General features: G+C 39.1%; 1 protein-coding gene across 4 annotated transcripts; it reads right to left on the bottom strand.

Annotated features, from left to right (window-relative positions):
* Positions 1 to 25,519: 25,519 nt before the first annotated feature.
* Positions 25,520 to 129,232, bottom strand: SHISAL1 (shisa like 1). 4 transcript variants are annotated; one of them, XM_057427131.1, is made up of 5 exons: positions 102,736 to 102,913; positions 68,263 to 68,361; positions 60,477 to 60,690; positions 51,144 to 51,467; positions 25,520 to 26,282 (listed from the first exon to the last, which is right to left on the bottom strand). In XM_057427131.1, coding segments are annotated over exons 2-5 (606 nt in total). In that variant the 5' UTR covers positions 68,330 to 68,361; positions 102,736 to 102,913; the 3' UTR covers positions 25,520 to 26,281. The 4 variants fall into 4 exon arrangements, with proteins under 4 accessions (XP_057283114.1, XP_057283105.1, XP_057283097.1 ...); XM_057427122.1 differs by lacking the exons at positions 25,520 to 26,282; positions 102,736 to 102,913 and adding exons at positions 47,427 to 47,876; positions 129,087 to 129,232; XM_057427114.1 differs by lacking the exon at positions 25,520 to 26,282 and adding an exon at positions 47,427 to 47,876 and having other exon boundaries at positions 102,841 to 102,923.
* Positions 129,233 to 142,659: the final 13,427 nt, after the last annotated feature.

Here is a 142,659-nt window from a genome sequence, read left to right as displayed (position 1 = left end):
TCAGCCCCCAAACTTGCACTGTAAAGCAAATATTGTTCCTTCCTCGGGCATATGAATTATTAATCAAGGTTGCACTTGGTGCAGGCAGTTCTGGTGAGTTCAGTTTTGCAACAAGGATTTGAATCTCGTATTGCTGAGCTCTTAATGCAGGCAGGTAGATATAAAACTGATGAATTATAAATGTTATGCTGCCAAGATCCATGCTAAGGGAAAATGTGGCAGTTCAGAAGGACTGCCATCCATCATCTTGGGTCTCTCAGAGGTTGGTGCACAGACCAATAGTGTTGCTGCATGGGTCTGCAGCTCTGCTTGGTTTACTGTTAGCACCAAAGAGTGGCTTAATTTTCCTCAGGGTTGGCTGTAAGGGTTTTTCGGTTGATTTTTTTTTCTTTTTTTTTTTTTTCTTTTTTTTCCTACCACCAATGGGTTCTCTAATATTGACACTCATGGGCTTTTAATAGGAGTAGGTAAAGAGCCAAGAACATGAACACAAATAGTTATCTTTTTCGGCTTCTTAGAGAAAGCACGTTAAGCTTGTGTCGAACAGAACGAAAAATAAAGCTTTCTCCAGGATACTTTTTTTTAATAATGTGTAGCATTGATGTTTTACACATTTAGTTTGGAGGAATTATTGAAGTGTGCAAATGCTATTGTGACTGAAGGGCTGCAGTAATTAAACACTGAAGGACTTTTTCCCCCTAGAGATTTATTTTTGGTGGTTTTAATCTGTTTCAAAGAAAAATTGATTGACAACAAAAAGCCCAGATAAGAACAGAAATTTTTTGAATAAATCAGGATGTTTAGTTTAAAAATTTTCATTAGTAGAAGGACACGTTGTAATGTACCTTAATTATTAGCGGAATAAAGAGGAGTTTCCACCCCTAAATGTCTTCTTTTGTGACCCTGAGACAGGTTATTAAGCACAATACTCTAGGAAGAGATATGAGTCTGTGCTTTTCTTATTTTGTTCTGCCTCAAACAGAGTGAGGACCCTACTCCATCTTACCAGGATATTGTGCTACTTCTTCAGTGACGTCTCGTCACAAAGCCGCACTAATGATGTAGAGGTGGAAGAAGGTACCTTTTGAGCTGGAAACAGTCTTCAGGAGAATTTCCTGGAGTGTCATGATCTCTTGTCCAAGCAGCATGAGATTGACCACTGTCATTGTTCAACTGTGACACAGCATTAGCCTGCAGGGATGAGACTTGCTGGAAAGCAACATGTTTGGGCTGGATCTGGATGCTTGCTGTTGGAAGGTGCTGTTGTATGAACAGCGCCTGCCCTCACCCTTAGGACAGGCTTTTCTCTCCTGGAGATGATGTGTGAGAAATCATTTGCTTAGAAACAGTTTGTTTGGCATTTCATGTAAACTTTCTATACCTTTCTGGGTCTGGGTCTCCTAATGCACAATAAGGCTGTCTGGGGAAGGCATGGTTTTTTGGAAAGACCAGAGTTTCCTTCTAGCGCAGGCTGCAGGAGCTGTTAAATGGTCTTTTCATAAAGACATTCAGATGAAAGTTGTACTTCTTACGCTTCAGGGTCTTCTGCTGTCCTAGCCGTATCAGGCATGATCATAGCAGGCCTCAGTGGTTGCATCTTTCAACAGGCCTGGGGACACCTGTATCCCAACCCTGTAGCCTTCCTCTTTTAAGCAAGGCTTATTGCATTTTGGGACACAGACAGAAGTGAAAAATTGGGGTTTCTTTTTCTTTTTCTTTATTTCATTTTCCTCCTTCTGCCTCCACAGCCCTCCTTTATCCAGCATAAACCCAGTCCCATCTCACAGTGTCCTCTCCTTGACTGAATTTGAGCCCTATTTTCCTCTCCATCCTATCAATTATCAAATGTTTTTTCCAGGATGTTGCCCCACAGCTGTAGCTGCGGTTGGACTGTCTGCCTTAAGAAACCAACCCCAAACCTGAGCACAGCCACCACCCTAGGTACTGGGAAGAGTGGTGAGAAGGGTAAAGGAGAAGGAAGAGGGCTGAACTCAAACAGGAGTTACAGACTCAGTCTGCATGCCTGAAGTACATGACAAAATTCAAGGCAAGCGGGAGACACAGAGATATGGGAGCATGGGCTATGGTTTGCTTTTCCCAGAACGGCTCTCCTCTTCTTCCAGAGGCAGAGCTTGTGTGCCTCAGTAGCTTGGGAAGAGATTAAAGTCCATATTTTCAAGTGGTAGGGTGACAGCACAGTTCTTGGTCACACAGCCAACAAAACAACCTGGGGAGGCAGCTCCATATCACAACTTCAATCAGATACCCTAGAAATACTTTGCAGCCAAGTCAGATGAAAATATAAGACCCAGAGAAGCTCTATTTTGCATCCACAGCCAAAGAAAACTCCTGATTTCTGCAGCTGCCATCCAGCTTCCCCGCTTTCACGCTGTCATCGCTTTCCGTATCACACTGCCATAAATCCACACAGCTATTGTTCTTCTGTGAAACACCACGTGTTCATGGATAATGCTTTCATTAAAACTTGCAGCATCATGCCGATTCACAGAGCCAAGAGTCACTTATTGTTTGCCAATTATTTATTAGGTGATTAATGTACATAAAAGAAGCATTTATGAATATACATCCAGACAAAATTTATGCTGGGCTGATTAGTGTTTACAGTAGTTGGCAAGGGGCTTGTACAAGGGCGAGAGCTGAAGTTAAGTGCAATCCCAAAAAATAATAGGGCAAGAAAGATGCCTCAGAGTAGTTGATTTAAGTAGATAAGAGATGAGGAAAAGTGAAGAGGTAAAATGGACTGTTTGATGTGGTAGCACAGCAGAGTTTGTCAAAAGAGCTGTTTTCTCCCAGAAGGTATAACTTTGTTCAGATTTCTGTGGGTATGTGTCAGCCATTGTCGGCAGGAATGGAGGAACTAATTCCAATGATGCTGGCATATTTCCTTTTAATGTGTTTACTAATGCTCACCTTCTGTTCAGGGATGATCACACTGAAAAATCTTGGCATGCAAACATCAAATTACTTGGAAGTTTCTGTTCTACAAGGACATTTTGTGCGTTTCAAAGCTGACACTGGAAAATAAAATAGAATCCAAAATCTGCAGCCTTTTCTTTTGTATGAACCAAGTTTTCTGCACGTTGGGTTGTTGGTAAAACATAGAATTACGAGCCAAGGTCTTGCAAAACTCAGTCCTTCCCATGGGAACACAAAGCCTTTTAATACTCATCTTTGCAGAGTGCCCATTTGTCGTTGCTGATGTTAGGCTGATGCACACAAAAATCTCTGTGCGCAGGTGTGATGTGAGACAGCCATTTCAGTAGGAAACCCTGTAATGTTTTTCTGACTCTGATGCAAAATATCAGAGCACAAGAAATCTGCACGCTGAGGCAGGCAGTGCCTGTGCTGCTGCTGGCACTAATCTCTTCTGAAGCGGGGAGATGGTTCTGGATCCATTTCTGGCATGAGAGAAATGAAAAACATCCAGATCTGGGATGTGTCACAGAAACTGCTGCTTCCTCATCTTTAGCATGTCAAGGCTCCTGCTGAGCTCACAGTCCAGATTTCATCCTGATGCCGTCAATTTCCCCAGTGTCTTGTGGCCAAAAGGGTGCACTTTATCACCCGTGGTAAATAAGATGAGAGGTGAATGGTGTTTGAGACTTTCAAATCCAAAGTGAGGATTTCTAGATTGTCATTTCTTAGAACTGTAAAATACCAGTCTTTTTGGTTTTGTTGGCTTTTTTTTTCACCCTAGGGTCCAAAAGTCCATCCCCCAGAGTGGTCCTGCATAGTGGCTGCTGCATGACCATCAGTAATGCCAGCAGGGAGATCTCCTTTGCTCACTTGAGCATCAATAGAAGACCTGGTGGCAGCCATGTCATCACAGGGTTGCTAGTGTTGGATAGGCTTGGGGTACTTTTCATTTTTCAGGCTTTGATGCCAGTTTGTATGGGTGGAAACCCATTTCTTTTCATGTGCTTCCACCAGCTGGTCATCATGCCCTCTCTGAGCTTCTTGCCTACAGCTTAATATAGATAACCAAGAAACCCCATGGGGTAGGTAGCATCAAACTTCTGCCTATCCCTGTCTGGGTAGATGGAGATGGGAATTTTGCTGCCTCACAAGTCAGCATGCCCATAGCAGAGCTGTTACATTAGTGAAGTCAGAAGCAGCCAGGCAGTGCTGTGTTTCATTTAGGAAGATGAATTTTGGGGTGAGGTCAGCTCACAGGTGCTTGCGCTGCTATTTACTGTGTGCGTGTGGAGGGGGGCAGATGGGCAGGCATTCAGTATAAGTTGAGGACAGTCAGCAATGCTTTGGCTGTCGGGGACCCTTTGTTTTGACACTGGAATGGAAGATGCTCTGGGGTTTTTGATTATTTAAATTTTGTGGATTATACACAATGTGGAAGGAAAAGCGGTGATATCCCAGAAGACCCAGAAGAGGCCCCCCCCCCCCTTTTTTTTTATGATGATTAAAGCAAATAAATAAATTCTGAGGTACTCTGTTGCAAATTTTTTTCCTTCCATTACCCAAGTATAAGTGTACTTGAAAGGATGGCGTTACATGAGGGCAAACAGCAAATTCTTCCTTTCAGAAATGGGGGAAGATACTTTATTTATATAGCTGGGGCCAGATTCATTCCTTTGATCATGAATTGCAGCTTCTCTGTTACCAGTATTATTTCATACTTCATCTTTTCTCATCTAGTTTCTTTTCCTTTTGATCTTGCTCTGTTACTTCTGCCAGTTTTGCTATGTGAGGAGAATAAGTAAACTTGAGACCTAAATTGGCACTGCAAAGACACATCCTTCTAGCTGGTAAATTATTTGCGTCTCGTGTCGGATGCCTTGGAAGTTTGACTGGGATGCAAAAGCTTAGTGATTGTGCTGGACAGTGCAATGAAGAGTTTGTCTGGCATCCATCTGGCACCATCTGCACAGCATTCCTCCTGCACTTGGCTCGTTATGGTCTGGTGTGCTCTAGTGCAAAGCAGGCACGCAAATATAAAAACTCTAAGCTCTCAGGAACAAATCCCAGGGTAAACTGGAATTTGGTGACCTTTTTTTCCCTCAGGAGTTCTGGAAGGCTGGAGGCTGCAGTTTGTACTTTCTTTTAACTTAGAGATTAGGGAAAAAAGCTTAAGCATGCCCCTTGTGAAACCCAGAGGTCAAAAGGAATAAAGCTATGGAGACTCCTTTTCCTCCATTCTGCTTTGGCAGATAAACTAGTTTTGCCTCTCTAGGAGGGGAAAGAGCTTGCAGCTGTTTTAAGAGTGCAAAAAGAGCTGAGAGGCCCATTAACCCTGCTTGACTCAGTGCTTTTCTTGAGGCCATGTCAGAAGACTTTCCAAGCTCCTCCCTTCATTAGCTAGTGGGTTTCTGGATAAGCCCCCTTTGTGGGTGAGCCCTTGCCCGTGACAGTGCTTAGTTGTATTTAGTCAGAGGAATTTCCAAACTTCTCTTTGTAACATATTGTAGGAAGTAATGATGTATTTTTGTGAATCTCTTGAAAGACACAAGGGCTCAAATCTATCATGAACTCCTGAAATTTTGACCACGGAATTTATTCTATTGATTCAGTAAGTAGGTTTTTCTCTCCTACCCCTCCTTTTGAAGTTCCATCCTCTAGAAGCAAGTGACTACTTGAGAGAGAAATTCAGCTTTCATTTATTAAGAAGAAGTTTCCAGGTTTCATAATCATAGGTAGATGTTTAACATGAGGTTAAGAAACCTCAAGTGTTAACTAAAGTACCCAAGAAGATAAGGAGATTAAGAAGAACCAAGAATTGCCAGATTACAAATAATTATTTTTAAGCTGAAACTCCTGACCCACTGGTTTTTGATTTTGGAGTATGACAGGCTGTCAGTACAGTTTATGCAAGGTAATAAGCTGTGTTCCACATTATATTACTAGTATGCTGTAGCTATTGCATTTTTCCCTTCATGTGATGGATTTACCCAGTGTAGCCAGGAGGATCCAGATGCATATGTAGTTCACAGGGTACATTTACAATGCCTGGGGGATCCATAAAAAGCTGTGATATCCTTAAATCCCTGGTTTATATCTGGGCTCCAGTCCACAGTGACTGAAGCATCCTTCTGATTTGTTCCCAGGTTGCAAGCCAGTGTGATGAGTTGGGGATGTTTTTCCTTATTTTTTTTTCTGTGACTAGGTAAAGGTTAGGTCGTGCATTGCTGATCCCCATCCCTTCTTTTAGCTGTGAAGTGTTCGCTGGTGGCTTTGCAGGGGGCTGATGCAAGTGACTGTCTTGGCATGGGGCTGTGAGTCACCACACAGCATCAGCTTATTTATGAAAATAAGTAACTGAAAGGGGTGACGGGGCTAGGGAGAAGGTTTAACAGAGTGACGCCTGTGCCGTTTTGTGCCATGTTTTAAGGAGTGGGTTGTTTTGGTTATTTTTAATAGGCAGTGACTTAACATCTGTAAATTGACTAATTTTTCTTTTCCTGCTTGGCAGAATGTCATGGCCTTCTCCCTTTGGATCTGTTAGTGATAACAGTTAATTTGCGTTGTACCAAAGGAACATTGTTTTGCCCAGCTCATTTAAATGCAGAAATCATCCTTTGAAGTGCCTGATGTGAGCTTCTCCATCCAGCATGATGTTCTTCATCTCTATGGCTGTGTGATACCCCTGTGGCCATGGTGGAAATCTCATGTAATGTTAGTTGTAACATTAATCTCATGTAATGAGATTAAATCATTTAATCATAATGACATTAAATCTCATGTAATGTTAGTTGTAACAGTTAGGGAAATACTGACAGACTTTGCAGCTGCATGTGACACTGAGGAAGCAGCAGTGTGTGACCCGGTGTTTGCTGCCTAAACTGGTGCAAAGGCGCTTGTGGGAAACCTTAGAGAAACTTTTCTCATTGTCATCTGGCCCTTGGTGACTATTTTTGTCTTCAAAGTCCATGTTAGACTTAGCTTCCAGGTAACTTATTCCCCACTTCCTATTTTTGTGCCTTTGAGAAAAGCGATGTATAGCCTGCTGTGTCTCATAGGTATTTTGGCTTCACAGCTGTGTCTTTTCCCTTTGATAATGAATTGCAAAAGGATTCTCTTGTCCTGTAATAAGGATTGATAGGCTGTGTGCCCGGTCTGCACAGAGCAATAAGGATGTGGGGAGCGGATTGCTGACGGAAAGAGCAGGAGCTGAGGCCGAGCAGGTTAGCACAAACATCGCTGGCCATCTGTAAAGACAAATTGAGTTTCTGAAAAATAGTGTGACATTTGAATTGAGGCTTCTCTCTAATCTGAATTTATACTTGTGCAAAAAAAACAACCTGGGATTACATTTGCCAGCAGCTCAATTGATTTAGTTGAACTGGCAGAAGTGTTGTTGCTTGGTGTGCACTTGGGAGATCTTCTGTCCCCAGTGCTGAACGCTTCATTTACATTTGGTGACAGGCTGATAAACATCACTGGGCAGTTTTGTTCTCTGTGCTGGGACAAAGGGATTAAAGTGTGTGAGTGGTTTAGGAAGGTGGGACGTGGCAGGATTTCACTTTCTGAAAGGGGACTCCTGGCTGATGACTGCTCAATGATGTTTAAAAAGTCTTTAGTGAAAGTAAGTAAAAAGACAAAGTTAATATATGAAGATCATTACTCCTTAGTTTCTGTACAAGCTCTGTTATTGTCCTAAGTGAAAACATGGCCAGTTGCTCAGTGGTAAAGCATTAGGCATCAGGACTGTACTATCGTTGGGAAGGCAGCAAAGGTTTTGTGCTCAGTGGTGAGGTATGAAAAAGGAATAAGCTAACTGTCCTTTCACATGCCATGTAGAGCTCTGTGGGGTGGTAAATGACTTTCTGAATGATCTCATAGGCTCAAAAAGCCCCTGGGCTGGGCAAGTGCAGGAACAGCCAGCCTTGGGGGACGGAGCCTTCTCCCTGCTTGGCAGTTTGTCAATGTGGGTCAGGCCAGTTCAGCAGCTGTTGGGGTAGACATGGTCCTGCCTCATGCCCTCGGCATAAAGGAGGTGAGCCACCGTGTTTCCTGCCTGCACTGTTTTCTGTGGGTTTCTGTTTTCTAAATACTGACTGTATTTAGACTTAAACTCTGCTGATCTGCTTTGTGAGACACATATCAGTCCAGGGAATTAGCTTTATTTATCTCTATTTTGCTTTGAATACGCTGGCAGAAAACTAGCGGTAAGGAAGGGATTTTTTTTGTTTGTTTGTTTGTTTCCTTTAGAAGTGAAATGCCATTTAACAGTGACATGCTGCTTCCCAAGTGCACTGTATCTGTGCTAAAGATTTTGTAAACATGGTCAGAAGTGTGTCTGGCTTTGGGTTGTATTTAATTAACCACAGCTATCATTAATATATACTATTGCAGCAATTCATGACCTGAGATTTAGTAATGCTCCAGGTAATCTGGGCATGCAGAGTTGATGGGATGGAGGGTCAGAGGTAGAGTTCCTCTGCAGCTTTTCCTGCTTGCTAGGGTCTGATTATGCTACAGTAGAAACAGAATAAAGCACAATAGGGCAATATAACTCTCCTTTAATGCTAGTAGAGGGCAAATTAATTCTTTCTGTGTGTTTTAGAAACTGCAGCTGATCTGTATTGTGTCACTTATTGTTATTTGAGAGCAATAGTAATTGATGTCTCTTTAGCCTAATGTTTACTTCTCTTTATACATGTATAATGAAATCCTTAAAAAGCTTTGAATATTGATGCAGTTATGCAACTAAAAAGGCAATAAAGGGGCCAAAAAAAAGACTGTAAATTATTTAAAATATTTTTCCTTTTTTAAATTTTTTGTTTAAAGTGGATAGGACCTATTGACATCTCTGTGTTCTTTGCAGGTTTTGAAAATCCCAAAGATCTGGGGGGCTGGTTTCCACCCAAGTGATTTCTGTATGCTTCCATGTCACTGGCAAACTTTTGGAGGACACAGATGATGGGAGGCAGAGGATGGCTGCGGCTTCTGCAATTGAGATGCTAGTACTGGGCCCAGCCAAACTTGGTTATTGCTGAAGGCAAAAGGCACCACATGGGTTCTGCTCTTCTCTTGCAGTCAGCCTGCACAGAGCCTGCTTGGGATCAACTGGGTCCCCACCAGTGCTGCAACTCAATTGCCGTGTTGGTGCAGTGACGCATGGAGAAAGGGGAGGCGGCTGCACTGCATGCTGCCAGCTTTGCAGACGTGAGCAGTCTCAACCACTTGCTTGTTCTCCAGCATCTTATTTTCATGATTTGTTGTTTTTGCTGCACGAGTGAGTACCAAATCAGACTCAAAAGTGAATGCCACAGAAGGAACTGTATATTGCTGGAAAACAGCCCAATAAAATAAACAGATGCTGGCATAAAAAAATAGAGCAGAAAGTCTGTTAAATAGAGATTCCCTCAAAGGAAAGGAAAGTATTGTGTCCTGCGGCATACACTGAATTTTCTGGGGTTTATTTTGGTTATTTTGACCTATGAAGGTGCTGAAGCCTCAGCTCTGCGTGTGTGTTGCCATGAGGCTGAACATGCTTGGAAGGAGTCTGCACCCAATGCTTAGAATTGGCGGTGGCTGAATTTTTCAGCAATACCTCAGTGTTGGCACACTGTATCTCTGGCTCTTCAGAGGACCTAGCTAGTGAGTTTTACATGCAAAGAAAAATAGTTGAGGAGTACACAGTTTGCACTCAGAGGACTCTCTCTATTTTTTAAATTATTTTTTTATATATTTCAAAAGAACAAGACTGCTCCTTTCAGTCAACTTCCTTGCAGAAATTCTGCCAAGATAAAATTGGTAGAAGATGTAAGGAGCAGGCCAGTTGCAGGGAGGGAGAATGCTGAAACGGAAACTCTTCTGCTTTGGGGTAGACTCAGCTCTCTGCAAGTAAGAAAAGACTAAGACAGCATCAGCCTGAGATACTTCCTGAGGACAAATTTTACAGCTCTTCAGAGGAGACTGCAGGAAAGCTTCAACATGTTTGGGAGAAGCATCTCGAGGAAGGCTAGAAGATTGGGTATCCTCCTTTTCGCAGTGGCCAATCCAGACTTCGATGTTATTGAGATGCCTGGTGATTTAACCCATATTAGATCTTCCACATTTATGGATACATTCTATGTCTTTGGTACTTGGCTGTATTATTGCACTTAAGCAAAAGCAGTAGCGACTATTAATAAGCAGAAAAGGAGGTGGTAGAAGTGGTAGTGTAGCAGTAACCTCAATAGCACCATTATCTGATCCTCTTCTCAATCACCTGCCATTGTGTTATTACTAGTTTTAGCTTTGTTGACGTTATTTTGTCCAAGATGTTCCCATTTTAACCATTTTAAGATCTGGCACTCTGTGAGTTTCTTTTTGTTTTGTATTGTTTTTTTTTTCAATTGGATCTTTTGGTACATTCTAACACATCTGTTATAACTTAGACATAGTCCATTTAGCAGTCCGTTTGCCAGTGAGGTGCTTGGATATTGCAGTGCCCTGGCACATTTGGAAATGTGTTTCCCTCTTTGTGTAGCATTTTTGAATAAATCCTTAGGGGAGGCTGGTTTGGATGCAGTTAGGCTTGTACTCTCACAGTTACCCTCCAGGGAAACTTCATCAGGCCCTCAAAAACCCAAATAAACAAATCCATGTTTTAAGGTTTCTCTGATAATTGTTTTTACATATGTTAGGGGAATTAATTCCACAGCTTCTGTGGTGTTCGGATTTCCAATTCCTTGTCAGCACTTCAACTTCTTAAGAAGTTTTTGATCATTTTGAAGAGCTTTCCTGGAAAGCTGATGTTGGAAAATCTTTCCCTTGTTATAGAAAAAAAAAAAAAGGGAATTAATAAACAAAAGTGTTGTATGTTTTAACATTTAAGGCTGACATTTTTACAACTACAAAAGCAAGATGATGAAAAATATCAGTCCATCCTGGTTCGTGTGCTAGTTGCTGACAGGGGTAACTCCTAACCTGAAAGCATGGACTTCTTCATCTCCAACTAAACTCCCTTTCAGCTATAACAGATAAGCATTTTCTGTGGAGCAACACCGGCAACGGCTTGAGTAGTATTAAGGGTATATACCTGCTGGAAGTGCTGATCAGATAACAGATTATTTCACTTTTGCAAAACTGTTGAGATCTGTGGGGGAGCTCCCCATCCTCACTTTATGTTAAGCATTTGCAGGGACTGCGTGCAAGAACTCATTTTATTTCCATTTTGGAAGAAAATATGATATGGTACATACAGCTTGAAAGATTGCTGTTTGTGGTGGTTTTGTTGTTTTGTTTTGTTCTGGGTGTTTTTTTAACCCATTTTGGAATACATCTTTCTGAAATATTTGCAACAGAATAAGATGCAACTTAATTTTCATGAGATTGTTTCACTCCATTTTCTTCCAATTTTTGGTAGAATTGAAGCAGCATTTTCTACTGAAAAAAAACTATCAGTGAAAAAATGTCTGGATTCTGGCCATCTCCTGTGTGTACCCAGTTACACATGGACCTCATGATGTGGTACTGCTGCTCTTTGGTCCATGGGCTTAACCTTATCCATGTTACTTGGGCAGGCTATCATTTCCGCACAGCCTTCATTAACCTCCCACCACACTGCAGACTTTCCCTGCTATTCTGTGATGCTCTTCTGGAAAGCTATCCTTGCTTCTGCTTACATCTTTTCCATAGAACTGGGGCATATGCAGAGGCTGTGACTATTGAAATTTGAAAAGTTATTGTTGGTTCATTAAATGTGGAGGGACAGTGACATTGCTTTAAAAGGTATATTATTTATTTTTGGTAATGAACGGTCATATTAACAGTTATCAGTGCCTGTCCACTATGAAATGACAGCAACTTTGCACTCAAAATCAGTATGGCAAGTACATAAATGAAAGGTTAGAATTAAAAAATAGTAAGTTAAAATCAGCGTGTTCTCTTTGGTAGTGTATGAAGGAGTCCACTAAGGCCTAGAAAGAAGCCTTAAAAGCTAACATGTCAAGACCAGGTTAAAGTATGCCTGTTGGTGTCATCTTGGTTGTTTTTTTCTCTCTATTCTGGTTAAGAATGTTTGTCCTTAACTTTTCAGCTTTGATATGCGCATTTTCATGTCTGTTTTTTAATTTTGTGGCATTTTGGTGAAGAATTTTTTTACAAATTCGTTAGATTTTTTCTTTTTTTTCTAGATTTTTGTATTTATTTGACCTTCTACAATTGCCTTTCCTTCAGCACAGCTCAAGAGATAGATAGGAAACAACTGTGTCTTGTTCATTGGAGCTCACAGCAGGGTTTCTTGTCTATGACACCCACAGACAGAAAAGGGTGCCACCAAAATCTCTTTTTTCATCTTGGTCTGTTACTGGGATATAGACCACATCTACTCTTGCTGCTTTATATGCTTAGCAGATGGCTTTGCTGAAACATGACATGGGGATCAAGTTTGTTGGCTTCTTTTTTTTTGTTTTCTTTTTTTTTGTTTAAGTTGCCGTGGGATTTTGGCAAATTGATTTGACTGTCTAGTCCCCATATTCAACACCAAACCACCCAGGGCAGAGGTGGCACTTCAGCAGCTGTGAGAAAACACACCACAACTGGCTGCATGTGGTCATGTGCCCTGCTGTCGCACTGGGGCTGCCAGTGGTGGAACTGGTTTGCTTGTTTCATTTTCTGCTCAAAAGTAGAAGGCCTGGCACAACGATGCTGAGGACATGCCCTATTACTGGCATGCTGAAATGATGCTGAGCAGTGTGGGATGGAGAAGCACGGCCCAAGGTCCCACCTCACAGCTCTGGGACTGTGAGCAATGCCTGCTTGACAGCTTGACCTCCCCAGTCTCCTAAAGGGTAAAATACATCTAACCAAGGGCTTTGCTTGCTTTGGTTAACTGATAAATTAATTCATATGTACCAAAGCATTCTCTCCTTCATCTCTTGTAAGGCAGTACAGAGACGACAGAGCAGAGTGACATGCCAAATCAGGTGCTGGGGAAGGATCCCTGCACTATGTGAGAGCAAACACTTCCTCAATAAACCTACTGCCTGGGAGCACAGGGATCGGGAGCAGGCTGAATCAAGTGGGTCTGCTCTACTGCACCACACACATCCCACTATTGCAGCCTCTCAGAGGAAGGTGTTGTCAGAGGGATGGCCCTGCAGGAAGCACAAGGTGGCAGGGCTGAAGGCAAGTATGTGGTGTGATATTTCTCAGTTAAGTGGGAACTTAACTGGCAAGGTGGAAAGACATTTTAGCCCTGCCTTAGGACTCACTAAGCACAACCACAAGCCTGGTGATTCAGCACACTGAAGTGAAGGGCATACTTTTCTGCAAAAGCTTTTAAGGGGTTTTCTGGTGTGAGGCAAAACTGTTGCTGTCATCGGTAACACCAGTTGCCAAGATGATGTTATCACTACCCATACCATGCAGGCAACTGGCAACTTTAAACTTCCAGCTATTAATCCCTTTAATCTCCTCATGTTCTAAGCAATGCTGTAAATTAGCAAAGCACCTTTTTCACCCCATCCCCTCTTTTCTCACCCTTCCTTTAGAAAACAAATTGAATTTACTTTATTTTTCTAGAATGAAACCCAATACAATACTGTAGGAATTTATCCAAACTGAAACGTTTCTTTTTTTTTTTCCTAATATGTTCTTGCCAATAGTTGTTTGTTTGTTTGGTGTGCGTTAATTTTTGGATAAAAAAGAAAAGTCCAGAGACAGCTGGATATACATTAATCTTAGCTAAAAGCTTTTCAGCACATTAACCCCAGAAGGCAAAAAGGATATGAACACAGCTGGAATGAATGTTTTCTCTTTCAAAGGAATATTCATAAAGCTCTTTATTTTTGAGATTCAAACTGACTATTACAGAATTGTCTCTTTCTGCCTTTTTCAGACTTCCCTTTGCAAGTGTCCTGAGTCTGATTTGCTATATGTTTATTTCTGTTGAGCTGCTGAAATATGTTATGTGAATCCTTCCCACCCCTCATCAGGAATACCAGTGGTAGCTCTGATTTCTTAGGGGTTTTGTCTGTTTATTGCTGCAAATTCATTAGAGGTAAGACTAAAATCAAGGATCATGGATCATATGCATAGCTTGGTGCTTGTGCCACACTATTGTAGTAATGTGCCTCTTTTGTCCTGTAGTTTCCTAAAAAGTGCATCTTTTATGCTTTGGTACTGGAGGGCAGCCAAAGCCTTCAGAAGGGTGTGAAATTTAACAACAGAGCATCCACCAGCACGAAGCCCAAAGTGTCAGAAATGAAGTGTCAGAATTTAATTTTGGATGAACTGATAGCAGAAGGAATAGAGCAGGGACTAAGGATAATTAAAAAAAAAATTAAAACCTTTAATGCCAGTATGACATCATGTTTCTTGTTGAGCAAAGTGTTTTGATGAGAAATATTGCAATTAGATTTTAGCTGGTTCTTTGTCATTGTTTTGGTGGGGATTAACTGCTGCTGACTGAGGATGTGTGTGCTTGAGCTCCCACAGCTTTCTGCTGGAGCTGCAGCTGCTGTGGCTGGCAGTGGAGCAGAAGTTCCCCTGCTTGACGGTTTATAGAAGTTGGAGAACTCTTCACTATTTGAGAGCTGAAAACTGGTAATAAGGACTGCTATGACAGCTGCCTAACCTACAGCTCCTTTAGTCACCTCTGAGGAAGCTCTCTTGTTTTACTCTCCCTCCTGTGTGGAGCACATGGGCTATTGCATACCTGCTCCCTGGCACCTGGACACACTAACATTATGAGTGTCCAGGTGGTGTCCAGGGACACGTCCCTCACCTACCCTCCTGCTGCACTGGCCAGAGAGCGCTGGTACCTTCAACTTACTGCTTGGACCTGAAAGTACAGGGGGTGGAAACTCTTCACTGAATTTCCAGTGAAGAAAGAAGCCTTCCTTATTGTTCATTTATCATCATTATAAGGAATAACTTGAGCTCCTTAGGGAGGAGAACTTCAATATGCTGTTGTAATAGGGTAAGTCCATAATGAAATTTTGGCTTCAGTTTCACCGTAAGAATTTATCTCCTTTGTGCATTTCAGTTTGGGGGAAATGGGAAATAGGAAGCTTAGGCCATCTATTTTATTCTCTCCCGAGGTTTATTAATCACTAGAAAGCAAGCAATACTTCCTGTAGAGTGTGGTTATTATTGCTTTGTTCTTGCCTCTAATATAAAAGTTTTTGAGATGTTCTGCTTTTCTAACTGAATGCCTTAAATCAGTAGTTCCGTTTTGTTTATTAAAACCAAACTCTCCCTTATTGAGTATTGTTGTAGAATTAATTACCACCCTTTTACTGAGTTCCTTTCTTTTTCAACAAGGGAGAATTAAAGTAGCAGATGCTGGGAATATATTAGCAACAGCAGTTTTCACAGAGCTGTGACTAAGGTCTTGAATTTGCTGGTTTGTTACACAAGTGTCTTGACCTAGAGACTTCCCACATCAAGGCAAATATGAGGGAAATCCCTCATATTTATGTCCAAGAAGACCATGAAATATTCTGCAGGGTAGGCATTTTCTCAGTTTCCTCCTTAACCTTTTGCTCTAAACTTTCTTCTGTGAATGCCCTATAGAATTCAGGGCCCATGCTGACCTATTAAAACCTGATTGACACCAAATGTAGTCTATTCAAGCTTCATACATGTTTATCACACCCTGCTTTTTTGCCTTGGAGCTGGACGGCATGTGGAAAACCATCCTAGTTCTACAAAAGCCAATGACTTCAGGTATGTCAGGGTAAGTTTTTTGGCCAAGAAACCTGGCTACTTGCCTGAAATGGCAGATCCTGCAGTTGCTTTGGCAAAGCTTCATGTTTTTGTACAAGTCCCCACCCATGCCATCCAATTTTATAGTTTTCCATGAGTTCAGAAATATTTTATGTGTATTTCAGGGAGTAGCCATTTGTAATGTTCATTTTCCTTATAGGAATTCTGGAGAAATTAGTGATATAACTTGACTGGGATGGCAGAGCTGGTGGCTTAGCTGGGAGATGACACAGCAAAGGTGAGCCAAAGTCCAGCAGACATCAGCCAAGCAGGCTGAAACTGTTTGGGTTTGGGCAGGATCACTCTGTGCTTCCAGATACACCCTGGGTCTATACTTGCACAAACTGGGTGAGTGGCTTCTTTTTTTGATCTAAGACAGTCTCTGGGTGTTTGGCTTTGTGGTGGGAAAAGAGCCTGGCTGAGGTATGCAGCTGCTACTTGGATACTAGCAAACACCCCTGCTGACAAAGAGGAATTTCAGTTCCCTCTGGCTTAGCAGGGTCTCAGCTCACAGTTAGCAGTCACATAGATTGGCCTTCCTTCAGAGACCACTATTTTTACCCTACTCTGCTCCAAAGTTTATTTGCTGGTTGCCAGCTCACTAAGGTTTGTCTGCTCAATTCATCTCATGAGAGCCTGGACAGCAGCAAAGCCAAAGCCAAATCCAAAGCCCAGCCATATGGTACAAAACTGGATGGCACTGGGACAGCAGCAAGTGCAAACCATGCTCTTAAGTTAAAACTCTTTTGAGTTTTAACAACTGCTTCCTTCCCTTAGTACACGCAGATGTTTCTGGCTCATGGGGTAAAGGAGGCAAACGACTCACTGTATGGTGATGGAGAGAGGTGGGGGAGCTATGGTGGGACTGGAAATCCACACCTGCAACAAGGGGAGACCTGGAAAAAATAATGGCAGTGTTTCAGGAATTGAGCCCTGTGTTGGCATCACATCTAGGAGGCCTGTACCTCTAGTGGCTACAAACAAGGGGCTGGAGGGGAGAACGGGGATTTTGCACCAAGTGGAGAAAGATGGTGAGTAAAGACCATGGTCCAGCCTAAGTATCCTTCATTTAACTGTCAGGGAGGAGAAGTGAAATGGAAAACTGGCTTTGCCCAATTTTTCCATTCCTGCCAACATGGAATGTGTGTCTCTTCAAAAGGATGCTAGAAACTTTAGTGTGTACCTATCTGTGCTGTGGGCGAGGAGAATAATATTGGACGCCCATGTAACAGCATGGCCTGATTTCCTGTTGTCTAAGCATTGGGAAATGGGAGGAAGAGTTGAAAGAGGAGATAAAGCATTCAAGCAGCCCAAATATTCCTATTTAATTCCAGTCCTGAATCAGTTTCAGGCATTTCTAAATGTCTGTGGTACCCCTTTTGTTACCGTGAGGCTCAAGCACCTGAGAAAAAGGAACAGACCCTCAACCAAAGCCATCAGCTGATGATGCCTTGGCTGAAAAGTATTCATGTGGTGACTGGGAGGGTCAATGGTGTGTGAAAAAGCACTGTCTGCTACTGGTGAAGAAGTAGCTCATTGTATATGGGCAGTGGTGAAAAAAGATATGAAATGGAGGGATGATGGCTACACAGCAGAAACAACTGAAGGCACCTGCTGTGCCACTCAGCTGCAGTCTAGGAACTCAATGAAAATTTGCCTGTCGGCTTAAGCAGTGCTTTTTACTCATATGGCATTTGTGCAAGTAGTATAACAAAATGTAAAATCTGTGAGACTCACAGTATTGTGATTCCTTGCCCTAGGATTGGGTCTTTTTGTTTTAGCTAAAGATAATGTGCTTAAGCATCCATGTGGTTAATGAAGAGAATGGGCAAGGTTGTGAAATGTCTTTGTGCTTCTGCATCTGCTTGATAATAGCGCATACAGCACAGGGTTGGTGTGTCTCCTTGCTAGATAAATTGCCAACTGTCTTTTCCTGGTGGCTGCTTAAAGCCTGTTTATTCAGGGAAAGAGAAGGTTCACTGTGTGGTTAAAATGATAATGGAGTTTATACAGCAAATCTCAGCTATCACTAACTAGAGGTGGTACTTCCTATTGTGCTACCACCTAGCCCAGCAGCATTTTGCAACATAAAATCTAATAAAATCCAGACAAGATCCAGAGAAAGGTGGCTTTGCAGTGAACAGTTTGATATTGCAGAATACTGGTTATCAGTTATATAATAGACTCCTGGACCAGCAAATACTGGAGAAAGGAGCTGGTATATCCTCTTCTGGGGGCAAAAACCCCAAGGTCAAATGCAACGGGGCTTTTTAGATGCTTCTAAAATTTGAATAATTTTCAACAGCCCTACATGAAAAAAACAGGCCTTTTTTCAGCAGTGACTACAATGCCGTTAAAACCAAAATTAATTGAAAAAAAAAAAAAGTAGTTTGGGAGAATGCCTTAAATTAACAGTAGAGTTTAGCTGGCCAAGATGAGACTATTCTCATATATTACCTAGATCAAGATTTTATTGTTTGTTTGTCGTCAAAGCTAAGAATTTAAACCCAATTGGTGCTGGTAGTTCTCATGGCTACAAAGCAGCAGTTATTTGTGTTCAAGTGCTGACACCCCTCGTGGCTCAGAATGCAGCCTGAGACTCCCAACAGCTCTTATCCAAAACTTTACTGATGCATGCAGCCTCTTCATTTTAAGTCTGCCTTCCCTTATGTGCTGTGGAAGAGTCAACAGTGAGACAAATAGCTCATTCCAGTGGGACAGCAGTGTGAGTGATAAGGAGGCAGAGACATGATTGAGGAATGTTACGTTAATATTCCCTAGCTTAAAAAAAAAGGAAAAAAAAAAATCTAAAAATAAAGCAGGCTTGCACAATAGCCAAGATGAGTATGCAGGCACACACCTCATGTTAGACAGTGTTTGCTTTAGTTGTCATTACGAGCACAAGCCACTGGGGAAGTGTGGACTGCTCCCACTGGAAAGCTGGGAGAGCACATGCTTCAAGAAGGGTTTATCCTTGCAAATGCAAGAGACTCAGCAGGATGCTTTGTTTCCAATTTGTATTTTCACAGAATCACAGAATCCCAAGGGTTGGAAGGGACCTCAAAAGATCACCTAGTCCAACCCTCCTGCAAGAGCAGGGTAACCTAGAGTACATCACACAGGAACTTGTCCAGGCGGGCCTTGAATATCTCCAATGTAGGAGACTCCACAACCCCCCTGGGCAACCTGTTCCAGTGCTCTGCCACTCTCACAGTAAAGAAATTTTTCCTGATGTTCACATGGAACCTCCTATGCTCCAGTTTACACCCATTGCCCCCTGTCCTGTCACTGGACATCACTGAAAAAACCTAGCTCCATCATCCTGACACTCACCCTTTACATATTTGTAAACATTGATGAGGTCACCCCTCAGTCTCCTCTTCTCCAAGCTAAAGAGTCCCAGCTCCCTCAGCCTCTCCTCATAAGGGAGATGTTCCACTCCCTTAATCATCTTTGTAGCTCTGCGCTGGACTCTTTCAAGCAATTCCCTGTCCTTCTTGAACTGTGGGGCCCAGAACTGGACACAATATTCCAGATGCGGCCTCACCAAGGCAGAGTAGATGGGGAGGAGAACCTCTCTTGACCTACTAACCACACTCTTTCTAATGCACCCTAGGATGCCACTGGCCTTCTTGGCCACAAGGGCACATTGCTGGCTCATGGTCATCCTCCTATCCACCAGGACCCCCAGGTCCCTTTCCCCTTCACTACTGTGTAGTACACTACTGTGTACTTTTGTTAGAAAAGTATAAAAAGAAGAAAGGTGCAAAGTCTAGCTGATGAAAGTGTAGGGAAGAGAGGCAAAAGTTTCCCTCTCTTTAGATAACTTCTTATTCGTTTATAAAATTCTACTGATTCCTCATTAGCCTTAGAAATAAACATCGGTGATGGAATTGCATTTAAGGATGAAATTATGAACTCAGATTTGGTAAGAGCTTGGGGCTCTGTATAATTCAGCTGTTCAACGCAGAGAGTTAAAATTCTGCTTGAGAAAGTCAAGCGATTATCTGCTTCTACATGAATGCCCACACATACCTATTACATCAGTGTTTTTCCACCCCAGTCTCCATTTTCTGCACAAATTAAATTAACTGTTGAGAATAACTTGGGTGAGAGTGGCAGGTTTTGTTTTTTTAGAAGTAAATATCAAAACTGAAATACATTTTCTCTCCTGTCCTTTTGTGCATGTGAACAACAAGCAGATCAGTGCTGTCTCTGCTTTCCAGTAAGAGCAAACAATTTAAAGGAACTGGCTGTGATACTTCTGTTTGTTTATGATTCACTGATAATGACTTGGTAATGGCAGTCTGTAAGTCATTATCAGCATTTTTACATCTCCTATGGAAGTTCCAGAGATATTTAATTAGCTCACTTGGTATATAAAAGCTATTCCTGCTGAGCATAATGTGTTGAATACAATTCTTACTCAGTTACTAGAAATGCACTGTAAAAATTGTTGAAACTTGGTAAGGGAACTGTAACACCTAATACATCAATTTACTGGTTTTCTTCTAATTTTTCTTGTAAATTTAGATGTTTTCATAATTGCAAGGGCAGTTTGAGACTGGGAGCAGGGTGTGATTATTTGTATCGTTACATACCTGGTTTTAAAACTCTTTTGTCCTCTCTTAATTTCTGCGATATGTCTCCATAAATCTTAGCACAGTGGGATACAACTGTGGTCTTAGAGCTGCAAAAAACCGTAAGAAATACTGAAGCATTGCTTTAATGAGAATGATGCTTATCCATTTTTGAGCTGATGTGTATAGTTAGATTAGAGGAGCTGCAAGAATGAACTATGTAACATGAAAAAAACTGACATTGCAAAGGATTTATCATGTTTCTTATTTTTTTTTTTTTAATCTGCCTTTGAAATGTCTGTATTTTTGACTGTTTAGGTGTATTTCTGCAGTACAGCCTGGGATTAGTAATCTGATATTGAAAGCATAATTGCTAATGTGAAAAAACACATCCTGTGTTTGTAAATACCAGCATTTCACTTTGACATCTGTCCTAGTTTCATCTGGGATAAAGTTGGTTTTTGTTTTGTTTTGTTTTCCTCAGTAGCTGGTGCAGTGCTGTGTTTTGGCTTTAGTCTTAGAACAGTACTCATAACACACTGATGGTTTTAGTTATTGCTAAGTAGCACTTACCCCGATCAAGGACTTTTCAGTCTCTTCATGCTCTGCCAGTGAGGAGGGGCACAGCACGTCATGCCCAATATATAAACTGGGGAGAGTTACCTGGAAGGAACCGATTGCTGCTCAGGTCAGGCTGGGTATAGGTCAGCAGTTCTTGAGCAATTATGTTGTGCATCACTTGTGTTTTTTTTTCTCTCATCTCTCTTTTCCCTATTATTATTATGCTTTACCTTATTTAAGTTATAAAATTGTTCTTATCTCAACCCACAAGTTTTACTTTTTTTTCCCCCCCCCAATTTTCCTCCCCATTCTACTAAAGGGAGGTAAGGCAGAGTGAGGGAGCAGCTGCGTGGTAGTTAGCTGTGGCTGGAGTTAAACTATGACACCACCAAGGATTTGGGATGAACTAAGTAGGGCAAGTGCTGGACAGGACAAACAGCTGAGGAAAACTTACACTTGGAGGAAGCAGGGCAGAGCAGAGCAAGAAATGTTTCCATCTAGGGAAGCAACCTGTAGTGAGAGGCAAGAAGCCCTTCAAGGACTCTCCCTTCTGCCCACTTGCTGTGTTAGGTCCTAGTCTCCCCACATGTATTACTGAAATTTTTGTGAGGAGTGAATGGAGGAGGAACTGTAAACATAAGAAAACTACCAATAGGAAACAGCAACCTTTTTTGTGTGTCATTTTTGTGCATGTCTGTTTAATCCAGCTGTCAAAAATGTTCCCTTTTACCAGTCTGAAAGACGAAATTTCAGCTCAGAATGCTTAATATTTTGGAACATCGACAAAGATGCCTCCTAAGCCTGAGTGTGTTTAGGAAGTCTAAACCTGTCTGGAAAAACTGTCCAGATCCTTCGGCCTGTTAGGGAAAAACAGAACAAACCAAAACTCTCTTGCCTTTGTGAATTGTTGGCCCTGCTTTTTTGCATAGAGCAAGTTAAACTGCATTTGTCGCTGCCTCAGTTTTGCAAGTGAATTGAGCATAACATTTTGTGGGACAGAGTCCTTTGTGTGTAGAAGTCAGAATGTTGCTTTCTTTCGGCTCAGTTACATGTTTGGCCTTCTTAGCTAGCCTTTAGTAGTGGAAAGACTGTTTATTTCTTAGCAGTCTCTGTTCAGTATCCCACACTCCTCTCTTAAGTATCTGGTATTAGCAGCTGCTAGAATGTGATGAAGAACAAATGAACCAGGTATTTATTTATGCAATGACCTTAGACATTTTTTCTTTTTTTTTGTGTTTTTTTTTTTTAGGGGGGGGTGGCTTTTTTGTTTTTCTCCTTCAAAGCCAAGCATCATCCTTTGCGTTAAATACACTCTCCTCATTTTCCCTAGTATAAATAAATTATATAAATGGTGGAGTATTAGTATATGGGGATTTCCCTGCAGATGGAAAAGAAGCCATGATGTTTGAGGCTACTGAAAAAAAGTAGAAACTCAAATCTCTACAGGTATTCCAAAGAGTTTTTGAAACACTAAAGCAAGTTTTATTACAGAGGTTAGTTTACGTTACACTCATTTATTAAAACCGAAGGACATCTTTATAAAAACTACTGTATATAAAGACAAGAGCAGTGCAATAGCAGTGTAAAACACATTTTTGGTTTACTTGGCAATCACTTTAGAAGACAACATGATTCATAATATGAAGTTAGAGAATGCTGCGAAAAAATAGGACAGGATTAGATCAAAATCTAGGTTAGCAAATCACTGGACACTGATACATATTGATTTCAAACATCAAGTGTTATGTAAACAGTATTATTGTCAACATATTAATAAAGAGTGAGAAATCACTGCAACCCTAGAATTTCTAGTTAGCTTAATTAGCCTAAAATTCGACTGCTGACTATTAAAATTGACAATTGACTACTATCTTCTTAGTGATTTACTATATGTCTAAAAGGAGGACTTGAAGAAATGCCTGTCTTACACAAGAGAATTTTCAAGGCTGAGAAAAGATGTTTCTTCCTGGCGAGTGAGTGAGATTTTGGTTTTGTTGCTCTACTCCTCATGCACCATCACTGGTGACAAAATAGAACTGATTTCAAAAATGACTTTGACATGTTACTTCATCTATTCTTCAAGTGGAAAGTCCTCATATAGAAGTTATAACCAAAATAAAACTATTAAAAACAGTTATCTAAAATATCTGCTACAATATGCTGAAGGATACATTAAGAGACCAGATTGTTTTCACTCTGTGTTTTTATAAGATTGATAACCAGGCACAAAAGATAGTTAATTACAACACCAAGTCCTGCCCAAGCTTTATAACTCAACTTTTTATGTCCTATGTTATACACAGCCATTATTAGGAAGTTGGACACTCAGTTCGCAGAAAAATTGAAGAGAGAAAATGAGTTGGAGCAGGAAGGAGTCTTCTGGACCATAAAATTCTTTAACCGACACTGAGCCAGACAGCTGCCATTGTTAAATAAGGTGTATAATGGAACTACACACTTCTGTAAGTGGTAATTTTAGCTCCCTTATTTTTCCAACCATATGAGGATAGACATAGAGGAAAATATATCTATATATCTATTTTAGTCTTTTTTTTTTTTTTCCTTTCAGAGGAACACTGTGTTTGAATGAGTCTCTTTCTGCAGAAATAATTGAAGAATTCATTGCCGTTTATCTGGGTCATCATGATTTCTACCAGGTAAATGCAGAAGTCTATCATCAGAGCATGACTACATAGATAGTTGAGATGTTCAGGTGTCTGTCTAGCTAGTGCTGTCTTACAATGTCCCAAGCACTACAGAAGAAGGGCCAACAGTGATGGTAGTAGGGAAACATTATTTCCCTTTACTTTAAGGCCCAATGAGCGTTAGTATTATTCAGGATCTTATACTCTGCTAAACTAGAGAGGCTATCAGATTATTATAACAACACAATTGATGAACAGTGGTTTATCAGCTATGACATGGATTTATGCCTAAATTAATTGGTAGGCAAAATCAGAATTTCAGCCAGAGATTATCTACCTTATATTAACTGACTCTGTATAGAGAATAAAAGAAAACAAACAAACAAACAAAAAGCACATCAATTACAAGGTATACGTATACTAGAAGTAAAGCATAAAACTGCTCATTAATAACGCACAATTCCCAAAGGGAAAAAACCCCTTACAAAATACAGTAAGTAAGTCACACAAACCAGTATCTAATACAAATTCTTTCATGAACATAAGCTTTTTACAAAGCTTTCTGTGGCAGTCATCACTTGCAATGAAAGTAGGTGCTGGTAGAAGGTAAAAGAAGCAAACAGTTACTGCAAAGCTCCCAAGGTAAGACTGATTACTGTAGGTATGTATTTTGCTGAGTGTTTGCAAGGGGCTATGGATCTTGGAGCTAATGAGAAGTGTGGAGAAGACATGATGTTGTTAGAGGCGTGAATGGCATTGCTTCCAGCTGCTTGGTCTCCTTTGTGTTTCTTGCAAGCTGGCACTAATAGTATGGTGTTACAGCTCATAGGTTCAGTTCTCTCACTGCCAGGACCACCTACCCTTTCCATGTAGAGGCTCTCATCATCAAGGAGAGAGCAGTTTGGACTGCCTGCCAGTATCTGCAAGCTACTTACAGCGTGTCTTTTCTAGGCATCCTTTTTGTTCCCAGCTGAAGTGCTCTGAATATTTCTGCAATGCTCTGGTGAAATATATTTTTTAGAAAACTAGAATCTCTTAGGCTTAGTGTGAATCGAGTTTTAAAAAATACTGACTCTGTTTGATTTGAAGGGCTATGTTTCTCGCAATGTGAAACACCCCAGTTGTGCTGTAGCAGCTCTGTTATGGCTGTACAAGATGAGTTGTATGCAGAGGTGGGTAGGAAGAGCTTCTGTGAAAAGTGAGAATGGGCCAGGCCTAAAGCTTGCCTTGGACAGAATGGATTCTAATGCCTGCAGCGTGGTACTCACACTTGTGGCATTAGAATGCTTTCTTATTTGCTGTTGCCTGCCCTTACTCGGTGATACTTGGCATTTTTTATGAGTTGATTTGCAAAGAAGAGGACATGCACGTATTGGCATCCTACTCAGATTCAGCCTTCTTCGAAGACTGGGCACTTCTGTGGTCTCCAGCCTTGTTGGGGCCACCATCACTATTTATTCCTGTGTTGCTTCAGTCGCGTACCATCATGCAGTCCAGTAGCTTTAAGTCAGCTTAAATCACTCAGTAGTCTATCCCTCTTGAGTTCAACAGAAGACTAATATTTATCCTAATCAAAAAGGTACAAAGGAAAACTTGATTATTTATTGACAAGGTGATCCTTATGTTGGTTATAAGGTAAAATATGTGCTTATTTTAAATTTATTCAGATTTGCTGGAAAAAAATATTAGGCATGAAGGATTAATTTGGCAGTATCATGGCTTTGTGTTATGATTTCTAGATTAACTCTTCTGTTTGGTTGTCATTGCCAGGTTCTCCATGTATGTATCTTAAATAATTGAATTTCACAGGATTTGCTCATATAATTGGTACTGTGTGATTTCAAAATAAACCTGTGCTGTGGAAAGTTAGGTCAAGCTATTGCAACTTAATGACCAAGTACTCTCCTTACTTCTGTGGTAGCATCATTGCCCTTCTGGCTTACAAATGAATTCTTAGATTTGTGAGGGGTAAATTCTAAAGCCAGTTGCTGGCAGAGGGAATTTGACTACTGCCTTGTAAAGCAGAGGGACAATGGTATTATTGCTTTTAAAAAAATGTTTATTTTTTTTTCTGCTTCTCTTTCAGCTTCAGTGAGAATGGGGGTGATGTCTGTGTTGCTGCTTAATAAAGCTCCCCTCTTCATGAGGGTGCATGAAGGTGAAGCTAATATGTGTTCAGATGTTTGGTGTCTTAGCAGAATCATTGCCAATTATCTTCAAATGTGTATTAAGGTTGAAACGGTGGATATCATGCAGTTTGACTTGATGAAAGGGATTCACTCTACCTTGTAATGCATATGGCAATATGGTTAACAGTAATGAGGATTGCCAGCATCTACCCTATTGTGACAAAATTTTCACCAGAGAACTTTGGAAAAACTCACATTCAGTATTCTGACACTTAGATTAGGCTCAAAGGGCAATAGATGGATGGGGAGGCAAAGAAATGTTGTCTACCAAAGGTTTGTCTAGTGATCTTTTCCCACCTTTATGTGGATTTGCCAGAGCAACTTAATTTTTTTCCTATTGAGCATTTCGTCAAATATGATGCTTTCTTTCAGAGACAATATTGTCAGTCTAGAATTAGAATATTGCTTACAGACTGCTTTCTTCTGGAAACTATTTCTATATTGTTTGCCTGTAGAAGCTGTCTGCCTGGTGTTTCTTTTCAGGGGACTTGCTCAGTCTTCTTCTTGTATTCTTTCTCTTGCCTGCATTTTTCAGCTTTTTTCAGCTCTTGTCATTTAGTTGATTTTCTTAAAAGCTGCTCCTTGAAGTCTGATCTTACCTCTCCCATCTTGAGGCACATCATTATAATTTTCTGGAAGACATAAACAACAAATATTCCCATAATGTTTCATGAGCACACAACAAAATTTTTTCCTATGAAAAAAAACTTGTGAGTTTCCAGAATTGTGGGTTTAATTTGAGGAGATGAGAGAGGAAGGAAAAGCACAAGAAAGAAAGGTGTTAGGAGACCTCTACCTTCCCTCATTATCTCTATTTGGCCCAGTGTGAGCTTGTTTGATAGGGATGGCATAGTATCTTCCTATTGCACTCATTACCATGGTATGCAGCAGACCAAGCATAGGCTGGTTACTCTAACTATTATTCTTTTCATATGATGCAAAAATGTACTTCTATTTCCACATGCGTAAATGAGTAAATATTATATTCATGTGTTTTCCTCACAGAAGCATTGTGAGTATTTGTCATTTTTGCTTGCAGTGCCTCCTGGTCATAACAAATGCTTTAAATCTGCTCATCTTCAACTTGTGCAGAATGTGTGCATGTAACTGGCTTTGTGATCTGTCCACAGATGAGCTATGGCATGTGCCGGTAAACTGGCTGAAAACCCAACTAAGGAAAGTTTTGATGTAGACTGAGATTACCAATCATAGTACTAAATTAAAGCAATGCATCTGTTTGCTCAAGGAGGTAAGCATAACGGTGCAAATACAAGCTGCTGGAGGCACACACTGGCACCCTAGTAGCAGCAGTACTTAATTAACTTCTCCCACCAGAGTTCTTTGCATATTTGGTATTCCCAAGTCTATGTGCTACATTATACATACTGCATTCTATTAATATATAAAATATAAAGAAACATCTGGTGCAGACAGCAGAATATCTGTGGGAATCAGCGTGGTTGGAGTTACCTGCTCTTTTACCCATCAGATCTACTCAGTGTATGAGGCTTGAGCTTCAACTTTCATGTCAGTGTAACTCCATTGAATCTGCTCAGAAGTGCAAGGTCAGATAGGCTATCACCAGAGCTGTATCATCTTAATTCAGATTTAGGCATTTCTCAGAGTTCTGTTATCGAGGGAGAGCAAAAAACATGCAATTCTCTCATAACTAACTCTGAGGATTTAAGCCTTCGCCCAAAAATCTGTCAAATGAAATCTATGTGAAGGTTTGAAAGTTAATTGCTTTCTTGTAGTTAAATAGCCTAGACAGCCTTACTTGTGTTATAAAGTTACTCAGCGCTGTTTTGTTCTGTTACTGTTCTTTTTTGACACTGGTAGAAATGAATATTAACAAAAAATGCAAACCTGTCAGACGACATTTAAAACAAGTTGTGTGTATCTAGAAAAGAGTCTCCTGACTTAGCTATAACTGATTTAAAAAATACCTGGGGGGGGAGAGAAACTGAAGAGTAGGAGCACATATCATGGCTTGGAGCCACTTATATCTTTCACAGCATCTTCACTTGTTTCTTTTCACTATTCTGTAGAGTGCTATGTGTGCTTTAGCTCAGACGAAATGCTTTACTAATCTACAATCTGCATAATTTAAGTCACTAGCTTGTTTGACAGTATGTGGTTTCTTTATTTATTTTTAAAGAAATATTATGAGATGGAGCAGGTAGAGCAGGCATTTGTGTGCTCCAGGGCAGAATGCAGTTTTCAGTGTCAGCCCATCAGCCAGTTACTCTTTTCCTGTACCTGAGAGAACCAAAGGTGATCCTGGCCAGATCCTTCTTCCAAGGTTAATGTAAAATCAAAAATGTCACAAGGGCGGTTTAAAATGAGAGTTCCCAGATCCAAAGACCATAAGAAAATTTATGAATATTTGTATGCAGCACAGAAGATAAAATATCGTTTGTGTGAGTAGCTTCAGTTCTCTGCTGTGTCCCATAATGCGCATATAAAGTGATGGGGGAATGAGTGGGAGGATGTTAACAGCAGAGCCAGCTCTGAAAGCCTCTTACATCATGTCTGAAACATTCACCCTGTGTTTTCTGAGCTCCTGGCTAAGTCTGGTGCCTAATCAATAGCTTCTGCCTGAAACTGTACCCAGACAGGACAGACTCCAGGCTGAGAGGCCCTCTCCCGCTAGTCAGAAGTGAAGTGGGGTGTGTGGTTGACTAATCAATGGCTGGACTAGCAAAATAGAGAGGTCCTGCTTCAGATCACTGTGCAATAGCAGGATCACTACTTGCATTTTCCTGAAAAGATAAATGATAATTTCCATGTGCAGTTACCACAATATTATATCCCAGTCTCCCAGCATAGAGCACTTGGCAACAGAAACCCTATATTTGTCATTTCCGGTAATTTCTACAGGATTTTGACCTCTTTAGAGATGAAGTGTGATTTAGAGTGAAATTCTGAATGTGGTTCAGGTTGCTCCTGCTCACTAGCGAAGGCTACAGTCATTGTATATAGGACCCCAGACTGCCACCACTGCTCTACTTGACTGCTCAGTGAACAGCATCCAGTCAAGCTGTATTGGTTTTCATTGCCTGGCAAGAAAGTAGCTCACTAAAAGATTGTCTCCTCTACCACAGCAGTGACTTTGCATGGTGTCTTAGTTCCGCTGGAAAAAATGACGTCCATTAATAATGAAGGAATGATTCAGAGCCTATGGAGACAATTTTTTTCAGGGACTTCTGTCATTTTCTGACAAATGAAGTAAACAGTTGCTGCGTTCACCATTCCAGGGCCCCTTGCTAAATCAGTGTTCACATAAAAGTGTCATCAATCACCACAGCCCCTTCAGACCTCAGATAACAAAGCAAATGGTCTCCGCAAATGTCCAGATCTCACTCTGCCATAAAATTGTATTACACTGATCTAGGCAGACCTGCACTGATCTGTTCCTGTTGAAGTTCTTCTGTAATGCCTTCAAATCTGGTCACGCTGGGAGTGGAAGAAAAGCTTTTGTTCTCTGTGTTCATAAGAAGAGCTTGGATACCAGGCTAACAAAGAGCTTTCTGCAGTAAGAAGCCCTTGGCAGATACACTAATTATTACAGGCATTAGGAATGTCCTCCTTCCCCATAAATGGAAGGACAAGGGAGGACAAAGCACAATGCACTATATTTTGAAAAAAGCCTCACAAGATTGAAAGGAAGGATATGGGAAATGAATTGCAGGACAAGCACCAAATGAAAAGTCATTCAGTTGTCTAAACATATTACAAACCAGAAAGAAATAAAACATAATCTAATCCCTCTGCCTGTGGAACAGGGAACTCATTTTCATAGCTTGGCATTTGTACACTCCTATGGCGATTTTATACATAGCATATAACATTATATCCAAAATGCATGCTGAAATGCTGCTTGGGTTACCAAGTATAATTCTTGAGAGTTCTGAAATGCCAAAACAAATGCTGCTGGTGCAATCTCAATTTGGCCCTCTTGTTTGTGTAAAAGAAAGTGGAAAGTCTCAGGCTTCTTAGGTGGGGCTCATCATCTTTTTTCTTTTTCTTTCTTTAGGAGAACATCAGAATAGCTGAATGATTCAGGTTTGTATGATGTAGAGGAAACTTCAACAGCATCTAAAATTTGCTTCAGGTTGGCTGAGTCCTGAAGAGGGTTTAGTTTTCTTTAATTGACCAGGAACACTCCAACATTATGCAGTGGCATTGAATATTGCCATCTTGATGTAAAGGAGTGGTGTTTTGGCCCCCATATTCATCCCCAGAATGAGTTAAATCACCTTTGACGCAGCACAAATTTTCCTCTGGTCTAGACATGAAATGCACCACAGCACCTGGATGAAGTCAGATGAAAAGACTGCCTTAAACAGTGGCAGGTCAGTTTTGTCACATGTAAAATGACCACCATCACTGGTAGCCGTCACTAATGTTTCTGAAATAATAGCTGGCTCTGGGAGTGGACATTTCTTGCTTAACAGTTTAAACAAATCCCAGGCACTGGAAATTCTCTTCTTGAAAAACTGACTGTATTTTCAACTTGTGTTATTTCTACCATAGCTGACAATTCTGCAAAGGTGGAGAGAAATGTCAAAATATGTTTCAAGGTAAATACCTCAGCAGGATGTTAGGGCTTAAACAGAATAAAGTGCACCACATGTCAGATTCATCAGAGTTAAGCAATCCCTTTCCAGCAGACCTAAGATAAGAAGATGGAAATACCTGGGATGCGTCAAAAACAAAACCAGAAGCTTTTCTGCCCTGGTAGGTGTGCTATTGATGGTTGGGGCACACTTAAATGAGGCCAACTGAGAAAATCCCTTTGGTAAGTAATCAGAAATGTCAATCAGTTATCAAGAAAAACTGTGGGACTATATAACAGGCCCATAAACCCCAGGGAGGAACAGACGGATGGGCTTGTTAAATCTTGATCACATTCCGTGGGGAATATTTTGGAGGGGTTCCTGTTTGAGGGCAGGTAGCAACTGTATCAGACTGGAAGCCTGTAACTTACCTGGCGCAAGTGTGAACAGAAACTAGAAAGGATATTATGTGCTTTGGATTAAGCATAGACGGAGAACCATGAACCACAGCTCATGTGAGTAATGGATCAAGTCTTCTGCAACATGCCCTCATGTTGCAGCTGCTGCAACTCAGCACTGCTAGATGTGCTATGTACTTTGACATACTAAAGGCTGTCAGGAGATAACCTGTAACTGATGCTGGGAAAGCCATGGTCATGTGAGAGATGCTGTCTGCTCCTGTTGCTGCTTTGCAGGTGGGAAGAAACCATCTAGATTATACGAGTTTCCTTCGGGTTGTGTTTACAGCAATGTATTTGGCCATGCTGCAACGTGTTAGAATCAGTACAACGGTTTACTGAATGAGGAAAAAGTCAGACATATAAGATCTGACTGGGACAAACTCAAAAGTGCAGGTAGAATAGGTCCTACCTACCGGTCACTGTAAATGAAGCTGCATGTCACCTGTCAGATTGTCCTCCTCCCTTCCACCTGGGAAATATAGGTGGGAAACAGGCATAGTCTTACTTTCACTGTGCTTTCAGAGAAGAATCACCTGTCTGTGTTACAGAAGATAATTATCATATAGAGGCTTAATATATATAATTCTTGAAATTATAAAAGCAAATGCTATCAGCTGTTTTAGACACGAGTACTGCAGCAATATGTTCAAGAGTAGCAGTGACTGTTTATAATGTTAGAGAAAGGGTTACTACAAAATGTCAAGTGCACGAATTATGATGAATGCAATTTTTAAGAAGAGTTCTATTTTAATAATTTGTTATGAGTGTTGGTAAATTTGGCTTTTAAATTGCACTCTCCATTTCTTAAGAATCTCACCTCTTTTAGTCTGGATTAAGCTTGTGTAAGACCCATAAGGACTGGGGGATATAAACCAAACTGCACTTCACATCACTGCTGATTGCTTCTCTCTGGCTTTAAAGGAGCTTTAGAAACTTTAGGAAGATCTTGCATTCTAAGCGGGCAGGCTGGCTTGGCCACTTGTATAGGAGAAGTAGCTGCTGGTGAATGGCAGGTACCTGCTGGCCAGGTCCTTGGTTGTGCTACTGTCTTGCAGAAAACACGTTGGTGAGTCAGGAGAGGAGGAGGGCTTCTCTCCACGCCAGAGTGACATACAGCAACTTGAAGAGTTTGCAGTCTACTGCTGCTTATTTCCTGGCTAAATCTGAATCCAATAGTAAGACCAGCTAATTAACACCCACTGGTGTGTAGTCACACAAGAGGCAAAGTTACTCATACCACTGGAGGGTCTTTGTTTGGCTCTTTAAATTACTTTTTAATGTGATGCCATGATTTCTTGTTGCTAATATAGAGTTCAAAGATGGTTTTCAGAGGAACACTGCCTATGTCATGTGTTTGGGCTTCATACCGGTCCACTGGTCCAGAGTTGTGCTGGTAGCCAGAAAGCTGGGAAGCAAATTGCAAACAATTAGAAACTGCTTCCCAGCTCTCCTCCGAAATGAAGAGAAGGGCATTGCCCCAGGCTTCTTTTGGCACAGCATATGGTCTCATTAGTGATGATCAGGATGGGGTTTTTTAAGTGAAGCTTGGGATCTGCTTGGATCCCAGGTCTATCTCACAGGCGGTTACAGGAGACTTGGCACTTGGAGTGAGCCTGGAGAGCTGCTGCAGGCAAGGACTTGCTTTCCCCACCTCCTCCACCAGAACTGAGGGTGTTAAAGCAGCAGCTGGCTTAAGTTTTGTTATTAATATGGCTGCCTGGCTAACAGACCAAAGCTAAGAGAAAAAATGAGTTTCCTGTAGAGTTTCTGGAATATCTATAATTGCACAAATTAAATACGTCCTTTGTCCCATCCACTGGGTTGGAAGAAGAATGAAACCACACAGAATACCATTTCCTCTATTTTTTACTATTGGCCATATTTTACAATTCTTACTTACAAAAAGCAGTGATGTGAAACCAATAGGGTTGCTAACATAAATATTACTTACTGTGAATAATGGTTTCTGAAGTAAACCCATGTTTCTGAAAGTCAAGTATTTTTCAATTAGTAACAATGTTTTTCATTTGATAGTTCCTGAAATGGTTGATACTCTTGAACACATTTCTGGTGAGTAAAAACATCCAGGAGAATTTCTGAGTTTTTGTTTGTTTTTTTTCTTTCTTTCTTTTTTTTTTTTTTGTAAACAAAATATGAAGCATTCAAAGTTCTGATTTATGTGTGTTGAATAGAGGAACAGATGAAGGTTTGAGGACATAAACTGAAAGATGAACACTGAAGAGCTACATGCATCTTCCCTCACTGAAGCATTGCATTCTGATTTTTAATGACCTGAAATGTTTTCTTCCTCCTCTTAAGGTTATTAAAAAAACCAAACCAAACCAACAAAAAAACCCCAAACAAACAAAAAACCCAAACAAAACTGAAACCACCCTAGGCCTTCCAAAACATCCTGATAGTGTGGTTGGCCAATTACAAGTAAAACTGAAAGTGAGCTGGACTTACTAATTTGGCAGACATTTATGAAACCCTCACATCACTATTAGGTGCCTGAATTAGGTGCATTACTAGAGGCTGAAATTTGTCTGGCTGATCATTGCCAAATTTTCCTGTAGGCTAATGTGTGGCAACCATTAATTAACCGGTACATTGAAAGGCAAACTAATTTGCATAATTCACAAAAAAGCCACACTGGTTTCATTGTGTATATCATTTAAACTGCTTTCAGTTTTTTTTCAAGGCATCAATAAGAGATATCAATAGAGGTATCTCTAGACTTCTTGTTCCGCTTGAGACTGTGTTCATTTTCACATATTTTCAGCCAACTAGTAACCAAAAAAGCTTTAATTGCATTCCTGTCATAGAGAAGGATGACTTGAGATATTTAGACATGGAGAGGACAAGAGGAACTATTGCTAGAGGCAATTTTTTGCCTCCTTCTCCAAGGTCTGGGGCAGGCATATTGCTTTGGAAAGCAGATTATTACTATGTATAATTTAATGGCACAGAGCCTATAAATGGGTTTAATCTCTCCTAGTTTTAGACATCAAAATGGTTAGATGTTGTCATTTTCAGGCTCCTTTATTATCACAGAAAGCAACAGGCATGTCTGCAGGTGTCACTCTCCTCCTGGGACAGGTGTCAAGTTGGGTGAGTGATGCTGTGGGGACTCCCCTTTGTCCTTAATGGCTTCAAAAGAAACAGACAGATAATCAGTTCAGGTGCAAGTGTTTAACAGTCCAACACCTAAGTTAGGGGATGAGTAGACCCACTGCCCCCAAAATTATAAAAATGTGTAACTCTAAGATGGATTTGTTACCATCATGTTGTCTTACACTGCCACATGAAAATATATAATCTTCTCGGTAAAAATATCCAGATCTGTTCTATTCATAATCCAGTATCACTGAGTGGAAGTTGTTCTGTAGTGTCCATGTTCTGGTTAGAAACCATCTTCTCTCGTGTTTATTCATGAGCATGTTTTATTCAGGTGGTTAAGACCTATACCACACTAAAATATTCTGATGGCAAAACCAAGGCCTGAAAGTATTCCCTTACATAGAGCTACCTTTGGAAAGAAAAGCACCTTCTTATCCTACATGTGCATGTGGAGTCCCAAAGATACTTTTTTTTCCTCCCCTCTCTCCATTGAGAGAACTTCCATTGGCTGAATAGCAGGAAAGGTGCATCCCTGGGGCTCGTGATTGTAGCACTCCGAGAGATGCTGAGTGCCCCTGTGGATGGGGTAATAGATGGGCACTCTTTGGTGCAGGGTTTGATACTGCTATAAAAGTTTTTTAAAAAATCTGTGAACCTTTGCATATTTCTACATCAGTGGTAAGGACTGAATTATCTGAATGGCTCTGATTTCAGCTCGTCCCAATTTCCCAAAAGCTGATGTTACCAGCTTTCAAAATCTGTTCCCACAAAGGGGCTTTGACATACTGTCCTGGGTTTAGCAGTAGCAGTCTGGATAGGTTTAAACCACGACACATACTTAAGATACTCAAGTATTCTTCAAATTTATGAGCTCTTATTCAGCAGTGTCAACCCACATCTAAGATCCAAGACAGCACAATGAAAAGAGCAAGAAGCTCTACAAGAGTGTGCCCTTCTGTGTAAAATTCAGGTACATGATAGGAGAAAAGGCTTCCTCTTGTACTGGCAGACAATTTGGATTTAACAGATCCACTACAAAATGAAAGCCAGGTTTAAAAAGCAAGCAGTAAAACTTGAAATGTAATTTATGATGTAGCCTGCAAGGACACTGGCATTTCCTGCTTATGCAATATCCTAAAGCACCCAAAAACCTTACTAGGGATATTTTAAAAACAAAACCATGAAAAATTTGGTATAACAGTAGTGCCTGGTTCAGAAAGAAGAGCAGTTGTACCATGTATTCTTTTATTAAGTCTAGTAAGACTTTTTTGTAACTAATAATATTCTTATAATTACCTTATAATTTAAATTTAATAAAATAAATTTAAATAATAATTTTCTTATAACCTAAAAGGATGCTTATGCAAGCTATACTCTGTGTAGAATATCTTTACTCATGTGGATAGTCAAGTCGAAGCATTGTAGCAGGTCTTTACAACATACAGCTGAGGCTAAATGCAGCTTTATTACACAGGATGATGTATGTAGTTCGTTCCTTGACTTAAACAGAGCTGTACAGAAAAGTGAAGGAGAAATGTGCCCATATGTAAAGAGCTGTGTGGGTATACATATACAGGAGTGTGCATGCATGTGTTTATGTATATGTGTATCTATGTATCTATTATTTATCTGGGCCACAGTTTTTGTATATGATCTCCCATATTTTATAAATAACTGTAGCTTAGTTTATTTGTAAAATTCAATAATGAACTGCTAAGCTAAATAACAGTAGGACAACCTGTATCAGGTGAATATTCTGGTCCTTTTATTACCTCTTTTAGCCTTAGTACTCTATCACCTTGGTGTCAGCAAAATTAAATCTATTAAAATTGCTACCCAGCATGCCTTGAAGTCCAGCAGAGAATAAAAACAAACACATTTGTGGAAAATGAACATTAGATTTGAGTGGTTTGATACCATTTTCAGAGCTTCAAGGTTGCTGACTTCTTTCAAGTCCTGTGGAAGTAAGTAAAACTGAAAGCCACTGAGAGAGAAAAAGCAGATCAATTTAATATACTGCTTGAAGATGATCCCAGACAGATCACACAAAATTCATAGAATCATAGAATGGTTTGGGTTGGAAGGGACCTTAAGATCATCCAGTTCCAAACCCCATTGCCACAGGCAGGGACACCTTCCACTAGACCAGGTTGCTCCAAGCCCCATCCAGCCTAGCCTTGAACACTGCCAGGGATGGGCCAGCCACAGCTTGCCTGGGCAACCTGCGCCAGTGCCTCACCACCACCACAGTAAAGAATTTCTTCCTCATGTCTAATCTAAGTCTACCCTCTTTCAGTATAAATCCATTCCCCCTTGTCCTGTCACTGCATGCCGTTGTAAAAAGTCCCACTCCAGTTTTCTTGTAGGCCCCCTTTAGGTACCGGAAGGCTGCTGTAAGGTCTCCCTGGGCAAAACAAGCCCAACTCTCTCAGCCTGTTGTCATAAGAGAGGTGCTCCAGACCTCAGATCATCCTTGTGGCCTCCTCTGGACTTGCTCCAACAGGTCCGTGTCTCTCTTGTGTTGGGGGCCCCCGAGCTGAATGCAGTACTGCGGGTGGAGTCTCATGAGAGCAGAGTTTTGATGATCACCCAGCAAACAGTTGGCTTTCTGGACTGCAAGAGCATACTGCTTAATTAATAGTTAATAAATAACTCCTTATGATTCCTTAAGAATTCTTAATAACACCATGACTTACTCTAGGCTTTTCTCTACCTGGCCCCCCTTTCTTTCTCCCATTTCCATTTTTCTCTCCTGAACATTAGAAACCTTCCATTATAATTGCTGCTTCCTCCACTAGAGCTGAAACAAGATGCATGTGCTGCTTCTCTTAGCCTTGCCAGAGGCTGAATTTGCTCCAAATGGTCTATTTAGGAAGGAGGAACCTGTTTCAGCACTTGAATTTTAATCCCCAAACCTGTGGTTTATCCCAGGGTTTTATATTTACTCGCAGTTATACCAGCTTTATTATTTACCTTTGCACAATACAGGATATTCTTTAATTTCTGTAAATAAAAGGTATATTAATGGCATATGGAAAATTTGTTTTCTTGAAATAGTTTTGGGGTGGTTTTTTGTTCATTTTTACCAAAAAAGACTCATTTTCTTCTTTCATTTTTCAGTATTAAGAGGGCTAGTTGTCTGAGTCAGAACTAAAGAAAAAAATATGTAGTAATTACTGTGTCGAGAGCTAGATTTCAATGTAGGATGAAACAGTCATTCTGTTTCCTGTAACTGAACTGTGTATGATTCTTTTTTCCTCAACTGAAATCGTGTGGCTTTTCTAGCTATATGAAATCTGAAACTATTTCTTTAAAAATAAATTTTTGAAGACAATTCAAAAAAGAACATGAAGCATCTTTTTAACATTAACAAAATTATCAAAAATTTAAAAAATGGGAGTAAACCTGTTGTAATTCAATGTGGTTACTGTTTGGCTTCTTGCTGTAGATCCAGTGTATGTTTATTTGCACATAACTATCCAAGCAATAAATAATTTTTGTTGATTTGCAGCTAGGATAAGAAGTGTAACACCCATAAAATTATCACTAGACACAACACTAAGTGCTGGAAGAGATGTTAGAAAGACAGTTTTATGCAGAAATGTCTGTTCCCTCTTTCCTTTCTGCCTTTCCCATGTGAAAAGCAGAGGAGAAGTTGAGGTGCGTTGAGATGTGGAAAAAGAAGAGGCCAAGAAGCCTGAACCATTTTAGCCGAGTGCAAAAGGCAAGAAAAGAATTTCTCTTTCTGGATTATCTGAGCTGTGCTGCCAGCTCTGTAAAGAAACACGCTTTGACACCAGTGGTGAAACTGTGGATGGTTTATTACTTTTAAATTGTCTCACAGCTGCATCTAGATGTTGGCCTGCTGGGGTATAAAATGTCCTTTGGCTGCAACGGGATCTTTGTGCATGGATCAGTGACAGTGTATGACCCCTGCTGAGCAGCATTTCTTGGGTTGCAGAGAAATTAAAACAGTGCTTGCCTGGCGTCATTGGGCTGAGGTATTCAACTTGGTATGGCGTGGTTTGAATGATAATTTATGAAGCATGGAAATTTCTATTTTGAATAATTGTGATTGCCAGCTGGTGGGTTATTCTCTGTTTATTCTACGTTATTCTTCATTATTTATGCATTTGTTTACATGTGTGTGCACATTTTGTATGTGGATCTATTGTATGCTCATTTTTTCATGACAATATTTAGCCTTCTTGCAGTTGCCCAGTGATGACTGCAGTTTTTAGGTACATGTCTTAATATTAGATTGGAAGCAAAAAGACTGTAATAATTCAGAATGAATAATTCAACAACAGCTATGACATGCACAGAGAATCCTGCTGTGCTGTGTCAAATGTACTTGTGTCCATTATAATCTTACATCACTTTTCAAACAAAAAGCTGGAAGCCAGTTATTTACACACAAAATTAATCTTGACCTCTTCAACTCTGCTGTCTTTCTGTGCCTACAGAACATGAGATGAGGATTTGACAGGAGATGCCAAGATGAAACTTTGCCCAGAGATTTCCATTCTTTGGTGTGATTATGCAACTACCACGCAGTCGCACTGGCATCAGCAGCTATTATGCAACAGCTGCAGAACCAGGCATTTATTGGAAGAGGTGGGGAGGAAGAAGGCCATATATCTGTCCCCTGTGTTCCCTAATGGTAGAAGATGAAGCAATTGGAAAGAGCATTTTATGAATTTGGATGTGCAGCTGTTGGCCTGTGTTTTCTGACTGCTCAGTAAATCTGACATGAATGTGATGCTAGGAAAATGTGATGCTTGGGTCACAGCAACCACACAGAACATTGCTACAGGCTTGGGGAAGAGTAGCTGGAAAGCTGCTCAGTGGAAAAGGACCTCGGCGTGCTGACTGATGGCTACTGAACATGAGCCAGCTTGTGCCTAGGCAGCCAAGAAGACTAATGGCATCCTATTAGAAATAGTGTGGCTGGCAGGACCAGGGCAGTGATTGTCCCCCTGTACTTGGCACTGGTGAGGCCACACCTAGAATACTGTGTTCAGTTCTGGACTCCTCACTACAAGAGAGATATTGAGGTCCTGGAGCAGGTCCAGAAACCAACAAGGCTGGTGAAGGGTCTAGAGAATAGGTCTCTCTCAGGGTGAGGGGACTGAGGTTGTTCAGCCTGGAGAAAAGGAGGCTCAGGGGAGACCTTATTGCTCTCTACAACTACCTGAAAGCAGGTTGTAGCGAGGTGGATGTCAGTCTCTTCTCTCACCTAGCAAGCAATATGATGAGAGACAAGGGACGCAAGTTGTGACAGAGGAGGTTTAGATTAGATATTAGGAAAATATTCTTCACCAAAAGGGTTGTCAAACACTGGAATAGTCTGCCCAGGAAATTGGTTGAGTCACCATCCCTAGAAGCATTTAAAAGATGTGTAGATGTGGCACTTAGGGACACTTTTTAGTGGGGGACTTAGCCATGTTAGGTTTGTGATCAGACAAGATGATATTAAGGGCCTTTTCCAACCTAAATGATTCTATGATTCTATGAAAACTGATGTTGGTGTGAGTCATCTGGGAATGCAGCCTCCCACATTACCTAGATAAATTCGATCTTAAAGAGCCATTCTCCTTGGGGTCCTTAGTTTGACCTCCTGTGCAGATCCAGCTTTGTATCCAGTGATTCTTGCTAATATTGAATGAGTTCCCTTGCAGATTTTAAAATTGCAAGTGTTGGGTATTCCACTGCATCTTCAGACATTTCCTTGGTGAACTGCCAACTTTGAAAAGAAATGTACACTTAGGTGAGATGAATCCCACTGTCAAACTTCAGCTGGTTAAATGTTAGTGACTTGTATAAACTCATCTTCCAGCATAATGTCAAGATATCAAGGAAGAAAAGCTTCCAAGTGATTCAACCCATCCTAAAAGAAGTGCAAGGAATAGTCCTCTGGAATTGCCTCTTTCAACAAGTTAGTGAGGATACCTAAATAACTAGTAGGTGCTCAACTTCTAAATGGATAAATTGACTGAGGTTGACCCTGCTTTATATTGCCAGTCAAGATTTATATAAACTGATCTTCCAGGTATTGGCTCTTGTTCTGTCTTTGTTTGCTACAGTCTGCTACTATCTGAAACCTCCTTGCCATGAAGAATTTACAGACTGTGATCAAATTACTTTTTAATACCCTTTTAGCTTTGAGGTCCTTAAATGTCTCACAGTTTGACAGACTTTCCAAAAGTCAGATAAGCTCTGCAGCCATTTTTGAATATTTTGCCATCTGCCATTACAACTTTTCTGCTACAGACCCTAGTGAAAGCAACATTTTCCTCTACCAGTTTCACCACTGCTAGTGAGATAAAAGGTCTTTACTTCTAATTGGCATCTCCTCTTTATATGCAGGAATTTCAATGGCTTGCTAAGACATCGTACTGTATAGGAAACTGATGGTGGATAGTTACCTATTCTATTACTGGCTATTTCAAATGGTTCCAAGATACTCCATGCCTGTTGTAACAGAACAGTAGAGAGTTGTGATGTTACTTGAACTTTGTTGTTTCTGCATAATGTAAAATGTGTAATCTTTGTGTTGTGAGGCAGGAACTTTGTTGCCAAGATAGACAAAAAAGGTGTGCTAAATTTCAGATCCTGGAGCACAGCACGGTATCATAAAACTGTAAGAAAGACCTATATTACAGTCTGATTTATATTTGATCATTGTAATACATTTTCAAATTTTTATAGAACTGCAGGAGACATATAGAAACTGGATGCAGTGAAGTCTGTGAATCCTTTAATGACTCCTTCATCCTCTCTTAGTCTACAAGAATCTTGCCAGAGCACTATATTATGTGGTGCACTGTGTCCTTCCATGTGGTCTGGTTTTAGTATGCTAGATAAGGTGCAAAACCCAACTAGAAGAATCTGTGTTCACATACATTTGTGCTTAGAGAAGGTTGAACCCGGTACTGTTGGAGACCAAACCTACAGACAACTTCTACATGTCTCCACAGTCCAAAGATTACTGTCTCCCAGATATGAAGGAGGCACAATCCTCTGGAAACTGCAGTATAAAGGTGGGGATGGGGAGCAATTTCTTACAATATTACAGATTTTTTTTAAATTTACACAAATTACAATAACAAACAGAAGTATTCTCAAATACTTTCAGCATGGCCCTCAATAACCAGATAAGCTTTTTTGTCTTATCTATCTGTCAAATGGAATTAACAGAACTTGACTAGCTCGTGTAAGCACTGTGTACATAAATATACCACAGCCTATGAAGTACTAATTTGCTTCTATAGTATATAAGAACATCACTAATGTCAGGTGTAGCCTGAAAGAGGGAAATACCAACCAATCCCTTAGCTAATTTTCAATAATCTTGCTTTTTAAATATTCTAGACCATGTTTGCAGTAATCTACATCGACTAAAGGGAAAAAGAAAATGAGCAAGAGATCACCCTCACAGGTGAAATTTATTAATGTAACAAACACTGGAAGATTAGGACATAAAATGGGAAAATGGGGATTACTCTTGTCATTCTCCCACTCCTTACAAATCCTCTTTTTTCTGTTATCTCAAACTCCGCCAAAAGCCTGCCCCTTACAGCCAGCATCATCTTGTGGTCTTTCTTAAGCATAGTTGTTTTACTGCTTCAAGCATTTTTACTTCTGCTTTATGTATTCCCAGGGAAACAACAGGCAGAGTCAAACTGAGAAAGAGCTGGCAAATGCCAAACCAAGTTGGAGGGTTTTTTTTTGGTGTTTTTTGGTGTTTTTTTTTAATAACATTGCACATAGGTTGTAATAGTAACACATTCACAAAAATGCATCCGCAGTTTTGTCTTCTTTTGGTTGTTCATGCAAACAGTGGGGCTGTTTTTAATTGGGATGACATTTTTTTGCTGTGAGTTCTGAGAGGCTTCAGTGACTAGTAAAAAAAATTAAAAAGTCAACTCCCAGCCCCTCATAGAATTTTCTTTAAAATGTCATAAAATGAAAATTAAGCAGGCATTTTTCTAGTTGATTTCAGTTGTTAACTTCAGCAGCATAAGAGAAGTTTCAGAGGGTTTTGGTAATCCAAGAGGGTTAATTCTGGCTGCCCTACAATCACAATTTCTTTAGAGCTTCTTAGGTGAAACTGCTGGAGATGAGCTGTTAAAGTAAGAATGATAAAAGGTGTGTTCAGCAGCTCCCTATGACTCACCATTTTTCAGAAATGAGAAGCTGGGAATGGAATAAAAAATAGCTTGCCTCCCTCATGTGTGTGACTGATTAAAATCTGTATCACTAATCAACATAGAATACAGTCAATGACTGTTTAATTAATTTACTGTAATTTTTGATGATCACTGCAATTACTTTTCCACGTGCTGCTACAAATGACAGTAATGATTTTCAACAGAAAGAAGGCAGCCGGTGTAGTGTGTGTCAACGCTCAGAGCAGCATCACTTTAATGACTACATGGAATTGCTTTAATATACAGAATGCAGCTTAGAGAGATCTGATTAGTTAGTTAATATTCACAATTCCCCTTACTACGAAGGCTCCTTTATTGTATAAACTACTCAGCTATGTATTAGAAAACTAGTTTTTCAGAAAGAAAAATTGTAGGTGGACCTACCCTTTTAGATTTGAGTCCAACAGTCATTATTCTGCCAGGTGACTACACGAACCGCTGTGCAAACGCCTTTCCACCACTGCTTTTAACACTTACTGTAAATGGTTGTCTCCACAATCATTCCACCTTTGAGATTCTTTGGAGACTAAGTAAAGATAATGAATACATACAAACACCAGGAAACAGATTACCTTATTGGGAAGTAAAGTGAGGTAGATTATTTATTTCACACATAACCACTTTTTATAGCTATTTTCACTCCCCTGTTTTTTTATAATGGGTGCCCAGTTTTCACCACTTACTCCTTTGATGATGCCCTGTGGATGATACAGAATGTTGTGCTGATTAAATTAATTTCTCTGATGTTTTAAGTAATGTGTCTTATTTAGGATCATGTTATTACCTAACATGGGACTAACACTAACAGCATTTCTAATTGTGTTCCAGGGACATTTGTCATATCCCTGCCATTCAATGTCTTAAGCTGGTTTTATCTCTTTAGCATTTTCAATTTCAGAGAAGCTTTTAATAGTGGATTTCAATGTCTTTTCAGAGGCATGGTTTTTTTTTGACAAGATTTTTTTTTTTTAGTAGATTTTCTTCACAATTATGGTTGTAGGTATCTGTGTATGTATATTTATGACAGTGTTGATCATGTAAGTTCTCCAAAAACTTTTAAGTTCTTGTTGATCTGCATCTGTGTTCTCTCATGACTTAACAGAAAAATTAATGTTTCCCAAATTTTAAAGCTTTTTGATCTATTTATTTCCTTTTGAGACTGTAACACCCATATGTGTGACATCTTCCTAATGATGAACAACCTAACTGTGGCTAATTGTTGGCCTTTTCTTGCAGTGAAACATCATTATAAAACCATGGTCATACAAACATGTTTTATCAATTTTCTGATGAAATGCCTAATTATTTGCTGTGGTTGTCTTCGTCATGAGCTAATCAGGGAACAGTGACAATAAAAGCAATTATGTGGTAGGTCCTTGACCTCCGTTCTCACTGCAAATAAATGGCTAACATTGTTACCGTTTATGGTCATGCATTCAGCATTATCATATAAGCTTTCAATGATTTCATTTCTATCTGGTATTCCATACTATGTCATTAGTTCATGTAGAAATTTAAGCATACTCTCAAAGTTCTTTTGCAACCCCATAAAAGTATTATTTATGATATGGCTTTTTGTTTAATAATAACTGTAAGAATAATAATTTGCTTTATACATAATCTTCAGCTCTATTACCTGCTTGCTCCTCCTTGAGTTAGAGAGTTACCTGCATCTTGACATTCAAAATATATGTTGGGACTTGATTTTTCACGACACTGAAAGCAAAGGGATTTTACTTTAGTGACTTTTCTTCTTCATTCTCACTCTGTTAAAAGCACCAAGAGGACACAGATAGTTCCTTTGCAGGTGCTTTTAGTAGTTCTCTGGGGCATAGCCTATTTAAAATGGACAGTATTCTGCCCATAATTTTCTTTTCTCCTTCTTTTGAAAAATGTTTTCTTTCACTTCAGAACTCCAAATCACACTAATTCTTCTACTTAGAAATCCTGTTGCAACTTTGTACAACCAGAGAAAGGTTTGTCTTCCTTAGAATTTAGATCATTACCTCCACTTGCAATTATCTTTGACTGATGCTGTTTTACCTCCATTGTTTGCTTATCCATCTGCTTTATTTAGTTTCTAGAAAACTAGAAGCAAGTAATTGAATTTTATCAATGCAATAAAAGTTTTGGTCCTTGCTAGTTAAAGTTTAATACAGCTGAGATTGCATAATTCAATAGAAGTTGTGGGAGGTACTCACTGCTTCGTACCTTTGCTATTCTAGATCAAACTACTCTTAAATGCATGTCAGAGACAAAGAGGCTGATATTTAGTTACACTTGTGTAACTGAAGTTATATCTAAATCAGGAGTAATTGGGAGCACCTGACTTAGCTTTTTAAATGCAAACATGAAAGTGAAATCAGCAAGCCTTGACACCTTTGATGTGCTATGAAGAGAAACAGCCAGACTGCATGAATGCATGTGAGTATGAAGCCCAGCTGTTGTTCTCAGCTGTATTTACAAAGTGGCTGGGTCTGTTATAAAATTTCTCTGTGATACTCAGAATGTAAGTGAGGAGCTTCAGTATAACCTTGCTATTTTATTTTTCAGTGTATATATAAACGGTGTAAAATCCGCACGTGCTATTACAATTACTACAGAGCATCTAACACCTGAGGATGTAAGGGGTAGGAGTTTTGTAACTACTACAAGAGAGTTTTTTAAAATTAAGTGTTTTCTATTGTTGTAGAGAAGATTAATTGCCTAATAAAACTTGGGATGTCACACTCCTTTCTGTGTTTGATGCTACAGTTTAGTGACATTATGCAGTGCAATTGTGGGTTTAAAAGAAGTCTTCTGATTTCACATGAATTTTATGCTGTGATCTGCTACTTCAATAGTACTATTCTGGATTTGCTGTAAGGTAGATGAGGTAATGATCTCACTGTCAAAAAAACTTACTCAAAATATATGAGAAAATCTAAGAACGGAAGATGCTCAGAACTGGTTTCCAGTATGCCTATCAGCTTTCATTTCTCAGTGTGCAGAGTTCCTTTAGCAATAGTCTTCAGATGACCTTTTAACTGCCCACTGTTATTCTAAAGCTAAAATAGGGAATTATCAGCTCATATGCAATGAATCTGCAGTTAATAAGAATGTAAAGAAGTAAATATTGCAATATGGAATCTATAATTTACAGAGCAAAAGGAAAAGGAGAATAAAGCATGAAACAAAAAATATGAATTATATATGTATAAAAAAGAAGATGCAGTGTCTATCATTGTATGTTGGGAGTGAAGGTGATAAGATTTGCATGAAAAATAGTTTGGGAATGAGCTCTGAGGCCTTGGAGCTTGACAAGCCCTGAGGTGATGAGTTGGAGCATTGAAAGACAGGGAAGGTAAACAAGCAAGCCTTGGGAGGATGGGCCAGGATGTAGTTGTGGTGGGAATCTCAGTTGGAGGACAGAGGATGTAGGGGTTGTGAGAAGGTCTGCAACACTGTGATTGGATTATTTACCTGGAGAGTTTCACAGTGGCCAATGAGACTGAACGTTGTTCGTATGTGCAGGTTGGGAAAGTACCAAATAAGGGGATAAAAAGGGCTTGGTGGTAATAAACGAAGATTTGAGTCTCTGCATCAACTTGAGCCTGTGTCGTGAAATGCCACAGCTGTACACAAATACTGGCTATATTCAGATTGAGGTAGACAGAAACCTTGCGTATTGACTTAATGTCCTATGCTAATAGTGAAGTTTTAAATACAAGGAAGAAAAAAAGCACACAGTAAATGAAGCATCTTAAATTATTTGAATGCAACTGATAAAAATCTAACTGAAATATCTCTAAAAACTAGATTAAAAATAATTTCTTTTCATTATTATAGTACTGGGGCAAGTAAAGAAGACTCAGAGCATTGCAGATTTTGATGTGTTTGGTTCCAAGCCCACTCTCTAGTTATGCTGTTGGTCTCCTGCCCTGACATCAAACAGTAGGCTAAACACAAGGATATGCAATGCAGAATGAGTTTCAGCATCCGTCTCTTTTAGGAACAGAAAGTGTTTCTTAGCTGTGCTTTTGTTATTAAGCAATTTCTGTTTTTCTAGGAATTGCAGTTCCTAGAAAACAGACAAGAATATTTCCAAGAGGATATATACAATTATATCTGTTATTCTAACTCAATATATTTTGAAGGAAATGGAGGCATACACATAATGGTAAATGTTTTCTGACACACCTATCATCTGTTACCAGACAGATTCTTCAGATGATGTTAATTCCCAAAGAGTTCTTGCATAAAAGCACTATAAAAGCATTTAATTTTATTTCTTTCCATGTTTTAAAAAACATTATTAGTGCTCTAGTTTGCTGTATTTAGTCTGAGCATAATATAAAAGCTACATAAGGGCTGTAAATAAAAAATATGCTTTGCCATATGTTGAAAAAAAATCTCATCTTTGTAACAGTATGATTATATTTCTGCTTAATGTAGCGATTTTGGAGGTGTAAATTTAAGAACTTTCTTATTTTCAAAACTCTTAAAATGGAAGGAGGCAGATTTTGTTCACTTTGCTATTGTAAATATCTTGAGCAGCCTCTGCAGAGAACCATCCTGCCAGCCCAGCATCTAATGTTTTCGGTGGACTATGGCCATGTTCACACTGCACAGCTGACCCACTTCAGTGCCAATATCCCAAGCTAAATGACTCAGAAAAGACTGCATGCACAGCTCTTAAAAATTATTGCAGCAGAGGATCTACTGAGCGCTGATATTTGCTGCAGTGATAGTTTGTATCCTGTTTAAAAATTTGGTATCAAAGGGAATTCTTTCACGTAGTCTTTTTAGCCATCAGGAAAGTATTTATTCCTTTGGGGTTCTATTCAGTTACTGTGGACATGCTCAGTTACCTGCTGGCTTCTAAACTGCCATTTTAATATTTTTATAGGCTTTTTTTTCTCTTTGTTTTTGAATACTTTGGTAGTCATTTGAAGAGGTGTCAAGTAGCAGGTGAATAGCAGCATGCTAAAAATTAAACTATCCTATTCGTTGTCTGAAAGGCAACGTGACTCAGAGGAATTCACAGCAGAAGCAGATTGCAACATGTAATCAGAGGAAGTAAAATAGACTTGCCTTTGTCTAACCCATTTCAACTGCATAAAGGAAATAAGCATTGGCTTACCCTGCTGGGCTGATACTTTTCCTGTTTCTGGACAGCCAGCAGCTTTCCAAAACTGTAAGTCATGTAGCATAACATGTGTGATTACATACAGAGCAGATGTTGCCTCTGCATGCTGTTGTGCAGAAAAGCAGGGAACAGCAAGGCAAAAGTTAGACTTCAAGAAGGTATTCCCTGTGATTTGCATCCTTGATGAGGCGGGGAGGAGCTTAACCTCACCAGAGCAAGGCAGAGAGATCTGTTCCCCTCTTACATGTTACACAGCGCAGTCACTAAGTATCTGGAGAAACTCTGCCTGACTGCCTGGCACACTTCCTCTTTTGCGCTCTTCCTTGCTAGTCTGACCTTTTTTAGTCATTATTAATTAACAATATTTTCATGAGGGTGAGAACAAGTGTTTTCACTAGTCAGAATTCTGATTCCTCAACTTACAATATTTCATGTTATTGCCTCCCTGGCTCGTATTTTGTTGAGCAGCAGTAATGATTTGCCTGCTGCTTGTTCCTCTTCGATATCCAGCTGTTAAAAGCCTGCTCAGGCTAACCAGACTGCAGATTCTTACATGGAGCAGTTAACGTGGAAGGGCCCAGCTGATGCGCCTCAGCCATGACCTGGAGGAACCACCATGAGGCAAGCCACAATTATTTAAGCTCATTCACTTAAGGATTGTGATGGTGTTTGGGTTGCAGAAGGGACATCCATCAGGACCTTCAGACCACACAGGCCTTTGGACAGACCTCAGATGGTTTCCATACTAAAGAAGAAATCAACATTAGTTGGGCTGCAAAATCCATACACTGCATAATGAAGAAACATTATTCTAAATCGGGCTCTCAGATTAATGGTTTTCCTTCCTGTCCTTGCACAACACTGCAAGCTCTCTGCAGAGCAGCCAGCAGCATGTATAATGGATTCCAGACTACTTTAGTTATAATAATATTATGGCTATACATGGTCCTCTTTTTCTCAAGTAAACAATAAAGTGATCTGCCACAACAAAATTTTTCAACATCTTGGGGATGGTTCTACCCGCTACATACTATGACTTGCTTGATATTTCTCTCTCGCATACCTGTTTCAAACATAGATTTCATTGCCAATTTATAGCATTTAAATTAGAACACAGAAAGAAACAACAAAATAAAAATCACATATTTTTGTTTTTAAATCCAGGAAGATCCCAAACTGCTTTACAAACTGCAGATTAATCTTGCCATCTTTCTTGGCATAGTTTTTTAAACTGTCAGTTCTCTACAATAAGGATACATAAAGTCTTTGGCATTGCTGAGATTCTTGATGTGCAAGAATCACTTCCCTATTATGATCATGTAGTGTCTTCTAGAACGGGCATGTTTTTTTAACTGTACTAGAATAGATGTAGTACAGGAAGCTAACAACTTCAACATCTGTCGTCATGAAAACTTGAAGACTGTTTTGGGAAATGTTTTTAGCAGTATTTTTTTATGCCCTGGGATATAGGCACCTCTCACAGGATTAAAGAATCTATTTTGTATTTTCAAAACACTCATCAGTAAACAGGAAATGTTTTTATGGTATGATGCCACATATATATAACCATGCTTGTGAGGTACTAAAGAAAAATGCTTATTTTCTTTACAGAGGAAAAAGCTGAGACAAGTTTAGGACACATTAACAATGCCAATGCAAACTGAAAACTTGATTTTATAGGTTGAAAACCTGCTGTTATCAGAACATTTAAGAGGTTGGTGTCATCACCTACAAGAATGGAAATTGAGGTATAAAATACAAAAAGATATTAATAGATTAGGTAATTAAAAAATCAGTGATGGAAATTATAACTCCAGTAGCTCCACTGCATTTCTTCACTGATAGCATTACTGCATATTTAGAAGTACTGACATAACCCATTCAATATAGACTGCAGCAGAACCAGACTCTGAGACTTTCTATATAGCAAAATTACTGTATTTTTCATGTATATAATCTGCAGATTATCTAATGGAGAAATAAACAGCCAGGCAACCTCCTTTTAATCCCCACTGGTTTAGCCATTGCTATAATACACAAGTCTGTAATTTTCTGAGGGAACTGTTTACTCAAAAACCTCTTTCACATGCTGAACACCTTGCCTGAGATCACCAGTGCCTTTTTCTTGTTACTTTTTATCTGTTCAACTCAGATCAAGTCATCAGTCAGCAATGGTGAGTTTCAAAAATTGCAGGTTATAAGTTTGAAAATATGGCATCTCTTGTGGTGTTTTACATACTGAAATACAAGGGAAAATTATAGTTTTGCTAAGGAAACATCTAGTTATTTCTTTCATTGAGCAATGAAAGGATTAGAAAACAAAACAATTTTATGGGAACTGAGGGGAGCACAGACAGACAGTTCACTGCAGAAGGGATGAGGTTTACTGGGGTGACTTATCAATGCTCATCTCCTGCAAACGCAGGAAAAGGAGCATATGGTATATGCTCACCTGATCCTAACATACATTCCCCGCTTAATGCTTCAAAAGAGAAAAAGCAAAGAGACAGAACACTTAAAGTCAGTAAGGGAAAGTGACCAAGAATACTCCCAGAATTATCTAATAATTTCCTTTAATTTGTAATGGTGTGGAGGAATTGGTATGAGGCTAATATTTTTTATATATGTGTATACATTCACTCAATCACTATGGATTTTTATATACCCATATGCACACGCACATGTATTGAGCTAGAATAGAATTATTGTACTACTGCATATGCTGGTCTTAACCTGTATGGCAATTCTGAATGAAGACTGGGAAATCAATGTACAAAAAAAGCTGAAGGAATTAGGGGAAAAAAAGAGAAAAGAGGAAGAAGTAAAAAGAAGAGTGCTTACAACTAAGCACAAGCAAGTCTCCATCTTAAGTAGCACTGTTAGACTCTTCTATTGGGCAAGGCCTGCTAGAATAATCCTTAAATCTGTACTGCATGTATCCACCACTGACAACCATGCCAAAAAAAACCACTCCTCTTCCACTGATTCTTGTCCTTGTGTCAAACTATCACTACCTTTTCTATTACAAAAAATATTCAACCCTGTTTGCTCTAGATTTACATTTAAAATTAAAAGGCAAGTTATGAAATAAAAGGATTACTGCTGTCACAACCCTATCTGCAACACAGTGCTATGCAAGGGTTCAGGACTTACCCTTCTAAAATACACACCTATCTGTCCTATCTCTGCCCCCTTTCAAATCTTTACGGTCTCTTGCAAAGAAAAAAACGTGATGCCTTTCTTGACAGCTTATTTAGAGCATTATTATATTCAGCTCTTTTCTTTTGCTTCTGTTTTCTTTGGTAACAACAGTCCAAAATCATTCAATGTCATTTTGTCCTACAGCTATCAGTATTAACTTCTTATATTGCATGTTCTGCCTGCTCCTGAATTATGTCTCCCCGATTTGGTCTGCTCTTTGGGGGGCTTTATTTTGTTTTTGTAGGATTTAACTTTTCAGTAGCCTACTTGTTTCACTCTGTCAAATCAGATCAAGCTATGCCTTTTTTTTTGGCTATGCATATAAAAAAGCTAACCTGGTTTGTTTTTGTATTTTTTCTGCGTCTCATACCACAAATAGTGTGGATACGCGATATCTCACACTGAAGCTATTTCAGTGTTGCAATGTATGCAACTCTTAAAACAAGTCCAACAGACACATAGATACACACAGCAGTTACTCTCTGATATTAGATTAAAATTAATTTTATAATGGTTGATGTAGAACAAAGACTTTCAGTTTATTTGTATCATACAGTGGTAAAACTATTTAGCACAAAAATATGCCAGAACCTCTTTCTCCGAGAACAATATTAAAAGATGACTTTTATTCCAGATTAAGAAATCACTCCTAAGCAGTAACTCTGTAAGACAATTCATGATATAAAGAATTATGTGCTAGAAATAGTGTCATTCAGCCTGAATTTGAAGGCACTTCTAAACACAGGTGACTGTTTACACTACAAAACTACAGAGTCAAAAACTGTATCACAATATGGCTTAATTTACTTACCAGGCAGATGTACTCTGAAAAGTCATCAGGGGTGGGCTTAAAGCATCTCCTTTTAAAGTATGCACTGTCTGTGATGTTTGAGGCTGTGTCTGAGTTTGAGGCTGTGTCTCTGGCTGAGGCTGTGTCTGTACTTGGCTTGGATCCTGAGCAGGGTTAATCCATCGGCTCTGTCCCTGTGTCATCCACTTTCCCTGGATGCCCCACCGTGCCAGGTAAAATTTGCAAATGTCATAGTTCATTGAAGAGTAATATAAAAGGTCCAGTATAAGCAAGATCACCACAAAAAAGCCATAGATCCACACTCCTAACAGTGCACTGTAGTTGCTGTGAAAGAAAAGAGAGAAAACATAAAAGTTATCTATATATCAGTAATGGTTGTAGCATTAGTTTGTCAAAGATAACATATATAACATACTATAATAGTAATATAATATAATAGGGTGAAACAAAAATTCTGTTCTAAAGCATGTGTCCTTAAAAATTATTCATTATTTCAATCTAAATACTGCTATATGCATGAAATAAGAGGTTTTTAAAAACTAAGTCACCCTGTCTCACAAACATTTTTATTTCTCCCTCTCATCTGAGTATTTGCATCAGCACATAAGTGTGATGTACAATTAGCTTTGATGCTTATGTATTGGTTGATGGATCGTATGTCTTACTCTGCAAATTCTCTCTCCCAGAGTCACCCTACTGAATGTGACAGGGCATTTATGAGAGTGATGGTATTAAACATATAAAATATGCTTAAAAACTGAGACTGAAGAGTGTCTACACTATTGAAAACTTTCACTGCTGACATATATTATAAACCACTTGTCTTAAAAGATGTTTAATGTGCTTGGATTTGCTCTGAATGTAATAATTAATTATTGCTGGATACAGTAGGTACTAGTAGAAGTATAGGCTTCCAAGAGCAACTATTAAAGATCCCTTAGTTTGCTGGTAATAAATTGAAGAGTAATATAAAAAGAAGAAATAACAAAGACAAGATCATATACAATACATTCCACATGAAGGAAAATATGTACTACATTTATAAGTATACATTTGTATAGTTGTAATGTGTATATATAGGTAAAAGCCATGAAAATTATCAGATGCTGACATGGTGCACAGAGCTGTAAAGCTATGACAGGTGACTAAAGATATTAAAAGAAACTGGGGGCGAAGGAGGAACAGGTATAAGGGATCAAAAATTTAGAGATCAAAAGGGTAAGAAATGCTAAAGCCCTGCTGGAGATGCAATATTATTAAAAGAAAAATGACTGTCAGGTGTAAATGCAGTTTGGACTGGAAACTCTCTGAGTGAGGAGAATGAGGTCAGAACAAAGAAGGAAAGAAATGGATAAGAATGGGACTGTCAGATATACAGCAAAGAAGGCTAATCTGGACCTAGGAGTTAATATGGAAGTATGTGTACCAGAGACTGTGAAATAAACAGCAAGCAGAAGGGATACTACCAAAAAAAATGTCATTAGGAAGACAGTCTTGGAGGAAAATTGCACTGAATTAAAAAGTGGGCAACTCACATCTACATGATCCTAAACTTACATAAATTAAATTTGAACACACACTCAACCATGATTTCTTTCACATTCAGAAATACTTTGAGAGAACTGGATTTTATCAGAACATTGATCAAAACAGAAGTGCTTTGAGAATGAAAATGCTGAGAAGACCTAGAGATGCAAGCCAGAAAGACATTTTTGCTTTTTAAAAACATGTCCCAAGCCTTTTCAGATGTAAAACATTTCAAGTCTCTGCTTTGAACTTTCACTTCCATTTAAAGTTCTCTGTGACTCTTTCATTTTATACTTTAAAAATAAAAACCCAAACCAAAAATAAAAGAGGATTTGAAACAAAAAATCAGATAGAAATGATTTTCCATAGCAAATAACTGTAAGTAACAAAAGGAAGGTCAGAACTGCTAATGGGTCCACCCCTGTGTAATTTTAGGATTACGCACACCTAGGATTTAAAAACAAATTCAGTATATTTCCAGGAGGATTAGAAGTAGAAAAAATACAGTGCTTCTGAAAACCTTTAACTCAAGAGTCTTTCACTCTACTAAAGACTTACACATGCATGCTTAACTTCACACAACAGTGGTTGGATATTTGTAATGCATTAAAATGTTTGCATTTCAGACACTTCAGAATACAACAGGATCTGATTAATGCAGGCTTCTCAGCAGCGTCACTCTTGACTTTCAGTGCATTTATACCTATTGGGGTAAAACTCTTCTCTTTCCACTGAATCACTGAATGGTTTGGGTTGGAAGGGACCTTAAAGATCGTCTGCTTCTAACTCCCTGCCACAGGCAGTGACACCTTCCACTAGATCAGGTTGTTCCAAGCCCCATCCAACCTGACCTTGAATACTGCCAGGGATGGGGCAGCCACAGCTTCTCTGGGCAACCTGTGCCAGTGCTTCACCACCCCCACAGCAAAGAATTTCCTCCTAATATCTTATCTAAATCCACCTGTTTCAATTTAAAACCATTGCCCCCTGTCCTATCCCTACATGCCCCTGCAAAATGTCCCTCTCCAGATTCCTTTTAGGCACTCTTTAGGTACTTAAAGGCTGCTCCAAGGTCTCAACAGAATCTTCTCTATGCTGAACAAGCCCAACTCTCTCAGCCTGTCTTCACAGAAGAGGTGTTCCATCACTCTGATCATCTTCATGGCCTCCTCTGGACTCACTCCAACAGGTCCATGTCCCTCTTGTGTTGGGGGGCCCCAGAGCCGGATGCAGTACTGCAGGTGGAGTTTCATGAAAGCAAAGGGGCAGGATCACCTCCTTTGACCTGCTGGCCACGGTACTTTTGGGGCCACTCAGCATACGTCTGGCTTTCTGGGCTGTGATCACACACGGCTGGGTCATCAACCAACACCCCCAAGTCTTTTTCCTCCAGGCTGCTCTCAATCTGTTCTCCACCCAGCCTGTATTTGTGCTTGGGACTACCCCAGTTGATGACTCTGCAGTAATTAAAACTCAAGCAGGTTGTACGCAAAATAGCTGCAATTTCGTCAAAGAAATAGTGATTGAGGAAAGGAATGATAGAGGTTTGTTTCTGCAGCAACTGAAAAGATGCTTCCAAAACCAAGTATAATATACAATGAAATGAAATAAAATAAATCAAGTGCTTTGAATGGAAAAAAAAAATCAGTTTCAGAAACTGTTACAAGTTTTCTGCTACTATAAATAAAATGGAAGTGAAGCCTGGAGAAATCAGGAAGAAATACACTGTAAGAAATCCTATTCATCACTAATACCAGTAGGATCCATTTTACTAATAGGTGAGCTGTACTTGATCTATAACAAGAATGGAAATTGTTTTGACAACAATATGAGAGCAAGGAACTCTTCTTACAGTTAACTTAAAAGAATTTGTTTGTATTTTAGGTATTTAGTTTCACCCATCAAAATTTTGGTTAGCAAAATTAGACCTATTTTGAATGTTCCAATTTAAAGCAACAATTTATAAATCATGCCATATGTGAGTTATCCATCTGCTCCTTCTAAATAACATCTGTTTCTCACAAGGACAAATTGAAGGATTGCTTTAATTAACAAACAATGGGACAACAGGACTATCAAGAGGGCCCTGTGAAAAATCACAAGCAAAATTAATAAGTAGTATGTTTTGTACACAGAGGGTAATTCCATACTTTGATATTTTCCTTTTCTCAGACTATTAGGATGTAATGGCTACTAATTATGGAAAAAATAAAATTCCCCTACAAATTAAGATAATGTCTTAATTAGAAAACAGACCAAACTTCTTACTCTGTAAGGCCAGAGACAGAAGAGAGAACTTGGAATCAAAAACCAATTAAGACTTGCTCTCATTTCACTGAACTGAATGATTTAATTGTTAAAGTTTCATATTGCAATCTGATTTTCCTGTTTTTTTTTTTTTTGGGTAGAAATTTCATTTAAACTAAAAATAAAGTGTGAAAAGATTCCAAGTTTACCAAGATTCAAATTGCAGGGGTTTGTTCCTTCACAGGGACAATCAAATATAATCAGTTTTTACGGTGAGGTTGTATCTCCTCTCCACTTCCCCACCTGGGTAGCTTGCCCTGCCCTGCCAGTTCTCTTGCTCATCCCAGTCAATTATTTTGGAGGATTCTGCTTAGGCTCAACACAATGTTTAGCAGTACAACACTAAAAATTCATTCTAAAGCTGTGTTGCCCCATCTTCTACTGCTGCTGGCACTCAAATACAAAAGCTAAATCTGGAGGATAAGTTACAAGACAATTTCCTTTCAGCTTCCCTGTGAAACAGGGTAATTTACAGACCACCAGAAAAGCTTAGTAGGTCGCTTTTTTAAGACACTTCATCTTTTAAGGAAGTATGGTGTGTATTTGGATTAGCCTTGATACAGAGCCCACTTGCATAAGTGGAAAGGTTTGTTCTGACTTCAGGGAGCCTTGAACTGGGCTCTTTGAGAACAGTAAATTCTTTTACCATCTATCTCCTCCTATTTCATCTACAGAGCCTTGCTTAGATTTCTCTAACACCCTTACATGCAAATAAAAAGTCAGGTACTTCTATTACTGTTATTACCCACATGACTCCTTCCATCTAATCCATTAACTTTTTGAGACATGACAAGCAGGTTAGGACCAGGATATATTTCTCTTTTACAAGAGTTTGTGTTTTGTTTTTATGTGCAGCACATGAACAGAAAATAGTTAATTTGGGAATTCAGGCTTAAAAAACCAACAAATCAGAACAATTGTGAGCAGAATTCTACAGCTGCAGAGTTTAAATGTGGGCAGATGGCCATGGAAACTGCTTCTTTCCCTATTTTCTTTAAACAGGGCTGCTACTCGGAGTAGTAACACCTTCTCAATATTGCCTTAAGGAAATGCAAGCTTACATCCCAGGAAATGCTTCATGCTTCCAACACTGTGGAAATCTGTGCAGTTTTTATGTATATACTTTAAATGTGATATTTTTTTCTATTTTGCTTTTATTATTATCTCAAGGTATTTTCCCAACCCAATGTTTTCCTGCAGAATCTGTTACTGTAGTACCTAAAAGGTCTTCCCAGCTAAATTGCATATTTTTGCAGCAGTTGGTAGTGGAATTGACAATCTTATTTATTTATTTATTTGCTTCCTTGCAAACATGACTTTCTGGGAGATATTTAAGCAAATGGCAGCTCTGCAGGGGATGTACTGTACCTGTGCTATTTTATCCTCACATTGCTTTTGGTGCAATGTTGTAGTGTGGTGTGCAAAAGCCATTCAATCCTGAAAAACTAGAATAATAGATAAGGAAAAACACGGATGCATTACAGACTGCCATAACACTGTTCCAGTATCAGATTAAGCACCCCATGGATAGTAATATTGCTGATAATCGACCAAAACATGCATGATAGAAAATCTGAGAGGGCATGAATGTTAGATTGAAGTGAATGTCTTAACTTATTAGGCAAAGTTTTATGGAAAAATACTTCGGATGGCAGAACTTATCTGTTAGACACCATTGGTATTTCTATATTTAATACTAAGTGAATTTTTCACATTCAAAAATATTAGACTGATTAATCTGCACAATCACAAAGATTTAATAGCCCAGTATTATGCACTTTTAAAAACATAGAATTTTTTTCTTATAGTAATGGAAAAATGTAAATAAACCCGGCTATAGTTATACCATGTGACTGTAGAAGACAGATGTGCTTTTTCAGCTGTGCAACAACAAAGAAGTTACAAGTCACTTCATTAATTTTTCCCTCAACTGTATTATAAAACATGAAACTTGTTTTGATGATCGCAAGAATGGCCAAGGGGAAAAATAAACCAAATAATAATATTGAAATAAACCAAGTAATAATATTGAATCACTCTTCCCTGAAAACTATAATCCTTTCTTTCAGTTCACAGCTACTCCCCTACCCTAAATCATTCTCCCCAGCCACAGTAAAATAGGTTTCATTAGGATTTTTTTTTCAGTGGTGTGTGAAATTAGATCCAAACAAAGAGTTACTGTAAAGTGAACCCTGGATGTATTAGAATCCAAATAAAGTTAAATTACCGTATATGTTAAATAAAGTCAGAGTGTACTAAAATGCTTTTTACAACATTTTTAATGTAGGCATCTAAGCTTCACTTTTTTCTGCCCTTCTACAGCATACTAAAATTACTGGGCAGTTTTCTAGTAATCTCAGTGAGTTCAGAGTGAAGAGATCTCTCTCCCTCTATCTCACTACAGTGGTAGATTTTTACGTAGAAAGTTAGCGTCTCCATTTTCCCAACCCTGACTGATATCAGAAGTGATGTTTCAGGAAGTGACAGAAAAGCAATATCAGTTCCACTCTTTCATTTCTCTAAGCTACATCTCCAGAACCCTTTTATTGTATTTAGCATGATTTCACACACCTTGGCAAAAGATCAGCACACAGCTAAATGTCCACAGGAAATTCTGGATGGCAACATACATGGTAAATAGTGTGTAGGTAGGCCTCAAACCATGAATCTTACCAACAGAGACTACAGACGTAGCTCCTTCTCCATCACAACAGAATGAGCTGATTTTTTAAAGGAAAACAAACAAACAAACAAACAAACAAAACCCAAATCCAAAATTCCAAATCAAACCGATGGCTAAATGAAAATAATGTAATACTGACACTACTCCCTGAATATTTTCATTAAAATCAATTATAGTTCATAGAATACCAAATTACATCTTTCCCATTGAGGAACTGCTCACACAATGGCCCTATAATTTATTGGGGGGGGGGGAGGGGATGGGCAAGGGGTGTGCATGTGTGTGTACACATACATATGTGAGCAGACATGAAAGCAGAGAATGCAGGAGGCAGAGAAATGTTCTATATCCCAGTGCATATTTTGCAATCAGACTGTACCTGTTCCTCTGCATGCTTGATTTGGAAAGTGGCTGATTGCTCTGTCTATTTCATAGAATCATAGGTTAAGGTTGGATGTTAGGGTTGGAAAGGACCTTAAGATCACCTAGTTCCAACCCTCCTGCTATGGGCAGGGATGACTCGCACTAGGTCATGCTGCCCAAGGCTCTGTCCAACTTGGCCTTGACTATTGCCAGGAATGGAGCATCCACAACTTTTCTGGGCAAGTGCCTCTTCTGCCTCTTCTTCCAGTGCCTCACCACTCTCACAGTAAGAAACTTTTTCCTTATATCTAACCTGAACTTCCCCTGTTGAACTTTAAACCAATTGCCTGCTGTCCTACTGCTACAGTCCCTAATGAAGAGTCCCTCTCTGGCACCCTCATAGGTCCTCTTCAGATACTGGAAGGCTGCTATGAGGTCTTCACGCAGCCTTCTCTTCTTCAGGCTGAACAGCTGCAACTTTCTTAGTCTGTCACCATACAAGAGGTGCTCCAGCCCCTTGATCATCCTCATAGACCTTCTCTGGACTTGTTCCAACATTTCCATGTCCTTCTTATGTTGGGAACACCAGAATTTTACACACTACTCCAAGTGAGGTCCTACAAGAGTGAAATATAGGGTCAGGATCACCTCCTTCGACCTGTTGGTCACGCTCCTTTTGATGCAGGCCAGTACATGGTTGGCTTTCTGGGCTGGGAGTGCACACTGAAGCTGGCTCATGCTCAGTTTCTCATCAACCAACACCCCAAGTACCTCTTTGCTGGGCTGCTCTACTCAGGTTGTTAGTGAAAAGAACAGAAGGACCTTACCTTAGTAATATCTGGCCACATCCCATACTCTGTGATGAAGTTGCCTGTTAGGCAGACTTGGTTGCTTATCAGGGTTGGTGCAGGGTTTACAGAACATTAAGGGAAGAAATAAATTTGCTGTGTGCAAGACAAAGAACTGCGTGTGGGGGCAAAAGCCATGCTACTCCATTCTTGAGACTTTCTTTTTACTACTCTGAGTGTGAAGCAGTTTGTGGCTCTGTCTGTGAATGTATGCATAACCCTTCTGTACTAAGAGTCCTGTTAGGACCTCTTTTCAGGCAGTCATCCAGATGCTGCCATGTAGCACAGTCATCCCAGTAAACAAAGGGGAAGCGCATCCGACTTTTACCATGGAGCAAGAGTAGACTATGCATTGCATTTGGGCACTGGGGCATACTATGGTATAAACTCCAGAAGGCTGCCTAGAGGCATATTAACAGAGTTGAATAGCCCCAGGTGAGGGTGCTACCAGTTTCTAGGTTGTCTGGACTTCACAAAGAGTGGAGAAAATGTATAGTCTTTAATCGGCACGTTAGACTTGAAGTGTCTCCCCAGTGGTCTGTGTGATATGTTCTCATGATGTTCTCAGATGCATTATGAGGCCAAATTACACCTCGAGGACATAGCTGCACATGCAATAACAAGACAGTATAAATCCACATTAATATAAAGCATCTTACAAGGGCAGAGTCTATTTTTGTCTTTCTTTTACACCACACAGTACACAGACTCCTTTATAATAGGTGATTGTCATGTAACAACTGTCAAGTTAGGGTATGCAACTCCTACATGTATGCAAGATTCAGACTTCTCTAGGTAGAGCTGTATAAGCAGGGGCTGTTCAGGAAAATGACAGTTTGCTGGCACAGCTGCAAGCAGTAAGTATTCCAACACCATAGCCTCCTAGCAGCCCTGCACCTGCTTCCGTGGGAATGAATGACAACACACTGACTGACTTTTGCACTGCAGAAAACAACACTAAAATCCCTGTAGTAAACAAAAATCAATAGACTGAAATTCCAGTTGTCTTTAATCTTCCCCTTCTTTGTTTTGAAGGGAGTGCATACAAGAAAAAAATGTCAGGGGAAAGCAGATTGATCAGAATTCAACCTGGGGGGTTTACATCAGCTGAAAGTTGCCTTCTGCACCAAGAGAAATCGTAGCAGATTGGTGTGGCTAGAGTAGAAAACACTAAGTAAGAGACAAACCACAAGTGAAGATTTTGTCATTGTAAATAGGTAATCAGTAACAAAGATCTACTTGGTACTTTGGTTCTTTATGAACAAAGTTACTGACATTTGTCTTAAGAAGACAGTCGCCAGAAGTACATGGATGTATCCCAGGTAACAGGCAAGGAGGCCACACAGTATTGATATATAAGCAAATACGTTCTGTTCCCCAACATCAGTGATTACTCTCCTAGCAGTGTTTATAGCCCATGTCAAAGCAAAAAAGCAAAGGTAAAATATCCTTTCCTTTTGGAGTTCTGTAGCAGCAAAAAACTTTTAGTAATGTTTTTCTGTATGTGCAGTTATTCTAATTGCTTCCATCATTAAGCACACCTCAGACTATGTTATTAGACCAGGAACAGTTTGGTGAAGAGTACTTTAAAACTCATTTACTTACTTATGCATATATCCATCTGCGTTCCCTGTTAAGTTCATCTGCATAACAGTCTGAAATTCTGTCTCATTGCAGCAGTATTTAAATACTGTGTTGTTATGGTGACAGCAAAAGATGTAAGATTTATTGTCAGAAAGACGGGGGCAGTGAAAACCAAAGTGGTAGCGGCCTTTGTAGTCCGTATACGGCTCACAGACCCGAAAATGTGCAGACAACACTGTAAAACAAAGAACAATATTGGCTTTGTGAGTCACTTGTGTTATCTGTATGATATAAACTGTCATTTTTCATTGGTTAAGCTTAAACAATTGTCTGATTTCTGAAAAACAGGAATGTTTCAGAACTTTCAACATTATAATATTCAGTATTAAAAGAGTACAATATTTCACCTCTTGTTTTGAGTTTAATTGTAACTGTTTCTGATTACTATTAGTCCTTGTAAGGGAAGAAATGCCCTCTATGTCAGTAAACACAAAAATATTTAGAGAAACGCTTTGATACTGCTGTTCTAAATATATGGATATCCATAAACACTAACAAAGTCCATGTTTAAGTCTCCCGGGATGACTTCATAAAATCAAAAAGTCTGTGCAAAAACTGCAATAAAAGTTTGATTTACAGTTACTGTTCTTGACAGAAAATACCTTCTCTAGTGTAAAGGTCATTCGTTGACAAGGATTATTCTGCCAAAAATAGTAGTTACAAAACAACGTAATAGATCTGAACAACCTTGATTTTTCAAATAGATAGAACTAAAAAAATACAGCTCTTCATGGGAGTTTTTACATTTCTCCTTTATTAAATGCTCATATAAAATGTTTAATACATCTCTGAGAACATCTTTTACAGGAATATGTCACACTGATTTCATCATAACTTTTCTTGGGGGGGGGGAGGGGGTGGAATCCTCTCCATATATATCCCTTGAAAATAGACTTGAGGCTGATAGTTGTGCTGCAACAGGCACACTGCGGTTACACCTACATGGTAAGACTGTGGGCAGATGCAAGCTCTCTGACCATACTTTAAGCCTACTGATTGCAAACAGCTCTGAACTGGAAGCCATGCAGTTGTCTTAGCTTTCAAGAGCTAATAAAGCTTGCAGAGGGGCAGGATATAGATCCCTTCTAGTACAAGCATAAGCAACCACACATGACTTCCTGGTTGATCAGAAGAGCCTTATAAGAGACAACATTTGGTTCCACATTCTGCCAACATTTGAACTGATTTATAGTTTATGTTATATAGGCCTTAAGACATCATTTAAGATTACATGTACTATACAGATGACCCAGAAACCTTACACTCTACAGACAGTGAAATATAAAAGTCACTTCTAAATATTCTTGGCAGTGAAATGTTTTTATTCTAATTAGAGAACAAAGACACAGTGATGCTATGGATCACTTCATGAGGTTTCACCAATTAGTAAAGGTTATTCACTTTAAACTGACAGAATTAACCCTTGTAACTTGGTGTATGCTTTTTTGTATCAATTTACCAGTACAAGAGATTACAAATAATGACTTGCACGGATTTAGCTTAACTCTATTGAATCCCTCTGCACAGCCCCTGCTGATCTGTAAATGCTTCTATGCACCTTACCATCTAATCCTTATTTCTTTCTATGTTGCTTGAAAAAGGCTATTCCTAACATTTTGTTTCTCTATTTTATAAAATGCATTAATTTCAAGAATTTCTCACTCTATTTCTGTAAGTCTAGTAAAATTTTAAAGATTGTGACCTTGGAGATTACTTCTTTATTTGTGTGTATAGAGGGAGCCTACAACACAAAACAAAACGAAAACTATTATAAATGTTTTGCATTTATATATATGTGTGTATATATATACACACACACACATTTGCATGCACACAATACACATCTGTCATCATTAACAAAAGAGAAAATCCTTTTGTAGATTCATTCATTCAGGAACTGAAAGTACTAGGAGTATGCTCTTTCTAAAGGAAGATAGATACTGAGAAAACTAGTTACATATGTGTTTTTGGCCTGCCTGGAAAAAAATGTGTTTTCCAAATCTGTGAATGCTATAATCAGCAAAGAAATTGTCTTTTAGACTTAGGTTTCCAAAACCCTCTGTAAGTCTTGCAACAGGATCTGCATGGTCCAACTCTATTGAAAAATCCTCAAAACATGTAATCACATGAACATATATTTGTTTGAACAAGTACTTATTTTCCTGCACCCCTCTTTAATTAACATTACAACAAAGAAAGTGTTCCAGGATTAAGTTTCAAAAAACCTCAGTGGTTGCAGTTAGAAGGGAGGTCATTTGGTGCAACCCCTTTGCTCAAGTAGGGTTACCTAAAGCCTGCTGCCCAGAAGCTTGTCCAGATGGCTTTTGAATTCTCTCCAAGGATGGAGATCTACAACCACCCTAGACAACCTGTGGCAGTGCTCAGTCACCCTCACAGTGAAAAAACTGTTACTTGACGCTCAGAAGGAACCTCCTGCGTTTCAGTTTGTGCCTATTACTTCTGGTCCTGTCACTGAGCACTAAACAAAAGAGACTGGGTCCATCTTCTTTGCATCTCTGCTTCAGGTCTTTACACACATTGGTAAGATTCTCCCTGATACTGAACAGTCCCAGCCCTCTCAGCCTTTACTTATATCAGAGATGCTCCAGTCACATTCATCATTCGGTACATTTTTACTGAACTCTTTCTAGTAGCTCCATCACCTTCCTTGACCTGCTGGCAGTAATTCTACTAAAGGAGCCACAAAGAGATTTCCAGGCAGCTGGCCCCCGACATATACTGGTGCCTGACACTGTTACTCCACCAGAAAATGCAGGACTTAGTACTTCCCCTTGTTAAACTTCATAAGGCTCCTGTCAGCCCATTTCTCCAGCCTGTTCAGGTCCCTCTGGGTAGCAGCACAACCCTATGGCACATCAGCCACTCTTCTCACTTCTCTATCAACAGGAACCATTTGTGTTTGTTTTTTTTTCTCCCCACCTTCTCTGGTGTTCTCCGTATCCAGCTGAAAGATAACTTTCACTGAACCTACAGATTTCTTAGCAGAATTAGATGGCTTAATGTATGTACTACTTCAGTTGCAGCCACAGAGAAAATATTACTGATCTGATCAGTTTGACAGTTCTCAGGTTTTAGCCATCCTGACTTACACCTTCTTAGTTGGAGTACCTGCACTTTGATTATATCAGCTGCTCCTACGGAAGAAAGTTTTCTTCTTTGATAGATGGAGCGTAACACAAATTTTATCATGCGGCTATCGACAGAATCATAACTTTTTTTCAAGACTGTTAAGCTGGCACAGGTGAACAGCAGTCCTGAAAGGTTATTCCTGACCTGTATATACATCTAGTGCATCTTATGAGAATTAAAACTCATTCTTTCTGTTTCATAAGCAAACAATACTTCCGAAATTCTGAATCAATCAATCAATCCATCAATAATTCTGTAATTATTCAGTGGTCTGAGAGAGATATTGTATTGTAAGAATGCACTACAGGACTATAGGACCCTAAGAAATTTAGCTTGCTCATCACCACAAAGTGGTTTTCTTCACAGCACATGGAAACTGACCCCCAATTTCTAGATGGGTCCTTTGTCTATTCTAAAAGGAAAACAAACCCCAGACTTCTTTGGGGATGAAACTGGGGGAAGGATTACTGCAGAATGAAAGGAGAATGAAGATAATGTCAGGTCAGAGGAGGAGTGATGTCTGTAATAAAATGCCCTAAGTAAATCCTTATATAGTAAAATGTATGTCAGTGATGAAAATAAATGCACAAATAAGAGCATAACATGATGACTGAGTTACAGTCTGAATTTGGTAGAGAGTGTGTGGTGGGTTAATCCTAGTAGGCAGCTAAACACCACACAGCTCCTTGCTCACTCCCCCTCCCAGTGGGATGGGTGAGAGAATCAGAAGGGCAAAACAAGAAATTTTGGAGGTTGAGGTAAAGACTGTTTAATAAATGAAAAAGGAAAACCACCCGAACAACCCCAAAACAACAATAAACCCCCATTCCCCCCCAAAAAAAAGAAACAACCAACCCAGAAGTGATGCCAAAGCACTCGCTCACTACCAGCAAACTGATAGCCAAACCAGTCCCTGAACAATTTCTTTATAAACTCCAACCTAGTTTTATTGCTGACGTGCTGTTACATGTTACAGAATGTCACTTCTGCCAGTTTGGGTCAGCTGTGCCTGCTGAGTCCCCTGCCAGGCTCTTGCCCACACCAGCCTCCTCACTGGGGTGCACAATAAGAAACAGAAGCAGCTTTGGCCCTGTGTAAGGACTGTTCAGCAGTACCTAAATTACTGATGTGTTACCGGCACTGTTTTGGTCACCAATCTGAAAGACAGCGCCATTTGGGCTGCCCTGAAAAAAATTAACCCCACACCATCCAGACCTAGTACACAGTGAAAAAAAAACCTATTAGTTTATTGTAACCCGTGTAATTTTACTTGCTGTATTTCCTTCTCTGAGAATCAAAGACCCAATAAACAAAGTAGGTTTTTTAATGTATTTTTCCTGAAAATAACTTTACTTAAATCCTGAGGATTAAAAAGCCTTATTTCTACATGCGAAAGTATTGTACCTGAAAAGCTCTTAAGTTGCCTGTTGCAGAGATGGCAGCTGTTTCTGAAGTGGAGCTGCAAGTGCAAATTATCATATTAGTTTTAAAAAATATTATTAAACAGGTCAGTGATATGGATGCCTGTATCTGTTCCTACTAATTTTGAGAGGACGATAGTCTGCCATGCTTCAAATGACTGATTAAAGCTCATCGTAGTATTTATCTACTCTACCTTAAAAAATAAACAGCCAGTGCACATCAAACTGTTACTTCCCTCTGTGTTCACAGTTACGGATATGCATAATGTTGATTAAATTTTTAATTTAGCTACTAAATTTTTAAAGCCCCAAAGCTTTCAGAATGGCTGGTCTGTATAAACTTTCCATATGGATCCACAAAAATATTCACTTGCATGCAATATACTTCACACAATGCCAATCATTTGAGAGCCTCTTGCTAATTCTGCTCTATGAACTCTCATTTCTGACTTCAAAGAAAAAATACTGTAATGTGCAAATAATCTGGCAATTTTTGCTTGTTAATATAAGCCTTGCTGTCATCCCTGTTTTTACGAATGTGTTTCAATCCATTACGTGAATGTAAGGATCAACATTACTGCAAAACAAATCTAAGAGTTAATGGTCAGAAAGGTTATTCATCTGGCATGACTGCATGCTGCTCCTCTCACATTCCTGTGTAGCTATTACAACTGTTAAGTTTTCACAAATCCTAAAAATGCACACCATTTATGGTACTGAAATAAAATCAGTCTGAAGTTTCAGTATTCTCAATCCAATTTCATCTTTTTTTTTTTTCAAATGAAGCCATGGCCTCCCTGTTCTGAACTGAAACCTTTCTTTTCAGTCTTATTTGTCCCTGCTCCGAGATCATTCTAGCCAGAAAAGTGCATTTCTTCCCTAAAAGCACAGCTAAAGCTGCCAAACTGCAACCTCATTGTGAGCCATGACCTTGGTATCTGACCACACCTCTGCTCCACTGCTTCTCTCCTTTTCTAACACTATGAAGACTGGACTCTTGAGAACAGCTGCCCTGGGAACTTTTCTGTTACTCATGCCTTTACTTTCATTCTGTTTGTGGAGCGAATGAAAGTTACACCTCCAATTGTTAAGTGCGATTTCCAGCCATGCATACAGATTTTAGAAATTTAGTATTAAGACTGTGAATCTTAGTGTATCAAAGACTTGGAAGTAAAGCATGACCTTATAGACTTAAGTCTAAATCTAGAGAACTCAGAAGGAGTCTTGCCAGTAGATTTGCATTTCAGCTCAAAGTCATGTCCGTATTATTTCAGAGAGAGTAGCTTCCAATAGAAACAGCAGTTTCAAATAGTACTTCAGAGACAGTACTTCTCTTCTAAGAGGAGAAACAAACAAACAAACAAACAAACAAACAAACAAAAACCAAACCCAAAACACTGGTTTATGTTTGGGTTGTATCAGGAATAGGTGCCTATATACAAGTATGTATATATATCAGTAGCTGACTACTTTTATTTGCACACAGGATGTAATCATAGTGTCCCATTCAACTGGAAGATAGGTATTTATATCATCTTGAAGAAAACGGTTGAGAAGTGGGGTCTCGGGAGGTCTCTAGTTGAAGTCCCCTATAAAGGGTAGTAAAGGTATAAAAACTTAACAGAAATGAACAAAAGGGATTGGAGCAGCTGGAGAAGTTTTGCGATGTTTGATCACTGGGATACATTTACTGAAGTCTTCCTGAATAATTGACTTCATTCATGAACCAGGGGAATAACTTTCTGAACTGACTTTAACCTGGAAAAAAACAAAGAAGCTGGTATAACCCCTGTGACTGCTTCTGCTAGTGGAGGAGTGTAGTTACACAGTTAGGGATACAGAGCCATACATAGGGGCATCAGTGGAATGACTCTAAAGGAAAATAGTGTTTTAAGATTAGTCTACTTGATAATATTATAACCCTGTTATCAAAAGGAGTGCAGCACTTACAGCCAAATAATGACCTATCATTAGCAAGAATCAACTTGAATGCTTCTAAACAAGCAATGAGACTGTGACAACAAAACTCACACTTGAACTAATTGACAAGAATCTAACCCTGCATACAAAGTACTAATACCTTTTTCTGGAGCACAAGGATACTTTAAGATGCATAATACCTGGTAAAGGTTTTGGTGTGGTGGTTAGGTATGCAATGTAGTAGAAGTGAATAAGGAACAGTGATGGGAAAAACAATCTTCTGGGATCAAAAGTGCTTCAAGAATTGAGGATAAAAGAGGTTGTACTTACAGTTAAAAACTCACAAGATCAAATCCATTTGGGCTATTTTTATTTTTTTTAGAAAAATATTCACTCAATTACAGAAAACCTTAATGCCATAAATAACATGTGATTAATAAATACAACTAATAGTCACAGCAGTCAACTAACTCTCAATATAACAACTGACAGTTTTCTGCACAAATCTTTTCTGTGTGCTAGTAGCAAACATCTAGGGCAGATCTAAGCATCAGGAAAAAAAACTGCTGGAATTGCTCCCTGGTCCAGCCGCTTTTTTAGATTTCAAGAAAATAACATAATATTTACATATCATGTTGTCATGCCTTTTTCTTTTAAATATACATAATAGTTAAGTTGTAGCTAAATGCATTACAAGTTACATCGTATTAACATGTATAATTATTATGTTGTTAGTTACATTGTAGCTAAATGTGCTTCAAGTTACAGTGTATTACAATAACATTTACATTGTATCTAAACGTATTACAAGTTACACTGTATCTAAAATGTATTCACGTCGACAGCTGCCAAGGTTCCAAGTTCAATCCTTCACATGCTTATATACTCTTGAATGCATATGCATAAAATCACCTTGCTCTGCTTCCAATAGATTGCTATTTAGCAAAGCAAGTGGATAGTATGGTGGTTGAGATTGCTTTATTCTTTTAGATGAGCTGAAAAACTAGCTCATATCAGAACTGCTTCTTTTAAATTTTCAGCCTGCTTTGCCATGTCAGTGTCCCACCACCTTTTCCTTCTTAAATTTCTATTGCATTTCAAATTCCAGCTTCCAGTTTTTAAATACAAAGAGGCTTTATTTATGCATTACTTAGTTAACAATCTTGTTTGTTTTATAGGAACCCAGTATTAAGTTGCAACTAATTTTTCCCTGTGGCACATACTGGTGAAAGATAAATTCAAAGTATGAAAGTTACCTGCTGACAAGAGTAATGAAAGCAGAACCATCAGCACATTCAAGGACTGTTGACCACAACTTGTCATCGTTGGCCTTCATTGATCCATTAGAGAATTACCTGTTTGAAAAGATGCAAATTCACTGTTAGGTGTTTGTTTCATCTCACTTTCATTGTTCAAGATTTTACTCCTCCACAAAGCATTGGAAAAAAGAGATGGCTTCCCAAAATAAGGAAAACAAAACAAAGAAAAAACCCAACAACAACAAAAAAACAAACACAACCCCCCCCCCCCCCCCCAAAAAAAAAACAGAAGAAGAAAAAAAAAAACCCAACCCAAAAATCCCATACTTTTTTTTTCTGGACTTAAATAAATTCTCTATGATTTCATTAAAATTAATTTCTCATTAATATTTACAGCTATGTACATACTTTTCATTAGCCCAGAGTTGAGATAAATCATATAAAGTACTTATTGGATTTTCACACCTCCCCTGTAACCTACATTCAGAAAAACTATGCTTGCAGATAACAGTTGGGTCTGTTCAGCCTGGAGAAGAGAAGGCTGCGTGGAGACCTCATAGCAGCCTTCCAGTATCTGAAGGGGGCCTATAGGGATGCTGGGGAGGGACTCTTCGTTAGGGACTGTAGTGACAGGACAAGGGGTAACGGGTTAAAACTTAAACAGGGGAAGTTTAGATTGGATATAAGGAGGAAATTCTTTCCTGTTAGGGTGGTGAGGCACTGGAATAGGTTGCCCAGGGAGGCTGTGAATGCTCCACCCCTGGCAGCGTTCAAGGCCAGGTTGGATGAGGCCTTGGGTGATATGATTTAGTGTGAGGTGTCCCTGCCCACGGCAGGGGGTTTGGAACTAGATGATCTTAAGGTCCTTTCCAACCCTAACGATTCTGTGATTCTATGATTCTATGATCCAAACCACTGTATTTTCAGCTTTAAAATAATTCAATTAGAAGGCATAAGCTCATCAGGGGATGGAGGGGAAGTGCAGAAAACTATGAATGCTAATTAAGAATATTTCTTCAGTCACTAATCCTGTTTGAAAAAGCCGCCACCTTTCTTCAAAAGGAATATCATATTAATTAAAACACCAAGCAGACAAAGTTAGAATTGCATAAAACCCAGTAATATTGAATATAAGCCAGAGGTTAAGAATGCAGGAGTTTAATCAAGAAAAACAGATACAAAGAGCAAGGTACTGCCAATATTGTTAGGAATAAAAGCAATAAGTTGTTGTTTTGCTGTTTGTTTTTTTTTTCCTGAGTATGCCAAAGCTGCAGAAATTCTGATAGCAATTCATTACTAGAGGGAAATGTTGGCTTTAGTAACAGTTAATTAAAAAGAGATCAATAAGCACTTCTGTTGTGTATCTGGGAAGACACAGATGTTGGGTATAACTGAGACTATTAAATATTTCCACATCAAGAATAATTAGAATGACATGAATGAGCTGATACTAAGGCTCAGAATTTGATATTTGCAAGTCTGTGTAATTTGTATCCAGTTCTTTTAGAAGAGCTGGCTGAGGGACATACATATTTTCTTTTCTCAGCTTGTTGGGAAACTGTGGCAGCTTTCAGAGGGCTTAAAGAAACCTAAGGATATAAATGAAATAATCCAGGGAATTAGAAGCTTGTGAGCATGATGCGGATCTAGAGAAAGTCAATAGAATGGTTAATATAGAATCCAATCAATAATTAAGGATTAATAGAATTAGTGCATATTGCTGTGGCCTTATGGTAAAGTAAATTTCATTGCTCTCAGTGTGGTTGTTGATGAAGGTAGCTTAAAGATAGCAATAATAAATTTCTGTCAAATATCTCACTTAGTAGCATACAGTTGGCCAGGCAATAAGAATGATGGGAAAAAAACAAAAATAAAAAAGCATTTCAGTTATGGAAGACTAACTTAGACTGGAAATAAGATGCAAGTTTTTTGCAAAGTACAGTCTTCCTAGTAATTGAGTACAATACAGCCTTACTGGTAATTTTTAAATCAGTCCTGTATGTAGAAATCTAGAAGGTTTTCAGGGACGGGAAGATTTATTCAATTATGTCCAATGGAACTGGTAATAATTAAATTGGCATTTTAATCCAAGTCTTGTGATGCTTGTATTTTTATTAAGTGCCAGCTGGGAAGATCAGAGCAAGATACTGGGACACTAGAGCTACACATCAAAGGCTGGGAAGATGACAAAATCTGTGTAGATGTATACATATATATGTGTATTTGCGATGATAGGGAAATGCTCAATTTTATAACTACTGCTTCAGTGGTCATTAAACTGAATATTATGATTTTATGGAGCACAGAGATACAACAAACCATTCACTACTTGACCATTTAAAAATACTTTTTTTACATGCTGTTGTCTGACTAAAGCAGTCATGTTTAGGGCAGTACCATGAGGATGTCTCTGAGCTATTAGAGCTCAATCATCCAGGTCAAAGAGACAGGAAGAAAAACAGGTGACAGGCTAGAAGAAAGTGTCTAGATCATAGAAAGTATGTTTTAATGCTAGGCTACAGAATAAAGATGGCAGGAACATAGTATTTAGCAGTGATTTAGCTGATTATTAGTTTTTTTTTAAATGTTTATTATTATTCAAGGCTGACAGGACATTTTAAAATTAGAGAATTAAATTTGAAAGAAATAAAATAGGTATGGTTGTGCTGGGTTTTTGTTTGCTTGGTTTGTTGTTTGGTTGGTTTGGTTTTGTTTTAGAGGAAATTTGGCAGTCTGGAGGCTAAGAGATCAGGTTGTCTTTCTAGGTCTGTAACCAGCAGTTAGAAGGGTGGTCTAATGCATTTATTTGAATTTTTAATTCCCTATTTTAAGCTTATTTGTGGCCATTGTGAAGGGAAGGAGTATGTCCATCCTTTACCATATCCATCCGGATTCCAAGCCTCACACCACCTCCTCCCTTCTGCTGGCTATCATGAATATCTTTGCAGCTACATCATAAAGTAGACTAAAAGAAATGGTTGAGGAATCACAATTTTAGAGGCTTTTTTTTCACCCTGTGTTTCAACGTATCTACTGTGAAATAGAAAAAATGGTCCTTACTTTTTTGTTTTTAATTGCTTTGCTATCTTTTTGTGGAATAAGGATTATGTTAGGAATACTGCTTTTCCTTGCAGAAGGTGAACAGTGAATGACTCAAAAGGAAAAACATTCAAAGGCAAGGTGCTGTAATGTTATGATCAAGGAGGACAGGTATTAATAAGAGACAGAGCAGGGGGGTGGCTTTTGTTTTTGCTAATGAAAAGTCTGCAATTGCAGCTTAACTTCTCACTACCACTACAAAAACTGAACTCATTTGCCTTCAACCTCCCTCCTCACCATGGACTAGTTGCAGGGACCAGATACACGTATCAGATCGCTGTGCCAGATCTTCCTTTTTACTTACACACCATGACATTTTAGCGCTTACTCTGCTGCCATGTACATTGCTTTGGTTATCCTTATAGTTTTATCTACCTGTCTTTTCTTGAAGGGAATCAGTGAATCACTGGAAAGAAAAACTGCCAAGGGCCATTTCATGTGGCAAGATTTTTATGTAGAAATAATTTTCCCTTCACTTTGAAGCAAAATAAAAGTTAAGTGCAGAAAAGATTTTTGAAAAACATTGCACATTTTGCATTTTTTGGCTATGAGAAAGAGCAAAAGGAGCTAGCAGGAGAATTTATTAAATACACCAGCACTGCTTCACAAAGTACCTCTGTATAGAATAACAGAAAATAAAGCAATTCAAGAGATCATTTGATCCATCTTTCTGTCGCAGGACATCTAAAGCATTCTTAGCAGAAGTTCACAGAATCTGCACAATAGGAGGGGTTTTCTAGCCTTCTCAGGCAATTCCTCTCCAGTGTTTCTCTAACCTCATGGCTAGAAAGGTTTTCCTGTGTCTAACTTGCAATTCCTTTGCTTTGATTCAAACCCATTCTATCCCCAGTAGAACTGGAGAACAATTTACCTACAGATGCATCGGTTTCACCTCTCTGCATCAGTCCTTGAGTAATAAATACAAGAAATGCTATCATATCTTCACTCAGCCTTTTCTTAGTCTGAAAACAACGTCCACCTCTTACAATCTTCCCTTAAAAAACCTATTTGCTCTACCTCTTATGCCTTCTCTTAAATCTGGCTCTACATTTTATGGCAAGGTTGTTCACGTAAATTTAGTGTCACTGCAGTTTCAGCTGCTTGTATTTGCTCAGTGCCAGAAGGTCCTAAAAAATATCCCAATAGCTGCAGACTCTTCCAAGGTAAATAAAATTACAGCATTGCGTAACTGCATAGAGCCATAGAGCTTCTGCCAATTCTCATAGTTAACGAAAGGATACATAGGTATATAACTGTTTTACCAAGATAGGTATATCTACATGTATAGATACAACTATACAGGTAAAAAGCGTACTGCCACATGGGACATAACTGAGGATGAATCCGCCTTTTCACAATAATGTCCAGCATGCCTTCCAATCTCAGCAAGCACCAGTGACCTGCTCCTGGGAGCCACAACAGCAATCACAGTGATGGGCTTCCCTCCGCTTCTCCATCTCTTGGGACATGGTCATCTTTCACAGTTACGATTAAGTGATACCTAGAAAAGCTCTAGATTTCCATAATCTCTTATTCCCCACTTTCCTCCTGGAAAATATCCTCACTAACCTCAGACACATTAGCTTTGCTGTACTTCCTACTTTGCTGGGACAAGTAGAATCACCAGCAGGGAAGTGGCCTCCTCTCAACCCATTTGCTCATCTGAAGAAAACAAGCAAAACAGGTTGCATTGTGCCATCAGTGAGGGGACGAATAATATGGCAGAGACAACCACAATGATTGAAGAAGCTGTTTAAAATTGGATAGAAACGAGAAGGCTGTGATTCAAACTTAAATTCTATCTCAGCTCTCTTCATTTCTCATGTTAAAGTAGACTTAAAAATGCATTTAGTATGAGTTCCTGAATGTTATTATAATGAAATTACAATCTTACTGTAAATGTAAATGGCATGACAGAAAACCTGATTATTAAGAAAACATGTCATTTCACACTGCAATTACCTCAAGAATATGTTTATGAAAAACAGATACTAGTTTTCTGCTGACAGTTGTCTTATTTGAAATGACTGAAACAACCTATGAAAAGAAACTGTTGGTAGAAAACCTTCTGGTTTGTAGTGTGTCATTAACATTACTCAGTGTCTCTTCCTTAAAAATATTTTAATACACATATGCTTGAAGGTAAGCATGCGAGAGGCTCTACAGAACTGCATCTAAAGCATTACAGTTAGGGTTTTAGTATTGCTAGACAAACAAACTTATATTACACTAACTTGTAACCATGACATTTTTCACCCATATTTTATAAATTTTAAAATTGAAAATATAAGCTACTTTGGTTTATTTCACCCTCTGCATGTTTATTATTTTCCCCAGCTATTCTCCAGTTATGAAGAGACAACATGCATGAATCCAAAAAGATAAAGCTATTAAGTACCTCCTGAAGACCATCTTGTGAACTTGAAGCAATATATAGCTGTTATTTTGGACAAGGCCAAGAAACCTGTACTGCTACAAGTGACAGCTGTCAAAGCTGCTCATGCATCTCCTGCTTCTTTTACTCTTTTTCCTTTCCACCAGCACTTTAATCAGCCATTGCAACCTGTCCTACAACTACATCCTGATAGACACATCATACACATGCAAGTTGGAAATATATTTTAGCAGTTCCTACCCTGACTACGCAGTACACTGTGCAGTAGAATCCGATACAGAAGGATTCATTTACTACAAGAGAATTCATTTTAGAGAACCACTGGTACATTCAGAGCTTTTAATCACAAAAGTTACTCAAGAGTGACTTCTCTAAGGCAGCACAAAGTCTTTATTGACAATCAAATTCCTGCCTCTATAGCAAAACTAAAGGTGTTAAAGATATTACTATAATGTAGCTGAAGTGCAAATAAACTTAATCCAATCAATTTTTTGGTGCAATTCATGCCACACTTGTATTTGGAAGGATTTTCTGGATTTATTGGTGATGAAGGTCAGAAAATTTCAGGTTGTTGTCTGTCCTACAACTGGCCTTTCACTGCGTACATTAGATCTCTTTTTGGGAAAAAATATCTGAATTACCTTGGGAAGACTGTCGGCTATGTAGAAATCATAGAATCACAGAATGGTTTGAATTGGAACAGACCTTCTGGTTCCAACCAACAGACCATCTGGTTCCAACCCCCCTGGCATGGGCAGGGACACCTTCCACTAGATCAGGTTGCTCAAAGTTCCATCCAACCTGGCCTTGAACACTTTCAGGGGTGGAAGTTGCGATGATTTACTGACACTGGTAACTAACTTCAGCTACAAGTTAACAGCAACTTTCTCACTCCTCAAGAAAAATTCCTTCTGCATCCAAGAGCTGCAGCCTTTCCCAATGCTCTGAATGCCACTTAGTTTTGTTAAGAGACTGAAATATCCATATCTACTCATTTGCATGTACTGTATCAGCCCGAATGTAGGCAGCTGACAAAGGTTTGTGGTACTCATCTAGAACTCTTCTTTTTAATGAACTAAACTCAGTTTGGATGCATACCTGGATTACAAACAAATAATCAAACAAGGCAGTTGAGTGATTTTGTGCAACCAATTTCTAACATTAGTCTGCTGCATGAGCTGAAATGAGCACTTCCTTAAAGAATTAAGAATCTGGTAAAATTAAACAATTAAACTATCAAGTCAGGTCTATTCATGGAAAAAGGTAATCTTAAACGACTGGATTTTGACTCTGAAATTATGAACACTCTTGGACTCCCATAAGGCAGGAATTATAAGGAAACATACACAGCTTTGAAATATTTTTTTCCAGAGAGCTTGAAAGCAGGACAGGGTTCATTTTAAAGTGATTAAAAATTTCTATTATTAATCAAGTTATCATTTCAGCTTTTAAGAAATGCAGGGGTCTCCTCTAGGGAAACTTTAACTTGTGTTTTTAAGCTGCTTTCAATATGGAACCAGAGCAAAGGTACTTTGATTTAAAATATTACAATTTACAAGTCTTTAATTAATAAAGTAAATTCTACTGGTTTATTTGAAACAGTTTATCCCTGTAATTTTAAATACGATATTGAGAAATAAAAGAAGTTATGAAGGTAATATTAGAGGTTTTATAATAGGCATATTTAAAAAATCTCTGAAATCTAATAGACAAATATCACTCATCTATTACAGCATAGCTCTAAACCCTGAGAATATGTAGATCTATAAATATGGCAGTAAACACTGGCTAGTGTATTTTTATTATCCACTTCAGAAAAAATGTAATATACCAACAATTTATCTAGTGAAAAATAAGTGTGAGTAAATGTTTGTTTTCACCAATACACTGTCAGCGGTATATATTTAGCTATTAAGAACTACCTATAGTAGTCTCTATGGGAACACTTTTGATACATTTTCCTTTCAAAATGGCCTCTTCTGAAAAATAAACCTTCCTGTGAAAAGTCTGTTGGCATCTAAATTTTATTTCATTCTCACATTCTTGAACATCTTTAATCTTTATCTGTATCTAAACAGATTGGTTTCTAACCTTCCATCACTCTGGGTTTGTAAAATGGTTTCAGAAGTTATTTTGCTCAAAAGTGAAAACATGAGAAAAGCAAGTTAAGCAAAAGTTAAAGTCAACTCATAAAAAAAGACTAACTTAAACACATCGTATTAAAAAGAATGAAGAATTCTCATTAATACTTCTCCCGGCAATGGGAAAACCAGCTAAATTTGCTGACACAGTTAACTAAGTCAGGAAAGGGTACAACAACCCCTGATCAGCGTAGCAGTACTGGAAGAATCAGACAGTTGTAATTAGACTAGCAAAAATAATTTATTTTTCATTTTTTTTTCCATCATGAGGATCATTTTGCTATGCCAACACAATGTATAGCTTACCTGACATTGATGGATCTGCACTACAAGTATTTTCACAGCATTATTCTGGCTTTTCTAGGGAAAACATCTCAATGTGCACTGCAAGCAGGTTCTAAATGTGGACTGAAAGCACACTAACTGTCCTAGTGCAGACTGATGCGTAGGCTCATCTACCCTGTGAAAAAATGAAGATTGCTTCCAATATTTAAGCAGGTTCATCTAGAACCATCTCAGCTGTCTTTATACTACAGCAATGTTTATATACCTTTAATGCTGGTAGCAACAAGGCTAATGAGGAACAAAATGGCTCAAGTAGCCACCTGGGGTGAACAGACAAAATTCTGCACCTAATCTACCACTACATGTGCAGTGGTGGTACTGTTCCTGACATGGGTTGGCTCTTGTATGAATTTGTTCAAAAGGCAAAACTTTTACTTCTGAAACCTGAAACTAGCCATCAGTGTTCCCTCAACAGGCAAATAACTCTTCAGGTTCCAGGAAATATTTTGGTCAAATCTTTCTCGCCCTTTCGTTAAAAGTAATGATGAAAAACACCTATCAGTAAAATGAGAAAGAAATGTCCTTCCTCCTAAACACCTATCAGTAAAACGAGAAAGAAATGTCCTTCCTCCTTAAAACATCTGTGATGTTATATTCAAATGTTACATGTACGGGAAGGTTTCTCAGTAACATCACAAATAAAGGATCTTCTTAAAGCAGACTAGAACAGGATAAGGAGCTGTCACTGAACCAGCTAAAGGAAAAGGAAACTGTGTGGGAGCCTTGAATCTACAAATGCTGGAGTGAAAAACTGTATGGTAGAAGATGGGAGTAACTTCTTTCATCTGTTCTTTTGCCTCATTCCTGTTAAACACACCAGCCTCACATTGCAGCAGAAAATGTTTTTACTGCTATACACTTTAAGACTACATTTAAAAAGCTGGGTTTAAGAGCAGTACATTTCTGTGCTACTGCAATCATTCTAGCTCATAGCCTTTCTAATTAAAAATCCTAAATTTTTGAGCCCCAAGGACACCAAATTCTTAAAAAGAACTTAATTTTGAAAGTTACAAGGCAGCAGAATGAAGAAAAATGCTAGTGAATCCTCTGTCCTCTCCTCTTAATCAGAAATACTTGCAGGACAAAATAAAGGACAATTTTTAGTAATCAGAACAAGGGATGAGGAGGTTGCCAAGCAGAAGGAATAAAGGCATGCAGAGCAACAAAAATGTGGCTTTCAACAGTGTATGGTCCTTTTTTTTCTGTTTGAGCATGCATTTTTGGAACTGCAGAACCAGGCAGAACAAAGTTGTGCTGCTGGTGGTGGCATCACAGGCTCCAACTTTTGTTTCACAACCTTTGTTTTACAGGATGTAAAATGTGCTCATTTTATGTCTACCTTGGGTATATAGATTTTTTGCTATGCACAGAGGTGGCATAGCACACAAGAGAAGCTACTTGAAGACATATAGATTTGCACAGAAATCCTGTTTCTTGACCTCACACTAGTGGAGCATCAAGCACCATTTAGTCATTGAACCAGTGGAGTTGAGCCAAGATACAGGAGTGTACCAGAAGCATTAATTACAGATTGGAACTACAGTTCATTTAGAAGTAGCTTACTTTGTTTAATATTTATTTGTATATGCTCAGTGGGCAGGCATACATCGTACACACAAACTGTACTCCTGGAAAGCTGCAGTCAGAAGTCTTGAACTTAAATGTTCTGTCAGGAACGAGATGCCAGCCACTGTATCTTTGAGATACTCCTACGAAGTCTGACCTAAAGAACTTAAAAGGGAATTATTTAAACTCTGTATAATTAAATACACACCTTAATTTATTGAAATATTGCGATGAAAGCGTACAGGAATACCAGTATCACTTTAACCATCCTTGCAAAAAAACAAGCTTAAATATCTTTGAAGGGTTATATTATGCTCACATTCAGAGATAGTGAAGACCAGGACACAACTTGGACATGTTAAAAAAGTTAAATAAGAAAGCAGAGTTTTAAATCACAACAATAATTTTAAAAATGGGATGCTTTGCTTCTGGAAATTCTGGCTGAATAACTGCATTTCCTCTCAGCAGTAATACCACATCATATGCATCTCATCAAAGTCCATGTAACAAATCCCTTACTGGAACAGGGAACACTTTCTCAGAGCCTGGTCCCAATGACCCATTCTTTTGGGTACTTTACAAATGTAACTAATTTCATATTGCTAAGTGACAAATTTATTATCTTGTAATGCAGATTGGTTTAGCTTTTTTGCTTGAATGGAGAATACAGAAAACATCATAAAATCTGATCATAGAAAATATGGAAAAAAAAACAACAAAAAACCCTGGTGCTACAGCATGGGTGGGGTTTGGGGGGTGGGGGGAACAATATACACACAAATTTTATAAGTAGAGTATTACCTTAATCCTAGTATCTTAATACCTTTTTAAGTTCTGTTCTCAAACACTGCATATATTGTAACAAAACGCTTTTGACACTCTTGCCTAAGAGGAATACAATCCTTTTGGCAGCCTCCACAGATGCTGATTCCACAGTGATTTTCTTTTCACTAACCATGAGGCCTTTGATGCCCACTATGTAACATATTTGTCAGTTTGAATGAAGTCATATACCCCAGACAATCAACTGTGTCTTGGGACAGTAAATTATATCCAAAATATACCATATTATGAAATCCTTAGAACTCAAATGTAGCTAAACTGAATCTAATGGAGTCTGTTAAGAGCAGAAGGGCTTTTCATATTTAGGATTAGCTCACTTCAGCTATAGATTCCAAACATGAGTTCCAGCCTTCCCTCAAATAAAGAGGTTTCAAGTGCAGAAAGAAGGTTTAAAATCTGCCTTCCTTATAATACCTGTAATGACAGCTCACAGGGACATCTCTGGAAAAGTTGAGGGAAAGATGGCTAATATTTCAGGAGGCGAATGAGGGGATGAGACAGAAACTAAGTGACAGTGTAATGGAAAATGAAGTTGTCCAAATAATGAAATAGGAGGCAGATGCAAACATGATTTCTCCCCTCCTGTATAACCTTATTCTATTCTTTCCCATATTCTGCTTCCTCCAGCTGCTTAAGTAATGAATTAGTCTTTCCAGCCAAAATGGTAAGAATAGAAATGACTAGATGATTTCTGAAGAACCCTTCCTGTTATTGAATTCTATTCTGCTTTCTAGCTGTCTCCAAAATCTTCCTCTACCTCCCCATCATCTCCAAGTTAAGTGACAGATGATTTTTTTCTAGGAAAATAAAAAATAAAAGAACAGTCAGCAGTCCATTCCTCAGCTTTCTTGGTAATCAATTGTCTTCTACGCTATTAAACACATTGCTTTGGTTTGTGGTATTTGAACAATACTCCTTGCCCCTGAATCCTCATGCTTTAATATCTAGACTTCAACATCAGTTAAAAGGGTAAGCATAGACTGCAGCATGATTTATGTCACCTCCCTTTTGCCTTAATCCTCTAGGATTACCATGCTATTGAGGCACCACAACAATGGTAAAGGAGGTTTTTCAGCCTTTTCCAAGGGGTTTTGAATAGTCAGAGCATCAGCTTTTGCACCTACTGCAGATCTCCTTTGCAACTAAGTTAAAAAAAAATTCAAATATGTTTTAATGAAGTTTTGCTTTAAGAAAATTATCTAGATCTGTAGTTACAGCAAAATGCAGCAATCAGCACAGCCTGCTAAGAAGGCTTAGCCAATCCAAGGTCTTACACAAAAAGATAATTTTATTTAGCATCTTATCCATCATATACTAATACAATGAAAATATTTTTATTGTCCTGGCCACAATACTGAAAAATTTCTAAGCATTGGAATCTTACCCATTACAGGAAATCATCTGCCCAAGTAACAGTTTACATAGTTTTCAAAAGCCAGATACCTTATTCCATGAATTTTGAGAGTTTCTTCTGCCTCTTCTTCGTATTGAGATACTGTTAAGCTTGCTGCCTCATTCGAAAATCTGTACTGGTGACAGATTTAAATGTAGCAGAAGTAAAGCATTAGACTAATCACTAGAACCACAACAGAGCTCATTTTTTATTTGTTTTCTTGTCTGGTGTTTGTTTAGACTAATCAACCTGGATTTCTGCTTACTGGTAGCACTGTCAGATGAATATATTCTAGACAGTTCAGTTCTGTTCTTCTAAGCCAGTTGTTTAAATTTCTTTCACATGTAATTTAACTTGTAAGAATTTACACAAGTTCTTGTTCTTGTTCTTATGAAGTCTTCTTTGATGAAAAGAGACAATTTCCTGTTTGTCCATGGTGCAAATCAAAATAGAACATTTTGATTATACTGCATGCACCAAAAATAAAGTTTTAGAACAAGAATAATTATTTAGAGTCAGCTAAAAATGCCTGTTTTCTAAAATGAGAAATGTTTAATTTTTATATGTAGACACTTGAGAGCAACAATGACAGAAAAACCCTCAGGCATTTATTCTAGAAGCATCCAGAAGTTCATTTTATTTCTCTCTAATTTATAGATCAAGATGAATACACACTGTTCTGGGTCAAATGAAATATTCTGGGTTGATTTAACAGTTATGTAGGGTTTTTTTCTCCTTGAAAAGGCAAAATTGTTTCTATTTGACCCTATTTAATGTCACACCATTTTTCATACAATATGCTTTAATTTTTTTCCATACGGTCACTAATTCAGAAATTTAATTCTAATGCCAACTTGAGTACACTGAAGTTAATGACGAAAGTTTCAATATAAGAGCAAAAAATAGAAGTTTTTTTTCTTAAGGGTAGATTTTCAGAGGATATTTCGGTAGGTTAGAAAAGGCTACAGTAAAATTCCTACAGAAAATTTGACTGTCATATCAGTCACAGGTCAAACTCAGTTTTCCTTCTGCAGAAGAGATTGCTAGATATTTGAAAGTGGACATAAGAAGAAATTTGTCTTGGGGGTAAATTCTTTCTATATCACTTTCATTAGAGGTTTACAATGTTTTGAAGAAAAAATTATAACAACTATGAATTCTTACACAGTTTATTGTTTTTATAAATGACTACTATCCTTTGGAGCTCTTATTAGCATGACTATCTTTTAGCTCAATGACTTCTATTGATTAGTTGTAAATACATAGTAAAAGCTACTGGACCAGTTTAACATTCTCTTATTCTTGCAGTGAAAAGGGCTCATATTCCTTTACTGTAACACTGCTAATTTGGTACGTGCTTTTGCAACCCACTTTCCAATAAACAGATTCAATTTTTCAATATTCTCCGTTGAGCACACCTTGTATCACTCAAACTCAAGGGCTTGTTTAGCAAACTAGAATTCTCTTTTGATAAGGCTTGGATCATAATATTTATTTCAAAGATGGATTTTGGAAATCAAAGTATTGAAACACCAATTAATTTGAAGAAAGAAATGGTTTCAAAATGGTTTTGATTAGATTGGTATTTACATAACTTAAAAAACTGTTTCAGAAGGTATATCACAATAGTTCAGAAACCCTACCAACCCTATTCACCATCCAGGTCACTTTAAAGGAGGTCTATTCTTAACCTGATATACTTCCAGCAAAGAGCTATTTACTCTTACACAAAGCTTTTTGGGTCATACCTCCCTCCCTCTGCCCTTCCCCCTCCCCCGCTGTCTTCACCTCAATTGTATACTGAAAATGCCAGACAAAAAGGGTAAAAGTATAATTTCATCTTCCTCATAAGTTCAAAGCATAGCAGCTTCTGTAGGCAATTTTGAACATATCAATTTCCAAAGCAAGTCATGCAATTCGTCACCTTGCTTGTGTTGTAAGGTAATTAACAGTAATTGGGAAAACCACTTTACCTTACAGAAATCTCCCTCTGTCTCAAAAGAAACCTTACCTTGAGGTATAGCACTGATTAAGAAAGAATTTAAGAAAAATCTTACTTAGGAAAACATTTCTCAGTTAATCACACTTGCAGCTTGAAACCGCAGCACTGTAGGCACCAACTTCTGCTTAATCCTTCATGTAAAGGTTCATCTGCACTGTAACTGCCTTCCAGTGTCATAAACCTTGTCACAAAAAAGCTCTTCAAACGAAGACTATTGCAAAATATGCTCAGAGATGAGACAAATGCTCATCTGAAGAAGTGATAATCTTTAGGGAGGTAAAGAGGTAGCAATCAGAACTTGAATATCAAAGTTTGCTTCCTTGCAGGGCACAGTCATTTGATAACTAATAAAGATAAAAGCTGAAAAAAGCACACATCTAAGAACTGCTAATGCATATGAAAGAGTAACCTATTTGTTTATCTAGTAGAAAAATACCAGGGATCTTCAAGTAGATATAGCAAGCCATAAAGGAATCCAGAAGGCTTTGTTTATTGAAGCAAGCAGAAAAGGAAGAACTGACTAGGAATGAAAACAAATATGACAATTAGTGTTTACAACCCAGTGAGCAATAAGAAAAGCCAAAGCAGATATGTATGTGAAAGTAATACACAAACTTCTGAAGATCTCTGACAGACTGCTAAATGTGTGCAATACAAGACAAATAGATGCACTTAAGAGACCTGTGGGGATATCAGCTCAACGAACTTGAAACAGGCTGTTAATAAAGTACTATCTCAATTGCAACTCTATAATAGGGCCAGCTCAGAATAATATCCACACGAAGGGCTAACAAAATATTTACAATTAAAAATCCAGGCAGTCATATTGGTGTCATTACCCACAGATATTTTCAAGCTTTCTATGGGAACAGTGATCAACATGTTTTTGAAAGAAAATATTACTATTAAAAACACAGATCTACAGAAGTACACATACAAATGTTTCCAAGCAAAACAGTGCTCAAAAGTGCTGAGAGTTAAACTGAGGCAAGTGTTTGGGTTGTGTTGCTTGCCTTATGCATGGAGGAAAACAGAAGACAACTCAGCCTTACTCAGCTTACAAGCATGTCAGTGGGTCTCTGAAAATACCCAGATAAAGTAAACATCAGTGCCACCAGGAACACTAGTGAAAGCTTCCATCTTGGTCTCATAACCACGGAAAAGCATCCCAATTATCCATCTCTTCTACACTCAGACTTCCCATTGAACTAATAAGCTATTAGCCATCCAGAAAGCAGCATTTCCAAGATGATGACAGAAAAACAGAATAGGGAGCCAGCTGAGACATGCATGGTACATGAAAAAACAAAACCCTTGAATATTGGGGTCTCCTACAGCGCATTTTCTGGCTACAAATGTAGGTGTTACAGCATGCAAGGAAGTCTCTGGCAAAGCATTTACAGAGGCAGACAAAGACAAATGTGTATGTGTGTCTGTACTTGAGAGAGAATGCAATGAGAAAAGTCTAAAAATAATGTAGTTTTATTACAAGCATTTACGTAGTGGGCATTACAGCAAAAGCATTTCCACCGTAATGGATCTATCAACCTGCCAACACTACACTGTGGCACCTAATTATCCTGCTACTTTTTTATCCACCTTGCATCATATTTCAAATTGCCTTTGTAGTTGGAACATGAAAAACATTCTGGAAAGGTTTATTTTACCCTGAGAAAAAAAAAATCATGAGACTTAAGTATTTATGCTACACCACATATATTTATGTCAGCTATGTTTACTACTAAAAGACAGGATAAAGCTTCTTTGCTTTCAATAAAATTTAATATTGGAAAAAAAACCTCTTTGTATATTCTGTGTAATTCATACTGTTCTGTCATACAAAAACATCATTCAGATTGTTCATTCATATGAAGATAAACTTGGTTATTTTCCCATTGGCTCAGTGCTAAGAGAAAATTAATGCACTCTAAAGCTACCCATAATATATATATATGAAAAAAAAAAAAAGAGTACTTCAAGACTTCAGAACTTTCTTACTTGGAAAAAGGTAAATAGATAATTAAAGAAATCCATTTTTCACCAGGAAAATCAGCAGGTTTACAACACAAATGTGCAAACATTTTCTCCACTCTTACAAACATAATTCAATTTGAAAGTGTGCATACAGATAATTTCCATATATTTAACAACAGTTTGCAGAGAGCACCTAACAGCCTTAAGCGGTACTTTCGACTTTTCAGCTTTGCACAGGCTAAAGATCTATCCATCCAGCTGCTTCAGCACTAGATGACCAACGGAAAACTTAGGTCTCAAGTATGATAATCAAGTATAACAGAAACATATAATTACCACTACAGTGTTGACATGTCATTGTAAACACACCCTCTCTCCCCTATACAAGTATAACTCTGTCATACTACTGCAATATACGAGTATTAATGCAGTCTTCCCTGTTCAGTGTTTACAGAGTGAGAGCCAGGTTGAAAGTGATAAAGATCTTACTTCTTTTAATGAACTTGGACCTTTCTGATGTCTCACTCCTTTAAAGTAAATTTTTAAAAGGTAAAAATTATTTTGTCATTAGTTACAAGCAACATGACTTCCATTCAAACACAAGGAAGAGAGCAAGTGATGCGAAAGTGATTTCCCCTGTTATTTGAAAGATTTCTGTAGCATTTTCAGACAATGCATTTTCAGGAATTCACCTTAAATGACAAGGAATATTCTTGCATAGCAATATTCTTTTTCTTCTCAGGTATTTCTGAAGGGTTTTATAAATCTGTCAGGTATATTATTACTGCCTTAAAAAAAAGTCTCCCCACTTGAGTGTAGAAGCTTGAATTTCACTCTTTGGATTTTGCAAAGTCACTGCTGTGTTAATTCTTCTGATCACCAAGAAGGATTCAATATTGGAGAAAGTCTGAATATTTCATGAAAACAACATGTGGGAGCAGAAATGGATGCCAAAGATTTCAAAATGTTCTTGGGTTTAATTTAATTATACAAAACTTGCCTCTAAGTTCAATGTTACATGTACTTCACAATGCAAAGAGAAATGGCATTTCAGGCTTTTCTGCTTTAACATTTGTTCTCAGCTGTTGGTGCTAAAATTACTGAAAATTATGTGATATATGTGATATGATATATATGATATGTATGTACAATATGATACATACATATGCTATATGATAAATGTCATATATGATACGTAAGATATGATACATATATGAGATATGGTATAACAGTACCACATTTTTTGTTAGATCCTTTTGAGATTGGTCACATTCCACCAGACAGTAACCTCTCCTGTCATCTGAACTTCTGTGTATTTGAAGAAAGGCACAAAACAGGTTTAGAAAAACAGGAGCGAGTCAAAATTTTGTTCAGCCTTTACACTTGAATGACAAGAAAGGCAAAGGTTTTCATTATCACAATGTACGCTGTGTATTCAGTGTAATAAAAACTTTAAGTATTAGTGGGTTCATGAGGGTTTTTCCACTTAAAAGCTTAAGCTTTTGGAATCTGCCTAAATTAATCTAGAAACCGTAGTACATTCAAACTGCTAAATGTGACAAACCAAGTTTTCAACTCACCAAAATATGTTTTAAAACCTATTCCAAAGACCTATTTTAGTGAAAATCACCTACTAACTATGCTGGAACATAGTACACTACACAAATGGAAACAAGAAATTGATATGAGATAGGATATTAATAAAAATGAAGATTGAGAAGATGGTCCAACTGAAAAGGCTTCTTAGCAACAAAGTACAGGAATGAAAAAGATGCTGCACATAGGAAGCAAGTTTACACAAAACACAGACTACAGTCCAATTGAACTACCTATCTTTGGGTAGTAAAACCACATTTATTTCAGACGTTTACGAAAATGTACTTGGTCGAAAACATTAGCACTTGCTACTGGTAACTGGACTACCAGGTATGGGGAAGGTATTCTTGAACACTGTAACAGTTAAAGGTTTTCTGCCCTAAATGTACTTTGAAACTAAAACCAGTCGTGTAGAATGAAAAGTCAAAACATGTTCCAATTCTTTTAAGAATCAATGTAGCTAAGGAAGGACTTAAGTGAAAACAGCAGGAAGAGTAGTATTTTTTCCCCATAGTAATCATCATGTAATACTTCCTCATTGAGCAATTTTTACATTTTTACAAACTACCTGAAAAGAACAGTTCCTTCATCACTAGAAACACTGTCAGTTCTGTTACACAAATGTCTTAGATACATCCGACTTTGCTAATATCCACTTTGTTTTAACCCACATCTATTTAATTGGAACCATGCAAAAAGCACCTTTATACAGTTTTCACCAACTCACATCCCCTCTCCCCAGTGTCCCATCTCTTAAGAATTTAAAGGTTAACAACCATGACTGATCTATGAGAACAAGCTACAAAATTTAAGACATTTACAATCAATAAACAAAATATTAATTTACTTACTAGATTAACTAGCTAAACAATACTGCACATACATGTGAAGGTCTTTATCTGAAATGTCAGCCTTGCTTCCTTTGCTTGCCCATGATCAATTTCATCAAAATGATGGACTCTGTATTTATCCAGTAACAGATATTACGAGAGGGATACTGGGAACAAGTGTTCTGTATAAGCTTACATTATCTAAAGTAGGGTTTGCCCACAGGCCGTTGATGATGGATTGACTAGCTGCAATCACTGCTCTTTCTTCTTATTGCTAGACACAACTTTGTTAAATGTCCAGCTCTTGTGGAAGAGACTGCTGGGTCCCATGCTTCATTTCTGAAATCAAGTACAGGACAGTAGTCTAAGAAGAAAAACAGAACAAAACAAACCACACCATAATTGCACTAGGACAAGAAACCTGTTGTCTATTCAAAGTCTCTAGAAGAAGAAGGGTGAGTTAAGGGTCCCTAAGCAGAAATTCCCCTGGCAGATATTTAGACATTCCGAGGACAACGTTAATGTGATACAGGAAGAGAAAGAACAAAGTATAAAATATTCAAGCACTCTGCAGTCTGCGCCTTACAACACAGACTACAAGAGTCTTTCATCATATGGATATCAGAGTAACATGTAAAAGCAAAGAGTGAATACAACTACAGTATAAATGAAGGCAAAACCTAAGACACTGGCTGAGAAGAGCCAATCAAATATATGAAAAGAGAACGAGGGGAGAAATCTGGAGAGACAAATGATTCCAAACACTTCTTATAGCTTAGGCAGCCCAAGGTTATGGCTAAAGCTGTTAGGAAACAGAATACCTTTATGGTACCCCTATAAAGAATGTATTCTGTGGAATCTTTTTCCAGTAAAGAATATAATTAAAGGAAACTCATAGATACTTTGATGAAATACAAGGTTAATACTGGCAATGCTGATGCTTTAATCTAGAAGAAATAACAAAAGAGCATGACTAAAAAGTCTAAACAGCTCCGGAAAGAACTAGAATTCAGAGAGTCAAAGAAGGAAGAAAAATCCCTAAAAATGACATTAATAAATACCATATATGGAAATGGAGGTACCTCAAACTGTTCAGGTGACCACAAGGATGGCATGACAAAGGGATATGTAAATAACTTGAGTTTCTTCAATATCTGATCTAAGTTGCTATTATTTGATGTTGATGCTTAATGGTCTTTCTGTCTCCTTGAGGCAAACCCACAGGAAGACTAGCTAGACAGTAGTCCCCTGAAGTATTCTGTCCAGGCACACTCTGCGACTCCACAATGAACCAAATTCTTTGGCAACACCAATAACTGAAATTTGCCTTCCCAAAGAGGCAACGATAACCCATATCCAAGCCAAGATAATGACACACGGAGGGAAAAACCCTAAATACTTGGTGACTCACTGAAGACATTGCTATTTTCCACATGGCCAAAACTTATGATTTATAAGGGACAAAAGATTTGACACCTTAAAGATTTTTAGTCTTGATTTTTATTTTGTGAGGAGATATATCTTAAGATTGCCTTACACAAGAAGCCCTATATCCCTAAGGACACATACCCTAGTTTTAAAGCAGTCTAAATAACGACGGGGAATTCAGATCACTTTGAAGTTTCCTTCTGTCTGCACCAAGAGGCCCTAATTCCTACCTCAGACCAAAACACTGTATTATGAACAACCAAGTACCATTTCTGTCTCAGAAACTTTAAATCTGTACAAGAAACATAGCATAAAGTCATAGTGGAGAACTGTTTCACTGATGCCAGTTGAGAAAAAACACGATTCTACAGAACCAAGATGAAATGCATGTACTTTGTGAATGTTTCTACCACCAACCAATCAAGTACCTGACAATAGTGTCATCCTGCTAACAAGCTGCTGTGTTTCTAAGTTAAGAGATTTCTGGTGGAGACCAACCTTAATTTCTTTTTTGGGATTTCAGCTCTCTTTTCCTCTTCTTGTCTACTTATCTTCTGGAACCATGCATTCTACTCCTCCCACTGTTACCCTTGGATCTTGAAAACTGGTAAGGCAGACCATTCACACTCCTGCTGTCATTACTTCTCCGTAACCTCATTTGACTGTCAGGTTTTGCCCATTAAGTCCTTCAAGATTCTATAGCAGAAGGCAAAGGAATGCACAGGCTTAACAGAAGAGTTTCTTGACCAATTCTGTTTTAGAGAATTTAGGAGTTCAAATTGTACAGAATCATGACAAGCCCTGAAATGTACATTCATTTATACTGAGCTGACTCTTTCTTCAAACCACCTATAGCTTGGCAGAACACTTTCTTGCCTTCACCCCGAAATCATTCCAATAGAATCCATCACTCATGATGCTGAGTAACTGAGGGATAAAACGGTAAATGAAATTCGTATTAGTAAAGGCAAAACAAAGGAGGGAGGAAATGCTGTCTCCTTACTAGCTTTGCACAGTGGTGGGCTCCAACATGAGGTGGACTACTGCGTATTGGAGAGCTATGAATGCTATTGTGAAAAATTTTGTGCACATTACTTGTATGCAGATGGCAATTTGGTACTCAGTAGCAGTCAGAAAGCAGACAGAATTTCAGAAGCTGCTTAGAAAAAAAGGGAACAAAAGAAAGCTCATTATGTCTTGGTACTAGTTTACGGTTTATCTACACATCCAGAGCTGGAAAGGAAACAGGAGGGAATGAAAAGAATAGTAAGAGGTGTAGCATGTTTTCTGTTTGCAAGCATTTAAGCAGACTAGAAAGAATCATCTGGGAGAGAATCTCATATAAAAATCTACAAGTGGCATTGGCAAACCAAATAGGCAATGATCATGCATCACTTCTTGTAAGACAAGTATTACAGTACTACCAGTGTTGTAATACTAGTTCACTATGTTCACTTCTAGAGAAACACCTCCTTTGTTTTCCACACAGCATGTTATTTAATTGGAATTTTTTATATTTTAAGAACAACCAAACAAATGTTATGGATAAAAACATCTACCAACAGCTATTAAAAACAAAACTATGACCTGTAATGCATAAAGTACCTGCGATGCAGATGCAGAAGCTGAGAAGATATATCTGGGGAGATATATTTGTCCTGTACTTACAAGATAGAATATCTAGCCCAGCCAGCATTAGACACATGGCAGCAAGCTAGACTGATGCTTAATTTCAGCCAAAACATCCCATCTTACATGCTTTTTCTGTATCATCCACCCAATTCAAGAGCCACATGAAGCCCAGTCTCCTTATCCTATCTGCCATCCCCACAGAATGCCTATACAAAAATAAAGCATTACTCTACAAGAACAGATCATGACTTCAAAGTCACCCTTTGATGGCTGCAAAGATCAGTTTCTGAGACCTCCTGTACTAGAAGATATTGTCCAGGCTGTTTGAAAGACTTCTGGGCAAATACAAACTACCATAGCCTGGAGTTCTGAAGTTCAGCTGCAGGAACAAAATCTCTGCAATTTGACACTTGGAACCCATGCTTCAAAGAGCTGAAGAGCTGACCCAGCTTTGGATTCTAAAACCACAGAGCATACTGAAATCACAAATTAGGGTCAGAACACTCAAGAGAACTCTTCAAACAGGCTTTCACGTCTTGAAAGCAGATTCCTGTTAAAGGGCAAACTCACCATACTGATGCACAGTTATTGTGTACAGCCAGCTACTGTCTAGATAGTCAAAATTGCTCTAGACCCTACACAGGGTATACAGCCTGCAAAAGCTTCAGCAGACTCCTGTAAAGTTGTCAGCCTGCACTGCACACTGCTTAGTTTTTGACCTCTCTAGAATAAGGTCTTCAGAAAAAACAGAGTGGTGCAGTCCTAAACTTGTTTCTAGGAAACCAGCTGATGAATTTTGTTGTCATTATGAGATGAGAATGAGAATCTTCCCAGTTGTTCTGTTTGGTTGCTTGATTGTTTGGGTTTGTTTTTTTTTTTTTGAAGGAATCTAATGTTGTATAGCTATTTATGCCTTACTTGTGTCCTGATGATCACCTGTGTTGAGGGTTTTACTTTCTATTGTATTGTGCTTTTTATGGGGGAAAATTATGAAGGTTTTGCATCCTGGCAAACTTGGGTTTTGACCAAAATCTGACACAGCACACCACTAAAAAAGCAGACCATGCAGAACAAGTGGTTTAGTTTTAAATTTTAAGTGGTATTTTACTACATCTGTCTTAAAGAAGCATGTTCTTCAGGCATTATTTCACCATTTTAACGTGGGAGATCTGCTGCTAACTACATTTTCACAAATCCTTCAATCTTATGATAGAACAAACTTGAGTATTGCTTAAGTGGTTGCTTATATATTTTAAATCATTGACATTTCTGATTAGCCTTGCTAATCAGAATTCCCTTCACAAGGGAAAGGAGTCCAGAGCATCTGCTATCCCAATGAATGTCAATTACATCCGTCACCATTTGGTGCTTCAAAATTCAGGCTCTGTATTTGTTACATCATGACATTTGTTAGCAAGCCATATAACACACGGCTTGCTTTATTGGGTCTGCTTTGCTACTAATAGCTAGACAATTTAATTTAGATTACATTCTTCCTTCTTCCCCAAATGAACAAAACAATCATACTGATGGACTGCATTCAGCATGGACATAGAAACAGCATGAGATAATTCTACCATATGACCCAGCAGGTATCTATTGAAAGTTTTACACTTCATATTAACAGCATTTTCTGACACTGGATTGAAAAAGCTTGTGTGTCTATGATAAGCATAGAAAAGATACAAAGTTCTTTGAGGACCACATCTTAGCTTTTTTGTTTTTCAAGGACATAGGTAGCTTACTCCCTTAAAACAAGCTTTGGGTATTTTTTTTTCATGGTTTCCTAAACTCTTCAACCTCTGGAAGTCTCTTGCTTTCCAGTAATGGAAAATGCTTTTCTGCAAGAAGACAGGACTACACTTCCTGAAAGAGGACTTTCAATGATGACACCTGGAAACAAACTGATCATGTCATGTGCTCAGCATCTCAATTCACAAGAAAATCCATGTTCTTTGGGGGGGAGGGGGACATGGGACTCTGTGTCAGATATAAATTCGCCAACAAGGCTATGCAACTGACTGGTATCTTTTATTGTTTTGGCAGCTGAATGGGAAAAAAATACGAAAGACACTCAGTTTAAATGTAATAAACGCTTGGTTTTGATGCCTGAAAGTAGGACACCAAAACATATAGTTCGTACTGGACAGAAAAAGAAAAGAAAGAGCAAAGGAAATAGGGATTAGGCCCATGAAACAGGAAAATAATCTTTCTGGTTCTGATCAGTATTGCATGAAACAAAACTACTGCCACTGTTCCTAGTACCATTTCCTATCCAAGCTATGAAGAAGAAGGCGGCACAATAAATATTTCTGAGATATGTCTGGCACATTTTGGAAGTGTGTAGGCGACTGCTGGACACCAAAGCTCTATTAGCCCAGCCCACACACCACCAGTATACTGCAAAACAGTCAGTCCTGATTTTGGTAATTAAAATAAATGACATGAATTCCATTATTCTCCACTACGTGCCTGCCTAAGCTCGCCTGAAGAGGGATACATGACTGTCCAGGCAGACAGAACAGAAAAGGAAGAGCAAGTTCAGAAATGAAATGAAGAGAAATCTTGCTTTGATCGTGATGAATGACAGTACTACAGTTTCATTTACATTATTTATTTCATACAGGGCTGTTGTTTGTTGTAATATAAAACTACTATGAGAAGGTTGCAAATACAATGCTTCTTTTAAAGCCTAATTACCAAAATAGACAAGAATATGAACACATCCTGCTTAAGAAAGGTCCTGACTTCTTTGAGAATATTGCTTCTCTTTTACCTTTCCTTAAAATAAAATCACATAACACTGGGTCTTGATGAGCGCTTATTGTAAGATAAATGCAGAACAGGGCACTTCTGAAAAGCATGCCTGTGTTACTGACGTTCTTGCTTGATGTTTTAAGGTTGCACTATAATTACCACTGATTTAAGACTACTGGATTAAATCTCATACATCAGAGAAGACTAAAGGGAAAAATCATCTTAAATGTTTAAAGCTGTGAAGCCTTATGAACACATTTATTCCATATTTCCATCACTGCAGTAAGTTTAGAGTGGTGTTACTTATGTTCAACAGGTAAAGTAACAGATTTTGTTTCCTGTTCTCAGCAATTTTGACTCATTTTCATAGTCCTGCAAATCTTCCACTGCAGTCCAAACTCAGAAGATTTAGGGAGGAGATAGGTAGAGTCAGAAAATCGTTATAAGGGTTACAAACTCTGGAATAAAATTGCCATCAACATTAACCATGTTGCACCCCTCATATTATCACTGAGCGATTAGGCCAATTACAAAAGCAGAAAATGAACACAAGTAACGCAAATGAATTTTAATGAGAGCTGCGCATGTATGCCTGTATGTGTGCATGTAGATAGATATTTATTTCACGTATGTATAATAGATTCTAGGAAAAAGAAAAAAAGGAAACAAGCTTTGGACTATGGCCTTAGGGCTTAAATGACTAATGATGGATAGAACTTTCCCTGCTAGGAATATGTTACAGTGAAAAAGAAGATAGAGACTGTCTAACAAAGACAATTAATGGACTGAACAGCACTCTGCTGAGAATGGCACAAAAATGTGGGAAGCCAATGATAAAGAGTAGAAAGGCAAAAGAGGCATTATTACTGTCAATTCCCTTCTTCATAAATTTTGCATGGCTGTATTTAGAGTACTGGCCAAGAATGCATCCTGATTCCTGCAAAGGGGTCCCTCAGCAAGGGATCGCTTTCACAATAGGATCTCTCAGACACAGTGGGCATGACCCTGTTGCCATTCAAATAATTAGGAATTTACCCATGGACTTACAGAAGTAGGATACATGTCTTGAAAACAGTTATTCCATATTAAAGAAATATTTGTTTAGCAATTCTACATCTGTGCTCTTCTACTCTGAAATAAAAGTGAATCGTTTCTCTGTTGCAGTACAGAATTTATAAATACAGTTCTATGTGTGAGGCTTCCAAAAGTAATTATCATCAGCAATATATGATGTGAGTTTCTTATGCAAAATTATATTTCTTATGTAAAACCCCTAGGGTTTCAAGGGAGCTGCTTTTGACTGACACTAATCAAGAGAAACAGTGAAACTCACCCTGAGTGAAAGTGAACAGAAATGGGAAGAAGAGTGACTGAGCCTGATCTTTACAGCAAAGGTGTTAACTGCATAGCGATTTGTACACCCTGTTGCCATTCTAGCAATAGAATAACCTGAAAACTGTCAAAAATCACAAGTTAGAAGAGCGCCAAGCCCACAGAACCCTTTCCAGTTGACGCCAGTCCTTGAAAGGCTATGGATGTGGCTCAGTAACCACTGCACTGGCTTATGCACATGCACGAGAGCGATCCCTCTGCAGCCAGTTACATGGCTACCAAGTTACTTCATGTAGGAATTCACAGATTTGCCCAAACATAGATGAGAGAGGCTGCAACACAAAGTAATAATTAACAGTCTCAAACTTGTGTGTATAGAATCTCCTTGCATAGCTGGCTGTGTGATTGTTCATTTTCTGGCTAGAGTCCAGATTTCTAAGTTCCTGCCAACAGTATTTCTAAAAATGAAAATTCAGCAATATCTTAATCAAGGAAATGCTGCCATGTCACGCTTTACAACAGGATCACAATGAATTACTCTTAAAACTCCACACAATCAAAAAGATAACAAGCATGATTACATTGAACTTGCTTCATAAAAATGGTTTCAATGTTGAGAACAGGCACTCACTAATTTCTCTTGTGACTTTTCAGTTAGTTCTAGCCCCATCTGTCAGCAAGCAACTCTCCCAAGAAGCCAGATATGTAATCAGTGTTTTATTCAGGTCAGGGCTCCTGCACCACATATCCCTAATGGGAATTTAGCTGCTGGTATAGCAGACAATATGATATTTAGAAGAATTAAAGTCTGAATCCGCACCCAAAAATATAGTAATGAAGATCATCCTCTGAAGATGTTCAGTTTCCATTCACACATGATTGACCTTTTCCCCCCTTTTGGATAGTGTCAAGTTTGTCATGACTATGAAAGTTTGGACAGACACTATTTCTGCCTATAGTCTTATGATGGGTTTTTACAGCTTTCAGAAAAAACAGTAAGCTTTGTGTTCAAGTTCTCCATTTGGGGATATTTGTACCTTTAGAAATAGAAATATTTTATATCTTTAGAAGAGAAAGTTTGGTCCATTATCTTGGCATATTTCTGTCTAAATGATATGCTATGGTTATACTGAAAAAACAAGACAGGAACAAAGAATTCAACCTTAACTGTGTAAGACAATGCCAGCAGTCTGGATTTCAATGCATGTTGAACATTAATATATGGCATTCAAGAGAAAGTGTTTGAAGCAGACAAATCCTTGGAAAAGTTTATCTCTATAGAATTTTGACTATGTTTTGAATGTTAAAATATGAACGACCTGGACAATGACATAACAGCAAAATATGTCAGCAACAACAACTCTGAGAATTATTGGGCAGGGGAATAAGTGAAGAAGAATTTAATAAATGTTGATGCTGTTAGGACGCTACAGGGAAAAACCCTGCAATCTCCCAAATGTTCATCACAAAAGCAAATCTGTCCAAGGTGGGAGATAGCCATGCTTCACTTGGTAATGAGAGAAAACCATATTCTCTCTAGCTGAAAATTGTGTGAAAAAGCAGCCCAGAAACTCTGATGTTTGGATGCACTATCTGTGTGACTCAAGTGACTATCTTCCCACCGCTTCCTTCCATGTTTCAGCTTTATTTGGACAGAAAAGAGACTTTCTAGTGGCAAAAGTAATGGAATACAGGGATTTTGGAAAACAAGTAAGGAACTGTAGACATGTATGAGTTAGGTTTAGCAGCCCCCTACCTCCAACAGGCTCTAGGTACTTCATTTCAACCCCTTTTAAAGAAAAAGCCTGTAACTGAAAAGATTTCACTGTTAAATGAAGTATAAGAATGTCAATAAGGGTAAAATGAAGGGTGCAGGAGGAGTGAAAAAAATTAATAACCACATGAAAAGAAATGTTTTAGTTAGGAACCAGTCAGTTCTCCTTGGTAGCTTCCAACTGTCTCCACATGAGTGTGGGAAAGTGCCTTTTGCTTCTTCAGGTAAACTGAAATCCCACTGCCTCTTCAGCTTGGCATAGTAAATCCTCTAGAAAATAGTGTAACAACTATTATATCACACTTCACCTCTTCTGGAATTCCATTCCTGATATAATCTAAAGGGCCTGAATAGTGTCCATTAGAGTAAGTAGGACTTTATCAATAACAAGATCAAGCCTCAGTTGTTTCTCAGGGCAGGATTAGAGCTGGTAACAGTCCACAGTCCTGCCAGGAATGCCAAGGTTTGTTGCTTGCAGGGCTTGGTCTGGTTTTCTAGCTGTTGAAGTATGTTTAGGAACGCAGTGTATCTCCTGCAAGTGAAACAGCCTAGGCAAACCAGTCCTGCCATAAAAGCAATGTTACATTATGCCAGCTGAAGATAAAAGGCAGTTCAGAAGCAGCATTTTAACAGTTGAGATGTTCAGGTGGCTTAACAGAGCCACCTGAAATTACTAAAGTACTCAGTGGTTCTTCCCTCTAGGTATTACATATTGACACTGGGTACTGATCTGTAAGTGGGGAACATGCTGTTTTTCCTGCTGCTTATTGATTTCTTGGGAGTAGGGTGTTCCTTTTTTACATTTTGGCAAATAGCATATGCACATCTGGCAAACCAATCAAAGCAGAAGTCCATCTTCTTTTGAGCTGCTAGCAGATAAATTTGCCTACGTTTTTACAGTTATCAAAAAGGGAAAGAAATATCATTTTTTCCTCCAGTGCTTTAAATCTGAAGTGTTCCAAAGTCTGCACTACGCTGCTCTTAGATTTTTCTCCCAAGAGCAGAGGCTTCTGAAGTCTACTGGATATTATCCAGATGCCAGAGCAAAGACATGATACAGCAAAGAAACTGTTCACCATGGGTTTTTTGCCTCTACCTCTAGACACTAGTTAGCTTCTTTGAATCGGAATTACAACACTAATATCTCCCATTGCCAGCAGATGAACTCTTTACAATCAAGGCAAATGCACAGAGATAACGAAGACTTCATCCTGCAGCAACTATAAAGGCCAGCAAACAGCTCTGTCATTGTTTTTGCAGTCTTTGAAAGAAATCTTTTTATTTAGTGTTTCTGAAGCAGTAAGCCAGTTTGGTCGGCTTCGTCTCAGATTTGATCAGCTCTAACATCTGTGGTTTGGCTTCTGCTCTTACTGGTCTTCTGGTGATTATTAACACTACTAAGTATTACTACCCATAACTCTTGTAATGCCTGTCTACACCGAGTGCCATATTTCTTCCTGAATTTTTAAATCCTTATGAAAACTTTCATTCATTCTACTCCTTCATGCAGGAGGGCCACATGTTAGCAGGACTCTGTGAGAAGGAAGATTCACTTTGGTCTTCAGACTTCCTATAATCTCTACTGCAGTGATGTACAAATTGATCGTTGGAAGAGCTCTGCAACAACTGAACTCCATTATTGGTTTGAGCAATGCAAAGATTTGGAAGTAACTATAGTTTGTTGTCTCTTTTCATCTACTTTGCAAGTAGAAAACACACCCAGGTCCAAAACTTGCAAAGTGACTAGAAAGTTTGTTCATGTGAACTTGCAGGTGGGCAAAATGTGGAATTTTAGAGACCTGGGAGAGATTTCCCTCCACAACACATTTTAACCAAACCACCACCAACAAATATTTCCTGGGTTGTTTCAAATTTAAGTCTTAAGAGTCTATGTAATTTTGAAAACAGTTTATTAAAAATATGACAAGCAAATGACAGGTTGGAAAGGAGCTTTTCTACATACTTAAGAATTCTCATCTTTAAGAGGAATAAAATGATCCAAACAGAAGACTTATTTCACCCTCCACTCGTTTGTGGAAATGCATTCTCTGTTCTATCTTAAATTTGCCAGCTAAATTCTGATGAAAGACGGAAGTGTATCTACCACATATAACAGCAAAGAGAAAACTCTAAAAGTCAGTTTTTCATCTATAAAGTTTTCAGAGGAAATAACCCTGCCTCAATCTAAATCTAGTTTATCAGAAAGCATCAGCATTGACTAGCATAGTGATTTTAAAAAGTAATACCAAACAAAAAAACATGGCTGAACCAAAATAATACATTCTGAAGTGTAAACATTTTATAGTAGTTTATGAAGCACATAATTCAACTCCAAACAGGAATAATACAGAAGGAGTTCTCATACCTTCCTAACAACATTACTCATTTCTGTCAAATGAAGCTGTGTGGTTTTTTAAGATCAAAAAATACTTGGAATCTCATATGGGCAGTGGGATTGATGTGCCCTCAGCAAGTTTGCCAATGACACCAAGCTCTGTGTTTCAGTCAACATGCTGAAAGGAAGTGACGCCATCCAGAGACACTCTTGAGAGGTGGTGAACTCATGAAGTTCAACAAGACCAAGTGCAAGGTCTTAGATGTGGGTCAGGGCAATCCCAAGCACAAATAAAGGCCGGGCAGAGACTCTATTGAGAGCTGCTCTGAGAAGAAAGTCTGGAGGGTGTTGGCTGATGAGAAGCTCAACATGACCCAGCAGTGTGTGCTTGCAGCCCAGAAACTAACTATATGCTGAGCTGCATCAAAAGGAGTGTGACCAGCAGGTCAAGGGTGGTGATCCTGCCCCTCTACTCTGCTCTGGTTAGACCCCATTTGTAGTACTGTGTGTAATTCTGGGGCTCCTAACACAAAAGGGACATGGCTCTGTTGGAGCAAGTCCAGAGGAGGACCACAAAGATGATAAGAGGACTGGACCACCTCTCCTATGAAGACAGGAGGAGAGAGCTGAGCTTGTTCAGCCTGAAGAAGTCTCTGGGGAGACTTTGCAGCAGCATTCCAGTACCTTTAGGTAGTTTATGGGGCCTAAAAGAAATCTGAAGAAGGGCTTTTTACAAAGGCATGTAGGGATAGGAGAAAGGTGAATGGCTTTAAACTGAAAGATTTAGATTATATCGGCAAGAAGTTCTTTGCTGTGAAGGTGGTGAGGCACGGGAACAGATTGCCCAGAGAAGTTGTGGATGCCCCATCCCTGGAAGTGTTCAAGGCCAGGTTGGATGGGGTTTGAGCAACTTGATCTGGTGAAAGGTGTCCCTGTCCATGGCAGAGGGATTGGAACTAGATAATCTTTAAGGTCTCTTCCAACCCAAACCATTCTGTGATTCTATCTGCCCTTGCCTTTCTCCCAACCAAAAACACTAGAGAAGGAAAAAAGGAAACAAACCCAAGCAAAAATCAAGATTCCACTTTGAATCTTTAGTACAGGTTTCTACCCTTGATGACCCCTTTTCACTAATATGCATATTTTAAATTAATGATGGCTTTATTTTTACTTGCTGAAAACTAGTATGCTCAACCTGACAGCAAACACGTGTTCAGGAAAGCAGTAATGAGCTTTAATTTAGTAATGAGCAGTAATTTAGTCTCTAGTCCTTGGAGGATAGGTCTGTGAACTTCTTCTCTGAAAGAGGTTTTCTTCAAATATATTTAGCAAAAGGAATTTTTAGGAACTAACATTAGCTGCAACTCCTCTATTACATCTTCACACTGACCTATAACAATCTTACTGCCTCTCAGACAGTAACTAGTGATCATGCAAAGATCATAATGACCGATACAGGAAAAATGCTGGCTATCATTTCTTGCTATTGTACTGCAGTAACATTTTGCTGTTGAAGAAGAATCTGTCTAGGGACAAGATATGCACATCACAAGACTGTGCATGAGGATCCTATGCTCTAAATAAGCAAAACTGAATGATAAATAGGGGCAGGATGACTAGCGGAAAAATGAAATAGAAGGCTGAAATGATTTGGCCAGAGTAGATAAGTTACAGAGAAAGGAGCTCAACTACCTCCACTAAATACTGGTCCAGCATCTTATTCACCTCAGTTGAGGGACTTATAACACCAGAGAAACAAACAATACTAACTTTATTTCCACATCCCAGCAAAGTTTGAGCAATATGCAACTTGAGCATTATGTAGGTTGAATACGAACACCATTAAAAGCACTTTTGCTTGTGGAAACCAGGGTACATTACATCCAAGTTACTTTGATATAATACTGAGTAAAATACCATATAAATCAATATCATCATTGTCCTGGGTTCAGCAGTAGCAGTCATTTTTCTCAGTCTTAGTAGCTGGTGCAGTGCTGTGTTTTTGACTTTCAGCCTGGGAACAGCGCTGATAACACCGATGTTTTTAGTTGCTGCTCAGTAATGCTTACTCTGACCAAGGACTTTCTGAGTCTCATGCTCTGCCAGGGAGGAGGAGGAGCTGGGAGAAAGCAGAGAAAGGACACCTGACCAAAACTGAACAAAGAGGTATTCCATACCACAGCACATCATGCCCACTATATAAACTGGGGGCAGTTACCCAGAAGGGTTAGATCACTGCAGGGGTTGGGCTGGGTATAGGTTGGCAGGTGGTGAGCGGTTGTATTCTCTTCCCTTGTTATTTCCCTTATCATTATTATTATTGGTTGTAGCAGTAGTGGGTTTGTGTCATACCTTAGTTACTGGACTGTTCTTATCTCAACCGGTGGGAGTTACATTCTTTCCATTCTCCTCCCCATCCCTCTGGGAGCGGGGGGCGGACGGTGTGGGGGAGTGAGCAAGTGCTGCATGGTACTGAATTACCGGCTGGACTTAAGCCACGACAATTATCTATATCTATAGATTTAGCCTTCACATCTCTGTACTTTTCCTGCTCCTTCAAACAGAACACCTTTACCAGTGGCAGCTCAGATGTCTTGTTGCAATTTTAAGTGATCATTGTCCTGAAAAAATATTATAAAAGTAATACAGGCTTCTTATGAAATATTTTTTTCTTGCCACCCTGTTATCAGTCTCAAAAAAATTAAAATGAATTTTTTTTTTTTTTTCCTCTCATGGCAATAAGGGTCTGAGAATTGAACTGGCATAATATACCTTGTTCTTACTATCATCAGTAATAGACTGGTGACAGTAAGACTGAGCTTTGCAGAGGACATAAAGCACAGACTACTAAATTACTTTCTCTTTACCTGTATCGACTGTGCAGCACTAAGCAGTAAAAATTTAATAGGTTGGTATGGAAATTTCAGTCAATGACATCCAAAGGGGACAAGGTGCTGACTAAGATGTCATTTCTTTTACTTTCTTTCTCTTCATGGGATTGTCATAAAATTACATCACTGGTATCTTCACTGCTAATGGTCAGATGGTCCTCAATTCACAAGAAATATTTTGAGACAGATGTTTCACTATTAAGCTGCTAAAACCTCCAGAATCCTACAAGCAAGATTATTCTAAAGAATCAAGGCCTGTTAAGTAGAACCTCAAAGTGCTATTTGCCTACTGATACTAGAGAACACTAATACGTTTGGAATGAAGCATGTTTTAGCACTCTGCTGAGCTGAGCTAGGGATAGACTCATCCTTGCAGTGTGAGTTATTTTATAGTTTATTCACTTAAAAGGAGCATTTCAAGGAAGAAAAATGTACGCTTCTTACTGAAGTTCCTCTATTATTATAACTTACTACTCCTGCCCTCTAAAATGGTCACAGCTGAACATCTCCCAGGCAGTGTTTTGTTTTGGAACTGTATATTCTTAAATATTTCTTACACACTCCCAGTGCTTCTCAAAGAAACACCACATACTACAATGTTTCTTGGAAAACAATGAAAATTGGCAGAACAGTTTCAGATGTTTAACTTGACGTCTAGTTAAAAGTGTGCATTTGCTCACTCTCTTTATCAAAAAAGGTACTGAAGTTTCTCTCAGGGTGCAATGCTAAGGCAAGTGGTCAAGACTGGAATTCAGTTTTGCTGTCTTTTCTTTCATTACTACTCTATCTTCTTGCCACATATACACTCTTTATCATAGTACATAATCCTACAAATTAAGAATGCTAAAGATTCTCCTTTTTACCTGACTCTGATGAAATTAACCCAGGAAAGCAGTGACTGATAGCATAAATAGGATTAAGAATCGCTGATTTCAGCTGGATGACAAAAGTACACATCATCTGAAGAGCTAATATGACTGTGTTATGTTAAATAAAGATTGAAGTTAAAAAGTGGGGGATGTAAAAGATATGTTTAGTCTCATAACAGAAAACAATATATTCAGTTTCAACAGTATTCCATCTTAGAAGAAATGTTTTGCTTGATTAGCTCAGAGCACTTCACAGGTACAAGTGGGCAGCTTTTCCTTCTGTCGAGACAAGGTGGAATATGAGGATGTTAAGAGACCTGTCAAGGTCACACCACGAGAAGGTGACAAAGTTACACAATAAGTCACTACTGATTCCCAGCTCTCCTAGAGCAATAAAATTACAGAGACTGCAATACAATGCTTTTCAAAGGGTTCTAAGGTACCGTATGATATACAAAGGAAAAGATTACAAACACTACACTTTTCAGCACTAACGTCTAAGGAGTACTTCGAACAAGAGACAAGTCAAACAGCATCTTAGTCTCAGCTTTATAGCTAAGGGAGATACGGCAGTAAAACAAATACTAAGAAATCTTGTATAACTCATGCACTTGCTCAAACCATTCCATATATCATTAATTAAGTCTGAGTAAATAAGTGAGCGTTAGAAAAACACTGATAGGGGCCACAGTATCACACAGGGTTTATTACCTTGGTTTTCTCTTCCGTGGCAAACCACGATACTAGTACAAATACGGTTTTTGAAAAGTAAAACAAAATAAAACAGGCAAACAGACAACCCAAAGGCTCAGAGGGGTCCTGTTGTCATGGAAACAAGTCACCACTAATGAGCTTTCCAAGACGTGAGTGATTAATACCTGAGTCCTGTAAATAAATATTGATTCAAAACCCAAACACACACACATAACAAACCGGCTGCCAGCAGCCCAGTTAATGGGCAAACAAGACAGCCTTCCCGCAGTTTGCGCTCTCCATCTCCTGAGCCGCGCTGTTTACATACCACCGCCTTGCCGCCCTTCCACTGCAAGGAGGCATGCAAAGTTTCCGAAAGGCGAGGTGCCGGCTGACAGCAGCAGGGACAAAGGCGGCGATGGGCCGGGTTAGCACCGATGCCCTTCTCCCGGCCGGCAAGCAGAGCTGCCGGGAACATGGGCACGGCGCCTGTAGGTCTGCTCTCAGGTAGCTCCCAGGAGTGAACAGAAGCGCGATCCGAAACTCCCCCACCCCGATACAAGCCAGCCCCTAACCTTGCGCTAAGTATCTCTCGGGTCACAGCCACTTTTTCCAACGAATCCCGAAGGAAACCTCGCCGCCGACGCGGGGCCGGGTATAGCACTGGCGGTACCACCGACCTCAGGGAGCTGAGCGCGGTGCTTTTAGTCCACGAGCTCAAGAGCCGCCACCTCCTTCCCCATCTCTCCGCTCTGCGACTCCCCCGTCCCCCTTCAGTCCCCGCCTGCTTCTCCACCTTCTCTTTCGCTCCCCCCGCCTCCGTTCCAACCGGCTGCTCTCCCTCCACCTGGGAACGGCTCTCCAGGTGCCTCCTTACTCGCGCTTACGTCCCCTCTACACCATGAAGCCGGCTCCCTCTGTCCCGCGCCTCAAACTTCCCCTCACGAGCACCCGACGCTCCCTTCCTGCCACGGGGCAGGGAGCACGCTGCTCGGCTCGGCTGGAGATACAGCTACTCGGAGCCGTGTCCCTGCTCGGGGAAGAGCAAAGCCGCTCGGCGGTGGCCACTCACCTTAGGAAAGCCCGGCGGCATCCCCCGGGGGTGCGGGGTGGAGGCAGCGCGGGTGGCAGCCGCGGCATCACCGATGGAGGTGATACCCAGCAGTGTGTGGGGCTTTCCTCATACCCTCCTCTTCCTCCTTCCCCTTCTGCGCGGCTCGCCCAGCAGAGACGCGCAGCTCAGCTGCTGCCGGCACTGGCCGCCCTCCCGCGGGAGGGAGCGCACTTAGGCTTTCCACGGGGAATGAAGGGTGGCGATGGGAGAATTTGCAGGTGAGGTGCGGGCGGCGTGCGGAGCCGCTCTCCGGTGCCCGCGGGGCGGTTCCCCCACTGAAATTGGTCTCTGTCACTGGCGGCTCGGCCCCCCTTCACGGGGGGGCAGGAGGTGACAGTGCGGCGGGTTCCCCCCGGCCGGGGCTTTAACACGCTCCACACGCCGCTCCCTACCCCCGCTCGGTACGAGGGGATTAAGAGTACTTGCAATTTTAAAGAGCATTACATTAATAAAGAGCGATGCGGTGCTTTTAAATCACTCTCGGAGCGTTCAGAAGCAATCCTCTCCGGGAACAGTTTAATCGGAGGGATCAAAGCTCGGGCGCCACGTCCTCCGGTGCCTCAGGCGCAGCTTGCCCGCCCGGGGGCCCCGAGAGCTGAAACTCCCGCTGCTCCTGGTTCCTTAAGGAAACGCGTTGTAAACTAGGAGCGAGGCAGGGGGGACTGTTCAGGGGCGCTGCCGTTTGTCCACCTGTCAGTCAGTTCTTCCGTCTGTACGTCCGTCCGTGTGTTCCCGCGGTGCCAGTGAGCACTTGCTGGAGCTGGCAGGCACCGGCACCGCATAGTAGGGGAGCGGCGAACACCGGCCTCGGCTCGGCACCAGCGTCAGAGCTGGGAGCCCTGTCCAGGGCTACGAATTAAACCAGCCGAGGGCAGACAGGGTCTGTCCGTTCAGCTAGAGTTCAGGAAGAGGTGCACGCTTTAGATCAGTCGAAGCCTCATTTTTTTCACAGGGTGACCCTAGCAGACACACAGGGGCAGAGCACTGCGAGCCCCCCCTGATTCTGCAATGAGGAGCGACACAAAAGCACATCTGCACGCCTAGTATGCCCCTTGCTGCTGCAGCCAGCAGAACGGGCCCCTCTAAGGCAAATACTGCAGGAACTCTGGGAGAGAAAGAAGATGTACATGGACTGGTGGGCTCGCTTCTCTAAAAATGGCTAAATCTTCCTCTCCTCTCCCTCCCTTCTTTTGCACCACAGCTCTGTAGCCCAACAGGTGGTCATGACTCAGAGGAGGAGACTGCTCTAAACCGATGTCTATAAATGATCTCATATGAATTCAGATGATAATAAAACCTATTTTTCAGTAACATGTTAATGTGTAAATCGTGCAAAGCAGGGAGCTCCGCTGTTGCAAGAGTGATGACTCTTGCCTACCACATGTACATTATTTATCGTTTGGGGATGTGGAGCTATGTTTAAATAAGGCTGTTTGATAACATAATCTGGATGTTCTACACTGCTATCCTATAATTATGCTTTGGAAGAAGTAAAGCATTATTTCTTAACCGTAGTCTCTCTCCCTGATATGTTTTAATTCGTAGTCTTGTGTGAAACTACATGTTTTGGATATTCACTCAAGTGAAGTGTGCTTTCTGCACAAGCATTGTATATGGAAAGCAGCCACCATAGATATACTTCTCAGATCAGGCAAACATATATACTATGACTTTCTTCACATTAGAAAATTTACTCAGTTGTTTAAAACCAGTAATTTGAACAATTTCAGTGACTAGGTGGGCTGCTGTTATTTTTTTATACATTAATGACAGAGCATAGGACTGGTAGACTACCAGTTCCTCTGTTTGTTTTACAGTTGTATAGCATTGCTGATTCCTCCATTTCACTAAACCCAGAGAGAACAAGGGCAACAGGTTGTTCTATTCCCTATTTTTCCTTTCTTTCTTCTTTATAAGCAGATGGTATCAAGGAAGCTCTTCCCACATGGACACACAGATTCAAAACCATTCTTGTGAAGTACGCGGGCTTCCACCACTTCCATGTTTTTGTTTGAGCTTCTCTTCCTATTAGGGTAACACACTACCAACCTCATCCATTTCATTGTTGTGTGACCAAAGGAAAAGCTGTGGCCAGAGTCTCCTTTAAATAAGAGACAAGTGATTCTGTATTACTCGTGCCTATTTCCTAAGAGGCAGACATTTTCAAGTAGGTATATGTGTGAGGGGAAAGAACAGGAGGCAGGGTGCTTATTTTTGTTTGACTCTATTTGAGGGAGAGAAAGAAATGCTGGACTTTTACTGGTTTGAGCTTTCAGTTGGCTTTTGGTCAGATCCCAAATCCACAGGGCTGAAATGCAACACACAGTAATAGGAAATGCAAATTAGGACAAGAAATGAAAATTAAATCCTGATCAGTGATTCTGCCATCCCATGCTAATGCCAGATGCAGCAACCAAACGCTTGTGTCCCAACAGCCTCATCATCATCTGCTTGATGTAGTGTGGCCCTTTTGCAGTAAATATAAAATAAAACCAATCTGGTATTTTAGGTAGGTAGTAGACGCTTCCTATTTTTCTAAATAGCCACAAGTCTTCCTGCTGCAGCACTCCTCTCATTTAATAAAAGCTGTTTAAAGCCGTGACTCCTATCACTGTTTAAACTTCAAGTATGTATCTGGTATGGAGAGTGACACTGAATATAAGACAAGTGAGTGATTTACCTATTACTCTTGCCTGGAAGCTGTATCAGGACCAGGTTCCTGAGTGTGGTAGTGTTCATGATTGAGCTTATACTACTTCAAGGTTTCAAATTTAAAGCTCTATATAAAAACTCAATAGATGGTTAGAATCCAAGCAGCGATTGCTTGCGTAATTGTGGTATAAAGAAGCCTCGAATGGGAGCCTCATTTGGGACTTAGAACGATACCACAGTAAATAATATAATCATGAAAAATAGCATAGAGCCACTATTCAAAGATTCCTTTTCTCCCTCTGAAGTTAGAGGAAAGCACTTTTTTAAAGTTCACAACATCTGAGTAACCAATTTACTATTTTAGCTACTTATGGGCTAGCGCTGCTGGCTCACATAAATAACTTTGCTCACAGGGGGAGTCCCACTGACTTCAGTAAGAACAAGATCACACCCTAGGTTTTACAGTACAGAACTTTGCTGAAGCAGCCATGTCAGAGGCCAAACGCTGTAACTATTTACACGCATGAGTTATGCATAAAGATAAGCATATGCGTAAGCCTTTGTGGGACTGGCCTCAAATTTCTCAGGTTTTCACGACTAAAGATTGTACTTTGCCAAAACCAACAAGGCTGTATTGTTCCATCCTTGGAATTCCATGCGCTTTTGCCTTCTGTATAACTGTTAACATACACACAGATTTTTTTCTCTAGGCCACATCAGGAAATCTTAATCAGGAATTATGAGTGCAGAATTATAGTGCATGTCAGTATCCAACTAATATTTTAAATGGCTAATTCACCTTTCTTAGTATTTCAAATAGTTTTTATTTGACTATTATGACATGAAATGCACACTATTTCTACATAATATTTGGAAAAGAGTGCCTTCAAGTATTGTTTCAGTCATCTTTCATAACTCATCTTTAAATATTATGTAGGGGAAATTTGCATGGATTTTTTTTTTGTGAGGAATTTGCATGCTAAGGAGGTACAACCAACGCATTATATCCTTCCAGATGAGAAGTGTTGACATCTGTAATGAATTAACAATCAAAGCGCTGACTGCAAACAGGGAAATCCAAACTCAGGTGGTTTGGACACAGCCCTAGCTACCACACAGTCCTGAAAGGATGCCAAAGATGGTTTTGAGAACTAAATGTCAAGGACATGGCTCAGGGACAGGCCTTAATATTGCTGTCCAGGCTGTGTATGTGTGTGTATCTAGCTGTATATGTATATCTCATTTGCAAGAAGAAACTGATATTTAAAAGTGGATGAGAACCAAGAACACTGGTGTATACTTCTGTAGACATTGCTGGAGCCATGACCTTAGAAAGGACTAGCTGCAACATAAACATTTTATTATTGTTTTAATTAGCTGGGGTTTCTAAAAAGAAAGAAATTGAAATAACAGAGATAAAACAATAGTTTATAGTTGTGCAAGGACATCTGGCTGTGTGATTTACACACACACATAGGCACATGTACACAAATACACGTTCACTTTCAAGCCCACATCTAGGGAAGCAGAATGGGGCGCAACATTACACAGAGAAGATGACTCCGCTGTGCTAGCTCATGGTAGGGGCTTGTGCTGATAAATGCACCCTAGAACACAATTTAGTGTGTGGGATTGGCATTAATCCTGTTATCAGGCAGGAAGGACATTCACTCCTCTTCCCACACAGCAGCCCACTGTGAATTCAGGATACTCTCTCTTCCATTTGATTGCTATGCAAGTCAGACTGCACCACCTCTCTCCCACTCACCTGCACCCCAGGCAGATGCTTGTTCAGAAGGGAAAGACAAGAGGGTAACTATTTTTGTGTAAGCAAATAAAAAGTACTGGTTACTTCTTTGTGTAGACAGTGGGTTACACTACAAAACCTGACATTTAAAACCCATGCACACTTGTCATAGGACTATTACACAATGGGTGGATTATCGCTCAATAGCTCAGTGAGGCCATCCCCAGTCTCTCTCTCTCTTTCTCTCTCTCCTTTCTTTTAGATACTTTTTGCTCTTTAACTTTCTACTTATTGCCTAGGAGAAAATGTATGATTTCCATTGTTACCAAAAGGTTAACAGTTCTGTGCTTTCAGACTGTGTTACAATGAACTTGTAAAGCAGAACATGGAGAGCTGAAGCAGTGTTCCTGTCTAACATTAAAAGCAAAGGTATCTTTACAGCTTTCTGTAAGTAAGGGTGCCATTTTTTTTTTAAGATAACCCACCCTTAGGAATCATTCCAGGCACAGGAGAGATGTTACCAGCTCCAAACGAGTCAGAGTTGAATGGGACTGTCTAACTATTGAAGGGAAGGGAAGCAAACAGGCAAGAAAGAATCCTAGTAGGTTTTTGTGGCCACAATGTCTGGCTAAACCCTCCAGTTATGATAAAGAGAGGCAGCTAGATGCAGTATTTGGACTTGGATGTGGAATCCTTAATAACAGAAAAAAGTGATGGTGGAACAACTGAAATGTAAATAGAGTTATGCAAAACAAATGGGAAGTGTGAAAAGAAAGCAAATGTTGGGACAAGTTCTATATTCTCCACAATTTGCTGTTTAAATTATTGTACAGTGCATATCACCCAATAGTTTTTCCACAAGATTAATTTTGTCACTGTTCTCTTTCTGTCAGAGATTATTGTACAGAGCTGGATTGTTGAACAGTGGCTACATTTCATTCCAAATATGGCTACACCTCAGGGGTGGGATTGTTACTGCTGAATCCTGTCATTCTCATTTTTAAAGGACTCTGAGACACGGAAAGAGCTTCACAGATGTGCGATGACTATATTTTACTGGGAAATACCAGTACAGGTTGGGGGTTGACCTTCTGGACAGTAATGAAGGAGAAAGGGACCTGGGGGTCCTGGTGGATAGGAGGATGACCATGAGCCAGCAATGTGCCCTTATGGCCAAGAAGGCCAGTGGCATCCTAGGGTGCGTTAGAAAGGGTGTGGTTAGTAGGTCGAGAGAGGTCCTCCTTCCCCTCTACTCTGCCTTGGTGAGACCCCATCTGGAATATTGTGTCCAGTTCTGGGCCCCTCGATTCAAGAAGGACAGGGACCTGCTGGAGAGAGTCCAGCGCAGGGCAACTAAGATGATTAAGGGAGTGGAACATCTCTCTTATGAGGAGAGGCTGAGGGAGCTGGGTCTCTTTAGCTTGGAGAAGAGGAGACTGAGGAGTGACCTCATCAATATTTACAAATATGTGAAGGGCGAGTGTCAGGATGATGGAGCTAGGTTTTTTTCAGTGATGTCCAGTGACAGGACAGGGGGCAATGGGTGTAAACTGGAGCATAGGAGGTTCCATGTGAACATCAGGAAAAATTTCTTTACTGTGAGAGTGACAGAGCACTGGAACAGGTTGCCCAGGGGGGTTGTGGAGTCTCCTACGTTGGAGATATTCAAGGCTCGCCTAGACAAGTTCCTGTGTGATGTACTCTAGGTTACCCTGCTCTTGCAGGGGGCTTGGACTAGATGATCTCTTGAGGTCCTTTCCAACCCTTGGGATTCTGTGATTCTGTGAAATACAAAACTAAAGAAGGGAAGATAGCAAATAGAGTGGATTTTCTTGTAGTTACAGCAAAAAAAAAAAAACAAACTTGGGAATTTAGTTTTTCTCCCAATTCTTTGATTCTCTGGGTGCCCTAGACAAATGGAATGTGTTTTAGTTTAGCTATCCATAACATAAACACAAAAATATCTGGTCTCCCAGATGTGCTATGGAACATTTTTTTTGTAAAGTATTTTAAGATTCTCCGAATGAGAAGGAATTTGTGTTGCTGCGTACTGCTTACTATAAACCAGCAGGAGTTCTTCTACATCTCACTCCCTCACTGCATGCTCACTTTATGGAGTCTGGATGGTGGTACACATGAGAGACACAAGGAATTGACTCGTTCATATTTCTTAGATGGCATAAGTGATTTTTGCAGGGTAGATTGTTTAGAATTTTGCTGGGATATAGGTTAGCTTCAGGTTCACTGTTCCTTTTCAGTCCTCTGATCACTGTAGGACATTTAAAGATTTGGTCCAGTGAGGGAGAAAAGGAAGTCTGTTTTTCTTTGAGTAGAAAAGATTTTATTTTGATGGGTGCACAAATGAGATTTTTCCCCTAATCTCTTGTGTAATTCATTCATGTAATCTCTTTGTAGGCACATCATATTAATCCTTGTTATTACAAAGAGAACCTAAAACATTGAAAGTGTCAAAACATACTGCTCAACAGAAGAGGCCAAGATGTTGGATCTCCCTACCTTTTATACTATAATACAGATTTCTATCATTTATGTCTTAACACTTCACTGGAAATAGTCCCCAAAGCTTTTGTTCACGGAAAAAAGAAAGGAAGCAAAAAAAAAGTATTTGAATGAGAAACATGCAGTACAACATCGAGCCATGCCAGCACAAGAATTTTTCTACTGTATGGTAATGAACTGCAAAAGCTGGGTGAAAGGGTTTTTAATGTGAGTTGCACTCACAGACTGGAGCATACTTTGCAGAGTTGCTTATGTTTTCCTTTATAGTCAATCTCCATGACATCTCTCAGTGCAGAGCAGACACACAGAGAAAATAAGCTATAAACCCATCATGTAAATAGGTTTCCTTTGCACAATAGTCCATGCCCACAGGATTTAGATTGCCATCCTTGGGCTAGGATTTGCATACAATGAATGTGCCTTTACTATTAATGGACATGGCTCATATTCAAAATCCCTTGTGTACTAATAAGTGATTACATCCAGAAGAGTATTCCATCCTCCTGTTCCAGATTTCTTACAGATGGGCTGGAAAAGGAAATTTTTAACTCTGTTGTAAGGTTCTTCTCCTGCCTGAAATGGAAACTTCCCTGTGATGGCATGCATCTCCCTCACTGTACTGCTGTATCCTCCCTTCTGTGCTTAACTTACTGCAGCCATTCACAGAAATGTTTGTGAAAAGCCATTGTACCAACTGCACCACCGCTTTCACCATGGTCTGGATATTTTCCAGAAATTCTCATAAGCTCATGCACTGTTTTAATTTCTCTGTTATGCACTGTATTACATTTTCTTCAGTATTTTCTCCTTTGCAAACCTTTGCGAAAACGGACAAGCCAACCACAGGCAGTTTGGAGGACAGGTATTTAGGAGTCCTTCTGGATGACCTGTGCCTACATCTGTAAAATATTAGAGTAAAACAGCTACAAATCCTTGAGGATCTGGGTCAGAGATGTATTAGAAAATGTTACCTTCATTTTGAAGTGCAACTTCAATACAGATTTGCTTGTTTCATGCTTCTCCTTCCCTTCTTGCTTGTATATACAACACACACTTTTGTTAGTGAAAGAAGCAGAAAGAGGTTACTTTGTACTTCAGTCCGTTAACTGTGTATTCTTGGGCCACTGCTTTTTTTTTTTGAGGGAAAAAAAAAAAGAATTTGGGTGGCACACCTACATGAAGACATTACATATCACTGACAAGAAATGGAAGAAAACATTCTGACTGATGGACTGGTAGTTAAACTCAGGGAGAAAGCAAGTAGAGGTGATCTGAGTACATTAGAAATTCCTGCTCTTTCTGGAAGCACAGATTGACATTTGTCCACTTCTGTCTGAGCTAGATAAATTCTGCTCTGTGTGTCTTCCTAGAGGAAGGAATTATAAGTGAGGCTCCTAAAATGAAGGTCCTTTTCTGTTCAACACAAAATTTAATAAGATGCTGCAGTTTTGTTGTCCTTTGCTAAATGAGGGCTGTGCATCTTTGGTGTTCTTTGAGCAATGACTGGTGATTTATTTTTTATTTTCAGGATTACATACATTAAACAGTATCACTGTCTGTAGGCAGTAATTACTAAGCATTTGATGTCATAATATTAAACTTGTGTTTTGATAATTTTCATAAAACCAGAAGATTTTTGCAGCTCCTTTTGTGGGAGATTTTGATTTATCTTGGCTAAAGTATTTCTTTTTCCTTCTCACTGCATAAACTATATTTTGCCAGAAAGCATATCAGTTAGTATTGAGTCATACTCAGGTTGCCTAACTTGCCAAGGGGCATCCATTGTTCTGAGTTGCTCACCATGCATAACCAGGGAGAGCAATCTGGACTTTGGGGCAGTATGTGGTAGGAGAAAGGATCAGGGAAAGAGAAAAATATCAGGTTTTGGGCTTAGTGGAGATCAGAAGTTGGAAAAATAAAGTGTTTTGACTGTCAAAAGGGAAGCAGGTTTGAAGGAGTTGCAGAAGAAAAGGGAAGAAATGTAGAAATACAGAGAGAATCAAAGAAGGGGGAAGAAAAGCAGCTCATCAAGGAGGAACACAGAGGAAACTGTAAGGGATGAAACAGAATTCAGTTCACTGTAAGGATCTTAGGGCTCCTGTATAAAGCATGTGCAGAATTAGAGGGCTGGAGGTCTTTAATGACAGCTATGGTGACAGTGACTGTGGTTGCTTCTCAGCCAAATGCATAGTGGCATTTACACATCAGGGTTTATGAATCCTATTGTGCTGACTCTTGTACTAAAGTCCTTTCAAAACACCTAGGGAATGCTACCAACATGACTATCATGCCCATTGGAGCTCTGGACACTCTTCTGGGGCAAAAACACTTGCAAAGAAAAATGTACAAAGGAGTAAATAAAAAGAAGTCACAAATATTTTCAGAACTGTTTCTCAGTTTCGGAGGTATCATTCACAACTAGACCCTCCTCACCCCTCCCACGTGTCAAGAGCTTGTCCAGCTTCCAGGGGACCAGAAATGAATGTGAGAGGAATTGCACAGAATCCAGGTTTTATTTTTTATTTTACACAGATTCAAATTTTTTCCCAACTTTTCTTGTATTTTTATAGTATTCCTGCATTTAAAAGGATATTTTTTAATCAGTAGCTGTCACTGCTTTAATTATAATAGCAATATTCACTCTACAAAGCTATGTAAATCAGGCACACTCACATTCTGATCTAGTATTTCCACATTCCATTTATTGCAATATTCTTAAGAATCTTTTAACAACTATTTAAACTCTACTTTTGTCTCTTCTGCTGAAGAATTACGTTTGGCTGGATTTCTTCTGCAACTGAAGCCAGCCTGGCTGCCTTCTCTTGGGCTCTTCACAAGTCAGTTAGAGATGGGAACAAGAATACAAGATTCTCTGGGAAGCTTAATTACCTGCTCATTTTTGCTGCACAATAGTAGGGGGAAGAAAATCATACCTTATTTTGTGCTTTTTCCTTCGAGGCCAAGACTTGCTCAAAGTTTGAATGGACTAGGCAGAGCTGCTAACAGAAATACAGACTCACTTGACAGTGCCTGCTGTGACTGGAATCAGTAAAGACTAAGGAAGGGCCTTTTTGAATTTGTTTAAGTGGCAAAGAAGATGGTAAGTCTTAATAGCAGATAATAATAAACCTTCACATGACCAGAAACTATATCCAACTGTTGCAGCCTTTTAAGCACATGCAGTTGTGGCAAATCTTGCAGTTTTGTCACAGAGAAAATTCCCGCTAGAATTAATAGGAATTTGCCTGAACAAAGACTGAATGACTGCAGACTGGCAGCCCAGCCCTACAAGATTTTTCTCATGACAGCATCCAATTAAAATTAATGAAGTACTTCAGGATCACCCAGGGAAATGATGGGAGAGGCAGGGGTACAACTCAGATGAGATGAGTCACTGCCAAGTTCCTTGATGTTAGAAAGTCAAAAATACTTAGAAAACAGGAATACAGGAGAATAGTGAGAACTGCTAGCCATTAGTTGAAGTGGTTCCCAGGCAATCTGTCTGCGGTGATCAATTTGCATATATATCATTCCTGAGGTATAATGTCCTGCTTTCTAGCAATATTTCTAACCTATCTCACATGTAATTGGGTATTATGATTAAAATGTGAGAGTATCTTGTATTTTGTAAGGGAAGAGGATTACGCCTTAACATGCCACTTGGGCTCTATCTCTGTTCACTTCACCTACACCATATTTCAGCTTCTCCTCAACACTTCAAAGCAGCCCAGAGATGATGCTTTTTCACATGCAGCTGACCGCCTGATTTTTCTCCTTGCCCAGCTCAAACCAGTAAATTGTCTTCTGTCTGTGACCAGCCCTCCTCCTTTCTCTATCTCACCCTTTACACTGGATGTGGGTGAAGGAAGATGACATCCTTTTGCAGGCTGGCTGAGAAAGCAGCTGTAAATCAACTTATCATCACCTATGGTGTTAGAGTGGCAAGAGGGGAATGGGGAAGATGTAAGAATTTGGCCTGCTACTTATAAAATGAGCAAGCTTGCTTGCTTGTGTTGCAAATGCCACATGGGAGTCACTAAAATCAGGAAGAGTTTCAGAAATCCAATTTGCTTTTCATTGTGTATGCAGTTTGATTAGTGTGTACATTTCTTTCTGTTTGCAATAAAAATAGTTACTTTCCAGTCATTTTCATTTTAGGTCTCTCTCTAACACTTGCACATCAATATAACATTTGAATTGCAAATACTGTAAGAAATATTTATTTAAGATAGTAATTTCCTCTGGTTTTTATGTATATATGCATCTATATCTTCCTAACGTTTTCAGGTACTATTATAAGGACTTATTCTGTCTTCTGGCAGGTGGCTTTTAACTAGCTCCCTGTTTCTAAGTGAAGAGGAAGGGAGGAGCAGTACATTTAATGTACTTTCTCAGAAAACTGTTCAATCACAGCTTCTGAAAGAAACATCCAAGTATTGTGCAAGAATTTCAATGCACAGGGAAAGCTCCCCTTGACGAGACACTCAGTAGCACCTTGTCTGACACCCATACAATTTAAATGATTAAATGAATTCAAGAAGATGTGATAGTGAAATTGCCTCCTCTCCTATTTTTCCAGCTGCTTGCCCTTCTCCCACCTTACCTAACTCAAAATGAGGAGCTTTCTTGCTCTAGTTCATTACACTGAAAAAAGGAATGAGAAACAGTGTCTGAACCAAAAATATAAAACATATCAACACATGTCTACAGACAACATGATGGTGCCATCCAAATCACTGAAACCCAGAATACAGTGCATTTTCTCCAGTATGCTAGCTGCTCATGGAAACAGTACAAAAAGAATTAAGATAAAACAAACTTCCTAACATGTACCAGAACAAATTCACTCAGGCCATTGGTAAAGATAAAATGGGTTAAGTCCACCATGGGTCAAACACTTCTCCCAGCCTTCTTCCAGGAAGAATGCGAAACGTTTTCTCCTTAGTGTGGACACTGTTAACCTTATCTGAAAAGGAGCAAAGGCCACACTGGGTTTTAACTCCCTTGAGCTGAAGCTGCAGAAGTAAAAAGTCCCCTGATCGTAACGAATCAAGAAATAACAGTCTTAGCTTTCTACTCAGCTTTATGATCAGCATTTTCAAACAACTTATATTTGCTGCTCAGTAGATTTTTTTATTTTTTTTTTTGGAAGCCTGTATATACTTATTAGACTTCTGTAACAGAAACAGTTGTTAAGTTAGCAATGGCAGCAGGCTAGTGATTTATGTCTGTCCACAGGGTCTGGCTTACCTTTCATGGAAGTCAGTTGTAGATGCATAACGCTAGCATAAACTTTGGACCTATCATGTTTTCATAAGATTAGTGATTATGGTGGCATTGCCTCTGACATGTCCTGGCAGTGAAACCATTTGAAAGCATGTAAGTCACAGGCCATTTTCATACGGAAGTATACCATGAAACTGAGGGTGCATAAAAATCCCCAGCTAGCTAGATAGTCTGGTCTGTGATCCTCCTTCACCCTTTGTTATTATCACCTTGTCTCTCTGGCTTCAGCAAAGTTACTCATGATATATACCAACACGAATAAGATTAGAAGAAGGCCCCTTGATTTACCCCCCCATATCAATACTTTCCTTTTACTCTTTTGACAAAGAGGTTCCACATTTTATTTATTATTTTTCCTTAAATAAGTTGGTAGAATGGTGTCAATTCAGGTACTTTATGCTTGATGAGGTGTAAACAGTCACCTAAGAGGGAAAGGGGGAAGAATCCAGATTTTTTTTGTCTTAAACACAACACAGATCTGTTGCTTTCAGCCAGTACCTTGAGAAAGGACTTTCTAACTTCAAATCCAAAGGGCTGTGCTCCTTCCACTGAAGTCCATGAGTCTACTGATTTGAACAGATACAGGATATAGGGCTTGAGAGACTGATGTTTAGAAATTCTGTGCTCTGGATCAACTGCAGGGACATGAAGGGCGCATCCACCCATTCACAGCTATCACACTCTGGCTAGAGAAAACATGAGCAGCAAGCTTATATTCTTGTTGTGTGAAAAGGGGGAGAGTTGGCCAGAGAAGGACCATTTGAAATTCATCAGAGTCACGTGCAGGGTCCTGCACCTGGGGAGGAATAACGCCATGCACCAATACAGGCTGGGGTTTGGACTCTGGAAAGCAGGTCTGCAGAGAGGTACCTGGCAGTCCTGGTGGGCAACTAGATGCCCATGAGCCAGCAGCAATGTGCCGTTGTGACCCAGAAGGCCAATGCTATCCTGGAGGGCATTAGGAAGAGCATTGCCAGCAGATCATGGAAGGTGATCCCTCTCTACTCAGCCCTGGTGAGGCCTCATCCAGAGTACTGTGTCAGTTCTGGGTTCCCCAGTACAAGAGACACATGGAGCTCCTGCAGTAAGTCCAATGAAAGACTATGAGAACGATGAAGGGTCTGGAACACCTCTTATATGAGGAAAGACTGAGGGAGCAGGGCCTGTTCAGCCTAGAGAAGGCTCAGGGGGGATCTGATCAATGTGTATAAATATATGAGAGTATCAAAAGGATGGTAGTTTGTCTCTAGGAGGAGCTTGCACCAAGTACTTCATCTACAGGCAAATCTTGTTGCTGATCTCACTCTTTTTGCTCTTACAGTACCTTAAATTGGTGTTACAAAGAAAACTGAGATATGAATTAAAGAAACAGCCATGGCTGGTGCTGGGCCTTTTTCCTCTGAAGGGTGTACAAGCTGCTCATGATAAATTGAAGTTTGTAGCTCACCTTGACTATCTGTAACAAAACGCTGCTAAGGTGTCCAGTTCCTTCCTTCATAAGGAAAAAAAAAAATGCTTTGCCAAATTTTCAGTTTACTACAGTCTAGAGGAACAAATGCTCTGTGCATTGGCAAGCAAACATAAATCTCAGTGCCAGCCAATGAAGAGAGAAGAGAGAGATGTGTTTTTTTGTTGAGACCATGATGTGAGCATGCAGTATTTAAAACAACTTTCCATTTTTCTTCTTCCATGTAAGACTATTTAGACAGAAGGAAGAAGTAAGGCTGGGTTGGGGGTGATTTAGTCTGAATAAACTTTTACTTAGGGAAACAAAATAGTATGACTGACTTTATGTTCATTTATGTAACATGTACATGCACAGTACCTCAGCCTCTGTCAGAAACTGGATGACCTATGTTGAAAGCGTATCTTTGGTGTAACATTGTCAGAACACAGAGGAGAACGTCCCTTTCAGACACAGACAACTAAATCATTGTGCTTACCCAGGAAATAAACCACCAAAAAGTTGTATTGGGAGAACTGTCTCTCTGGGCATGCTGTCTTCTCCTACATAACATTTTTGTAACTTCTGATGACTAGCATGTAATATGATTCAATGATAATAATGTCTTCTCCCCTTATGATCAATATGAGCCCATTAAAATGTATGTGGCTATATTTGCAATAGAAGCTTGTTATTTGGTCAAAGTGAACTGAGCCTTTCAATTCCGATTGAATAGCAGTTATTACTTGATACGCTAGGCATTGTCAAACATAATTAGTATCTCAGAAAAAGAAATACTACATAATAACAGGGATATGAAAATAAAACACAATATCATGTTATTACCACGTTGACTTTTATAAGGAACATGACATTATATTAAATGAAAATCCAATTCATCCTTGATACTAAAATAATGTTGAAAAAACCCCATTGAATCATAAACGTGGACAATAGCACAGCTCCGTATAAATTTTGAGACACTCCATGGTTTATTTGAGAAAGCTGACTCTGTTCTTGACATTTGCTCTTATATTCATGGCAATAAAGCTCTTGAAATCCGAGGAGGCGGTTTCTTAATAGCTTGGCTTATAAAAAAATCTAAGAACATCCAGCCAGCTCAATAGTCCAACCAACAGAGTACGCCAACTTCACTGCTAATTGCCTGTTTTAAGCCAGACTAGCTGAGCATCTGCTACCTTGCATTTTTACTGGGCTAAACTCAATAATTTATTTTTTTGTTATTTCAGTAACACAGATTATAAAAGGAAAAATTCAGCATTACTGAATATTTTGGCTGACCAGAAGCATTATCTTTCATACTTTAATCCCATTCCCTTATTTTTTTTTATTTTTATTTCTAAATTAAATATTGGCAGCTTTAGAATAATTTAAAGCAAAAATTGAAAAATCTTGTTGGGAAACAGTGAATTGCAAAATATTTATGTTTCCAGTATTTTGTCCGTTTTTAAACTATCAGCCAAATCAGTGAAGAATTGTGACTATTGAATAAATGCATTTTTGGTAAATAAATCATTAGTAAAGTTTATGAGTATGAGTCACCCCAGTCTAGATACTGTACATCATCATTTTCTATGATCATTCTGTGGTTAGAAATATGTCTCATCTATTTGTAAAGCACCGAGTGTATATCTAACCTTGAATTATGTAACTGATTACAAATAACCACTAATGTTTCCATAATTTCTACTACAGTACAGCCTTACATCCCCACTGATACTGGACTCCCACTGGGTTAGACCTTGAGCAAATGAAGCTAATCTCTTCATTTAGAATCACTCATAATGTGGGTGCTTAAAAAAGATCACAATAGAGGAAGAAAATGCCGAAATCTGCTTTTTAGATGTTTACTGCTAAGACAATGTGGAGTGAAAGATTTCTAGCAAGTTTTGCAAAAAATCTGTAGAAAAAATCAGAAACTGAACCAACAACTCTGAGGGCCTCTGTAGCGCCTTATACAAGATGATCCTTCCTGTAAAGAAAAGAGAAACCACTTCTATTATTTCATCATTTCCTGAGCTCCAAATGTGGTGAAGCTGCTAAGCCAAGCGTCACCTCTGTCTCTCCATGAGCATGAGCATGATGCTAACTGCTTAGATGCTGGTGCAGAGTGACAGTCTTCAGTCTCAAGAAAACTGAGTGGTTTCCTCATTGTAATTTCCTATTGTATATTGTCTCTGAGTCTCTGCTAGAGATCCAGATCAAGCTACGGCAGGCACTGTACAATTGCAGAACAGATAAAACAGAGCTTTTCTCAAAGAGCTCATAGCTTAAGCACTGCTGGTGCCTCCAGTACCTGAAATGCTTGAAATTACAGATGAAAGCAGGAGTGTATAGCCATGACGTGTATAAAGCTCCTTAATTTTTATATATACTGACAAACTCAGAGGCATATGAGGATCTGAGTTTTAACACACTGAAGAAAACTTCTGTGATTATATTCTCATAAAAATAAATATGTTTGGAAGACATTTATCATAACAGCTTCTTTTTTTGTATTCAGAATGTTATCTTCCTTGGGAGACTTTAAATACTGATTTGCAATAAAATTTCCAAGAAGGCACAAATGGGAAAAAAAGAAAGAAGTTTAAAAAGAGAAATTGCATGGAAATCTAAGAGGAAGGAAAACGATTTTTCTTCTAACTGGCATGCAAACTAAATGGATATAGTTGTATTCAAAACACTGTCTCCCTCATTTCTCCCCCCACAAAAAAAAAGTAAATCTGCTGCTGGCAGCACAGATTGTGTATAAATAAATTGAAATTAGAACAGGTTTAGCTCTTTCTTAAGCAAACTCACTTTTATTCTCTTTATGATTAGCTAATGAGCTGAGCCATATCACAGAGAAACCATGTTGAAAGGGTGTTTAAGAAAGCAGATACCGTTCTGTTAGGTAGCATCTCAAACTTTATGCAAGAACTTACTTATGCAGCAACTGTTCCTCACTAGCAAAACAAGATCTGCAACAGGAGCCACATTTCAGTGCAGCAAAAGCCTTTCTTCAGGAAGAAGCAGAAGAATGGTTTGTTTAATTAATATTTGACACCACAGACCAACTTTTGTTCCTTTTTTTTTTTTTTTGTGGAATGTTTCTTGCTCATTGAGTATGAAAAGGTCAATAGCTTCTTACACAAATGGACTTGAAAAACCCTTCACTTTCCGTTACTCTGGCAAAGACCAGTTACTTGCTTTCCCATGGGAAGTTTCTCTATGTGATTGCAACAGAGCACTTAGGTTTCTAAAGAAGAGAAGAAAGGTGTGAGATAGGACCTTCAGAATAGCCAAAGTCTGAAAACGTTTTCAATATCCTTTTCAGCTTCTGTTAAAACTCCTCATTCTGATCATTCTAAGCCATAAAAGTTACTTAACAATAAAACTGCCATTTTCATCTCACTGACCTGAATGCACATTTGGCTGAGCTGTGTAGTGCCCAAGTGAAGTACCAGGCTAAGAAAACTACATTGCTTGTAGCAGAGAGAGGTATCTAGGCCAGGTATCTCTTTATACTACTGCAATGATATATATCAATTTATGCTATGAACAGTCAAGGCTGAGATATATTGATCCAGTGCTGGGGTTCACTGTTAAGCTGAGGCTGTGCCCCATTCCATGACAGGTTTCTTCTGGAATGAAAAGTCATTAGTGTACATGAAAGTTTATTTTGGAGGGACTGGAGTGGACCCTAACATAACCTTCCCAAATAATTTTTATAGCTTGACCACCTGTATGAAGTCTTCATTTATATGAAGACCTGTGCCAGTTGGTGCTTTCTGACAATCTCAAGAGAAATGGCCAACATCAATGAAGAACCGGGGTAAACCTCAGCGTATAAACCTGAGAATACTTGAACAGAGGCTTCTCTTCTGCAAAATGAGAATACTAAACATTCCAGATAGAAGAAACAAGAAAGCATCACTAAGAAAAACCCCTTCTGGAAAAACCTCCAATGAAAACACTGTACAAAGTACATATGAATCATCTCTTCATAAAATGAAAACTGAATTGTTAAGTTCTTGGGAAACAGCATTTAACTCTGATACTCTTTTGTGTGGATATTGCCAAAGCTGAGAACTCAGAACTGCTCTTGCTCATCTAATGAAATTCATGAGAAGTAAAATTCATAATAATGGCTTGAGTTCTGCTGCTGGTGGTAGAAGCAATAGTGTAAGATTTGCATGCTTTTAAAAGGAAAACTACATTAACTAATGTTAATCTGTGTGCATTACAAGTAAGAATTGTTAAGTTCTTCTTTTTTATGATTTACATTCCATTAGATTGCTTACAGGAAATATCATGCGTCTGCTTTTCTTTCCTAGGAAAATGCAAAATTAAGTTATCATGACAACATTTTATTGTGTACAAAATTAGCTTGATTACTAAATCAGAAAAGAATTCCAATATAAACAGATATAACAATAGTATGGCAAATAAAATCCTTATGGCTCCTTCTTCCCGTACTTAGAAAATGAAGGATGATTAGCTATATATCATAACAGGACCAACATTGTTGTCTGTAGAGTGCAAAAATGTTGATTGTAAGTGGTATTATGTATGTTCTATTCTGCCTATTAAACTTGTTCTGTTTTATCCTGATAAAGTTTTTTGTATACTAAAACTATCTATCTGGAAATGGAGGTTCCCAAGTATCTGCTTTATTTTTTGTTCATTGTAGAGTTTAATTTTATATTCATGTCACAGCTGTCATGTGGTTTCTGTGGATTAGAAGTTTGAAAGAGCTGATGACTTTTCATGACACAGGCACATAATAAATCTCTAAAAGGATTTAAGATAAAAGGATAGTAAATTCTGTTCCTGCCTAACTTGAGGCCTTGACAAATTAGACACTCAGCTGCTTAAATTAGAAACAAGGTCATGCTATATAGTTAATTCATAATTCCTGAGGGAGATGCAGCCCACCTTTGACATGAATCACCAGCTGGAGGTGCCTAGCATTCTTCATTGACTGCAAAGGGCCTTACAGTGACCTTGATCCAAATAGAAATTCTTTAGTTAGGTACCTGAAGTTAGTTTAAAGGAATCCAGGGCTCTCAAAATACATATGTAAATCTAGATTAAGGAGAGAAAAAAAGGTAAGATGAAATGGGAAGACATGCTGCATTTAAAGAACCCAAACATATTTGGTATTTGAGGTTTCAACATGAAGAAAACCCCAACACCTTCCAGGAGAACTTCTGTCCATCATTCTTTATGTCCTATTTTGGACTTTGACCTTCCATTCCAGAAAAGAACCCAAGCCAAAAATAAATGCATTAATCTCCCACTCTGGTTAAGATGGTTACTTGCTTAGAAACGTAAGACTGCCTGTTGGGTCAGACCAAAGGTCCATCTCTGCAAGTACCGAGTCTCCAGCAGTAACCGGAAATACTTGCGTACTGAGAAGCACAAGTATTGGAACAAACATGGTATGATGCTTTTCTGCAAGCTCTTCCAATTTCTAACAGTCTGTGGCTCAGAGGCATCCTTTGTGGTCAACAACCTTCAATTGTGTTTCTCTTGTATTTGCCTGTCAAATGCCCTCTTTAAGTTGTGTAAGTTGTTGTCATCCACAGTTTCCTGGGGCAAGCAATTCCACTGCTGAACTGCATACTGTTTTAAGATTTCCCTTTGTTTCTTCTGATTTTGTGGTGTTTTCTGTACCACATCCATTCACACTCAGCACCAGGAATCTTGATGGACAAAAAGTCCTGTAAACACCAATACTATGGAAAAATGACATCAAAGGGAGAATGGTGATGATGGGTGAATTATGGGTGAAGAGTTTTGTAGCCAGCTGAAGAGAAACATTCAGAGATATGTTAAATCCAGCCTATTGGAGAACTGCAAAAGAGGCCATTCTGCAACTGCCAGAGTTCCTGAGAGGACAGAGAAAAGCAGCCTCTGAAACTATGCCCCTCCCCACTCCTTGAAGATTTTACCCTTTTAGATAAAAGTAAAAATTTTTAAATCACTTTTTAAATTTCTTTTTAAATAAAATAGTAGGTTGCTGACTTAAAACCAACACTGAATGCTAAACCTCAGGAACTGATTGGAACATTTTCCAAATTCCCCTAAAAAAAAAATGAAAAAGAAATGAATGCTGTTAGACAGTGATTAAAAGAAAAATGTTAGGGAACCCAGCGTATTGAGAAAGTATTAAGACAGCTGTGTTTAAAGATTTAGGCAAAAGACAAGCAAGAAGAGAGATCTGACTTTTCAAGGAAATATGCTAAGCAGGCGAGACCATGTTTTTCTATGAACTTCTCAGCCCAGCTTTAATTCAAAGCTGGTTACAAAGCACATCCTTTGCAGAAAACAGAAAAAAAGTTTTAGTTGTCCTTTTTTTTCCCTTTGTTTTACACCAAGTTCCTTGTGGTTGTTACAGTTGTCTACCCTACTTGTATATAAAAACTTAACCAGTGTCTGTGACTAACATATCTAGTAACCTTTTCTGCTCAAAGGGAATGTTTCATTATGTCCTGGAATAGGTATAGCAAGTTTACTACCTGGTTGAATATGAAATGGTCAGGGAAGAGAGTAAAAGGAGTATTGGATTCCACAGGGTTGTTATGGGAATTGGTATGAAGGATGCATTTAAATTGTGTTACCAGTTACACAATCAGGTGTCTTTGGTGACTAGCTGTAGCAGGGAGTTAATGACATGTTGGCAGGCACACCTAACTGGACAGATCAATACAGATAATTTGTTTGCTGATAGTACAGTGTTATCTCAGCGCTGAAGTACACCAAAGAGATGGTTTCCCTGCAGGAAAGCACTAACTTTGGTTTTGAAATGGAATGCCTGCAGAAACCTTCTCTGTGCCATCCTGTCTGGTTTCTCAGATCCACAGAGGCTTGCAACTCCATGTGTTGGAAACATAGAAGAGAGCTGCTCTTGCAAAATGGCATCATGTGATGTGTGAATAATCTGAATGATGCACTGATGGGGATGATGAAAGGAAACAAAGACAGTGCAGGTTGCTGAGCTATGGAGTGCTGTGATTTCTACCTATCTACAGCTTTTCTTTGTGTTTCTTTTATTATCTTTTTTTTTAGCCTCAAATGGTCCCATTTTGCTCATACTCACCCCTTCTTTTCCACAGGCCCAGTTTTTTTCCCGCCCCTTCTCACCTGGGATCTGAGATTTCCTGTCCCTGTTTTCTAGTCAGAGCTTCTCAAAACCACTCAGACCTAGAATATAACAACATGGCACATGAAATGCGTTACCAGGAGCCTTAATACAGAAGTTTACAATTTGTGGTAATAAGCTTGTTTTTCTTCAGTTATTTCTACCTGACTTTTATATGTGAAGGGTAATAAACTTTTCATGTGAAGTCTCTTGATGAAGATACACAGCTTCAACAGTCAAATGTTTTAGCTCAAGCTTAAGTCTCTTTTACAAATATTTCTATGCTGCACCTAGCAAACATATTAAAAGGATGCAAAAATAGGCAGGAATATTTTGACATCAGCTAAAACCCACCAATTTTTCTAAGTTTCCATTTTCCATGTCTCTACAGGTATTTGCTATCCCACCATGAGAGAAATACCAAATGATCATAGAAGATGCTAAGTCCTGGAAAAACTCCTGACCAGGATGTCACATTTTCTCAGATTATCTCACCTCTGCCTCCATCTCAAACACACATTAGTTAGCTTGTTTGAGATGCTGAGTGCTGCTTTTTTTCATTGCAATTTGGTATTTGGCAGATGAATGAAGAGATACTACTTAATGTCAAGGAGCAACAAGGTCAGGTTTCAGGGAGCTGAGGGCAATTGAAAGGCAGGCTGGGGCAGTGTAGGGGGTCAGAGCCATGGTACCAGTGCAAGGGTGGCTGAGAAGGTCTTCTGATGTTATTTGATGTCAGACAAGAGTCCCATGATTCCCAAACATATCTACAATGACAGGGCAGCTCTGTGGCACCAAGCCAGGAAGTCAAGTCACAAAGACACAGTCAGAATCAGCAGGGAGCATGGCCAGACAGGTCATTGCTGTAGTATAGCTCAAACAAGGACCAAGGCTGAGGCTTGAGCTAAATTTGGCTCCCAAGTTAAGGGGGAAGTCTCCAGCAAGGCTTTTCAGCTCCTCCTCCTAAGTAGCTTCTTTCCCAGTGGTCTGGCCCAACACCACCTGCCTGTGTCACATAAGCCAAAACCTGGGGTGGGCGGGAGAAGAGGTTGCAGAGCTTGGTGGTGCCCTCAGGGCCCTGAAATCAAGGTGCAAATGGATCTAATGGATCAATGATCTATATGTATATTACGTGTTCACCTTTCTAGCTTTATACTTTTTAAAAATGTATTCAATTTACATATATATATTAAATTACACACATGGCTGCTATGGTTACTTTGGCACTTTGATTCCATTTATAGGCAGGCAAAAAACATGTAAAGATGAATAATACCTGGAAGTTCATATATCCAATACATGGAGATTAATCTGACCTTTGATATTATCTAGGGCGTGTGCTTGCACAGATTTCTTTCTGCTTCGCAAGGGCTTGTTAATTTTCTAGCTGTCTCTGGTATTTCTACAACTGTTTTCTCTGACTGAGCGTATCTAATGTTCTGAATGGAAACACATCTGAGGAATAGGCTCTCTGGGGATTATGCACTTCTGTCAGATACATATTTCAAAAATTTTACAGAGGAAAATAAATGAAAGAAGCAACCCCCCTGTGTTCTATTGCAGGCTCTGTTTCCAGATCCGTAACAACTTCTAACAGCAATATGATTTCCAAAAAGTACATTAATGTCAGGCTGAATTCTTCCTTTATGGACAGACATTGTTTCTAGGAATTAGTTGAAAAAGTAGGCATTTCTCAGCTGATTAAAGTTAAAAGGCCTGATTAAACAGCCCTTCTTGGTAGAACAGTATCCCTCTATGATAGGAAATATAATAGTAAATTATTAACATAATCCATAGATTTCTGATGAAATGAAAGAACCTTTTCAATTCTCAGAACATGAGGACCCACTGGGTATGAGCACACTGGTGCACTGGGGATACTAAAAAATTGCCAGGAGCTATTTTAGCACAGCACAGGAACTTTCATCATCGTGTGAGAGGATTCTATGATTCTATGATTATGTCAAGAATCTGAAAGTAGGGAAATGGCCTGGAGGACATTGTCACAGGGATCCACACACCACTCTTTAACCTTTTTCTTCTTAAAAGCTGCTTGAACAGTTTAAGAGTTATTTTCAGAGGGTGACACTGAGGAAAGCCTTAATATTGTGCTCCCTGACTAAAGCAGGGATGCCACGCTATATTGCAACTTCAAATTGGTATCTCTTTTCAACGGTTATAGCAGATGACTGGTTAGCAACTGATATGGACAAAATGAGTCCTAACAATGATCCTGAAAATGCTTTTGAGTTTTGCATCCAAATTAAGTTGGATTTGTTGAAAAAATTGACAGCGATTGACAACTTATTTGTACCACTGCATGCAGCCCAATGATTGTAACATGATAGTTTGGGGTTTATCTTCCATCAGACACAAATTTTTGGGTTTCAGCCTGTGTTTAAATCCAGCATTCGTATCTTATATTCTCACCAGCTTCTTACATCAGGAGCTAAAGAGCCTCTGACACTTTCATTATCTTCTGAAGTATTAAGCCATCATCACATGATTCCATTTTATTTGCTTCTGAAGCAAAAGCTTTGAGAATTCATCTAGACAGCAGACATTACAGAGTCATCCGATGGGACATGAATTAATAGTATATACTGATTAATATCTCATGGTACATATATCCAACTCCCAAACCAGAAATTCAGTTATATTATCACTTCATTCCCAAAATGAGTCAATATTTGAGTCTGAAATTAATTGGGAAAGCTGTGAATTGCTGGAAATCTTCCAGCAGCCATGTGATGGAGAGTGTCTCTCAAAGGAATCTCCACAGGGAAACAAATGCAATTAAGGACCAAGGTAACAAACTGCCAAGAAATATTAAATAGCTAGAGAAGCCTTATTTAAACCCTGACTTCCCCCAGTCAGGTGACTGGGGAGCGTCATCTGTCCCTGAGCTGCTGCAGAAAGATTTGTAAGTACAAAAATGAATATTCTACATAAACATCTCTGTATTTTCTGTTTCTTGCCTGCACATACCCTCCTAACCTATTAAAAAGAAATTACTAGCATTTGTAGAAGTCTCCTGTGTGATTCTGTGTGATTTTAGCACCCTAACATTTGAAGACATCCACACTATTATAGGCAGAGTGGCTGATTGTTCTCCCTTTCCCAATGCTACAGTGTTCTGAATTGCTGCCTTTACTACTGTAGCAGTAATTGAAATTAGAAAACAAGATTAGATACTCCTGGACTGTCACAGGTTGCAGAATGCTCTACAATTGCTAATGATCAACTGCACCAGCCTGAAGCTCTTTATGGAAACAGATCATCATTTGAGAAGGTCCCAGTAGCAGAGCGTGTGTTGTAGTAAGAGACTTTTTTATGGCCTGCAGACAGCTTCATACAAAGATATAAATATCAACTTCACCAGACACATTACAGAGTTTGAGCTGGCAAAGGCCTTTTCTCTAATGCCCGAGAGTGCCATAATAAAGGAAATAGGGCACTGGTTAAGTATTGTCCAGCTATCAGGCTGCTGAAGGAACAAAGAGACCCAAGAATTAAAGTGGTCTTTAGTAGACAAACATTTAATGAAAAATCACTTTTACTATGTTTATTTGCTATTATTTCAGGCCATAATGACTTTGCATTTTAAGAGCTGCAGAGGTCACGTCTGCGTTAAGTGTATGAATTTACAGAAAACAGAGAAATAAGCTTGAGTCCAGAGCAGAAAAAAGGGTGTTAGGCTGTTCTGAATGAAGAGCATAGGAAGAGCAGCTTTTCACCCTGGAGAGCAATGACACAAATTCAAAACCACTTGGAGCATACCACTAGATACAATTGTTTAAGAACCACTGAGACTGAAGGAATTTCAGCCCTCCATTTCCCCCCTGCCCTCGATTCACTCCTTTCCCTATTATGCACATCTTGTCTCATTTTATAACTGTAACACTCACTTGAATGTGTTATGTCTATATTATATTGTCTGGACTTGTATTGTCTACAACTTTGACAGGCTTTAAAATTGCCTAATTGAACATTCTATCTGAGATCCTGGGAAGCATGCAGCATTTGGGAACATAAAAAAAACCCAAAACAATGGTACTTTTAATTTGTTTTTCTGATTTTGGAGAAAAAAATAATTTAAAAGGCTTCCCCAAACAAGCTAGAATGCAAGTTCTCCAAAGAAAATGTGATGATAAGTTTTGTTCGTAGTTTTAAAATATTAGTGTATGCTTTTACACTGCTGTCGCTGGGAGATACTTTGCTTCTGCTGACATTTAACACTGCAACTGCAGAGCTATGCTGGCTATTCAATATGTATGCCAGAGGAGTTGTAGTTCCAAATAAATCAACATAATACAGGCTTTGACTGCAAAAAGAAAGTGGCAGTGGTTTCACTAGGATTGTTTCTTTAAATCAATTTCATTAAACAGGAAGCAAATACACATGTGGACACAGTTAAACTGATTGACAACAGGCTTATGTTGATTTAGCTTAATTCAAAGGTGGAATTTTACATAGCAGCTATGCATCGATTTAAGTGCATCTACACAAGACTGCAATGGTTCAATTTAAACAGACTTTCAGTTAAGCCACTTTCACAACAGTTTAAATAGCAGGTTAGATCTTATTAAGTAAACACACATGGAGGTAGATGACTGTTACTTTTCAAAAACCAGGGATTGAAATCAATCTGTGTTAAATTTTACACAACAGACCTGGGTTTGTCTATTTGTATAAAGCTACCAAGGATCAACTAAGGCACTAACTTGAAAATTTTCTTTATTGACCTATGATCACTGTGTTATAACACTGACCTGCTTTTAAAGGGACTTAATGCCTTCCAGGAATCCTTTTTTGTCTTTATTTACTTATATTTTACATATAAGTTCAACCTCCTCCCATCACCACAATGAGTTTTTGTTCATACTTAGGGAAGATTCCTACTTGTTGTTTCAGCAGCACTGATCATCAGCCTGTGAAGGACACCAGTTTTGATAATGAGAATGTTTTCCTACAGTGCAGAGAAAAAAAAAGAGAGTTTGATACAATACTGAATACCTTTTCTCATCTGTATGTTCAAGTCATGCTCCAGACTCAGTTTTTTTTGTTGCATTCCCAGTGGAAGATCTAGGCCATACAGCAGGGAACCGATTGCTGATTCTTATCTGTTTGTAATTCTGCAGTCAAGTTCTGAATCCTCATTTTATTTCATACCTGAACATAATGAAAGAAAACAACAAAGAGAAAAAGTGAGTTCAATAATATCGCTTTTTATAAGCTTTTTTTTTTTAAGAACTTTTTTTTACTCAAAGCTTTTTGCAATGTCTTTGAAATATGAAAAAGGTGAACAATGTGCTTACTTGGGATAAATATTCACTGGTCTGTGTACATTAGGATGAGCTACAGTGACTGTTCATTGGAATGGTCTCATCAGCACCAGCCAGAAAGTATTCAAGGTTTTTGAAAATTAGGCCATTTATTTCAGAGCCTACATGGGCACTTGGGAACCTAAGTTTAAGTAGGCATTTCTCAGTGCTATGCCTGCTAGCCTCTAAGATGTGCAATCCCTGAGCAAAGGCCCAAATGAAATCTCCATGTTTCACCCTTCTGAAATCAGCAGAACTTGTAACACTTCCGGTGGTTCCAGTGGGACCAGAATTTCACCCTGTATTTTCTCTTTGATTAGTTTAATGTTCAGCGTGCTATCAGTGATTAATTAGTACAAATGGGATTCCTTTAATGGGTGAAAGCAGGACTGTGGTGATAGTGATTTCCCTACTTATTAGCTTTAATAATAGATTTTTTTTGTCATCTCCCTGACACAACCAATAAAGAAAAGACCACCAATGTGCAATCAGTTTATGGGCCAAAATACCCTTTGTTTTGATGGTGTTCTTCACAGACTAATTTGTGACTTTAGACATGAGAGATGAGGGACTTTACTTGGGGAATCAAGAATGTTAATGCTCTTGGGAAATGCACAATTTGATTCCTTTTGCTGGGAATTTTGGTGTGTTATATCACCTCCTTTTTCTTCTTTTTCTTTTTTTCTTTTTCCGTTTCTTTTTCTTTTCTTTTTCCTTTTCCTTTTTCTTTTTCTTTTCCTTTTCCTTTTCCTTTCTTTTTCTTCTTTTTCTTTTTTTTTCTTTTCTTTTTCTTTTCCTTTTTCTTTTTCTTTTTCTTTCTTTTTTTCTTTCTTTTTCTTTTTTCTTTTTCTTTTCTTTTTCTTTTTCTTTTTTCTTTTTCTTTTTCTTTTTTTTTTAAATACAATACAATGTCAGAAGGCAAAATATCTTTATTGACTCAGAGATAAGGCAACTTTCATAGTCATGATTAAATGATACATGTAAAGGGACTGAATCTCTGAAGCAAAGAAATTTCCACTTATAAAAGTGGAATTTTAACAAGATGTTCTTGTGAGCCCCCTTCCAGCATGTTTCTGGAAAAGGCTCTTCATGTCATTACCAGACCCCCAACCTAACCACTTCTGCACTAAAGAGGCTGATACAGAACAGTTTTTAGCTGCCAGCCAAGGCATAGCTGCTATTGCTGCTCCTTCATGGATCTTGGATGACCTCAGGGCTACTCCAGACTCCACATCCAAACACGAAAAGAACAATATATTTACTGTCTGCCCAGAAGAAAAGAAGTCTGTAATTACCATGTGAACAGTAACAGGATGCATGCAGTCTGTCTATAAAGATAAGAAATTAAATAAAGGATAGCTGTGAAGCATTATACTGAACTTAAAAACCACTCAGAGAAAAAGGGAGGAAGAACAGCAATACTAGCAAAAGCAGAGTATGTTGGAATTCTGTCAGTCTTCTATGGTGTCTAGTGGTGTAAATATGAAAAAAACAGTAATTTAAGCAACAACAACAACCAAAAAAAACCCCACCCAAACAAAAGAAAAAACCCCAAACATAAATCCTGATTCCACTGAAGTCAGTTGTAAAACTCCCATTAACATGAACAAGACCAGAACTACTTCCACAACAGTCCTGTGTACTTGTCACTGTACAATGTTAGTCAGCATTATACTGTGATATAATCATTATTAAAATGTGACTGCTCCTGGAAATATTTTGCTGTTACCCTCCTTGTTTTCAATCTGATTTCCAGAGACTGGTTCCACTTCCCACAGCAGCACATATACTTGGCCTGATTCAGATCAAGGGAGTACAGGTTTTCTTGAAAAGCAAAAGACACACACACACACACAAAATCTTCCTAACTATTATAAAATGTTGCTCAGGCTTTAGCTGAGAATAGTTTCAAGATTTGGCTGAATATAAACACAATATAATCAAATGGAAAAAAAAATGGATAAATAAGGAGTAGCCATTTCTACATGTGGCCTGCAAACTGCTATGGTGCCATTAACTATCCCTAAAAACTTAGAAAAGGTAAAGAGGAAAAACATTTATACTGCCAGTAAACATAATTTTACTTTGCAGATGCCTGCACTGCTCATGGAAGTTTTTGAGAATCCAAAAATTCAAAGAAGTTGTAAATTTAACATGTTAAGACAGCTAAACAGTTAAGATTGCTAAACTTGCTAACAAAGTGTCATAAATGAACTTAGAAAATTAGGGTTATCAATATCTATACAAAATATTTATCACAAAAAAATGATTAACAAACCACTGTAAAAAGGGGTCGCAATTTGATGCCAACGTGTATATTCAAGATACCTTCCTCAAGCTGAAATACATGCACGTTGAATAGACAGAGAACAAATACAAGAATATTTTTTTTGTGTGGTTATTAAGATTTTAGGCTGATTCCCTAAGGAAATTTCTTTACTCCTAGTTTTTGTGTGCTTGCTTATCTTGTCTTTCTAGCAATAGCTTATGAGCTGTTCAAGTTCAGCCAAACTTGACCAATAATTAAATTTCCACAAGTTTTCTAAGTGTACTCAGTAAAAAGAGCACGACAGTATCAACACTTTGGCAAAGGGAGAGGGGAAAAAAGCTACTGCATGAGTATTACTTTACTCGATGCTAAAAAATCCACACAGAAAGCAAACCCATTAACTGCCATTGCCTTCAGTCAGAACTTAAGATCACTGTAGGACACTAACCCGTAAAAATGCAGTTTCTATTACCTCTTGGCAGTCCCACAGTGATTTGTTCTGAGACTAGGTATAACAACAGATGTGTTACTGATTAGGAGTTTTGCTACTGTTCAAGGGTATTCAGGACTTTAACCTTCCACAAAGAGAGCAAAAGCCACAGAGCACAGGGGCCAGTGTTGGGCTTTCATTAAGAGATGATGTAGCCCAGAATTCTTGATCTGTAATTAGGCTGGGGTGACAGAGTGCACGGTCCTGCATCTGAAAGTATTTCAGCACTTGTTGATTTACCCAAAGGTTGACCATTCCCTGATTTTGATTAGGATGCCCGGCTGAAAAATAGGTGGTAATTTCTTGGAAAATCTCAGGCTCAGTTCTGTAAAGCATACTTGCTGCAGTGACTGGATAGATGTTTATCCCATTTCAGACTTATGTGATGTCAATATTTATGCTCACTTACTACAATAATACTTTAAAATTATAAAAGCCAATCAGCTCACCTCAAGTAGGAATGGCAGATTCAAATATCTAAAATGTGTGGATATTAACTGAATCAATTTTTTTTTATCGTCCAATCTTCATACTCAGAATAAATTTTTAGCAACTGAAGCTAAATTAAAAAATAGTTATTTTCCTTAGGTGATGTTAACTAGACTACAGTATTTGAAGAAGTTGTCAGAGCACTTCCCTGATTCACTAAGCAGGGAGGGTGCTGAATCACAGGCATCAATTGGCAGCAGAAGTGGCTGAGCTGACACCAGGGCCCAGCAATGTTGCTTAGCAACTTCCCAGGGCTGACTCTGGCCATTAACTCTGGTGTGCAGCACCACCACTGTGCTCAGAATGGGAAAAGACTGAGCAAATAGCCCTCTAGAAGAGAGAATGAATGGTAAAGCTGCATGTACTTGTCCGCGGCAGGACTTCAGCCAAAGAGCCACTGTGAAAGAAGCCCTTTTGCAGTAGCTATTTCTTAACTACATCCTTTTTTGTATGACCTAATTCTATCCATGTAATTATAATGCACTTCTGAAAAGGATTGATCAATATCAAATACTACACACCTGTTACAGAACAAGAGCATCTACACAGGGAATTGCTTCAAAAATGACCTTTTCATTTTATATTCACATTTCAATCTGAAAAACACTTTTAAGTGCAAAAAGCCCTCCTCTAACCTGAACTGTAGACCTATCCACAAAACCATTTTGTTTTGCAGACTACATATTATTTTTTTTCTTTGTTTGGAACCAAACTTAAGTTGTGTCTCAGTCTGAGTCAAGGTGTCCCAAGATTCTTCAGAGTGTGTCTAGAGGAGGTGATCAGAAGGCCTCTCCTATGAAGACAGGATGAGAGCTGGGCTCTTAACCCACACATTTATTTTGCCCCAGAACATGGAAGTGGAAGCTTTTCTGGAAACTCATACACCTGAATTATTTATGAATTGCTACCTTTTCCCCTACTATAACAAAGCAACTTGCTAAAAAAGCCCCCAAAATAGTGGCAGATGTTTTATAAGGAAGAAAAAAGCTTTTCCTGTACACTTGCAACGTGATTCTGTAGGAACACTGAAAGCCAAAATTTTGTGTGACATTTCAGTGAAGGAAAACCTGGAAATAATTTTAAATTTTTAAAAAATATCTCTGAAGAGCAATGTTCATTCCTTCAGTAATTAAGAGAAGCTCAGTTCTCTTTCGATCAGGTTGCAATGGTTTTAATATACTTTACATATGAACTGTGGAAAGAATTTGATAGTACACCTCAAATAAACAATCAGCTTGTTTTGTAGTGGTCAAGAATAGGCAGTTTTTTCTGCAACTCAAAATTCAATAATTTAAATCATTGCAGAGCTCTTGTCTTTAGATTATCCAGTCAGTTCCTGCAACCTGAGTGATGCCTTGTTATTGCAACTGCTACTTTTGTCTATTGAGTCGAGTAATTTGAAAAATGATTTCATGGTGTAAAACCTGCTGCAACGACAACGAATTTTTGAAACTTATTTCATTGCACAAAGGACTTAACGTAATTTACATTAGCTGATTTTTAACATGCCAGTGATTTATGATCTATCAGCCAAGGAAAATATCTAGCAAACGAAAATGCCTTATGAAGAGCGTGTGTTTACATAGTGAGTTTACATTTAATCAGTGGTTGAAGATGCATAACCACAGTCTTTTTCAGAGGCTGAGCTCTGCCCAGGTATGTCAACTAGCAGTTGTAGTGACCACTACAGACATGCCATATACATGCCAGCTTTCTAGGGGTTACATGGCTCTCAGTCAACCACCACTGCTCTGCAACAGCACAGAGCAATGCTACCCAGCTCTTAGTTCACAAACCCTATGATTTTAACTCACCAGGGACAATAATTATTTGGGGCTTGGCAGGAACAGCAGCACCACTGTTCTCAAATACATTGACCAAAAACGTGTAGTTTATCTTGTGGGAGCTTCAGCTATTAAGGAAGAGTGAGTGCATAGGGGGAGTGCCAGGGAGCAGGTTCCTCTGTGGATGTACCCTGAATATTCAGTTTTGGTCTCCAGGCAGTGGCATCAAAGACAGAAACTCCCATCAGCCTTGGCCTGCAGATATTCAACCTAAGTTATGTTGAACAAAACTGACTCTGAAATTACTTTTTTCAGCTATTATTAATGTTCTTGTTTTCTAAAATATTAATTCAAACAGCTATGAAAACCTGTGTCACTGCCACATATCCATTTTCCTACCCACACACTGTCTATCTATATGGTGTTATCTGTCTGAAAATTGAGTTAGCTCCCAGGTTGAATGAAGTTCATAAAACCTTCAGCAAAACTGGGCTGTGTTTTATGAGCGTGAAGCCATATTATATCTTGGGAAAGCAATCTGAGTAAACTCCTTGGAATTGCATGGTTTCACTGGAAATCATGCAAAATCTTGTAGGTTCAGCTGTGTCTTGCTTTGAATTTATGAGTTTTCTCAGCTTCTAAATTAAATCTAGGGTAGGAACTTGCCTCAATTCAGTAGGAGAGCAATGTATCCATGAGCTAGTACTGAGCTCCTCATGAGCACTGCTTTACATTTGAGATCCAACTATGTTTATAAATAACAGAGAACACTGTATTAGCAACCACTGCAGTTTTAATAAAACCTTGTCCTCTATGCAGAAAATACAGCAGGACATGGACCTGAGACATTTGCTCTGTCCCTACATGAGGAGAGGGCCTGGACCAGATGATCTCCAGGGGCAGCTTCTAACCTCAGACGTTTTGTGAACAGCTAAACTGTGGTTCGTTTGAAGCATATTGCTGCCATCACTAAACTATACCAAATATAACGTCAACACATTTGTTACAAACATAGAACAAGTCAACTGCAGGGCATCTACCCTGATTCCCTTTTTTTTAAAGGAACGGTCAGTGCTTGTGAGAACTAACTTTTCTAGAAGCATTTCTGGAGGAGGACAAGATGTGTATCTGTTACTGAGTTTATGTCCAGGTAACTTTCCAAGCGGAATATGGGAACACATCTGCATGTCAGCACTCAGTGCTGCAAGTGCACCATAGTGGTCATCTGCACCTTGTACAGAATTTTATAGCAACACTGCTTTCAGTCTCAGGCTGTTGATTTCAATAAAAATAGTCCAAGCATTTTTAAGAGTCCTCTACACCTCTGTTAACCAGATTAGGAGGTGTGTAATTAAGTATCAGCTCTCATTAAGACAGAAGATTGAAGACCCTTTCTCAAGCATTAACAGGATAAGGAGCTGGAAAACTTTTTTTTTAAATGTATTTAGTGGGAGTGAAAGGATGAGGTTGAGGGATTATACAATATCGCACGTAATTATAGGAAAGAAACTGAAGCCCATGCCATTAAAATCAAACATAGGATCACGAGAAGGTAAATAGTAAACTCTTTTTCTAGGTGTCAAGCAGCACAAGTACTCAGGACTACGTTTAGGATGCACACAAAATGCTTACTCTCCCAGCAAATTATGCCCTTTGGGTGAGAACCACAGCATATTGGCAGGACAAGGGAAAGCTTGTACTGTCTGTACTAGTGTACATTGCTCTCCCATGAATGAGAGGGTTTGGTCTGCACAGCTGTCAGTTTGGCAGACTCCTCACACAGCAAGCCCTGCTGTACTGTCTGCAGAAGAGGATTGTTTCTATTCAATAGCTACCAGGCCGAATTCTTGCTAAATAAACCTCGGAATCAATACAGTCTCTAAAGTAGTTTTCACCTCTGACTTCATCTTGCTCTGTGTCAGGGGTTCTCATGCTATGGTATACGAACCATTTCAAAATGCTGTGCCTGTACTATGCTGCAGTTATAGTAGCTGGAATTGAATCTCATCTAGTTTAACAGCACAAAGTGAAAAGCAGTAGGGCTCAGGCAGCTTGGTGAGACTGAGCATTCTTGCAAGAGATGTCCTAGAAAGAGTAAGATGTACTCTGAGTCAGGGCTGTGATAGGTCCCAGTTCTATGCTATGCTCAAGCACAGACCTTAGGATGGAACTTCCCCTTCCTCTGCTCATCTGTACAGCTGCTGTCATTGCTGACAAGGGTACCTGTCACTGTTGGGAATGACAAAATCTGGTCAAAGAAACTTTGGTCAGTATTACTTAAGACCACTGATACAACAGGGAGGCAGCACAGAAAAATAGAATATTACTGGCAAGTCTTAATGAATTACCTTCGAGCAGCTTTCACCTCATACATCACACATTAATGCAGAGTTTAAAATTTTATTTAAGTCAGTAATAGAAAAATTAAATTATGTATTATTAATAAAGTAACTTACAGAAAGGCTAGAGCCTTTCAAGAAGGTGAAAAAAGAGTTTTTAGAAGTTCTGTTACAAAAGTTGAGATGGTGGTGCTACCCACAGAGAAAAGTATTTGGGATCCTTTCTATAACCGCTCAAAAATATTTCTGGACACTATCAGCTGCAAAGCATTTACTACTGGGATGTCAAATGTCATCCCAGTTGAGTGAGAGAAAGCTTGTAAGACAATAAAACTGGGGATAAAGTTGGTTTTGTTGTTCAGGACTTATTTGTTATCAGACATGGCTTATACGGTACAGTTGATGTGAAAAGCTCTGTGTGATTCATCAATCTAAAGATAATAGATCTCACAAAAACTAGTTGCCACACAGAGCACTTTGCTCCCCAGCAAAGACATGGAAACCAGAAAATCAAGCCTCAGCTGTCAGAAAGACTACTAGAAGATAAAAAAGGCTCCACAAGTTGCTATGTCAGTGTTACAGATATGCATGGGCTTAAACATGTATGTGTGATATGCAGTATATGTGAGGTTAAATATCGAACTGAATACTAACCTGTCCCCATTTTTAGAGACCTCAAGCCTACAAAAGCAGGGAAAAAAAAAAAAAAAAAGAAAAAGAGCCAAACCAGGTTTCATAAATCTCTGTACTGAGGAACTGCGTGGCGCACCAGAGTGCCACTCGGGAGACCTGATCTTGCCAGCCTTGTCACTAGCTTGTCAAGGCCTTCAGCACTGTCCTCACTCATCCCTACCCTAATTTCTGGGGCATGATCAGTGTCATGTTCCTTTGCTATGCAAAGACCTGCAGGTCTTCTCACCAAGAGACTAGTGCTGCTTTAAGAGATTCTGCTTTAAAAAGCATTACTTCTGTTCCCAGGGCTATACTAGTTACACCAGCACAAAACCTGCAAAGAGAAGTTGTAAGCCCGTGGTTGCATAATCCAAAGCAAATGAAGTACTGGAATTTATGATACCACATCAGCTGGGTAGCATGATAATTAATAGCCTTTTACATATATTAACTAATACGAGTTTTTGGTTTCTTAAAGTTGATTTTACTTCTCTTCAGATGGTTTAAAAGGATCATGAACACAGATGCAAGCAGAAATGTGCAAAACTGTGGTAATTTAATAATTGCAAGTCATAAAGCAATATCCTACTTTTCCTCTCCTGTCACAGCTGGGGTGAAGTAATGTTAGTACAAAAGAAAGAAGATTGCTTTTGCAGACTTCCTAGGGTAGGGACAGGGCCTTTCAGCGGAGAATACAAAGTTGAACAAAATCAAACCTCCTCCCTTACTGCAGTAATAAATAATTACTGAACAAAAACAGATAAGGGCAATACCAATGATCTTGAGAAAGATTATTTTAATACAGAACAGAGTACTGTTAAAAGCAATTAAATTGCTTGTAAAAAAACCCCCAAAACTCAGCAGGGTTTTAACATCTGCAGGTAGGCAAATCTATCAACACTGCTGCTGTGTTTTCAGTCAGGCACAGCTTATACCATGGCCCTAATCTGTTCATGGTGCTGCTTTTTCTGCCATGCTTTGCTACTCCCTTAGACGTATATGTGCTTTAGCAGTGGGAGGAAGCAATGCCGGCCTACCATAGTGATAGTTTATGCCGCCCTGTTGTTTGCTGTTACAAAAGTCCCTTCACACCCTGCCTCACACACGCAGGGGAAGTCTGCCTCAAATTCAGAAACGTTTCTTTTCAAAGAGGAATGGAGGCGAAGAAGGGAAGTGTGTGACACTGGGAGGTCTGGGAGGGAGGGAAGCTTCCCTGCAAATCACGATATGAGAAATACAAAAATAATTTCAAAGTGGCAAACCCAGAACCCAATTCTCAATGCTTACCCTGGTGTCAGGATTCTAAAAAAAGGCATTACATAATCTGAATGCAACAGAGTAATAAAAATAGAGCTTGGTTTTGTGCTAGCAAGGTCTTAACTCAGATTAGAAGCATCTGGTATTGAGCTGAATTTACTATATGAAATACGTTTCCTCTCATATGAGCTGCATCATGGAAAACATTTGTGAACATTTTTCAGTATATATTGTGCAATGCTTTTGTTCTTTTTCATTCAGAATATTGCATATTTGAGTGGGATAACAAGAGATAATACCCAGACCTGCATGTAAAATATTCATTCTAATTGAGTCTTCATAACATTCATGGCTTCTCAGACATACAGACACAGGGACCAGAGATGATGCTGTTTCTTTTCTTCTATTCACATCTATTTCTGGAAGAGGCATCTTGATGAGGGTTAATTAATACTCAAACATGGCTAAATTTATATGCAAAGGAGCACACAAGGTGTCCAGACATTTCCAAAGAGGTGGCAACAGAAGTGATTTTCTCTCAGGCAGATTTGCTACCCATGTTCAGCTCATAGAGCGAGATACAGGTTCTATTTTACATTATCAGTGGCTTTCTAATTCAATGTCAATAGCTTTAAAATGTTATTGCTGCTTATAAGATTTACTTTAAAACCCTGGAAGTTAGCTTTCCTTAGCTGTCTTCTCTCACATTCTTTTTTAACAAATTACACTACTAACAATGGGTTTAATTCTAAGCCATTTCATTAGAAAAGGGGGGCATTCAGAGTTAATATCTTGAACTAATCTGCATTTGGCAAGCGCGTCTCTGCCCTTGTCCTTCTTTCCAAAAGAAATTTAGAATGACAGATTCATTAAATGCCATAAATAAAATGTCTGAGAAGTTAACCTGCGAGATAGTATTAGATACCTTGTATAAGAAGGGAAACTAAACATACATTTGCAAGAATTACTGAAGTTAGACAAAGCTGCAGTGGCTTTAGTTTTCTTGTTTGTGCCCACTTTCTAGTAACAGTAATGGTTGCTTTAATCCTGAGGGCTCAGGTCTTTTTTTTTCTTTTTGGTCAGGTGCTGTATGGACGGTAAAAGTGCAAATGCTCACGCATTTCCCTTTGATCTTGTCAAATCTAGTGAGCTTGGTTTTGAGAAGGCCTTAGTCTCCTGGTTCACCTTGTCTTGGTCACTGCTCAGGCTGGGACTCCACTGACCCTGGCAACACTGCTGAGTGTGCTAGCAGTCAGTCACCAGCATCTTTCCCAGAGCCAGCCACCTTCCAAGTTCCACTGCACTTGGAAGTGGAAGAAGAGCTCAGCCTGAATCAAATAGTGTTTTGTAAAGGGGTTGGGGAATTGGGCAGCACTCAAAGAAGGGAAAAAAAGAACCCCACAAGACCTCCTGAGTCATCTTTCCCTTTGCAACACAACCAGCTAAATGCAATCTCCAGCCTTCCGCTTGGCATTGAGGCATCTGCAGTTGGATCCTGCTTACATGAGAGAGCAGATGGAGATGTTGAAGGCATAAGAAGTGCTTCTTCCAAGGGAGAAACTCGCATTCTGAGGGGAGGTTGGGGACAGGATGAGTTCCATGACTCACCTTTTGATAATAGTACAAAAGTAGCATTTGGGGAGTCATTATTAGCTACCATGTTATTGGCCACATAAATCAACAAGACTCCTTAGAACAGTTAAGGGCCAGACCTACTGCAGCAGGTATTGCACTGTCTGAACAGGGGGAAGGAAATAAGGGACATTATTTCAGGCTTCTGTTTAGCTTTGGAGTGAACTATTGCAGACAAAGGGAAAAAAAGAAAAGAAAAGAAAGAAAGATTGATTTTCCTTTTGGCAAATATTTGGCTACAAGGATCTACTCATTTGTCATTTGTCTTGCCTTGAGAGTTGGCCTTTGCAGAATGAAACAAACAAACACTGCTACACTGTATGGCATTTTGTGTTGACATAAAAGCCTCTCTGAGGATAACAGACATTTATAGAGCAATTCATATAACTTTAAAATTATCCACCTTTGTCTTTGCTTAGCATTTTTTAATTTAATGGTTTAATCTAATGGTTTAATCTCACGTAAGCAGAGTAGATTGTGCTGCTGATAACTATGTGAAAAAGACTCATCATTTGTGTGCATACCAACATCCTCTCCCTTATGACAGGATTTCATGTGGACAATTGCAGGTAGACTATGTTCGCCACCTATTCCATTCTATCCCTAAAAGGGATAGAGAATGGCTGCAACAGAAGATTCCCCAGAAGACCCATAGAGTTCCCAGAGGACCCATATACAGGATAGTACAACCTTCCATTGTTTGTGGTGGGCTGGAAATAGAGAATATACACTGCTATGCTTGCCCTGATTCTGCTCATCTTACTACTTGAGCTGAGTTCCCTTAAGGGTCACTGCCAAAGTCTGGCCCAATACTGCAGTTTCTATAAATCTGCCATGTGGACTGGCAAAATTCAGGGGCACGAAGGCAGCTCAGTCATACAGAACTCCCTGACAGCTCATCCTTCATATTTCCTACCATCCACTCACACACAACACTCCCTGCTTTGAGAGCACTAGCATGGTAAAACAGAGAATTGGGCTGTAAAGTGCCAGAATTTTTATCCTGTGGGTACTTTCTGAGGGATAACAACTTCACAGCCAACTCCTGTGATGCACAGATAGGACTTGGCTACCACAAAGAGAGAAATTTCTTGTATCTGCTGTAATAATTTAATTTGTGGTAATTTTCAGCTAAAGTTCATTGTCCTTCAAGAAGAGTGAATCTGGACCATTAATGTCCACATGTTGATATTCACCATCCCTGTCTTGCTTTGCTTTAGTATCACAAAACAAATACATGGATAGAGTAATTGTCTAGCTGACAATGCACAGAAGAAAATTCCTCGGAGAGTTATTTACAACTGCATCTAGGGCTCACATTCATACTTATATAACTGGATGAACATTCTGACATATCAGACTATCACATCAAGATTTTTAAAGGTAGTTGTTGTCAAAAACTTCTACAGAGATGCCACTTAACCCCATCTCTTTTGTCTTCTATTGTCCAGGAAGCCTTCAGTAAGCAGATGAGAAATGAAGTATAGCTTTGTGTAAGCTAAATCTTAGAAGTTTTATTTGATGATGAAGCAACATGTTTTACTGACAGTGAAAAGCCTTAGATTCACACAAGTTACTATTTTCACACAAGTTCTAGGCTTTTTTCCAAGCAGTATTAACTTTCAAAGTACATTAAAAAGCAGTGCAAAGCTGAGAATACCTTGACAATACCAAATGGCCTCATGGCCATACCAAATATTTCTATTAAGGCCATACCTGGCAATTATCTGAAGCAATATCTTCAGTGACATTATGGAAGACAAACAGAGCCTTGGACTGTATATCAGTGCAGCACAGTAAAATCTTTTTCAGTTGGCTTACTATCACCCAACACCATGGGAACAGGTTGATTCTTCATGGATCCTTGCTAGAACCATGACACAACAGCGCAGCTCTTGCAGTCAAAACTGCATTTTAACCCAGACCCCCTGCAGACAGGGTCAGTGTAAGGCATCGACCATCACTCTAGCTTAAAGTGCACACACAGAAATCATGCCACCCTCAGAGGAAGAAGCTGGCAGCAGAAACAATGCTGACCCCTGGGATCATAGCCCAACAGCAAAGCCAATTCATGTCCCACTTGGGATGCGTTGCTGCACATGTTTACAGGCACCACACCACCTGTGTCCCTGTTCTGCAAAGTGGGTCATTCTGGTGACCCCTTTAAAGGTGAAGTGGGTATGTGACCAGTTCACCCTTGGTGAATGGCTGCCTGCCCCACACAATGGTGCATCATGGGCTAGCTGTAGAGGCACAACTGTCACAACTGTCCAATATATTTCAAGATTTCAAAGAGAAGACTTTGTATAATGGTGTGAGAATACATTCAGGCT

This window comes from Pezoporus wallicus, unplaced genomic scaffold, assembly GCF_028554395.1.
Source record: "Pezoporus wallicus isolate ANWC-B61680 ecotype Strahan unplaced genomic scaffold, APGP_CSIRO_Pwel_v1 scaffold_3294, whole genome shotgun sequence".
Taxonomy (NCBI): domain Eukaryota; kingdom Metazoa; phylum Chordata; class Aves; order Psittaciformes; family Psittacidae; genus Pezoporus; species Pezoporus wallicus.
Note: the sequence above shows the minus strand (reverse complement) of the source record. Positions and strands in the feature narration are given on the sequence as shown.

Coding starts and splice junctions, on each gene's coding strand:
- SHISAL1 (XM_057427122.1), bottom strand. CDS start 68,329: ATGACAAGTTGTGGTCAACAGTCCTTGAATGTGCTGATGGTTCTGCTT. Junction 60,691..68,262: donor TTCATTACTCTTGTCAGCAG/GTAACTTTCATA, acceptor TTTGTTTTACAG/TGTTGTCTGCACATTTTCGG. Junction 51,468..60,476: donor GCAGATGGATATATGCATAA/GTAAGTAAATGA, acceptor TTTCTTTCACAG/CAACTACAGTGCACTGTTAG.